We start from the raw sequence: 144179 nt of genomic DNA on the forward strand, positions 1-144179 counted from the left end.
GGATCATCGCACAGTCAGCCAGATGTTCAGACTGGATTTGGCATTTTGTCTACCTATCGAGTCCTTACCCAGGACCTGGGATAGGCAGATGTGGATGTTTGATGGTATTACAGGTATCATCGCAGGATGGAAGCAGTTCCTAGTAAGGCCGCCTTTTGCAATTGACTAATAGCGAATTTGTCAATGCCAATGGTGTTCAAGTGGTGCTCCAGTTGTTTTGGGATTGGAGCCTATTACTATTAGTACCACCCTTGCTTGCTTTTGCCACAGTCTTTCTATTTCTATTTGTAGGTCTTTGTATTTTGTTATCTTCTCCAGTTGTTTCTCATCTATTCTGCTGTCTCCAGGCACTGCCACGTCCACTATCCAGACTTTTTTGTTTTTCTTATTGACAATTGTTAAGTCTGGGGTGTTATGTTGCAGGTTCTTGTCTGTTTGAATTCTGAAGTCCCAGAGCAGTTTAATTTTATCATTTTCTATGACTTTCTTTATTTTATGGTCACCACCAGTATTTGCTTACGGGCAAATGATATTTTTTGCAGATCTTCCAATGCACCATTGTTGCTACTTTGTCATGCCACTGCTTGTAGTCAGTCTGTTAAATCTTCTTGCAACAGCTTACCAGGTGGTCCACTGTTTCTTCAACTTCTTTGCATAGGCGGCACTTACTGTCTGTTGCTGTCTTCTCAATTTTGGCTTTATATGCATTTGTCGTTAACGCTTGGTCTTGTGCAGCCAGAATTAGTCCCTCGGTCTCTTTCTTCAACTTTCCTGCTCTTAGCCATTGCCAGGTCTTGTTATTATCTGCTTTCCCAGCTATTTTTTTAATGTATTGGTCATGTAGTGCTTTGTCTTCCCATGCCTCTATTCTGTTCTTCATTTGGTCTTTGGAGAGACCAAACTATATTACTACTACTACTACTACTACTACTACTACTACTACTACTACTACTATTATTATTATTATTATTATTATTAATCATCGCACAGTCAGCCAGATGTTCAGACTGGATTTGGCATTTTTGTCTACCTATCAAGTCCTTACTAAGGACCTGGGATAGGCAGATGTGGATGTCTGATGGTATTACAGATATCGTCACAGGATGGAAGCAGTTCCTAGTAAGGCCGCCTTTTGCAATTGACTAACGGCGAATTTGTCAATGCCAATGGCATTCAAGTGGTACTCCAGTTGTTTTGGGATTGCACCCAAGGCGCCTATTACTATTGGTACTACCCTTGCTTGCTTTTGCCACAGTCTTTCTATTTCTATTTGTAGGTCTTTGTATTTTATCTAGTCCAGTTCTTTCTCATCTATTCTACTGTCTCCAGGCATTATTGTTGTTGTTGTTGTTGTTGTTATTATTATTATTATCATCATCATCAAGCTGTATTTCCAGGTAGTCTCTCTCTTTAATGAGTTTCCACCCATTACTTCTTGTCCTTCCCTTAGGTACTTTGGACAATAAATTGATCCCCTCCTCTCTGTAACTGCCACTCAAGTACAGGAAAACAGCTGTTGTGTCATCCCTAATCTTTCTTTTTGTTAGGCTACCTTGTTTTCTTAACCCTTCATTCTAGGGTCTCAGCAACTTTTTTTGCATCATAGACACCAGAACTATATTCCAGGTGTTGGTTGTTTTTGAACAGTGAAGGCACTTTGGCATATTGGAATGATTATATGCTGTAGCATTGATCAAGTAATAATATACATGTATGAAACATCCCTTCAGATAACCGATGGCCTGAAATTTAGATCAGTGGCCTTTTGTATGCAGTATTATTTCTGATGGGCAAAAGGTCCTAAAAAGCAAGTGTGGGTTGTGGCTACTGCCCTGAACAAGATGGCATGTTAATGTAAACTGCAACTTTTAGTTTTCCATGGCCCAAATAATTCTGTCAACAACATTTTCTTACTATTGAGACAGTTGGCGAACATTTTGAAGTCTCAGTCAAAACATGAAAGTTGCTGAATTCTATGAAATCTCTATAGTATGGCATTATATATTTTTGTCATCTAGTCCTATGTACATTCAACTTTTCTCCACCAATTTCAGGGAAATCTATTTCCTTACTATATATGATTTTAGAAGATCCTGTGCAGGATTCAGTCAAAACTGGCCATGTGTGACCCAGGATGGCCATTTATGAAGGGCAGTTCAGCATACCTTAAACTCTCCCATATGAAATTAAAAATACTTAACTGAACCATACCTATTATATGAAAATAATCTCTATTTTAATTAAACTCCCACATAGCTGTAATAAACACACACACACACACACACAAACACTGCCTCCTTTGCGAAGTAAACATGCTGAGATGGAGTCAGAGAATATGGAAATACAGTCTTCTTCAGCCCGACAATGGTTTTTTTTTGGGTGGAGAGGGGGTAGAAAATTTGGATGTATAATTTTTAAGTAATATATTTCACAGGATGGTATACACTAAAAGTCTGCAGTGTGAAACAATATGCAGCACACACAATGCATCCAAAGCACAAACACAGAAAGCAATACCAGGGACATTTCTCTTCACCCTCCCAAATGGAGACTTTGAGCTGCATTTATCTCTGGAGCAAATTATTTAGGATTTTCTGGCCTTTAGTCTATATTGTCAAGTGTCAGTTTTTTGTAGCCCTCCAAAAATGACATGTAGATAGGTACATTAGTTGATTCTGCATTTTGATGTATTTATCTAAAGTTACTTTGAAGCAACTGGGATGAAAAATAGTAAAGACGTAAATGCAAATTATTGCTCAATGTTCCTGCTGACCTCACCTGTCTCCAAATGTTCATATCCTTAGAGAAAAAAAATTAGTCCCTGAATTAAAGGTGTCTTTTGTTCTATTATAATGCAGGACTTCCAGATAACCCCATCACAGTACTATCTTTAGATAACTTTATCACACATTACCTTAAGATAACTTCATCCACTTGCTTCTATGAATAATTCTAAATATTTTAAACAGAGAGGAGTATTTTTTAAATGAAAACAGTCAATGGAAAAGTTGAAAAACCGCTTTAAGATTTTAAATGCAAGTTGATATTGTAAGGGTTGGTTTCAATTATTACATGTTGGTAGAGCAATCCTATCCACAGTTTATTCCTTGACGTTTTGCTAATTTTGGAAAAATATGTTTAAGTGATTTTTAGTTTTAAAATACTTATGCATGTTTCATTTAATCATCAACAAACTGATTCAGACCATCTCATCTTTGAAAATTAGAAGACATCCACATGGGAATCATAACCCATATGCAAGCAAGTCTAAAAGCAGCAGGAGGAATTATGTATAGATGATAGAATCAAAAAAAAAAAAAAAAGCCGGGTGTTGCATAATGGCACTTTAAAACAAAGGTACTATTTCCTCATGACCTGGCTATGATGGGTGGCTATACAAACATGATAAATAAATAAATAAATAAATAGTAATTAATTCCAGTTCTTCCAACTAGTAAGGCTTCTTCCATATAACCTGCTACTGCAATTGCAAATGAAGATACTAATTGTCTCAGTAAACAAATTTAGAGACATGGCTAGACACTTTCAACTTACTCCTAACCCACCGTGATGGAAGTTTAAACTAGTTTGACCTACACTAGTTTTCTATTTTCTTGTGGTACAAGCCAAGCTTCCTGGTCAGTCTAATGCACATTACAGTAAGGTACTTTTTAGCAGTGGAATCTGTGCTGTTCCTATTAGCAGTGCTTTTTTTCTAAAAATAAATAAATAAATAAATGTGCCGGAACTCACACACGTCATACAACCTGCCTTGCCTACCCTACAAGGTTCCATCCAAAAAAGGTGCCGGAACTCCGTTCTGGGCATTCTATGAGAAAAGAAGCCCTGCCTATTAATCACCCGAAGCTACTATAATAAATATGTTCCCCCTTTCTGGTCCTTGATCACTGATTTTCAGGGGCATTCATCTTTTGAAAGCAGAAGAATCCAGGTTTTCATTTGTGTCCAAAATATACCTCTCCCAATTTTTGCCGACCCCTTTGTACGAGAAATGAGACGTGAAGGAAGGCCAACATTCCTAGTCCCCCAAAGACCCACTTTCCCCATGAAGTTGTGGCTTGACAGTTGTTTCCTCAGCTACTCTTCCCAAATGCTGGTGGAAGCATCATTTCAGCTGGCATCTCGGTAGAAAGGCATTGGCAACTTTTCTATGGAAGATGCCATTGTAACTATTTGCCATGGAAAGTCAGCTGCAGAGGATGCCCACCATCTGTGTCTTAAGCACTATAGGATGAAAGCGAAGGGGGCTCATTCCAGACAATACATATCCATGTCTATTAGAAATCTTCATGTCACCTATTGAACATTCTGGATCTGTGAAGTTCAGATTTGGTATGTCTAAATATATTGAGAAAGACATTGGATTACATTGCCAGGGATGGTCCTAATAGTAGGAACGAAGAGGTAATTACCTAAAGTAGAAGATTCTTGGATATAGGAGAAGCAACAAATCAGTGGATATCATATCTTTATCTATACCAGTTGGTGTGTCCATGTTTCTCCCAACTTGCTTCTTGTCCCTAGATCCGTGGTGGCGAACCTATGGCACGTGTGCCAGAGGCGGCACTCAGAGCCCTCTCTGTGGGCACCCACGCCATCAACCCCAGTCCTAGGCCTTTAGCTGGGTTTTATAAAACCTTTTTGCTTTAGACCTCTGCCACCATATGCAAAAAAAAAAAAAAGTTAAATCAATCAATCAATTTCAACTTGCGGGAAAAAAAAGATCTTGCAAAGTTGGAATTGATTGATTGAACTTTTTAGTCCCACCCAGTCTGCCGTTCCCACCACAGCCACGCCCATCCAATGGGCCACACCCACCCAATGGACCATGCCCACCCAGCACCCAATGATACATAAGTGGGTTTTGGGTTGCAGTTTGGGCACTCGATCTCTAAGAGGTTTGCCATCACTGCCCTAGATATTGAAAAGACCACTTTTTCTTTACTAATTTGCAGTGTATGAAGTGGTGGAAAGGAAAAGAGGGTGCCATCTTGTCTGACAAACTTATATGAGCTAGGTTTTTTTTAAACAATGCATTGCAGACATGAGCACAGCACTTTTGGATAGAATCTTGAGATTATTAGGGAAATATTTATATGCATTTCAAAGAGAAAGTTTAGCAATCTTTACCACGCTAGTACTGAATTTGATATTCAACTCAGCATGTTTTTATAAAGAAAAAAAACCTACTTTACACCAAGATATAAAGAAGTTGAGGATGGGTGGAATATTATGCAAATAGTGGCTTAAAGCAATAGGAGTGTTCATTTTGACACTCATTAAACTAGGAAGGTGGTGGGTGGATGAATCAAAGAACAAAGAGCTGCTTAACCAAATAATACTGAGGAATGCAATTTCACAAACATATCCTTATAGAGAAGTAAAATGTGAGAATGGCAAAACAGGTATTCTTATTTTGCCCTAGCATGGGTGGATCTGATGAAAAGGGGCCTCAGAATTTTCCTTCCAAATCTCAGAAATGTTTGAATATTGTATTATTTCAATTCAATTTTCTCTACATGTGGCTGGTATTTTGTTGGCATTTTCTAAACAACTTTGTGTAGTCTCCAAAACCTAAATTGGGCCCGACCATGTCAATAGTTGGATGAGAGATTGCCAGGAAATCTTCTGTCTATGAGCTAGGGTAAAAAATAAATCTAGAAAAAAGTGACAGCAAACCAGTTCCTTGTTGTTTTCAAGAAAATTACAAGGATTTATTGGATTTTTATCCTGCCTTTATTACTTGTAAATATCTCAAGGTGGCAAACCTGCACAGTACTTCTTCTTCCTTGTCTCATTTTCCTCCACAACAACCCTGTGAGGTGCTTTGGGCTGAGAGAAAGTGACTGGTCCAAGGCCACCCAGCTGGCTTTCATGCCTAAGCGGAACTTGAACTCACAGCCACCTAGTTTCTAGACTAGCACCTTCACCACTACCTCAGATTGGCTCTTTCCCCTCCCCCCCATGAGTTCAAAAGGAATTAAGCTTAACTTGAGGGAGGCTTTATTTTTTATATTATACAAAGTAGACAAAAATTATTTAAAGATTGTGGCAAGATATATCATTGTAGCTCCAAATATTAAGAAATATTAATCTCTGATCAAGCTCAGCCTCATCTTTCCACTGTAGAGGTAGTCCTTGATGTATGACCACAATTACGCCCAAAATTTATGTTGCAAAGTGAGACAGTTGTTAAGTGAGTTTTGCCTCATTTTAGGACCTTTCTTGCCACATTTGTTAAACGAATCACTGCAGTTGTTAAGTTAGGAATCCATTTGTTAAGTGAATCTGCCTTCCCCATTGACTTTGCTTGTCAGAAGGTCGCAAAAGGGGATTACGGGACACTGCGACTGTCATAAATATGTGTCATGATTACGTGACCATATGGATGCTACAATGGTTGTAAGTGTGAAAAACTCATAGGTCGCTTTTTACAGTGCCGTTGTAACTCCAAACTTAATGAACTGTTGTAAGTCCAGGACTACCTCTACGTTATTTGCTTTTAGGAAAATTACTTAGGACTTGTGCCATGACCAGATTGCTAACTGCTAACCAGATTAACTCTAATCCAAGAAGCTTGTTCCCAAATAGCACCACACATTTTATAATAGTCTAAAATCTTACACAGTTGGAATTGTATGGTAGAACTAAATCAATTAACAAAGGACATCTAGTGGTATGTTGTTCCATTGCAGGAAAACTCCAGGCTGATTGCTTAAAATAATATATTAATAGGACTGAACAAAAAATAAAATAAAATAAAGATCAGTGAATGTCTCATCCTCTTGGTTGCTGCAGGTCCTAAAGAAACATCTCGCCTTCTCTCTGGCTTCATGCAAAACAAGAGATAAATTGTTACCGCTTCTCTTCATATGATAGGAAGCTATCATGCATTGCCACCATCACCACAGTGTATTTTATAAAAGCAGCTAAAGTTATTATATTGGCAGATGTGTAACTAGCATCTGGAAGTCAGGAACAATACAAATAGGCTTGAAGCATTCTGCTTTAACACATGGTTTGGATTGTCTGGATTGAGAGTTGGAAGATCCTTGCAATCCTTCCTTTGCATGCAGTATAGTCAGCCAGCCCAGGAAATGCTGAAATTGACAATAGCTCTATCTGTTCCTGCTTTCTCTCTGCAGGAGATCAGTCCCTGTGCAAAGCTCCAAAATGTTTGGGTTATGCCTAGTGACTACCTTGAAACAAAATGATTTCACTTGACTCATAATCAGATCAATCAGAAACCAGTTTTGAATTGTTATAATGTCCTTGTGCTCCATATAGTTGATCCTTTAACTACAATTGTTTTAGAAGATATATTGCATAACCTAAATCTGTAATAAAGGGATTATGAATGTAGTCTACATACAAGCGTGTAGACTCAGATTTGCAGTCTACAGCCCTATGAGTAAGAGATGGTTCTTTGTCCTGGACTAAAAGTCAGATTATGCCAAAGGCTGAATAGAGAATAATGTTTTTATCACTTACAGCAGATTCTGATTAATATTGAATGTCCAAAGTTAGAAAAGCCCAGAAAACTGAAGTAGAGGAAGTCTTCTATTTCTATACATATGTACATATTCTGTACATATATGTAGTCAGGAATTTCCATTCTCTGTAACATGCCAAGTCTCATGTTATTAATATTTCTATACATGTTATAAAATAAATATTTTTGCTAGTCAGCTAAGGTATGTAGGAAGCACATCACAATAGTAATGGGGGACTTTAATTACCCTGACATCAACTGGGAGACAAACTCTGTACCAAGTGGAAGATCAAACAGAATCCTGATAAATCTAGGAGACAACTTTGTCTGCCAAAAAGTAGAGAAGGGAACTAGGGGATCAGACATATTGGACCTAATTCTCACTAACAGAGATAAAATGATAGAAGGTGTTGAAGCCACAGGAACCTTGGGGGGGGAGTGATCATGCACTATTGGAATTCAACATTATGCAAGCATAAGCAATAGAATGCTATCAAACTAGATAGTCTTAAACTTTAAGAAAGCTAATTTCAATAAACTTAGAGAGAGCTTAGGAAGGAGTCCATGGATGAGAATCCTCAAGGGGAAAACAACTCAAAAAGCTTGGGAAATTTTGAAAAGTGAAATTATAAAAGCCCAGTCTAGCACAATACCAACGAAGAAGAAAAATAACAGCTCTCAAAAAAACCCCAGCATGGCTGCATAAAGAACTCTCTGACAAGTATAAAAAGTGGAAAGAGGGGCACATAACTAAGGCAGAATATCAGCAAATAGCCCAAATTTGAAAAGATGAAGTGAGGAAAGGTAAAGCTCAAAATGAACTAAGGCTTGCGACAAAAGTAAAAAATAAAAAAGCTTCTTTCAACATATAAAAAACAAAAAAAGTTAAGGAAATTATTGATCCATTAGTGGGAAAAAATGGCAAGAAGTTAACAAGCAACAGGGAGAAAGCAGAACTATTTAACTCGTTTTTTGCATCTGCATTTACACAAGGGGAAAAAATAGTCCAACCTATCAAAAACAATACCATGAAAAACAGATTAGAAACACAAGTTAAGATAAGCAAGAAAATAGTAAGTGAGCACCTGTCCACCCTAGACGAGTTCAAATCACCAGGACCAGATGGATTACAACCCCAGGTTCTGAAGGAACTGGCAGATGTGATCTCAGAACCACTGAACTATATCTTTCAAAGATCCTGGAGCACTGGGGAACTACCAGAGTACTGGAAAAGAGCTGATGTAGTTCCCATCTTCAAAAAAGGGGAAAAAATGGATCCAGGAAATTACAGACCTATCAGCCTGATCTCAATACCTGGGAAGATTCTGAAAAAGATAAGCAAAAATCAATGAACACCTAGAGGCAAACAAAAGCCATTACCAAAAGCCAACATGGCTTTGTCAAAAACAGATCATGCCAGACAAATCTTATTGCATTCTTTGATCAGGTGACAAAATTAGTAGACCAGAGGAATGCTGTGGATATAATTTACTTGGACTTCAGTAAGGCATTTGATAAAGTAGACTACAACTTACTACTTGATAAGATAGAAAAATAGGGCCTAGACAGCATCACCACCAGATGGATTCGTAGCTGGCTGACCAGCCATACTCAGCGTGTGGTCCTCAATGGAACTGCATCTACATGGAGGGAAATGGGGGAACTCATCAAAGTTGCAGATGACACCAAGCTGGCAGGAATAGCCAACACTCCAGAAGATAGGCTTAAGATACAGAAGGATCTTGACAGACTTGAACATTGGGCGCTACCTAAGAAAATGAAATTCAATGGTGAAAAAAGTAAGGTTCTACATTTAGGCAAGAAAAAACAAATGCACAGGTATAGTATAGATGGTACCTTGCTCAATAGTAGTAACTGTGAGAGGGATCTCGGAGTCCTAGTGTACAATCATTTAAATATGAGCCAGCAGTGTGCTACAGCTGCCAAAAAAGCCAACACAGTGCTAGGCTGCATTAACAGAGGGATAGAATCAAGATCATGTTAAGTGTTAATACCACTTTACAATGCCTTGGTAAGGCCACATTTGGAATACTGCATTCAATTTTGGTCACCATGATGTAAAAAAAATGTTGAGACTCTAGAAAGGGTACAGAGAAGAGCAACAAAGAGCATTAGGGGACTGGAGGCTAAAACATATAAGGAACGGTTGCTGGAATTGGGTATGTCTAGTTTAATGAAGAGAAGGATGAGAGGTGACATAATAGCAGTGTTTCAATATCTCAGGGGTTGCCACAAAGAGCGAATCAAGCTATTCTCCAAAGCACTTGAAGGTAGGACAAAAAGCAATGAATGGAAATTAACCAAAGAGAGAAGCAACCTAGAACCAAGGAGAAACTTCCTGACAGTTAGAACAATTAATCAGTGGAATAACCTGCCTCCAGAAGCTGTGAATGCTCCAGCACTGGAAGTTTTTAAGAAGAGACTGGACAGCCATTTGTCTGAAATGGTATAGGGTTTCCTGCCTGAGCAGGGGGTTGGACTAGATGACCTCCAAGGTCCCTTCCAACTTTATTATTTTAATTTTGGCTTTCATTCATAGCTCAGATTATGACATCTGTCTGTCCGTCCCCAAAGTGCTTTTTTTATTAGGCAACTGGACTAATTTGAAGACATTTCACTTCTCATCCAAGAAACTTCTTCAGCTCTGACTGGATGGTGGGGAGGGCAGGATTTATACTTATATTTATTTATACTTATATGATGACACAGATAAGCCTCCAGGGGCTTCAACGACTGGCTAAAAGAATGCAAAAGGCCAGCTCTCTGCAAGGAGTATAAATCTTTCCATTCCCCACCACCCAGTCAGAGCTTGAATGAGAAACAAAATGTCTTCAAAGAAAAATAAGAAAGTCCAGCTGCCTCATAAAAAAAGCAGTTTTGGGACAACCATGACCTGGATGACTGAGAACCTTCATAGACAGAAAGACAGAGAAACATTTTGGGCAGAGAACTCTTCATTTGTAGAAGACCTTCTCCACCTTCTGGTTGTTTGGAATACTGCACTTTCTTTTTAAAAAAATAATTTGTGAGCTGCTGTGTTACTACTGGTATGATATAGGCAACATAATTCTCTACTTCTACACTGAATATCTATCTATCTATCTATCTATCTATCTGTCTGTCTGTCTGTCTGTCTGTCTGTCTGTCTGTCTGTCTGTCTGTCTGTCTGTCTGTCTATACATATACTTATACATATTCAACCTTTGTATATATAAAATGCTGATTTTATATATATATATCCACTGCCAGCATCCTCAGAGTGAAGCTTAGGGGGTGGAGAGTTCTTTTTTGTAGACCTTGCTAGCCTAACTGCTTACTCATTGCTCATGTGATAGGGCCATTCTTCCTGGCTGACCGTAATTGCCTTAATTGTCCCACCTCCTCTTTTTTGCACTCCAGTTCTACACCTTCTCCTCCTCCCATTCTTGTCAATCTCTTCCTTCCTGGTGTTGTTGCCCTTGGTATACTTTCTAACCGCTCCCTCATGCTCGTTCCAGGCCGCACGTTCAGGTCCAGTGTTCCAAATGTCTTTCCATTACCACTCCCCACCTTTCTATCCTGTTTGTATGCCCATAGTTCTTGCCTTCCACTATCTATCCCTGTTAGTCTTCTTTCCTCTGGTTTTCTTCTGTGTGCGTAGTAAGGTATGCTAGCAAAAATAAAGTGATTGAGCCCAGGAAAAAGAAAATAGTAACCTCAGAAGATACCAACACAGCAAGAGACGCATGCCCTTTAAGAACAAACCAAGTAGAGAAAACAGACGGACCGATGACTAGATCGAGAAGCCGGGCGCAGAGCCATCCAGCAATACAAAAAGGACTCCCAGTAATCTTGTATTATGCTCTGATGATGTCGGCAGTGTTGGCCGACGAAAGCTTAGCTTTAGCTTTTGTATTAAACAGTTTTTGTTTTAATATTATCCTGGTGTTCGGACTATTTTATTTTATATGTGTGTGTGTGTGTCTTGAGTGTACATATACTTACTGCCAAACATCTAGAGTCATCCAACCATAACTGAGTTGATAGAACAGTAATGGATATCAAATTTCATGTTAACAGGAAATACCATAAGCCACTGTTAGGGAAATGTTTATTAATTGTAAAACTTGATAAAGAAATTTGACACATCATGATATATTGCAAAGATAATAGATACAAAAAAAATAGTGCTAAGCAACACCTTCTGCTAATCAACACTTTCTCTAACCTTTTGCACCTGGTTATGTTGGGCAATAGTTCCCATAATCACTTAACCACAAGATTGTGAGAGTTGAACTGAACATATTTGGTCTGCATCTAGTAGAGAAGGCAAGGCTACTTTGTAACCTGTTACCTAGGGAGATTCTTTTTGCATCTTGTTAGCACTTAAAATCCACTTTAGTCTTGAAACCCATTTTTTAAAATCTGCAGTATAGCACCCTCTGGATGGCAAGCATTGAACCAACAACTAATTAACTGTCTTAATTGAAGACATTTATGAATGGCACGTCTTGCTCCCATTCAGGGAAGATGTGGTGCAGTGTAGGCAGTTACTAAGAAAGAATCTGTTACTCAACTCATTAATATGAACATATCTGCACTATGTTTTCTTTGTTAATGTTTACCATTAATCTGCAACCACTAATGTGTATATTGGCTATATTTCATAATAATATGCTATGCCTAGACAGCAAAGGATTCAGTATCCACAGCAGAAGGTTGGCAATTGTTTCATGCACTTTTTCCATTTTGCAGAATCAGTCTTGTCACACAGAAGACATGGTTAACTTATGATTCCTTTTGTGGCTCTCAGATTTTCTTTGGATAATTGCCAAAAGTGACATTAAAGGTTCATGCCATTTTGAATTGAGAAATAGGTAGAAAACCTAGAATAGACAAAATCACAGCAACTCTGGTTCCTGCCCCAGTTTTAGTGCTACCACATCGGGAAAATGGTCCCAACTGTTAGCCAAAACAATCTTAGGTGGCCACAAGTCTATTTCCTGGGATAGTTTCTTTAATAGGAAAGTCCCTCTATTGAGGGTGCTTGAATGCATATAAACCAGTGGTTCTCAACCTTTTTAATGTCGTGACCCCCAACCGGTCATAAGTTGAGGACTACTCAACTGGTCGTAAGTCGAGGACTACTCAACTGGTGCAGCACCGTTTGCAGAATGGGACTTTTGGCGGGCTCAGCAGGGCAGAGACAGCCTGGACAGTTCCTATTGGCTTTTGAAAGCCAATAGAATTAGACTCTATTCAAGTAAGTCTATTCTATTGGCTTTCAAAAGCCAATAGAATAAAAGGGAATAGCACAGCTAAGGAAAGGGGGGGGAATGGCGGACTTGACGACCCCCGTGAAATGGTCATTCGACCCCAAATGGGGTCCCGACCCACAGGTTGAGAACCACTGATATAAACAGAGCCTGCCCTCTAGGAATTCTTGCAGAGCGCAATTATCTGGCTGGCCAAAAGGGGGTGCTCAGTGAGCTGGTGGCCTTTATATCTTTATATTACAAATCAGGGTAATGACCTCGGTGATGTCTATTAATGTGGAATTCCATGGAAAGGGGAAGTTTCTGACATCCTAAAGAGATTTCCTTTATTTGAGAAGGCTGATACCTTTTGCAAATTTCCGTGTGTTCAATGTGTTTTACTAATTTCAACCTTGGTGTTAAATCTATTTAAATGTTATCTCTAACCTTTTGTTTGGAATTTGGCTGAAAGGTAGGAGAAAGAGAGATGGGGGAAAGGTTGAATGGTGGAGGGTTTGTTTTCCTTCCTTCACAGGAAGAAAGCTGCAGTGCTTTTTGCTATTAGAACTCTGGTGGGGAGAAAAAAATTTACCCAAAAAGAAAAGATGAAAACTTGTCTATGCATGGTCCCAACAAAAGGAATAGTCCAAGGAGGAAGGAATTGTAAGGGCTGACCTCAAATCATTTCACCACAGCAGCAGAGGCGTCAAGGATAATCCATACCTTCAGTATCTTGTGGGTCTTCCTGTCTAAATAGAGTACCACTTTTGGTAGATCCACAGGGATTTCAGGCTAGTAGATGATTCTTAATTAGTAGCTTACTGGCTGGTGGGGACCTTTAAATATAATTCTGCAAATAAACGTTTACTCAAAAAGTATGTCAAAATTACCTAAATATGTTTACTTTGAGTTGCCAATTGCCAACTTTTTCACCTGCAGATCTCAACCTCAAGGATTTTTGGCAAAGTGAAAAAGTGGAGTTGCCGAGAGGCGAGTATCTCTCCATTCAAGAACCAATGTTAGCAGCTCAAAATTCAGGTGGCTGAGAGAGGGAGGGATTGAGATGAGATCCCTGGGAGGGTTCAGGCAGGCTGGTGTTGATAGGAAACATAACCTCCACCTATTAATGTTTACATACTTATCAAAGAAAAAGAAAAAAGGGGGAGAAAACACCAGCTCTTCACTTTCAAAGGTTGAGGACAATGTCTGGCTGATCTATGATATTTCTATAATCTACATTGAATGTTAAAGGATCCACCTTACCTGGAAATTGCCCCAAACTGAGTATACTAACATTGTATTTCTTATCTTCAGGTGCCCTCTAGTGTTTATACCAAACATTGTAGAAATAGTAGGCATTAGAAATACGGTAGCAGAAATGATTAATTTCTAAATGAAGATGTGGCTACCATTGAATAAAGAAACAACAATACCTTACAACTTAACATTTGGCTACGATGCAACAAGATGCTTCCACAAGATCGTATTAACACATTTGGACTGAAATGAATTTGGAATGATTTGAACCAATCTCTAAGGCTCTTCATAAAGATATATTAATGTGCTTCCAATTGGATATTTTTCCATTGAAATATTTTGAATTCTTCCAAGTGTCCTCATTCAGTGCTTTTTTAATAAATATCTTTGGTTTATTTCTCCATTGGCTTTGTTTCCTATCCAATATCTCAGGGGCTGCCACAAAGAAGAGGGAGTCAAGCTAATTTCCAAGGCGCCTGAAGGCAGGACAAGAAGCAATGGATGGAAACTAATCAAGGAGAGAAGCAACCTAGAACTAAGGAGAAACTTCCTGACAGTTAGAACAATTAACCAGTGGAACAACCTGCCTCCAGAAGCAGTGAATGCTCCAACACTGGAAGTTTTAAGAAGAGGACTGGGACAGCCATTTGTCTGAAATGGTATAGGGTTTCCTGCCTGAGCAGGGGGTTAGACTAGATGACCTCCAATTTATTATTATTATTATTATTATTATTATTATTATTATTATTATTATTATTTATTATTATTATGGATCATCGCACAGTCAGCCAGATGTTCAGACTGGATTTGGCATTTTGTCTACCTTCGAGTCCTTACCCAGGACCTGGGATAGGCAAATGTGGATGTTTGATGGTATTACAGATATCGTCGCAGGATGGAAGCAGTTCCTAATAAGGCCGCCTTTTGCAATTGACTAATAGCGAATTTGTCAATGCCAATGGTGTTCAAGTGGTGCTCCAGTTGTTTTGGGATTGCACCTAAGGAGCCTATTACTATTGGTACTACCCTTGCTTGCTTTTGCCACAGTCTTTCTATTTCTATTTGTAGGTCTTTGTATTTTGTTATCTTCTCCAGTTCTTTCTCTTCTATTCTGCTATCTCCAGGCACTGCCACGTCCACTATCCAGACTTTTTGTCTTTCTTATCGACAATTGTTAATTCTGGGGTGTTATGTTGCAGGTGCTTGTCTGTTTGAATTCTGAAGTCCCAGAGCAGTTTAATTTTATCATTTTCTATGACTTTCTCTATTTTATGATCCCACCAGTTTTTGCTTACAGGCAAATGATATTTTTGCAGATCTTCCAATGCACCATTGTTGCTACTTTGTCATGCCGCTGCTTGTAATCAGTCTGTGCAATCTTCTTGCAACAGCTTACCAAGTGGTCCACTGTTTCTTCAGCTTCTTTGCATAGGCGGCACTTACTGTCTGTTGCTGTCTTCTCAATTTTGACTTTGTATGCATTTGTCCTTAAGGCTTGGTCTTGTGCAGCCAGAATTAGTCCCTCGGTCTCTTTCTTCAATTTTCCTGCTCTTAGCCATTGCCAGGGTTTATTATTATCTGCTTTCCCAGCTATTTTTTTCATGTATTGGCCATGTAGTGCTTTGTCTTCCCATGCCTCTATTCTGTTCTTCATTTGGTCTTTCTTGTAGGCCAGTTTGGTCTCTCCAGTAGTCAGTAAGCCTTCCTGATATACTAATTTCAGTGCATCTTCATCACTGTTCTTCAGATATTCTTCCAAAGCCATTTTTTCTTCTTCAACCATCTGATGTACTTGTAGCATTCCACGCCCACCTATTTGCCTTGGTAGATAAAGTCTATCAATGTCACTGCGTGGATGAAGGGCATGATTCATTGTCATTATTTTTCTGGTCTGCCTATCCATTGCTTTTAGTTCTGCTTGAGTCCAGTCCACTATTATTATTATTATTATTATTATTATTATTATTATTATTATTATTATTATTATTATTATTATTATTATTATTATTATTATAGCTTGTCATCTGGGCATTCTTCTGCCTAGCTGACATTTCCATCCTCATCTGTCAGGCAACATCCCAAGATAATTAATAAAAGGAATATCTGAGATAAGGTAAGGCAGAGATTCCCTTGAATTAACTCTATTAGCATGCTACACAATTTGTGGGCAATGGGACACCTTCTTCTGTGATGGTTTTTCAACTGTTTAGTTCACCCTTAACCTCTGGGGTTCTCTGTAGTTTCCTGTACAGTATATGTTCTTGCCATAGCAATAGCACTTAGATTTATATACCTCATCATAATGCTTTACAGACCTCTCTCTAAGTGGTTTATAGAGTCAGCATATTGCCCCCAACAATCTGGATCCTCATCTTACCGACCTCAGAAGACTGAGTCAACCTTGAGCCAGTGAGACTCGAACTGCTGAAATGCTGGCAATCGGCAGTCAGCAGAAGTAGCCTGCAATATTGCATTCTAACCACTGTGCCACCACAGCTCTTACATGCTTAGTTTTTTTTCAAAATCACCCAAGAATGTGCTTGATGCCCATTCTGCTTAGTGAAGGAGTTGTATAAATGTATAACTGTTATTATATCCATGTCTATTCATAAATAAGCTTCAAATGATGTCAAAAAAACCTGTAAGGAAGAAAATGTGCCCTAAATGTCCAGAACTGGATAATTTTATGAACTAATGAGAAAGTTGGTCTTAAAAATATGCTTACTTATCATCAAAATTTATATTAAAAATGAAAAGTTACAAATCAGCTGCATATGTCTATTGTCTGATAGAAATATAACTCTCACCTCACACTTCAGCTTCCAGAGAAGTCTACTAACATGGTCAAATCCTTTTACAAATCTGAAAAATTAAGCTTGGTTAATAATATATTTGTCAGCCCTTCAATGTAGGGTAGGTCAAGGAACAGATCTGCAGAGATTCCAGAGATGTGACTTGATTGTTACAGGATTTATTAAAATAAACTTGAAAGCCTACCCAAACTTTCAAAGCCCCTCTTTTTAAGGATAACAAGTTCAGGGGGTGGGGTCTATTCAAGAATCTCTTTCCCACAGTACTTTCCCTGGACTGAACAACTGTTTTACTTCCATTTTCTTCTCAAGGCCAGAGTTAAATTTCTCTGCAACAACCCAGGCATAGACTAGAGCCAGGGGTTCTCAACCTTGGCAACTTTAAGACTTGTGGACTTCAATTTGCTGGCTGAGGAATTCTGGGAGTTGAAGTCCACAAATCTTAAAGTTGCCAAGGTTGAGAACCCCTGGACTAGACTCATATGAAACACAAGCAAATTTCTATCTATTTCAGATTCCATATAACATTAAAATATTGGTCTACAGCCTTGGCAAATCTGTGGTCATATGTGGGAATTTGAGAAGTTAGGTTACTTGTCCAAAAAGTGATATACAACTCAGAGATTAAATCTGAGCTTCAAATGTTTCAATGCAGTCATCACAAAGCAGAAATCATTACTGATTTCTAGGACAGTGTAGCAGATTTAAAGGCAAATATATGCTTCATTCTGCACCTTAAACCAAACAAAAAATTTTCCTGGGATTGTGTGGCAGTACGAATGTTATGAAGCTTAAGAAGGAAACAACAAATCTTTACCTAAACCAGCAGAGAGGAGTCACTGGTCGTTAATTATGCCAGACAAAAAAGTTTTTTTTTCTTATTACATTTTATTAGTGTGTGACACTGTTACAGTAGCCAGGAGACCACAATGCTATTGCAGAGTAGTAATTTGGCTTTCCAAAGTACCAGCCCAGTTATAGGACACACTTGTACACTTCTCAAGGTGCGCCACAGGAGGGCGAGCTGGCTTTGCACCAACGAGAAAGATGAGCAGCTCTTCCTGCAGCGTCTCCAAAGGCCCCCTCCCTTCCCAGAACTGCCTTGCAAATGGGCAGTGCAGCCAGGAAGGCTGCACTGACAGCCTGCAAAGAACACCAGCTCATCTCCCCACCAAAGTGGTACCTATCTATCTACTTGCATAGAACATGCTTCCAAACTTTTAGGAGGACAGAAGCTGAGGTGAGTAATAGGAGCTCCCCCTGCTACGCGATGCTTCGGCTTGGACCTCCGGAGCTGAGACCATCTTCAGCGTAATTAACCTACTGAGCCACTGTGCCTCTTAGATCTTTTCTGAAAAGTGTGTAAATTCTAATCACTGTTAAGAGATGCATTTTAATTAACTGAGAGTTACTTTTCAATCACTTGCAGATGAAAGGAAGAAATTAAAGCATTAATTTGGCAACCCCTAGGAACAGCAATAACCCACAAACCCACAGCAGCACTCCACCAGGAATTATCCAGAAGCAAAGACAAGATACAGGACGAAGGACGAAAGAAACAACGTAATCTATAAAATCAACTGTAACCATTGCAACCAATTCTACATGGGACAAACATTACGTCAGTTAAAAACCAGGATCCATGAACACTGGCTGGGAGTCAAACGCCACGATCCCAAATTCTTAATCTCTACCCACACTGACACCAAACAGCACCAGTTTGATTGGAGCAACACAAAAATCATTGACCACGCTACTACCTACCACGCTTGTGAGTTCATCGAAGCCTGGCACTCCACAAGCAATTCTATCAACAGACACATAAACCTACAACCAGCCTACAAACCCCTCAGAATCCAAATCAACCACACAGCCAGCGAGAGACAGCAGCGACCCTCAATTGACCCACGCAAGCCCCTCTCCTCCCCACCAGCAGTTCACCTCCCAATGACCCTGACCTGATGAAATCTCCCCATCACAAGACCCCTCACAAGCCTCTCACTGATGACTCACACCTGACCCATCACAAGACTCTCACTTGACACACTCACACCTGAAGCCCTTATAAACAGAAGAACGCTGACACTGACATCCCCTAAACTCTGCTGAAGATGTTACCTAGCCTGGTAATGGAACATTCGGAAACCAACCCAGAAGTTCAGAGAACGAACTTTCACCCTCATATGGCATTAATACCTGGCCCCCAAGACTGTACATGCAGTTCTGTGTTTTGTTAATATTCATATATCTTCTGCCCTAAATATATTTAAAGCTAAATTATTAACTTTTTGCTTTACTGCTTGGAGATTTGTATTTTTAGAAGAGATACAATTTAAGGACAATTCTTTGTCTTTCCAGTCTGTTTCCAATTACTCTTTGCCCTTGACATCTCCTTGGAGGCCTGTATGAAACTGTGTCATTGAAGATTTTGCTTAAATTGGTTTTCATTGAGGAATCTCTTCTCCTTCTGATTCTTGTAGGCAATATTTCATTGTCCTGGAATAAAGACATAGAACTGGACTTTAGATATTGCGGCTTCTTTGCTCAATTTTTGATCCTACGTGGGATTAAGAGAGTCACTTAACCACTACAGCAACATCTTCTTGATTCTGACCTCTATCAGGTTGGAGTAAAAGCCCCAATTATTATAATAGCAGTTTGCTTGAGATTTTATCCCAACCAATTACCTAACTAACATTATGTCTGTGTCATCACAAGAAGATTTTCTTCAGATAAATTAAAGGCTTTATTATGCATCATAGAGAGAGAAAAAAGATACAAACATTCAAGATCGCTTATGCCCATGTCCAGGTGGAGAAATTGAGTCAGACACACATTTTGTTATGTTGATCATTTTATCTGACTTAGCACACTGATTTAATAATGTCTTTGCTGTCTAACAAATTTGGCAGGTCAAGCAAGGAAAATATACTTTTTCGATTAGATGACTCATCCCTAAAAATCTCCAGAAAGGTGACTGACTTCTTTCTATTACTATTGCTTTCAGCCTTAAGCATAGTTTAGCATGGTACGTTTACATATACACGCAGCTTTGCTTCACAAAAAGGATGATTTAATCTGGTTGTTGGAATAGTCCTCCTATATTCACAAGTCTGCCAGTCAAAATGCCAGATGCCATATGAATTTCAATATATACAACTTATCTTCAGCATGAAGTTTTAGCATGTATGCTCAGGAATGCCTTCATTTGCTTCTCTCCTAAACAGAAAAATGTTTGTTCTTTTAAAAGAGATAGGAAGAGCTCTAGGGGAACAGAGCACGAATGTGCTGAATTTGCACTGGAAAAACAGGTAGAGCAGGGGTGTCAAACTGCTGGGCCGCGGGCCGGTTTCATCATACCGGAGCTGCGCCCACCCCATTGCCGGCAAAGGTGAAAAAGCTCCACTACATTGCGCGACGTCATGTGACATCACGACTTTGACATGTCTGAGGTAGAGTATGCCATTTTCCAGCAGCTTTGCTAAAAGGCTGGAATTAGTAGCGGGGGAAATCAATAGAAAGAAAACAAGGAGACCTGTTCAAAATGGAGGTTATCCAAGAAATAGGTAATCATTTTAACAAAATGACAGAGTTGGGAGGGACCTTGGAGGACAAATGGTTGCCCAATGTCTTCTTAAAAATCTCCAGTGTTGGAGAACCCACAACTTCTGGAGGCAGGTTGTTCCACTGATTAATTGTTCTAATTGTCAGGAAATTTCTCCTTAGATCTAGGTTACTTCTCCATCTGGTGGTGATGTTGTCTAAGTCACATTTTTCTATCTAATCAAGTAGTAGGTTGTGGCCTATTTCATCAAATGCCTTATTGAAGTCCAAATAAATTATATCCACAGCATTCTTCTGGTCTGCTAATTTTGTCACATTGTCAAAGATTTGTCTGACATGATTTGTTTTTGGCTTCTGGTTATGACTTTGTTTGCCTGTAGGTATTTGCAGATTCATTGCGTGAAGATCTTTTCCAGAATCTTCCCAGGTATTGAAGTCAGGGTGATAGGTTTGTAGTTTCCTGGATCCATTTTTCCCCCTTTTTTGAAGATGGGAACTACATCAACTCTTTTCCAGTCATCTGGTAGTTCCCTGTTGTTCAAGGATCTTTGAAAGATGTGGTTAAATGGTTCCAAGGTCACATCTGCCAGTTCCTTCAGAATCCATCCAATCCTGGTGATTTGAGCTTGTCTAGAGTGGATAGATGCTCTCTTACCAATTTCTTGCCTATTTGGACTTGTATTCCCAATCTTTTATGGTATTATTTTTGATAGATTGGACTTTTTTTTTCCTTTTGTGTAAAGACAGATGCAATAAATGAGTTAAGTAGTTCTGCTTTCTCCCTGTTGCTCTTCATCTTCTTGCCATTTTCTCCCATTAATTGACCAATCATTTCCTTGATTTTTTTCTTATTTTGTACATGCTTTTTTCTTATTTTGTAAATGCTTGACTTTTATTGCAAACTTTAGTTCATTTTGAGCCTTAGCTTTCCTGACTTCATCTTTGCAGGCCCAACTATTTGCTGATATTTTGAAGCTTCGTTATTTTATTCAGAAGCTGCATTAAGTTTCAAATGTTTTTGTCATTTAGTTAATACAAATGTAGATTAATTACCTTTTACTGGCTCTTGTTTCTATTAATCTGCAAAAGCAAGGGATCTATTGTAATTTTGAAATGCTTCATAACTATTCTCTTTTTGTGAACTTTTTGCAAGCTGAAATATAATTTGGATTCAGAGCTCCTGCCTAGCTCATTCATACAAAAATACTACATGCATTTTTGCATATCAGGTTTCATATATGCTATTTCTGAAGATTTCATTTTAAATAAAGTTTGGGTTTTTTTTATCTTTTGGAAAATTGATTTATTTCCCCCCAAAAAAGAAAGGGCTGAAATCTCCATCTCTACAATTCCAGGTTGTGGGACCAAAAGATGGCATTAAATTAATTATTTCATTTTTTTATTCTTATCTTTTTATTGCCAGTAGGTAAAACTTCATCTCTTTCATATACTGGGGTTATTGGGAGGACATTACATAAAGTGCCCCCTGAAAGAGGCAACAGCAGCAGTAAATAACTAGCAATTATACAGACCAGCAAGATCTCAGAATCTAAACTTAGAGAATGGGCTTGACCCCTTCACACTTTAGTGCATGGGCCTATCCATGCTGCTGCAGTCTTATCTTTTGTTTTTGATTGTGTATAATGTGTAACTAACAACTGATGTTTGATTGCAAATAAAGTTTACTTACTGTTAAAACAGAAACTGCGCGCTCACCCATTTTCTATTTCATCACAGTTTGAAATTATTCATTTTTATTTAGAAATTCAATGTACAATTGAACTTAGTCACAAGCACATGTGAATAGAATGGCCATCATATTACATTCATTTTATAATACAATATCAGGCAATTTTTCATCTTCCTTTGTGCTTGCCATAAAAATGTGACCTGTCACTTATCTTTGAGAAGTACTTGCTAAACCAGTAGTCACTGAAAAATATTAATAGTTAAAACATGCAACAGGCTCATAATCTCCTGACAAAGCGGAAGTATTGCTCAAAGTTTTGATCTATTAACCTTTCAAGCTCTGTCAACAAGTTCAACTTTTCATTTTCTATCAGAATGAACAAAATAATCTTTTTAAAGTTTAAAACTATTTTCCTCTTGTAGCATTGCTAAAGAAACCAGTAAAGTAATGCTTCCTTGTTTATAGGTGGCAAAGAAATATAATAACTTTAAATAACCTTGCAGAATGAAAACAATTCTGGCTCTTAAAAACTTGGTCAGCAAAGTTGTAATGCTTTGTTTTGTAATAACAACGCATTTCAAAAGGTGGAACAGCACATATTATTTTCACCTTTTGTTCTCAAGTTCATATTTTTTCCAAATAATTTGGGGATAAAAGACTTTAGAGGGAAGAAATAGAGTAGAAGGAAGTAGTACTTGATCCTTCCTTGACCAGCCAACTTTTCTCAGTACGTATAGCTTTCTGACTACAGGTAGTTCTCAAGTTACAATCATTTGTTCAACAACCATTCAAAATCATGATGTTGCCAAATGAAGTGACTTATTACCTCTATCTAAAGATACTGCTGCAGTGTCCCTGTAGTCATGTGATCACAATTCAAGGCTTGCCAATCCACCTGCCTTACAACTGACCACAAGGATGCTACACTGCTCCCACTGCAGCTACTTCCCACCTAGCTGGGTCCCCAAGGCCTTGGGCCTGCTTCCCACTCTGTAGGGCAGGGATGGGGAATGATGGCCCTTTTATGACTTGTGGACTTCAACTCCCAGAATTCCTGAGTCAGCCATGCATGGCTCAGGAATTCTGGGAGTTGAAGTTCACAACTTATAAGAGGGCCATCATTCCCCATCTTTGCCGTAGAGTCTCATATCCTTAGGCATACCCCTTGCTCTATCAAGCCTTGCTCCACCTTTGCACTCTCTCAGAAGGGTGCAGTTCTCCAAATCACACAATTTGGAAAGTCACTCCATTCTGAGAGATCTTATAAATGGTGGCCACCTCCAGAATGGTATGAGATAGCCTCTGCAGGAAGGCCTGACTTCAGTTGGGTGCTCTTTTGGAAAGGCAATCTTCAGAAGAAATAAGTGGAGCAAAGCATGACGGGGCAGGAAGAAGGCCTAGTGAAGTCACATGTGAGCTGGTGAGGTGCTGCAATGAGGGTCTGGGCCTGTACTAGGCTTCCCAGGGCCTCCCCCACTCAGGGACCCCATGCTCTGCTCAATGACCCATGCAGTTCCTAAAAACTGCAGTGGGCAAGACTAGATTGTAATTGTTAAGCAAGTTAATCACATGGGTGCTTTGACTAAGAACTGCAATAACTTATGACCATAATTCCAGGCTGAATTGTGGTTGTAAATTGAGGACTACTTGTATTCTTAATTCACTCAGATATACTTTAAAATCCATAACCATCTGGTAAGAAAGAAAGAGGAAAGAAATTGTTTTAGGATACATTTGTAGTCACTTTTTAACAATAGCAACAAGCTATTTCTGTACAATGCTAACTTATGTGCTTTTATTTATTTATATTCCTTCTTTATTATTTTTACAAATAATTCAAGGTAGCAAAACATACCTGATACACCTTCCTCCTGTTTTCCCCACAACAATAACCCTGCAAGGTGGGTTGGGCTTAGACGGAGTGACTGGCCCAAGGTCATCCAGCTGGCTTTCATGGCTAAGATGGGACTTGAGCCCACAGTCTCCTGCTTTCTAGCCGGGTGCCTTAATCACTAGTCCAAATTGGCTAACTTTACTATATAGTTTATTGGCTTTGATTGTAGATGGTTTCAGATTGCTGTTTTTATGAAAAATTATATCTATATTATCTATATTATACTATATAAATTATATCTATATCTAGAGCCGTTGAAATTGGCAGTACAGAAATTGCTATATAAACAAATGGATGTCTTTTTATTGTACGTTGGAGAATATTGTGAAGAATACTTTGACTGCAAGAACAACCGTGGTTCAATATATAATAAAGTAAAACCAGATTGCTCTCTGGAAGGACTTTCAATGAAGCTAGCTAAATATGTTGGACACAAAACAGAAATGCATGAGTGCTTGGAAAAGTAGGGCAACAGAAGATAAAAAGCTAGATAATATCACCGATGACACAAGCAAGAGTTACAAGAATTCAAAGAAGCAGGTATTGACAGAAATACTGGCAAAAAGATGTCCATCGGGTCATAAAAGGCCAGATGTGACTGATTAGCAAATAACCATAAATAAATGTATAAAAGGTGAAGAAATAGATGAGTAGTTGAGTTTGACAACTACATGGACTTCTGTACATTGAGGTTTGGGGGCATCAATACCAAAATAGTTCATGATTATTTTCTGCCAGGATGTTGGTTTTCACTTTATATTTATACCTTGCTGCAATCAGACACAGACTCTCAGCAACTCATAACAATAAACAGCAGCAATAAAATATTTAAAATAAAAATCAACAGCCCAAAATAGACTGATTTATAACCCAAAAGGCACCTAGCCCCAAACACTCTCTAGAAAAGCTCCATTTTATGAAGCTTCCAAAAGGCAACTGGAATTGGACCCAAGTGCACTTGGACTATTTCAGAGGCTATTTCAGAGGGCAAGACTGACAAAAAGAAAAAAGAAAAAGAAAAAGCAATGCCTACAGGTCCACCACCACCCCGCTCCCATCTCCCCAAAGTGGGAAACAGGCAGCTACTTCTCCCAGTATGATCGAAGTGGTCAGGCTAATTCCAATGGGGAGAGTTTGGGGTTTGTTTCACCTCTTGGAATCCCATCCACAATATGCTGGCATTGTTAGGAACTTATGCATATTCTTTTACATCATTATAAAGAGGAAGAATGATATGTGTTTGAACAGGGAACTGAGATTATAAAATGTAACGCCAGTTGGCAAAGAACACCTATTAGCTGATAGTTCTCTGGGTCCAACTTTTAGCCAGAAGGGTGAGTATTATTTTTCTTGTGGTATTCTTGGAGTTCTGTTGTTACTTAATATAACTGAAACAGACTAGATAATCTCATATATAGACTGAATTTAGAAAACCTAGGAGGTAGCTTGTCATGTGAAAATTCTGTGTGTCTTTAAAGAAACTAAAAACATTTCACCTATGGAAATAAAGGAAGCCTTTCAGTTTTCTAAAGCAAATTTATTTATTTATTTAATCAATCAATCTACAGAACTTATAGGGCCACCTATCTCATATAATGGTTCTAAGCGGCTCACAACAAGTAATAAAATCAAGCTTAAAAACAAAAGGTACAAAACAACAAAAAAGAGAGTACGAAATGAAAACAAAAATGCAGAGTAAAACTGAACACAGAGTTTAATAGCCTGAACTGATGCCTGATTTAATGTACTTGAGACATACCTTTATCCAGTGGTGGGATTCAAATATGTGAACAACTGGTTCTCTGTGTGGATGCCGCTTCTGGAAGTCCATTCTGGGCCTGGGCAACAAAAAATTAGCTACCGGTTCTGCTGAAGTGGTGCGAACTGGCTGAATCCCACCACTGCCTTTATCGGTCATTCTTATATAGTCATTAATATTATTTTTATGTGCAGCATTCATGTTCAAATTCTGCTGTTTTATGTTCATTCCCTTCTAGTTTTTTTTAAGTGTGATCTTATCTATATGGGAAGCACAAGCAATGTGCCAGTTAATAGTAGAGCTAAATCAGGAAATTCGGTGACCACTGCTCCCTTATTCATTCTCACAATCCAATTAATACAGAGTAATGCAGTCATTTCACTTTGGGATCATGACAGAGACAATAACACTCAAAGATAGTGCTAGGTGTGAGATGCTGAAACAAGTAACTCTACCAACTTGGCTGGCCTTCCCATTGTGCATCTCTCACTGGATGCTAGCTATATTCAATTCAGTACAAATTCTCTAGATCTATTTCAAGGTCCTGTCTTGAGTCCAGTGATGAAACGACCACCGTTTCTGCAGTTGATCCTCTTCTCTGATTTCCTAGTTGGGCAGATACTATGTTAAAAAAAATACAGCAAATTGGGGAGATCAACTTCAGCCCCTTCTTAAGTTTTGCATTTTGAACAATATGGTAGGTGAATTATAGATGCCATTCCTTCTTTTTCTGGGAAAAAGATGGAACAGCACATGTTGTATGGAAAATAATTATTATGAGGAAAGTGAAACACCAGACCACTTCAGGAGAGGCATTCATCAAATCCTTCCTTGTTGTACAGTTGTCCTGAAACTATGTATAGTAGGGGTGAGAGAGGCAATAAATTAAAGGATGGCATGGTTTGGTAATGGCTCATATAGTTTGTGCTGGCTTGTCTTAGTTTGTGGAGATCCATTGCAAACCTATGATTCAGGTTCTCTGTATGAAGAAACCAGGGTATGAAACACTCTTCCACCCTTCACTTCCTCAGTTGCACCTCCTCAACTCTATTGTTAAATTGCTATTTAGTGCATGTATGCACTTTCATTTGAATCCTTTGATTTATATCAGCCTAGGGGAATGCTAACATTTCAGCTCTGCTTACACTATAAATACACGTAGGAACATGCTATCAGATAGAACAATGGGAAATATGTGCTTAAAGGGTTAAAAATTACATCGTGTTATGATCACAAAGAAAAAAATTATAAAATTATGTATAATTGATATATAATGGCAGATAAGTTATCTAGAACAGGGGTCCCCAACCCCTGGTCTGTGGACCAGTACCAAGCCATGGCATGCCAGCAACTGGTCTGCACAAACAAGAAAATCCCCATCCACAGGATGCAGGCAGCACACAAAACCATGCCCCCTCCAATCCACGGAAAAACCTCTCTCCACGGAAGCGGTCCCTGGTGCCCTGGGGACCTCTGATCTAGAACAGACATGTCAAACACAAGGCCCGGGGGCCGGATGCGGCCCACGAAGTGGTTTCATGTGGCCCACGAAGCCATCCTGGAAACAGTGAGGGAACGGCCCCCGCTGCCTTGGCCCTGGCCCAGGCTGGCCGGGAGCCAATGTACAATTTTGTGGTGGCCATCTATGCTGAAATGCATTCAGGCTTAGCTCCACAAGGCCATCTAGAAACAGTGAGGAACCAGCCCCTGCCGCATCGGCCCCGCCCCCTGGGTGCATGCTGGGGAAGTGTCACCCTTTGTGAGGAATGAAGAAATGGATCCTGCCTTGGCGCTTGCCCCGGTCCCATCTCCTTCTGCCAGAGACCCTTAGATCTGTCCCACTCCTGCCCAAGGCCCCACAGGCTCCTTTCATGTGAACAATGTAGAGCTGGCCATGCCCACCCAGTAGGCCACACCCACTCCATCCACGCCCACCCAATAGGCTGCACCCACCCTGGCCACACCCACTCACCCCCTCCAAGGGCAATCACAATGCTGATGCGGCTCTCAGTGAAATTGAGTTTGACACCCCTGATCTAGAACATATAAAGGAATTTCAAATGTATGCCAGAAATGTGAACAATGTGAAAGGACATTTTATCATGCTTGATGGACATGTAAGAAAGCCTAAAAAAGGATTCAAATGTTGTACAAACTTTAATATAGAGTATTTTAAAGATCAATATTCAATAGAAGCCAGAACTTTTTCTTTTAAGATAAATGGATAAACAGTTAGAAAAAAAGACATGGAAGATTATTTCAATATATCATTACTGCAGGGAGATTATTATATGCACAAAGGAAAGATTCAATAGTATCCACCAAGGAGGAATGGAGGAATGGTTGGTAAAGTTGATAAATTTTGCTGAAATGGATGAATTGACATCTTTGATAAGAGAAAATATGTTACCTACATTTATTAGTGACTAATAGTCCTCTTATTGACTTTTTTCATAAAAATGAAAAATGAATTGTGATTTATAATTTTGATGATTAGGCAGGATAGATTATAGAAAGAAGAGTGATAAGATGCGACTTTAGAGAGAGAGTTAAAATATGTTTGTACTTATAACTGCTATGAAAAATATCAAAGCTGTTTCTTGCACTCATTGCTTTTTCTTGGCTCTCTTTTCTTCTTTTATACTAGTTTGTTACCTATTATATACAAAAAAGAACATACTATTTTTGATAACATCAATACTGCCCATTTTTCCAAATGGTAAAAAGTTAGCAATACTGGGTTTGGTTTTCTTAGGCAGCAGAGATTAGAGAACACATAGAGCAACTTAATATTAAAATTAAAATAGTGTTTCATTGAATGTTACTTGGGTTGCTAATAATAAGATTAGCAAGTTGCTTCACATATTATAATAAACTTAAATATGGCAGATATAATAATCCTCCCACTTTGTAGGGATTTGTTGTCCTTCAGAAAATGAATGCCAACACAATCAGGACCCCACTAAAGTAAGAGCAGAATTTACTAAGGTCCCAAATAATATAGTGCCTGGAGAAATTATTAACATGAAGCAGGGGGTGAGCCAGCCACAGAAGCTACAAAATGATAATTGGAATGTTAATTAGAATGGACAATGAAGATATTAAAGCTAATGCCTTTTATGATCAGTAAAGGAACAAGTCCTCAAGACATATACTGCAGAATAGCACTTGGTGCGGTAATCATAAAAAGCTTGGAAAAGATATTTAAATGCCATGACATATAATAATAATAATAAAGTTGGAAAGGACTTTGGAGGTCATCTAATCCAACCCCCTGCTCAGGCAGGAAACACTATACCATTTCGGACAAATGGCTGTCTAGTCTCTTCTTAAAAACCTCCAGTATTGGAGCATTCACCGCTTCTGGAGGCAGGTTGTTCCACTGGTTAATTGTTCTAACTGTCAGGAAATTTCTCCTTAGTTCTAGGTTGCTTCTCTACTTGATTAGTTTCCATCCGCTGCTTCTTGTCCTGCCTTCAGGCACTTTGGAAAATAGCTTGACTCCCTCTTCTTTGTGGCAGCCCCTGAGATATTGGAACACTGCTATCATGTCCCCCCTCATCCTTCTCTTTATTAAACTAGACATACACAATTCCAGCAACTGTTCCTTATATGTTTTAGCCTCTAGTCCCCTAATCATCTTTGTTGCTCTTCTCTGTACTCTTTCTAGACTCTCAACATCTTTTTTACATCATGGTGACCAAAACTGGATGCTGTATTCCAAGTGTGGCCTTACCAAGGCATTGTAAAGTGGTATTAATACTTCACGTGATCTTGATTCTATCCCTCTGTTAATGCAGCCTAGCACTGTGTTGGCTTTTTTGGCAGCTGCAGCACACTGCGGGCTCATATTTAAGTGACTGTCCACTAGGACTCCAAAATCCCTCTCACAGTTATTACTATTGAGCAAGATACCACCTATACTATAGCTATACATTTGGTTCTTCTTGCCTAAATGTAGAACCTTACTTTTTTCACCATTGATTTTCATTTTGTTAGATAGCGCCCAGTGTTCAAGTCTCTCCAGATCCTCCTGTATCTTAAGCCTATCTTCTGGAGTGTTGGCTATTCCTGCCAGCTTGCTGTCATCTGCAAATTTGATGATTTCCCCATCTATCCCCTCGTCCAAATCGTTGATGAAGCTGCTGAAAAGCACTGGGCCCAGAACAGAGCACCCCACTATACACTTCCCTCCATGAGGACCACACGCTGAGTGCGGCTGGTCAGCCAGCTACGAATCCATCTGGTGGTGATGTTATCTAACCCACATTTTTCTATCTTATCAAGTGGTAGGTTGTGATCTACTTTATCAAATGCCTTACTGAAGTCCAAGTAAATTATATCCACAGAATTCCTCTGGTCCACTAATTTTGTCACTTGGTCAAAGAATGCAATAAGATTTGTCATTAATTTTTCAGCTATAATTTTAAAATATCAGCTGTCATAGCAAGCCTAGTTAGACTTTCTGTCCATGCCATGCCACTGTGGTGAAATTGTGCTAAAGCAGGGTTAAATTCAGAAATTCTCATCTTTCTGTTTCTCTTATGTCTGCATCCTACTACCTACACAACAGAAAACATAAATCGCAGAAACAAATGTGCTCTTATGTTAACAGCTCCACTCTATGATTCAGAGGGTCCCCATTGCTGGAAGGTCCTTTTTCTTAGTGTTTAAGTTAATTTCCATAATAATGGAAACAAGGTTGGCAAAGCAAGTTAGACTGACATATATATACCTCAGGGATTGCCATGGGTAAAAAGAAATTCAAGAAAATATATATGGAATAAGCATAATTGAAATTAAAGAGATCAGAAGGAGCTGCAGAAATGCATAAGTATGAAAGTATTAATAAAGATCAATAGTATTTTGGAATGGTCTTTGAAAATGAAATCAATATTCTCTGTAATTTCTGCCTTTGCTTTTTTTGCTCTGGCTTCACTATCTGCAATCTTACTCCAAGTCATCTGATTAATATATCAAATCATCTAATAATGCTGATTGTCCCTTGTGAAGCTTTGGTCATAAGACATCTAGTAAGTGATGAAAGTGCTCTTACTTGATATTTTGTTAAATTTATGTCAGAGATGCTTTGCCTACCACTTGTCCATTTTGTTCTCAAGTCTCTGCTGGGTATAAACCATTCCATAATTATTACGAATCGCTGAGGATCCCAAACCCTCATTGGCACAATCGTCTCAGCTGGGTGTGCTACTGAGCTGAACTATAATGATCTTCATTGAAATGTAAGAATAGATTAGAATAGTTTCTACTTTGGTAGAATAGAATAGTTTATTCATTGATTAGTCTTGTTTATCAATAAAGTAAAACAATAAAAATAAAATAATAAAATAAAATAAAACACATAGTCTGGTTTCAGAATAAAATAGATGGAAGGTAAACACAGTGATAAAATACATACTGTATGTGATTATATAAGGGTGAGCAATCAAACAAGTGAATTTCCCTTGCAGGTGGCTCAATTTGTTTGATGTATCAGGTTCTTAGCTCAACTGCTTTAATTCAGAATTTGGCAGTTCTGCTTACAATGTATATATTAGAGCCCAGGAGTAAGTAAACTAATCTGTAATTCAGTTTTCCAGTCAGGATATTAAGTGTCTAAGCCTAAGGGGAACATATAGCTGACAGTCGAACAAAACACGACGCATATCTTCAATGGCTGGGGCAACTACCTATATATCCTCTCACGGCATGGCAAGTGGTGGAAGTGCCCATATTTGGCCATGGAATCCAACAATTCAAATATTGCTCTAGAATAGGCCTTTCTTGAGAATTAGGTCAGACTTGTTGATGGGAATTTTTCAAATTGGAAAATGTAAGAAAGAAATTGATCTTGGCATTAGTGCAAATGAAAAGCAAACTAAGCAATATTTTCAGGTTTATGCTTTTATGCCTTTGAATTGACTCTGAAAGTAGTAGAATTGATGGGATCAGATATATAAAAAAATGTTTACCTATTTTTGTTCTGTCTTAGAAGAAAGGAGCATTAGCGTATTAGCTATTGCACTCCTGTTGTTTAAAAAAAAAGTTCCAAAAAACACATTTCCTAAACATCTGTAGTTTGTGCTGGCTGCTTTTTTCTCCTTCTTTTTCTTCTTTTCAGTCATGTCCAATTCTAAGAGACTGTCTGGACAAGTTCTTGAGTTTTCTTGGCAAGGTTTTTCAAAAGAAGTTTGCCACTGCCTCTTTCCTAGGGCTGAGCAAGTAACTGGTACAAAGTCACCCAGCTGGCTTTGTGTCTAAGGCGGGACTAGAATTCATGATCTCCCAGTTTCTAGCATGATGTCTTAACCACGACCCCAACTGGCTTTCATTGGCTGTTTACATAAATCCAAAAAGTATTATAGCAATATATTTATCAGGTCAACATTATGTTTACAAAACCATGCAAAGGCTTTTGAATTTGCAAAAGGTCTTAATTGAGCAAAAACATGCACATAGACACATGTAATTTTTAGTGTGTTTAGTGAATTATGGTTCCTAGTAAATGTGTTTACATTTGCAACCCTAGAGAACACTCTCATCTAAATTATTGAGAAATAAATCCTGTAAAATACATAGATATTTTACAGTAATTATTAAAGGTCTGGTTCCCAAGAAGGTGAAAACAGGATTGCAGTTTTTCTTGTAACTGTCATGGAGTTCCATGGGGCTTATTTCCTATACAATGTGATGTGTTTTGTACCTGCTGTGACTCATTTCCATGCTAGTTGTCACTCTGCTAAAGAAAAATGTAGAAAAATGGGAGGTATATCGCATTCTTAAATAATAAAGCTTTAAGTTAGTGATTGTTTACTGCTAACCATCAGCCTAATTATTCAGGAGCATTCACACAAGGTATACAAAACATTTTTATGGACATCTACTGGGATGTAATGCTTATTAAATGTGTTTTTTTTTCTTTCACTCATTTATATATTGCCACTCATCACCATGTCAGTGGGGAGCACATAATAATATTTATAACTGTTGAATTAATAAAAATAAGCCTTAGCTGGACAAAAATATATAGCAGGCTAAGGCATCAGGTGTGAGAGCTTTCCTTAGACAATTTTTTTTTTAAAAAAAAGAGATTTGTTGCAGTTTAGTGCTTTGGTCAAACATAAATATTAGTTAAGGTTGTAGAAATCACCCACTAGATAAACAGTGTTGAAGAATAATATCACTAAGGCTGTATTGTATGACAGCCAGACTTACCATGGCTGCCATATTGTGAAAATTCCGTAATATGATTTTAACATTCCAAACAGTCCAAAAAGGTTGGGATTAATGTATTTCAGCTATTTATAAATCATCTGGGATTTTACAGGCCAGATATGGTAGTCCTAGTTGGGATCGTAGATTCTTTTTGTAATTTCATGAGCTCTTCCCAAGCAACTGTTGTTTCTTCACATCTTGCTAGGAAAAGATACTGTATGAATTTGATGAAAGAAAGAAAAAAGAAAGAAAAGCGAGACAGAGAGAGAGCGTGATATGAGAGATAGGTAGATGGATGGATGGATGGATGGATGGATGGATGGATGGGTGGGTGGTAGGTAAGTAGGTAGGTAGATAGGTAGATAGATAAATAAATAGATAGATAGATAGATAGATAGATAGATAGATAGATAGATAGATAGTTTCAGATGCTGGCAATAATTAATATCCACACGGGGAAACAATAGTCTGTAATGCTAAAGTAAATGCCATGCACCATACTGACACCCATGACATTAGATGTGGGGAGATAATTAGGGTGCTGCAACATCTGTTCTCCCAAGTTGGGAATCCTTATCACATAATGACCAGCTCCCTCTCTGGATTCTGCTTCTATGTGAGCTCCATAAAGTACTGGGTCATTTGAACCATTCTTTATATACAGCAGTATTTTTTTTTATTATATTGACTTACCACCAATAGTTTAACAACTTATTTGAAGATATGACAGACTTGAAAAAACCCACTTACGATCTATGGTCAAAGTTACAGCTCCCTCTCCCATGATCACGATCATATCAGGTGCTTGTCAAGAGGCTCACATGTACAACTGGTTGCAGCACACTATTTGTGACATATTACACCAGTTTCTAGCAAAAAATCAAATTTCCCTTGATCTGGCATCATATTCTTATTAATTACAGGCAGTCCTTGACTTATGACTTTTTGTTTAACAAATATTCAAAGTTACAATGGCACTAAAAAGTTATGACTGTTCTTCACACTTATGACCATCACAGTGTCCCTGTGATCACATGATCAAAATTTGGGCAATTGGCAACCAGTATATTTTTATGATAGTTGCAGCATCCTGGAATCATGTGATCACTATCTGAGACCTTCCCAGGGGGCCTTCAACAAGCAAAGTCAATGAGGGAGGGAGCCAGATTCACATACCGAGTTTGCGATTCACCTAACAAATGCAGATAATAAAACTGGGTGTGTCACACTTCATGACTGCTTCCAGTGGTGGGATTCAAATATGTGAACAACCAGTTCTCTGTGTGGATGCCGCTTCCGGAAGTCCATTCTAGGCCTGGGCAACAAAAAATTAGCTACTGGTTTTGCCGAACTGGTGTGAACTAGCTGAATCCCACCACTGCCTGCATCACTTACCAACGGAAGTGCCAGTTCCAACTGTGGTTGTGAGCTGAGGACTACCTTTATCTCCACATCCACTCTTCACAGATATCTATCAAAAGTATTTATTTCTGAATCACATTTCAGTCAGGAAATATTTGCTATTACTTTTATTTCATTAAGTCAGGATGACATCTGCCCCCATCCTCCTAATCTTCCATAAGTGCCTGAAGACCTGGCTCTACCAATTGGCCTGAGGCCCAAGTGGGGGAATGTCTGTGAGGGATGGTTGATGGACTAATAGTAGATCCCACCTTTTAATCACAATGTTGTATTCTTATTGTTGATATATATGTATGAATGCACAGTATGCTATTAACATTGTAAACTGCCCTGAGTTCCTCACAGCAAGATGGGCAGTAAATCAAATTAATAAATACATGAATGAATGAATGAATGAATGAATGAATGAATGATTTGATTGGTATATTAACCAGTCCCAAAGGCCCTGGGGATGGTCAAGAATGTCCTCAAGTAAATTGTCCCTGCAATAATAAATGCATTCAAATACAGCAACAAAATTACTGTTATGTACAAAGAGAATGTTACAAAAACATGCACCCATCAAATTCAAATCTAAAACTACAGCATGTCCTTCTCTTAAATGTGATCTCTCTGAATTGCTTTTTGGAAACCTGAAAAGAATCAGCCAACTGGAATTCCAGAATACAGGAATGGCAATTTAGAAATGGCTTCTTTCTTAGAATCTGTGAGATAACATTCTCATCTAGAAGGGATATGGAAAGTATTAACTATATTTAACCTGATCAGAAAATCAGATGAACAAGGGAGATGGAACAAAAATATTTCCTTTTTGTTGCTCAAATTATCTCTGTGTAGGCTCAAGCATGAGCTTTTACTTGAGACAGGTCTTCCTCCAGCAATGCTCTAGGCATCTCCCCTGCTGCTTCATCTTCCTGAGCTTCTCAATCAATAACGAATCTGCAAGAAGCGAGAAGCTGCTCTAGTGCAATTTAGTCAAGAGTTCTCGTTGTGGTGACTAGAACGTCAACTGAAAAGCACATCAGATCCTTGGGAAATTCCTCAAGCATCCTCTGAAAACCCATTGGATCTCTTAAGTACTTGAAGCAGGCTGATCTAATAAATCCTGACCAAATGGAAGGGAAGAGTCACACTGCAAAATCCTATAACAATCAGAGATTGATCAGTTCATGAAAAGGGTCAAATTCCTCTCACTTTCAGAGCATATAATGTTTATTATTCAGAACGATTCCACCTCCAGGATTACAGCAATGCCAACTCTGAAATTGATTAACAGATCATTAATATAGTAACTCCCTAGCCTTCCACACACTGGTTTTGATAACAGAAGTCAGGTCTGCCCTCTCCTCCACAATTATATCATGGACAAAGATGGCTGGCGAGCTTCGTATTTGATAGCAGCAGCCAAAACCTCAGGGCTCAAAGGATCTGATATAAGGGCTCCTGGGATAAAGACTGAGTTTTGGATGGGGGGAATAAGTCAAAGATACTGAACCCTCCTTCCCAAGTGCAGCCTGTACTTATTAACAATAATTTAATCCCAACTTTCCTATATAGGAGGTCAAAGCAAATTGTATAGTATCCACATAACAACCCTGAAAAGTAAAATAGCTTGAGAAACTGATACCAAATTACCAAAGATGCTTATGGTTGAATGGAGATTTCAAAATGAGTATTTCTAATTGCTCATCCGACACTCAACTACTTTACTATATAGCTTCAAGAAATCAAAAACCTAGTTTATGTGAAATTACAAGTCCCAAAAGCATCTCCACTGCTGAAGGTAACGCTGGAAAGGATGAATTTTTTTCCATAGTACAGAACAGTCCTAACTGGACTATCTCTATCCTTGTGTTAGCCTTTGAGGTAGGTAGATCCGGAACAAGAACCTACAAAGACTGTTGGAATTCTATCTTATTGTTGTAGGTTACAGCATAATCTGGAAAGCAGCACAGTTTTCTTCTCTTCTCCCTTATATCATGCAAAATCAAGGCAGACTTATTTCAACTGTCTTTTGCTTACTTATTTTTAGAGGTAAAATTTTGTTACTGTCTGTTTTATCAGTTAGTGTCTTTTATCTCTGCCTCCCTTACATTCTGTAAGTGTTTTAAACAACAGTAAAACTGTGTGAGTTTAGATCATAAATCTCTCAAGTATAGTTTGTCCCTTTGTGAGTAAATTGGCATTGATTTTTGACTTAGGGAGAGTGAGACATAAAAGAAATTAGCTCGCCCTTCTTTTCCATGAAAGAAAATACAGTCCTTAAGCCAGTCAAGCATTTGATCTCTTCTCATGAATTCTAAGAGTACAACAAAAATGGAAAACAATAAAGTGAGCAAATGTTTTAACTTTCTCAGGTTCTCTTCTTTATCACTCCCAAAATGTTGTGACTGAGCTAGTTGGATTTGATGGCAGACCTACCAAACATTGAATCTAGTATTTCCTTCCCTCCCTTCCCACCAGCAATTAATATTTTATGAGATATAAACCTTCATGGCAAATCCTTTTCCCCCCAATTATTGATTGCTGCTCTGTGCTGCCATTTTTGTCCTGGGTGTTGGGCTGATGGTCTCTTTTCCAAAGGGCCTTCCCATGTAAACCCTGACCATGCTCTGGGCAAGCAATTTGTTTGTTTATCATGTTTATTTGCTGCCCATCTCATGATCCCGGCAACTCTGAGTAGTTCAGGCAATACTAGTTCCTAACAGAGGATTGCTGAATTGCTGGACTTTTCCATATATAGACTGATGGAACCACAAAATGGTGGAATGGTTAAAAAAGAAAAAGCATTGCTCTTTCCCAAATACTCAGATAAAATTGAAAAGAATTATATCAATTTCCTTTTCTTGCCCAGATTACAGCAGGAATGCGTAAAATTGTTCATAGCTTTCTGCAAGGTTGTTAAATCTTTATTTAAAACAGGTGGGGACGTTTGGAAAACATTGTTAAATATGAAATATATGACTTCAACATGCTCCCCAGAAGGAATATAATTGCTGCTTCCTTTACTAGCAGGAATAGTAACTATTAAATAGCAGCTGTATACTATTCATGAATTGTAACTATGAAATAAATAGTAACTAGTAAACAGTAAACTATTTACTCTTCATGAATAGTAACTATGAAATAAATAGTACATAGTAACTATTTACTATTCATGCTAGTAAAGGAAGCAGCAGTTATGTCCCTTCTAGGGGCCATATTTTGAGGTCATACATTCATATTTAAAAATGTTTTCCATACATCCCCACCTATTTTAAATAGATTTATCAATCTCACAGAAAGCTATGGACAGATTTACCCAGTCCTGCTGATAAGAAGGGCAACAAGGGGAAACTGATAGAATTCTTGTCAAATGGGCTCTTGTAATACTGTCCGGACAGAATATTTCATTGGCATCATTGCCAATACTATAGAAATGATTGAATTCTAGGAAGCAATTTTTGTATTGGCTTTATTTCCTTATTGGGTTCAGTCTGAGAAACAAGATTAAGGCTGCTGAACAGATGAACTTTGCACTTACATACTTTCCCTCGCAAGCTGCAACAGCCTATTTAATATTAATGATATATTAATTGTATTTATAATTAAAATATTAATAAGAAACAAACATATGACATCTCGATTTTGACAAAGCCTGTTACTAGTTTCAATAGTCAATTAGCATAAAATATAATCAATCTTGAAAGGAAATCATGGGTTTATTTTAGAGTAAATAGGTCTAGAAAGAACTTCCTGGAACACTTATTCTCTGAATAATGGGACTGAAATATTTTATTTGATCAAAAGTCAATTTACTTTGGCTACATTGTTTTAAATGACCTATGAAATGGGATTTTCCACTGCCATTTCCCATTGTGATGCAAACCTAGTAGACTATATCAATGAGATCAGTGCCAAATCTTTATTAACGTTCCTATACAGTAGAGTTAAATGATCATTGGAGTCTTATAGACTGCTTTTGTACAACTCAATTTTAATTATACCGGCAGTGTTAGTAGTGCCAACAAAATGCATACAATGAATTCATTTTAACAAAAGCAATAATTTGAACTAGGCTTCAACTGAAAATAATTTTACATATAAGTTTTAGAAAAGAACAGACAGATCTGTACTTCAGTAAGGTATTCTTAAATCCCATTGTTAGAAATAGGAATAAAGCAATAAAGCAATGAAGACAATCTGGTACCAGAAGTAGCAAAGATTTATTGACGTATTTGCAAATATGGGTGCACCCGAGGTGGACCCAGATCAAATCATGCAACAGGTTTATATAAAGTTTCACCCGATGCTCAACACTGTCTTGGTTTCCGCATTGGCTGGGTACTAGCAAGTTCACAACCTACCTGGAATGCCTATTAACAAAAACTTCCCAACTACATGGCATGGTGTGATTATACATCACTAACTTTCCGTTGTTCTTTGCCTAAATTGGTTATATTTTGAAACGTATCAGTTAAGCTATTGCTCAGAGACACATACACCCCTTATTCTTTCTGGACCTTCCTGAACCATATTGTTAAATGTAAGAACAATACTGCTTTAACTAATTTTTCAAAAAGTCCATTAACTTTCTAGTTCTTCATTTTCTATATTTGCAAAACATTATTTAGAAGCAATGCTTCATATTTCACACCATGACTTAAAAAATCACAATCATGCTTTCTTGTAAGAAAGTTTAATGATTTTATTTATACTTTATTCTTATGAATGTATTTATTGTATCACAGAACACGTCTTTAAGAGTAAATGTTTGCTTTTCCTTGTAAACTACAGTATTGCATTCAAATACGATTACAATCCACATTACAAGCAGCTTCACAGTTCACATATTGCACAAAATGGATGGTTTGCAAATGCATGATGTCTAGTTTTACACAATGCATTGAATCACAAATAAGCAAAACATGCCGTAGCTAAGCATGCCACATGAACACAATAAGCTTTATGACTTAGTGCATAGATAGAAAACTGAGCTCTTTGTCTCTAAATCACAACTTACAGTCAGGACCTGTTTTGATCACAAGTGTTAAATGTTTCTTGAGGCAAGAACATACAAAAATTATAGGGCTTAGAAAAGATTAAGCATAATTTAATTCTCATCCACAAGTCAAACTTCACTTCCCAACGACCCAGAACCCATAAAATCCTATCTTAACTGAAGTGTGTCACAAATTATTCACTATGTGTCATCCTACATGTAGCAGTCTCCATTATTAAGTGTTAGGAGCATTCAGACTAAGAAACAATTTTACTCTTGGAAAAGCACAATGTAAGAATCCATGGATAAGAGAATTAAACATGGCATGCCATGTTCAGACCCACTCAGTAGGAGCTTCCCTGCAGAGGAAGGCTAAGACTACTTCTACTTAAATTAATTATAATAACAGAATCTTGCAAGTCTCCTCCTCTTCCCTTTTATAATCCAGTGAATTACAGAAATGTTTGCCTGATCCACTTCTATATATTATCTCACTCTTCTAGACTTAAAATATGTTGTTCTTTTGCCTAGGTAACAGTTCCTATATATTTGCATGAAGGCCATCTAGTTTACCTTGCACAACATGAATTATGAATGGTGAACCAAAGACAACCATGGTTTCCCGGCTGCCATTTCTGGATGACCTTTCCTAATTTGTTTATCTGTTAATTTTGTTAGAAAAAGAAACAACCCAACCCAATGACCCAACTTTGTATGGGAGGGACAAGACTAAACCTTTCTCATTGCTTTTGCCCGTTTTGCCAGCCACAAAAACATGGAAGTGAAAATACCGCTGGAAGCAGTCGAGATGCCGTGGCTGGAAATGATCCATTTTATCATGCTTCTGCCCCAACAACCATATCTGAAGGGTGGACTTGGAAACTGTTGTGTCCTGAGCCTGCAAAGCCAGGCTCGGGACATTGCAATGGTCCCGGGCAGTTGCAAGCTGCCCGGGACCAAACTGGCTGGCGCTGGCTTCGCGCGCCTAATTGTTGCCATTCTACCCGGAGAACGTTATTAAGGAAGCAGAGAGGCCTGCGAGCCTCAGAGCTGTAACGGAGCAGAAGAGACTTCAATAAAGACTTCCTGAAACTACGAGATGTTCTGTGCTCATTCGCCATTAAGCCGAGGACTCAACACTGGCGACGAGGATGGGATGCCTTACAATTGATTAAGAAGAATTGTAAGCTTACCCAGGAGTCCTGAGAGCAACTAGGAAGACGGTGTTAAATTCAGCACCTGCCTGCCAATACAGCGCCGTTGGAGGTAAGCTGGCTGATAGATCCCTTCCTTACAAAGGAGAAAATGGCGAAGATAAGGAGACTGTCTGAATTTGATGTCACGCACCCAGAAAGATGGGAGTCTTATGTGGCCAGAGTAGAAAACTATTTTAGAGTAAACCAAGTAAGAGAAGATGGCTTAAAGGCCGCTACTTTGCTGTGTGTATGTGGTCAAGATGCATTTGCTGAAAATTTAGCAGCCTCTGCGCCTCTTGAATCTGTCACCTACACAGATTTTAAAAAATTACTAAAAGAACATTTTCAGCCCAAGTTGTCTGTTATTGCATGGAGACATACTTTTGAACAAAGGGATCAACGAGCTGGTGAATCAGCTAAAGAATACATTGCAGCTTTGAGAAGAGCAGCTAAGCCTTGTGAGTTTAAAGACTTAGAAGAAAGTTTGAGAGACAGATTTGTATGTGGGCTTAGGAACAGAGACTTGCAGCAGAGACTTTTTGCAAAGGAAGACATATCGTTCCAAGATGCCTTGAGAGAGGTTACTGCAGAAGAGGCAGCAGGTGGGGCAATCAAGAACATGAGGCCTATCAGGAGCACTCCAGAAGCTGTTTCCATGCACCATGAGGGAGTCCAGGAGCGCTCAGAAGAGGATCCTGAAGACGAGGTGGATCATCTCTACCCAGCCAAAGAAAGGAAGCAGAAGGAAGGCAAAAAAAGTCTTCAGCTGTACCCAAGTGCTTCGGGTGTGGAGGTCGCCACAAGAGGACCGACTACAGGTTTCGTTCTGCAATCTGTAGAGCATGTGGAAAGCAAGGCCACATAGCAGCTGTGTGTCTGGGCCATCAGAAGGTACAACCCCGAGAAGAATTGCGCCTGAAAGGTACTAGGGTCCCCAGCCAAAACAGGGTGGGTTTCTGTGCATCACGAAGAAGCATTTATAGGACAGGCACACACAAGCCACTTAAAAAGAAACTGTCACTTAAGGTGAGGTTGCAAGGAGTTCCATTGGTTATGGAACTAGACACTGGTCTGCACTTTCAATTATTTCCATTCACACATTCAGAAAGATTTGCTCTAGCAGTGGGTTCCAGGCCAAGCTTAGGCTATCCAATATAGTTCTAATAGACTTTCAAAACTCCAAGGTGTGTGTTAAGGGGGAGGCCACCCTTAATGTACAATACAAGGATTTTGAAGGTCCATTAGATGTATTGGTAGTTGGGGGTGAGCGCACGAGTCTCATAGGACTCGACTGGTTTGAGGCCTTGGGAATACAAGTTACAGGGCTTAACAGTTTGCAAACATTAGGTCTACAAGAAGTCTGCAAAGAATTTGCAGATGTCTTCAGCCCCCAGCTGGGTACATACAAAGGGCCCCCAGTTTCCTTAAAGCTGGACCCCACTGTCACTCCTATCAGAGTAAAAGCAAGGAGAGTACCTTTTGCTTTAAAAGGAAAAATTGATGCTGAATTGGACAAATTGATTCAGCAAGGTGTCTTAGAACCTGTGGACTCAAGTCCTTGGGAAACTCCCATAGTCAAGCCTCTTAAGACTAATGGAGACATTCGCACCTGTGCAGATTACAAATGCACTCTAAACAAGGCATTGCAACAGCATGCATATCCTGTACCTGTAGTCAGTCATATTCTGGTCTCCCTCAAGGGGGGGGCGTGTTTTTGCAAAGCTAGATTTAGCACAGACTTATCAACAGTTACCTGTTGATGAAGCTGCTGCTGTAGCACAAACCATTGTAACACACAGGGGGGCATTCAAAGTCAAAAGACTACAATTTGGAGTAAATGTGGCTCCTGGAATCTTCCAAAGCGTAATGGAAAATACTTTGAGGGGTATACCAGGGGTTTGCCCCTATTTTGATGATGTCTTAATAGCTGGAGACTCCACTCAAAATTTAGCTGAGAGATTGAGGGCTGTCCTGTTGCGGTTCCGGAAAACAGGCCTCAAGCTTAAAAAAGACAAATGTAAAATTGGGGTGCCTTCTACAGATTTCCTGGGATTCAAAATAGATGCCAATGGCATTCATCCTGCTGAGTCCAAATTAAAGGTTATTATGCAAGCTCCTAGGCCTAGATCCAAAGCTGAACTACAAGTTTTTCTGGGCCTCTTGAACTTCTATAATGCATTCGTTCCTAACAAAGCTAATGTAGCTGAACCACTTCATAGGCTTTTGGACAAACAGGCAGTGTGGCAGTGGTCACAAGCACATGAAGCAAGCTTCAATGAGGTTAAGGCCTTACTTACATCCAAGCTTCAATGAGGTTAAGGCCTTACTTACATCCAATAAAATGTGCAATCCATTGTACATTTTAATGAAACTCTTCCTGTGTGCATCGTTTGTGATACTTCCCCTTATGGGGTGGGAGCAGTACTTAGCCATCTAAGACCTGATGGAACTCAGGTTTCTGTTGCATATTACTCCAGAACCTTGTCTTCTGCTGAGCGAAACTACACCCAGATAGACAGGGAAGCCTTGGCTGTTGTTGCTGGGATTAAAAAATTCCATGATTTTTTATATGGCAGACATTTCAAGGTCTTCACTCACCATAAGCCTTTATTGGGGTTGTTTACTACAAACAAACAAACCCCCCATATCATCTCCCCCAGAATGCTGAGATGGTCCATCTTTCTGTCAGCCTATGATTTTTCTTTAGTTCACAAACCTGGCAAAGAAATGGGCCATGCTGATAGCCTCAGTAGATTACCCTTACAAGTGGTAGAGGCTGACCCTACCCCTGCCATCAACATCCTTTCTATTCAGGCACTGCCTGAGTCACCTTTAAATGCCAGGGATGTGGCTGCTGAATCAGCCACAGATCTCACACTCACTCGTGTATTATCCTGGGTTTTGTCTGGATGGCCAGAGAGTTGTCCAGGTACTGAGTTTCAGAGTTTCTGGCTTAAGAAACATGAGTTATCCACTTTTCAGGGTTGTCTGCTGTGGGGCAGCAGAGTTGTTATTCCTACCTCAATGAGGTCTAGGGTCTTGGCTTCCCTTCATGAGGGCCATCCTGGCATTGTAAGAATGAAGGCGTTTGCGCGCAGCCATTTGTGGTGGCCTGGGTTAGACAAAGAAATAGAGGCTAAGGTGCACGCATGCCACCTGTGTCGGCGCTCACGCCCAGAAATGCCCCAGGCTCCTGTACATAGGTGGGAGGAAACACAGTCACCTTGGTCTAGGGTGCACATTGATTATGCTGGGCCCTTTCAGGGTCAATTCTTCTTGGTCCTTGTTGGTAGCTATTCAAAGTGGCTTGAGGTTGTACCTGTCTCTTCATCCACTGCTGCCAAGACCATTCAAGTACTGAGGGGGATTTTGCTGCACATGGGCTTCTGGATGTTTTGGTGTCTGACAATGGCCCTCAATTCACTTCTTCCGAATTTCAAGCTTTCTTACAGGCCAACATGGTTCGTCATGCCACCTCTGCACCATTCCACCCTTCCACCAACGGTATGGCTGAACGGATGGTCCACATCACCAAGGATGCTTTAAAGAAACTGACCTATGGGGACTGGCACCACAGGTTGGCAGACTTTCTTCTTGCATACCGCACCACACCTTCAACTTCTACTGGGAAAAGCCCAGCTGAACTTCGCTGGGGGCGCAAACTGATTACCAAACTTGATAGGTTGCACCCGGACAGACTGCCTCCTAAGGCTACACAACCCAGGGCACCGAGGTATCTGCAAGTGGGTGCCCCGGTATGGACCCGTAACTACGGGCCTGGTCACTTGTGGGTTCCTGCTGTAGTATGCAAGGTTACTGGCCCTGTGTCATACGAGGTCTCGTTGGATGATGGTCGTGTCCTTCGGCGGCATATCGACCAGCTGCGTACAAGACTGGACTTACCCTCGGAAACTCCTGGGCCTTTTCTAGGGGGGGAGGGGGACCAATATGGGCAAAGGGATGGGTGTTGGTAGCAGCCGGGGCCCAACAGAGAGGGCACAGACGGCCTATTCCAAGGTTCCGCAAGTGTTCCAAACAGGAATCCATGGGAACAAGAAAGCACACAGGCCCAGTGCCTACTCCAGCCAGGGAGTCACCCAGGGGGCATACTCATCATTCACCAATACCATTCAGCACTCCAGTCAGGGAGAATAACCGGGAGCATCCTAATAACACAAACATTGCAAGAGAGCTGGCACACAAACAGTCTAGTTGGCCCAGTACTGCTACTGTTTCCAGAAGGAGGCATTCACACAGGGAGGTGGTCGGAGAGGCAAATCCCAATTCTGGCACCTCCGGCACAGATGGGGGGGGGCAACTGAGTTTTGGGGAAATAATGGAACCCCAGACAGTCCCGTTATGGGGCTGGGGAGTGAAGTCCCTTGATAGGTCCAATGTGGGCCTGGAAGGCTCTACAGAGTTGCCTAACAGTGGCAGTCTTATAGAGGGGTCAGAGAGCCTGCGACTAGGCAGGTCAACCAGGTTATTGGGAGAACAAAGTCCTGGTCTGACGAGCCCGGTGGGCAAGCAAACAGACCAGGCAATGGGGCACGGTCCACGGGGACCACCAGGGTCTGAAAGAGAGGACAACTTCATGTCATCCTCTGTGCAAAAAGAAATTGGGAATTCTCAGATTCTAAGGAGGTCACAGAGAGTAAAGAGAACTCCTAAATATCTTGAGGACTTTGTAACTCTGCTGGCAAAGCAGAAACAGTGAGAGGGTGCCTACTGTTGGGAAAATTGGAAATACGGGCATTGGGTATTAATCCCAGAACAATAGCCTGGAACCATTTGGAGCATGGGTTGGCACACCACGCTCGTGTTGAGGTCACGTGTAACTATCAATATAAGTTTAGTAGTCTTAGCCGGGGGGGGAGGGGTGTTGTGTCCCGAGCCTGCAAACGCAGGCTCGGGACGTTGCAATGGTCCCGGGCAGTTGCAAGCTGCCCGGGACCAAACTGGCTGGCCCCGGCTTCGCGTGCATGCGCGAGGCGCGGAGCGCGCCTAATTGTTGCCATTCTGCCCGGGAAACGTTATTAAGGGAAGCAGAGAGGCCTGCGAGCCTCAGAGCTGTAACGGAGCAGAAGAGACTTCAATAAAGACTTCCTGAAACTACGAGATGTTCTGTGCTCATTCACCATTAAGCCAAGGACTCAACAGAAACCACACAGCCTGTTCCCAGGTCTGGAAGATGCATAGTGCCTTAATTAAGTTAAGTCTTAGGTTGAGTTCATAGCTACACTGTTCTACCTTAAACAGAATTTAATCTATAGCTATATGAACCAGGTCAGGAAATTATTTATATTTGTAGCTATAATTCTAGAGCAATAGTTTGTAAATAAAAATGCTTTACAATGAGGAAAAGTGGCATATAAATACTATTCATAAATAAAATTTACATCTATGAATGTAATATATCTGTGTCATTATATTTTCATTGTCTTAATACTTGAATAAATATTTTGGGCAAGTCCAAACAGAGAGAGCATGTGTCCTTAAAGATATGGAAAAAAAATAACCAGAGGGAGAGATTAGTCATGCATTATATATATATTAGCATATCTAATTACTCTCCTCTAGGATTATTGCAATATCTTTTAAACATCCTATATATATGAATAAACAAGAAAACAAAGATCTCTACCTTTTTGAATAAAAAATTTAATTCTGCAATCCTGAATAGGTAGCACATTTCCTGAATTTAGAATCTAATCGTATATAGTAGGTTACACTAATGTGGATGTTTGTTTTGCCTTAATTTAAAATGAAAACAGGTTAATATGGCTTGCTTGGTAAACTATAGTTTGAAAAGCAAGGGTTAATTACAGTTTACATGTTCACTGGAATGCAATTTTTAAGAAGAATAATTAGAACGTTATTATTGTCTTGTAATTTGACCAAGGAATTACTCATTTTATGGGTCCTCCCCTTTTACTCTACTTTCTTTAATAAGCTATAATACCAGAATTTGGAGTTATTCAATATAACTGATTGATAAGAGTTTGGGGACAGATAACATTCATTATACAAAACATGATGTAGGAAATCTGCAACTAAACCCAGGAAATATAACAAAATATAATCAATATAATCAAACACAATGATATAAAATAAACACAGCAATAATAAAATGAAAACTCATGAATTAAACCCCAGTGTTTATGTAAGTATACAAAGGCACATTTTGATATAGTGGTTAAAGCACTAAGCTAGAAACTGGGAGACCATGACATCTACTCTCACCTTTGGCACAAAGCCAGATGTTGACCTTGGGTTAGTCACTTTCTCTCAGCCCAAGGAAGGAGACAATTCTGAAATCTTGCAAAGAAAACTTCAGGTATTGTCCACACAGTTACCAAGAATCAACAATGAGTCAAATGCACAAAACAAAAAAAAACCACCCAGAGCCTTCAAAGACCTATGCAAGAGTTTTAATCACCTTTCAGAATGAATTCAGGGTAAATGCCACACAAATCTCTGAAAAGTGGAAGGCCTCCATGGAAAAATAGCCATCTGCCTGAGGCATTTTAAGCATATAGTTTGGGGAATGAATATAAATGTCAGTATGAAGGGCCAGAATAAATCATTCTGGGGCATTCTGGGGCAGGAATGAAATAATTCTGTAACTGATCATGTTGGGATCACATCAAATGACCAGCCAGAAGAGTGAACTATTTTTGGTTTAATATCCCTTCTCCATAAAGGAAATTAAGATTCACCCTGGAAGCACCCAGGAGTGCTCTTGTCTATGGGAATTTTTGAAGAATGTGGAAATCATTATAAAAGGAAAGAATGATGGTTTGGCAGGATATAGAACCTAGTTTTCTTTTGTGACACCAAGATTCTGTTCCTTATTTCAAAACTGCAAAGCTGATAGCAGAATGATTAAATTGATGTTGCTGGAAAAAAAATCTAGAAGACCAGCTTTATTACTTATTGCAACATTCAAGAGAGTTGTGTGATATTTTAAACTTTAACATATATGATATCAACTTTCATTGTTCTTTCATGACACTGAACTTATCACATCACTCTATGTGCCTGGGGGGAAAACTTTACCTGCTAGATTTCTTCAAGAAATTACAGAACATTTTTTTTTCATTTAATTTCAAAGAGAATAAAGGCTGTAGTCTTATGCTTTAATGATCAAAATGAGTTTAACACATGAAGCAGAAAATCTCTCTGGCAGCAAAAATAGAGCACCACCAAATTAAGTAACTAGTAGTCAGCTGTCCATCAGTACATTCATTTCAGGTCCTGGAAGATGGTGCAGTCTATTTAATAATATAATTGCCCATTTCTGAATTAAGAGATATACAGGATTAGGTGGAAGTTGTATTATGATACAATTACATTACTTCTTGTTTTGCAGATTTCGTTGCCTGTGATTCTTTCAACTGACAATGAGGTTTTCTTTATCCCATTTCAATCTGGCAGTCTAGGGCTCTAGGCCATTTGACTCAAACATATTCAAATTTCTTATAGAAAGATATGAAGAGTTAGCTAAGTGTTTATTATTTTGAAGTTACAATGTCATGAGAGTATTCTGAATGACACCAATGTATGTCTCCTCTCTGACATTTTTGCTTGAATATTTTTAAGGTGACCTCATCACTTCATCTAGTTCCTGTTTAGAAACAAGAGTCTGAAGCCATTCACATCATCTTCCACTCCCAGACACGTGAGGACATTAGTATATGTTCTAGTTTGGGTAGTTTAAACAATGTCACTTTAAAATACTTAAAGTGAATCATATTTTATCAATTCTGTTCAAGTTTTAATTGCTGAACAAGGTGAACAAAAAAGTCCTGAGTAACATCAAAAAGGATTTAGGGTTGCTGGAGATTTTAAATGTTTAATTAAATATCAATAATCCTTTTTACCAATTATGCCTGTTATTTTATTGTACAGCCCAAACCCTATTACAGGTAGTCCTCGAGTTACAACAGTTCATTTAGTGACCATTCAAAGTTACAACAGCACTGAAAAAAGTGACTTATGACCATTTTTCACATTTACGACCTTTATACCATCTCCATGATCATGTAATCAAAATTCAGATGCTTGGCAACCAGTTCATACTTATGACCATTGCTGTGTCCCAAGGTCATGTGATCCCCTTTTGCGACCTTTTCAATGGGGAAGCCTGATTCAATTAAAAACTGGGTTACTAATTTATCAACTGCAGTGATACACTCAACAACTGTGGCAAGAAAGGTCGTAAAATGGGGCAAAACTCACGTAACAATTATCTCAAGTAACAACAGAAATTTTGGGGTCGATTGTGGTCATAAGTTGAGGACAACCTGTACGTGGTTATTTAGAATTAAATTCCAGATATTTGCTAAGTGTGCATAGGATTCATGGTTTCCTCTGAGGTTCCCCAGATCTGCAGAACACATCACACTACTTGGAGGTAGCCAATATCTCACCTATTATGTTGCTAAAGTATAATTCTCAGCTTCCCCATCATGGCTTAAGTGAGCTGAGTTTACTCCTAACTATGGCTCAACAATATCTGAAAGTTCACACATTTACTAGTTCTGACGTAACTAAATATGCATACAAGGATAAAATGTGTGACAAGTACAATCTCCATATGTTTTTTTGAATTCAACTGATTACCATTTAAAAACATTTATTTATTTGAATGTTTTACACAAAATGATACGCATTATCTGGGGCATCAAAATGTAACATTTAGGGATTACTGTATAACTAGCATATACAATCGTAATGTATATTTGTGTGGGATCTCCTAAAGTACTTCCAATGTCATATAAACTTTTTCAAAACATCTGGGCTAGATTGAGCCGGGGGTCATTATAAAACAAAGGGGAAAATAATTTTTGGTATCATATAGAAATAATTGCTGATCATACACTTAATGGTAACATAGAATTTTTGGCTAAGTACCTTTCCTAGATACAAATAAGGTACTCATACATATATTGTAATTCTTTTTCCTAACATAAATAGGTAACCAAATTAGGTATTGTTAGCTGCATGTTACATCCAAACTCAGAATTTTAATTTGTTATGCCTAGTAAGCCCAGATGTCAAGCCAAGTACCAAGTCATTTGTTGCTTTGTGAATATTAATTTATTTGGGAGCAATGAACCATGTTTCTAGTTCTGAACATAACATGCAGTTATAATTTCCTACTTCATTAACCTAGTCATGAAAGAGCAGGAATAAATGGGCTTCATGAATAAAAAAGCAGCTTATTTACATTAAGTCAGGATGAGGAAAGTATACTTGCTTAAAAAAAACATGTGACTATGAATATTGCTTGCTTATTCAAAGATACTTCCTCAAAATTATTCTTCTCATATTTCATTACACTCAAAGTGCTCTTTGACCTGAGCTAAGGTCCTGGTGATTATATGAACACATTTAAATTGTTTGTTTTTCTATCTTCAGCTTTCTACTTCAGGGATTTCCTAGTAGATTGTCATCCAAATATTAAGCAGATCTAACTTTTCTTAGCTTTTCAAGCTAATTAAGGGTTGGATAGATGTTGCCCTCTACTATTGCTATCTTTAAGAAAGAACTGAAAGTGCTTTAAAAACCTTTATGTCCCTCCAGGTTATTCAACAATCTTCAGAAATGCTTTTCATTCATTCTTTATCTTCTGTCTTTCATCCAAGAGCTAAAGAGGTCCATTCTGTCCTCCAGTTCCCCTCTCTGCGGAACAGCAACCTGTTTTTCAGTTGACAGATAGTGACTCACTCAAAGTCACCAAGTGAGATTACATGGCTGATTTTGATTTCCCATCTCCCAGTTCCAGTCCAACATCTTGCCTCCTTGCGTCCTTGGCTATACCTATAACTGTATTCTGCTTTGCAGAAACTGCATCAAGCAGGGAATCGATGATCTTGAAACATCAGAATGTTTACAAATTAATATACTCTAGCATTGATTGGAATTAATACCACTTTACAATGCCTCGGTAAGGCCACACTTGGAATACTGCATCCAGTTTTGGTCACCACGATGTAAAAAAGATGTTGAGACTCTAGAAACAGTACAGAGAAGAGCAACAAAGATGATCAGGGGACTGGAGGCTAAAATATATAAGGAATGGTTGCTGAAATTGGGAATGTCTAGTCCAATGAAGAGAAGGACGAGGGGGGACATGATAGCAGTGTTCCAATATCTCAGGGGCTGCCACAAAGAAGAGGGAGTCAAGCTATTTTCCAAAGCACCTGAAGGCAGGACAAGAAGCAACGGGTGGAAACTAAGCAAGGAGAGAAGCAACTTAGAACTAAGGAGAAACTTCCTGACAGAACAATTAACCAGTGGAACAACCTGCCTCCAGAAGCGGTGAATGCTCCAACACTGGAAGTTTTTAAGAAGAGAGTGGACAGCCATTTGTCCGAAATGGTATAGGGTTTCCTGCCTGAGCAGGAGGTTGGACTAAATGACCTCCAATGTGTCCTTTCCAACTTTACTATTATTATTATTATTATGGATCATCGCATAGTCAGCCAGATGTTCAGACTGGATTTGGCATTTTGTCTACCTATCGAGTCCTTACCCAGGACCTGGGATAGGCAGATGTGGATGTTTGATGGTATTACAGATATCGTCGCAGGATGGAAGCAGTTCCTAATAAGGCCGCCTTTTGCAATTGACTAATAGCGAATTTGTCAATGCCAATGGTGTTCAAGTGGTGCTCCAGTTGTTTTGGGATTGCACCCAAGGAGCCTATTACTATTGGTACTACCCTTGCTTGCTTTTGCCACAGTCTTTCTATTTCTATTTGTAGGTCTTTGTATTTTGTTATCTTCTCCAGTTCTTTCTCTTCTATTCTGCTGTCTCCAGGCACTGCCACGTCCACTATCCAGACTTTTTTGTCTTTCTTATCGACAATTGTTAAGTCTGGGGTGTTATGTTGCAGGTGCTTGTCTGTTTGAATTCTGAAGTCCCAGAGCAGTTTAATTTTATCATTTTCTATGACTTTCTCTATTTTATGATCCATTATTATTATTATTATTATTATTATTATTATTATTATTATTATTATTACTTTTAGAGAGCAATAATGTCTCAGAGATTGAACTTGCCTAGAAATCAAAATCATATCCTTCAAACTCAAAGACTTGGTTGCAGGATATAAGAACCTCGTTGCCTGAAGGAAAATGTCTATTTCTGACATGCACCTTTTTTCATGCATACTACACACAACATACTAACTTTGATTAATGAAACCATACATCCGTTTTTTCAATTTCCTGGGTTTGCATGGACTATAAAACAATAATGGGGCTGAGTTCATGCACCATGTTAAATTAGTACACAATCAGTTTTGAATTTAAGGCAGAGGTCTCCAACCTTTTGGGCACCAGGGACCGGTTCCCTGGAGAGAGGTTTTTCCACGGACCGGAGGGTGCGTGGTTTTGTGTGCTGCCTGCATCCCGCAGATGGGGCTTTGCTTGTTTATGTGGACCAGTTGCTGGCATGCCCCGGCCCAGTTCTGGTCCATGGAGTGGGGGTTGGGGACCCCTGATTTAGGGTATTGTGGGGAAAACAGCTTGTTTACAAAGAAAGATCCCATGTATGTGTTGGACCTTACTGTTTGGCAAACACAAGTAGGATAACTCACAAAGCTAGAAAATCTCAATGTCAATTAGAGCTTGTGGACTCCCACAAAACACCTTAAACATTAGCTTTGTGATTTATTGGTTCTTTTGATCAGGTGCCTCATGAAAGCTGTATTCCCAGGACATGCAGAGCACTGATTAGCCTAACATGATGTACAAACACAGCCCCTCCCCTGCTGATGTTTAGCTAAGTGTAAATTTGGGCAGATAACTACATTTAGTTTCCCAAGAATTATAAATTGGGGAGGGCTCAGAGAGAAACAAAGTATGAAGATATTGTGACAATATCTACTTTATTAAGGGTGACCGTTCCCAGAATTTGCTGAGATAGCCAACTACAGGTCATCCTCAAGTTATGACCACAATTGAGCCCAAAATGTATGTTGCTAAGTGAAACATTTGTTAAGTGAGTTTGCCCGATTTTACAACTTTTCTTGCCACCGTTGTTAAGAGAACGATTGCTTTTGTTAAGTTAGGAACATGGTTGTTAAGTGAATCTGGATTTCCCCATTGACACTGCTTGTCAGAAGGTTGCAAAAGTTGATCACATGACCCCAGGACACTGCAACCATCATAAATACGAACCACTTGCCAAGCATCTGAATTTTGATCATGTGACCATGGGGATGCTGCATCTGTGAAAAGTGTGAAAAAGTCATAAGTCACTTTTGACATAAGTCAAAGTTACAAAATGCCATTGTAACTTTGAACGTCACTAAATGAACTGTGGTAAGTCGAAGACTACCTGTATTCTTGCATTAGTCAGCTGAGTAACAAAGGCAATATAATAATTCAAAAATCTGTTCCTGCTTAGCTTCCCCATCCTTGAAACTATGCAGAAACTACACTTACTGGAAAGCAAGTAGCAGGATAGCTGGTTCCAGCACATTGTTTGTGGTATGTTTGCTCAGAAGTAAGCCCTCCCTGCCTGCCTTTAACGGAGTTTACTTCCAGGTAAGGCGTGCGGTGGATTGCAGTTTTAAGCTCCGCCCACGAATCCTCTGAACCTGCCCAGCGGGCGCTGCGTTCCGGGCACTTCTCTCCTTTTCTGCAGGTGAATAATAGCAGGTTGGGCCCGCCTGGCAGTATTAAGCGTTAAAGGGGAGGGCCTTTGGCACAGCCGTAACACAAGCGCACCCGAAGCCCTAGCGGAGCAACCTGGCGCTGTCTGGTTCCACTCGGTAGCGACTTGCGCGGCGTTTCCTCGCACCTCCGGAAAGGGCGCTGCTAGGTGCGAGCGGCTCCCGGGTAGCGCCTTCGCTTCCCCTGGAAGGACGGCGTGCGCATCTGCCGGCGCCCGGCTGAAAGAAGTGAGCGGCAGGGAGGTTGGGACGCGCAGCGAAAGCTCCTGAAGACCCCCCCCCCCGGTCGCGTGTCCTTTGCTCTTAGGTAAGCCCTGGGCTGGGTTTGGGAAAGAGGGCCTCGGCTTGGATCGAGGAGCTGGGGAGAGGCGACGGCATGCTGGGTGCTGGCGCGCTTTGCTCTTCCTCCCCCCCCCCCCGTGGTTGTCATCCCCTTTCCAGCCTTTCTTTTTCTGCCGGAAAGCCGGGAATGCCAAGGAGTGCAGTGGTTGGACTCGCTTTTTGTCGTCTTGGGGGCACGCACATTGTCAGCCGGCAATCTACTCGTTTATAAAGGAAATTGACGGTTTTGTCCAGCCATTCGCTTCTATCCAAAACTGCAGTTGCCTTACTGAGAGAAATGAGGTGGATCGTTTCCTGATGTACTTCATCCAAGGAGGACACCGCGTGTCGTTTTTTTAAAAACTTGTAATTTAAACTATCCTCACCCCTCCCTCCCTCTGTTCGTGGTGAAGCATTCAAAGACTATAGCCTGAGCACCTGTTGTTTTTCTTTGAATTATTTGGAGCCAGCCTTGTATATAATACACAATACGTGTTTGGCAAGAGCTGCAAGTGTGCTGTGGGTGTTCCTTAGTCTAGGATGGGCAGAGAGGGAACTCTACTAATCTGCTCAGATGTGAATTTCCTAAACAGTTTCCATTATTCAATGTCTTCATCTGAAGGGCTGATGATCTCTGTCTTCTTTGGGCCATTTAGAGCAGCATACTGGTGACCCCTTAACCAGTACACTTAACCACAGAGATTTACTTTCCACAACATACCAGGTTAAAAATGTGCTTAAATCATTTCTGGCTGTGAATATTTCATGCAAACCTAGCTAGTGACTGGTTAAAGACGAATCAGTGTTCTTTGGGAGCATAGAGCCTCGGTTGTCCTTAATCCTAGTCAGTGAACTGGACTCTGCTGGCAATAGCACATTTGCTTTCTAACCATAATTTTATGCTTCTTCGACAAGTTGTGTAAGTTTCATTCTACTATTTGTATTTAAATCGATATTTATGTCCCAGCCAATAGTGGGATGCGGATTGAAGCTACTGATTTTAAACAATGATCTTTGAGCCACAAAGGAGGATAGGTTTTCAATACAAATATTGATTGAATTTATATGCATATTATGATTTTCATAAAATCATAATATACATTATTTTTGTAATTTATGTTTATTTATATTTTTTATTTTTAGAATTCCATGCAAGTAAAATAATATAAACAGAGTTTGAAGATGGGACTATTTCTAATTGTAATTTTCCATTCTTATATGTGAAATCTTACCTAATTTTAAAATTATCTAAAGTATCTGAAACATGGATCTGGTTGGAAAAAAAACCCCTCTCCCTGATTTGTGGAAATGGGAAATATTCTCAGGGCTGAACTGTATGTTGAAACCAAGTCTTGGAGGTTTTTCAGGCTGTATTTTAGTGTTCAGTCCAAGTTCATCAATCAGCTTCCTCAAAAGAGTGTTGAAGGAGATCTTTATTCTGGTCAATAGAAAAATAAATCAACAGGCAAGTCTCTGTTAAGATCGTCTACCTTCCTCTTACTAGTGCTTCTCTAAAATACTTGGACATTAGAGCCAAGCAAGTTTGTGAGAATTTACAGTTTTGTATAGACCTATATAATGTTGAAGAATATACCATTGCTTATTGATATGTGCTTGAAATCCCCACCCCCTAATGTGGACAATTGCCTCTCAGTTACTAGAACTGAAGAGTGATATAAAATACCTTACTGGTTCTCTTTCTGCTTTATTGTTCTTTTGTTGTGAATATGGCACTTCTTTAGCAATATTATAATTGAGAAGCCACATTTGATAAAGAGAAGACCTGCCATTTAAGCTTGCCTGGGTGAAAAAGTTAGGGAATCTTCATTAATTTTAGAAAGTAAAAAGCTGAACTTGTCATTTCTAATCAAGTTGGGATTTCCATCTGTTTCATAAATTACTGTTGTAAAGGTAGAAAATAATTACATTTCTATGCTAATTCCAGAATCTTCTAAATATACTGCTGAACAACAGCCTGTGACTGCAGTATTGTGTCCATACAGCACTTATCAAATATACTAAGTAGTGTTAGCGAAACTATGTACAGTATTTTCCCCACTTCCTACCATCCCCACAAGAGTCATGTATTTTACTTGGTGTAGTGTAAAGTGACATTGTATGTGAAGTCCAACACCTTGTATGTAAATGCTAGTTTAAGAGGAAGAACCATCAACTGTATGCTAGTTGAAGGATCTTTTATCTGACAGTGTCAACCACTTTTATCTTATCTCCCTTTGGAGATAATTGTTAACACTGAACTGGCTTCAGGCATTTTCTGCTGTGAAAAAGAATTCTAACCTAGTGGAGTTAATCTATAGATAAATGAGGGAAAGAAGCTATTTTCCAATTCCTATCTTGTCCCCAATTTACTGTCCTTAAAACTGGTTCTGAAAGATCAAAAATCAGAAGGAGCCTGACAGTATGGTTGCCAATAAAATTTTTTTTATTGAAAGGTCTAAACTTCAACAGCTGTAGTTGTGAGCACTTGTTTACAGAAGCTGGGGGCTTTTAAAAATGTGTTGGTCAGAAAATGGGCTACCAGACTATTTTTGACTATGGCAAAGTGGCTCTTTTCTTACCATTTCTTAAAGATCAGGTGATCTTTCAGAAAAATATGGGTGAGTTTTTCAAGAAAAGAGGGAAAGGGAATACGAGCGCAGACCATTGTGAAGGCAGTTGAAATACAAGGAGGAAGAAGTCCCATATAAATTTGCCATGTAATCTGGGTGTGCAGTTCAGAAGGAAGCACAGAGTACAAAAATCACTGTGTGTAGTAGTTCAAGGAGAACTGTGATATTTTACATTACTTTTTAAAGGCTGAAAAATGTGAAAGCAAAACCAAAAACAATGTCCTGTAAAATATATATCTGCAATAAATATGTCTCCCAATGTTATTGATACAGAAAAATTGAAAATCAAATTTCAGTGTGGACATGTTTCAGTGTAAGTATACATAAAATTAAGTTTCAAGTGTCAGTCTGAACTTTGACACCTGAGACTTGGTTTTTTGTGCACTTTACGTGGGAGTAGCTTATTGCTAAGTAAACGTAGTTAAATTATATAGTATATACTCATTAGGAATGTGCAAGAGGGTAGAAGAGGCTAATCCATGTGCTCCAAGAATGGTAGTTTGTGTTTCCAGAAGAATATCTTGTCCTGAAAATGTTCAGATGCTACCCACTGCTCTTGCCTCCCACATTGGAACATGAAAGCACCTTGTTTCCTTATCCCTAGTACCTATTTGGTATTAAGGGGAAAAACTATAAGAAAAAGCTGTAAAACCAGGAATATGTTGGGTTCTGAGTGAGATGAGTGTCTTAAGCAGCAATTACTGGGGAGCAACACCAGAGCTTTGCAAATGTAATGTATCCTGTTCATGCAGTTAAAACTACTGCTATCAGCTATAGCAGGACATACAAGTCCACTGCCAGCGCTGAAGCCAGATTTAGCTGCTTGTCCAGTTGACTAACACATTCGTTGCTTAGGCGGGAAAATGTATTGTGTTTGGCCCGGTTCTGAAATATACCTAGTCAGAAGTTACTAACTGCCAGGAAAGGGAAGAAAAGCGAACTATACCTTGCATAGTATTGTATTGTTTTCCTCAATCCAAATGTCTGAGTAAAATAAAAGGGGCCATATTCACAAACTGTATGTGCAGGCTGGCAGGTGAACAACTCAAATGAAAATGCAATTTACTGCCTTTTTTTAAAGAAAGTAACTCATCCCTGTTGTTTAGGATATTTCCATGTTTATGATCTTCTTTGGAAATTCCTTTGTTAGAAATACATCTACTGATTTTTTTACCCCCCCAGTGATGGCCAACGGTCTGATTATAAATTGCATATATCTAATATCTCATAGTACTTCCTCCAAATGTACAACTTTTCTGTTTGACTAGGCTAGTGTTCAAAAGTATGCTCTAATGCAGGGGTGTCAAACTGCCACCCGTAGGCTGGACGCATCACAATGAAATCACGCCCACTCCATTGCCGGCAATGGGGAAAAAGCTCTGATACGTCGTGCGATGTCACGTGATGTCGTGAGTTTGACATGTCTGCTCTAATGTAATACCAAAGTAGGCAGCTTTTCTTCCTAACTTTGCAACTAGAATTACAGTTTAAAAATAAATAAATAATAGTTTAAAAACTATTTTGAACCAGGAGGCCTCAAGTGATATGTTACCTGAGAAGCAGGGTTGGAATTTTGGACTTAATAGAGTTTCATAGGTAATTTAATTATGTTGTGTAAACCTAACGTAAAATACATGAAATATCTAATTAAGTGGATGTATTAGGAAACTAAGGCTCTTGATTTCCTGTATTTCTAGACTTGGGCATGTGGAAAGGGGGGTGGGGGTGGGGGATGCTTTTCCAAGTGAATAGCCTTTACGGTATGCATAGAGCAAATGCATTTTTAATGATAGTGACAGTGTGCTACAAAACAGCTTGACATAAGGGAAGTTCTGACAAAGAACAGTGCCCAAAGCATCTGAAACTATGTATTTACATTTTCTCAACTGATCTTCATGAGAAGGTTCACAGTTCTCCCTCAGTATTACGAAGCTGACTGTATATGACATCCCAGATTATTGGCTCAGGAGAACTAACAAATTGCTTAAGACAGGACTGACTTAAGCAAACATGTCTCCTAAATCCAAAACAGGAGTTCCATCTCTGGAAACAAAGTGAAATGCAATGAAAGGTGTTCTGAGCTAGTTAAATATTGCTTTACCCTTTTCATTTACCCTGAGTCTTTTCCTATCTGCAGGTATTTGGGTTTGAGCCTAAGTTTTGAAGAGGCCTCATACCTCTTGGTGCAAATCATACATTTGGATACTGAACTATGGAGAGCTATTTTAAAATGTGAAAATGGTTTCTCTCTCTATATATATTGAGCAGGAATGTATGCTTTCCATTACACTACAAGAGCTGTGTGGTCCAATCTAAATTGTTCCCCATGCCCAAAATAAAATCTGTGGCTAATATTAAAGAAATTTAGAGATAACTTTGGATAGGTGAACCATCGAGAAAAGAAAAAAAAGAACAATTCAGTTAGGAGCAAATGAGTGACTTTTCAAGATACTGTTATTGCACCCTACAACAATAGATGAGGATTCCGGTATTTACTTCTTATCTTGATCTACTGGAAGCACTGAAAACAATTTGACTCATTTGAAGAATTTATGATATAACACTATCTCAGATAAGTAAAAGGTAATGTTGATATATCAGAAATTCTTCAAAGATAGCTTTGAGTGCTGTACTCTTAAGACTTTAGGCATAGCATTACTGTAATTGGTGTTATAAAAGGAATTTCTCTTAACGTGTTATGGCATCCTCTGCCCAATCCATTACAGCACGAGTAGTCAGGTAACATGGCATCTGCTTTGTTAGCATTTGACTCAATATACTTATTTGCTCATAATCTGCATTTAATCAAATATAAGAAAAATAGCAGAGTGACTTTTCTCTGTAGGAGACCACTATGTTTTTTGTGTATCAAAATAATACACAAAAGCTCTGTGTGCTGTCTTGTGCATGTGAAAAAGTAAGTATACCCTCTTTGAGTTCTATGGTTTTACGAATCAGAACCTAATAAAAATCATCTGCTCTTTAGCAGTTCTTAAAAGTAGGTAAATACAACTTCACATGAGCAACAGCACATGACACATTAAACCGTGTCATCATTTATTTTACAAAAAGGAAACCAAAATGGAGAAGCTATGTGTAAAAAAGTAAGTACTCCCTTACTGTTTCCATATGTATGAAGAAGCTAAGTGGCAATCAGGTGTTTCTAATTAAGTGCCCTTGATTAAATTGATCATCAGCAAGTGTCACTATCTCTAGGAGGTAATTAAAGTATTAGGACAGGGGTGTCAAACTGCTGGCCCGCGAGCCGGTTGCATCATACAGATGTCACGCCCACCCCAGCTCTGGCAATGTAAAAAAAATTGTGATATGTCGCAACACGTTACATGAGTTTGACACCCGTGTATTAGGAGTTTGTTGTCTCCAGCACTGAGGTGTGTGTTAACACAACGCCAAAAAGTAAATACATCAGCAATGATCTTAGAAAAGCAATTGTCACTGCCCTTCAATCTGGGAAAAGTTATTAACAGGGGTTCCTAATCCCGGGGCTGGGGTCCATTTGGAACCAGGTCATTCAGAATGTGTGCCTGCCACTTGTGCAAATGGAGTTGTGCAAACGTGCTCACTTGCTGCTTGCACAGAACCATCCCCTCTCCCCTCTCCCATCACCATCACTGGTCTACAAAGCCAGAAAGACTGGAAACCACTGGATTATATAGCCATTTCCAAACAATTAAAAACCCTTCATTCTACAGTGAGGAAGATTACTCACAAGTGGAAAACAGTTGCCAATCTTCCCAAGAGTGCAAGTCCCAGAAAATTCACCCCAAGGTCAGACTACGCAATGCTCAGAAAAATTGTAAAAAAACCAAGAGTTACATCTTAGACTCTTTAGGTCTCAGTTAGCATGTTAAATGTTAAAGTTGATGACAGCACAACTGGAAAAAGACTGAACAAGTATGGTTTGTTTGGAAGGCTTGCCATGAGAAAGACTCTTCTCTCCAAAAAGAAATGGCAGCATGGCTTAGGTTTGCAAAGTTGTATCTGAACAAATCACAAGACTTTTGGAACACTGTCCTTTGGACAGATGAGATCAAAGTGGAGATGTTTGGCCATAATTTACAGTGCCACATTGGCAAAAATGAAACACAGAGTATCAGCACAAACACCTCATGCCAACTGTCAAGCACAGTGGTGGAGGGGTGATAATTTGTGCTTGTTTTGCAACCACAAGATCCAGGCACCTTGCAAATCATTAAATTGACCATGAATTCCTCTGTATATCAAAGCATTCTAGAATCAAATATGAGGCCATCTTTCCACATATAGCTTGGTCAACACTGGGTCATGAAACAGGACAATGATCCCAAGCACACCAGCAAATCTACAACAAAATCACTAAAAAAGAAAAGAATCAAGGTGTTACAATGGCTTAGTCGAAGTCCAGACCTCAATCCAATTGAAATGCTATGGCAGGACCTCAAAAGAGAGCTGTGCAGAAACAGATGCTCACAAACTTCAACGAAGTAAAGCAATGTTGTAAAGAAGAGGGGACCAAAATTCCTCCACAATGATGTGAGAGACTGATAAAGTTAGACAGAAAACAATTACTTCAAGTTATTGCTGCTAAAGGTGGTTCTGTACTTACTTTTTTAACATGGCTTTTCCATTTTGGCTTTTTTTTTGTAAAATAAATGATGACATGGTATAATATGTCATGTGTTGTTGCTCATCTGAGATTGTATTTATCTACTTTTAAGAACTGCTAAGGACCAGGTGATTTTTTTTTACTATGTCCTAATATGTAAAACCATGGAACTCAAAGAGAGCGTACTTACTTTTTCACAAGACTGTATTTGTACTGGGAAGTACAGGGTGGATTACATACTGTCAGCTCTAAGTCATGTGATTGATAGCATTCCAAGTCATTGCCCACCTGTTTTCCCATAGAGATGGGTGAAGGAGATTTGGAAGGACCTTTTTTCCTCCACAGCTTTTGACAAGATATAGCCCCTTTTCAGACTTGATCTTTGCTTGCTTCTTGTACAATGTCAAATTTGGCTCTGTTCTATTGAATATTTGGAGAATTATCATGCTGGTAAATGGCAGAGTCCATTTCCATTATTTCTTTCCAATGTTCCTTTGAATCAGAAATAATTTTTGAAAAGGTAGGGGGAGAAGTGCCTAAGGACAAAAAATATGCTGAAGAATGTTCACTAGAAGGAAGCAGTGTGTTATGTATTGAAATTACAGACCAGATCAATAAATCTCTATCTGGAATTACCCTAGTTACAACATTATCCCTTGGAAACTGTATGGTCAGTGAATTTCATCACATGACTCTAAAATAATTACCTGAGTAACACTACAGCAGTATTAGTATGTTATTTTGATTTTCTTTCAGACGTGTGCTGCTTGTGTCAATCATTTCACTGGGTTGGTTTTGATTTCTACTTCCTTGTATGTTCTTAACATTCCAGTTATATAATTAAAGTTGTAAATTACTGACATGAATACATGTTCCTGACTCAAAAGAAAAGAATCTAAAAAGATCTGGTTTTCAGCATGCAAATTATTTGTGAATTAGCAGGTCATGGTCTATAGAGATATGACAAAGACTCTTGGAAACTCCTATTACACTACTTGGAAGTCTGATTCAGAAAAATTTGAGAGAAATGTATACAATACTATGTAGAAAATGCATTTATAAGAAAGGAAGAACTGTTAGACCTACAACACACATTGCTTATTCTCTGTTTACTTTCAAGAAATGGTAATACAATATATATCTATAATCCATCAATGAAGGAACTATTATTGAGTTCAGTGAGAAGTCTTGAGTAAATGGAGCACAAGCTTGTCAGGCCAATTTTAATTTCAGTAGGATCAATGGAACAAGCCAGGTATCGTATTACAGTCCTCCTCTTGGATCTATTTGAAATTAATCTTATGCACACTTATCTTGAATAATTTCCACTGGACACTCCTGAATATTCACTCCTGAATAAACACATTTAATATGTTTGTATTTATCTGAATCAAACTTATGCATTATTAGATGTGCTATGAAGAGGTAGAGTACCATAGAAAGGATTGAGTTGCTCTGTAGTTTTTCTTTAATTTTCAAAATATTGTAGCAAGCAAAACTGAATTATATATTTCTTAGAAATCATACATTCTGCCTAGGAGTGTAGAAATAAATAAGCCACATTTCCCTGAATACTAATTGTTTTCAGTGCTGCACTAGCTCAGCATAAGACCATAAGGAGTGTCCTGCTGGATCAGATCTCTGTCCCATCTTATCCACAACCTGTTTTACTTGGCCAACAAACTACATAAAGAAGTCCACTAATCTCCCAGAAGATGGCCATCGGAGGCAATCAAACTGACATTGTTCCCCTTGACTTCCATGAATTGATCCAAACAATTATTTAAGCCAGACATCCTGATTCACCTTGTAGTAAATTCCAAGGTTGAATTATGTGCTATTGAGCAGTTTACCATTAGTCCAAGTTATCTTTGTTCATCAGTTATTGTTACGTTAGATTCCATTAGTTTGTATGAGTAATTGGGATTTTTGGCATCAAGTGCATCACTACAACTTGCTCACATTGAATGGCATTTTCTATTTCGATATTCACTCTCCAAATGTGCAAATATCTCCTTTGGAACTCTTCAGAATCCCTTGCTGTTTTTACCACACTGACTAATTTAGTGTCATCAGTACTGGCTATTCTACTTGTCAAACACAATTCCAGATCATTCATAAATAGGTTAAAAAGCACTGGAATTGGGAATGATCCCAGGGGAAGGGACTAGTTACATCCCACCATTATGTCTATGGAGATTCTCAGTTATCATTGAGAAAACAAGAAAGTCCAGTTGTCTCCTGAAAAAGCACCTTTAGGACAACCATGACCTGAATGACTGAGAATCTCCATAGACGTTTAACTATGCACTTTGGGATGAACAGATTTCCAGGAAACATTGCAGACTACAGGAACCATTTGTGCTTCAGTTTGAGATGCAGTCAACACAGACTTATCCCAAACAGCCTGTGCCTGTCTTCAACAGTGAAGGGACCCAGGGCAGAAAACATCCTGCAGCCAAGAAAGCGCCACACATATTTGCACCTACACAGGTGACTCTGAAGACACAGATAGACCTCCAAATGGCCTCAACCACTCTCTAGTCTAAAAGAATGTAAAGGACCAGCTGTCTGCAAGGAATATAAATCCTTCCATTCCCCACCATCCAGTCAGAGCTGAAGAAGCTTCTTAGATGAGAAGCAAAACGTATTCAAAGAAAAAACAAAGTCCAGTTGGCTCCTGAAAAAGCACCTTTGGGATCCCACCATTATGAGAAATGTTCATTCACTTCTGCTCCTTCTTTCCTATTCCTTAGCTAGGTATTTATCTGCATGAGAATCCTCCCTTTTATTTCAAGGCCCTTAAGTTTATTGCCTTTCTTTGGTGATGGACTTTATCAAGGGTTTTTTTTTTCTTTTCAGAAACCAAGTAGGTAATGTCTGTTAGCTTGCCTTTATCTACATATTTAATTAACACTTTTAAAAAACTACAGAATCTTCCCTTAGTTAAGCCAAGTTGGGGAAGCTTGAACAAGGCCTGCATCTCTAAATGTTTAGTAATTTTATCTTTAACAGCAGTTTCCACTATCTTCCCCAGAACAGATATTAAGCTGACTGGTTTCCCCATGATTTTTTTAAAAATATAGTTACGTTGGCCACCTTCCAGTTCTCAGGTATAGAAGCAGAGTGTAGAGAAGTGAAGCAGTTTGAAGATCCACAACCTTAACTCTAAGCTCCTTAATAACACTTGTGGGATGCTATAGAGCCTGAAGATTTATGTTCCATTTTTCAATAAGGCCTAGTATTTTTTCTGTATGTCATCACCTGGTAACTTGATTCACTGGTCTCTTTTACCTAGAAGACAAGATCTCCCACTACATCCTTCTCTGTCTTTCCTGTAAGGTTTGCAACCAGAAAAGAACCAGGCCCACTGATATTCCCTAATCCACCAGGTTTGTGTTACACCTACTACATTGATACTATCTTCTAAGAACAGGCATTCCAGTTTTCTCATTTTGGCCCACAGGTTCCTAGCATTCAATACTACCTGTAGTACGCAGCATCTGCTCTTGTTTCTCTGGGTTTCTGCCATATTTGCTTGTTTTATTTGACTTTGTGGAATAATCATTACAACTGATTATATTATCCTGTCCTGTTTCCAATTATTGTTGTTATTTCCAAATATTGTGGTTTCCAATTATTGTTTCCAAACCTGATGCTCCTCAGAGCCCCTACCTTACCTTGAGCTTTGTCTGGAAAGAAAAATGGACTCCAAATATCCAAGATTTGAACTTCAAACTTACTCATTTCAGGATGGAGCAGCGGGTGGTATGTCTAATTTCAAAAGATTTGGTGCTTGAAGAAGGGGTATATAGCTGGCAATCATATAAAGCAGCAACTGAGATTTGGAATAGTTTTGGGCTGCTGCTATTTGAACATTGAATATTATGTCCCTTTATCTGCTTTGAGGAGATTGCTGGTCTTGGGGAATTTGGTGACAGACATAACTAATAAAAATAATTTGGAAGCACAAGAAAATATACTCAGATTTCATTAATTGCTAATAGGATTTTGGCATTTTGAAATTTTAGTTGAAGCAACTAAATGAAGCAACATCAAGTTACATTTAACTATTGTAGATGAAATGTTTAGAAGTTTCAGCATACAAACACACACACACATTAAGGAGAACTCTCAGGTCAGTAAGGAACACTCATGCAGAAACCTCTATGGTTGAATTTTGGGCTCACGATGTTGCTATTATTATCAGCTGTTTCTGCTTATGTTGCTACATTTTTATTTTTATGGTGTCTTGTTAATATGCAAGTGGTTGGTTTATTTTTTTTTAGACTTTATGTAATAAACAAAAAAAGGAAAGCACAAAACAAAAGTACAAAAAAATATACAACAATCAGCAATGGATAACGTTTACATTTTATCACCAGATTTTATAACTTTTGCCAAATGTTGCTTAGATAAGGTACTGGTGCTTCAGCTCCTTAATGAAGTTGTAGAACTACAGCTGTGAGTAAAAGCTGATGGGGCAGAAAAGGGGGCCTCCTTCAATTTTAGTGCTTATCCCACAAAATAAAAAAAAGACTGTTTATTGCCATCACTGATCATTCCAATTATTCCCAATTTAAAATAGTCATTTCTATGTTTAGATTAAACACAAATGCTAATAACAAAATATGTATCTTGTGTCTGCTTTTCTGACCAATTTTGCCACTGCCTAATTCTTTAGAATTAATTACATGGTTGCAAAGTGTGCAGTATTTAATTACATAGTTGTTCTCTGGCAATTCTCAGAACTCTTTTCCCATCGGGATCTTCTCCAGGGATGCTCACTTGTGTTCTTCTTCCTTAACGCTGGTTAATATTTTCCTCTCTCCATTTGTAAAGCTGCTCTTTGCTTTAAACTATTTTTATGTAACTGCTGCATTGCTACTTTATTGCAATTCAAATTTTTAACTTCTATTAGGAGGCAACCCAAAAGCTTTGTTACTGGGTGGTGTGCATATACTATCGGTAAAATAGTAAATATTCCATTTTTTTTGTTTGTTTGTTAAGACTAGAGACACATCTTTGCTATGGGAATGAAATCTAATCCAGAGTTTGTGGCAGGCACTTGAGCTTTTATAGAAATAGTATTTTTCCAATGGCCACTTATTTATTTATTTTTGTATGTGTGCTAGAATCTGATGAATAGTCTCACTAAAATAAGGACTCAGTAATTTGAAATTTCATTTTGAAATAAAAACAAAAATAGAAAACCTTTTTCTGTTTTCATAGGTTTATAACAAACTTGCCATAATTCAGCTGCCCAGAATCAAGATGGCATCTAACTTGGTAAGTGAGCAATCTCAAAAGTACGCTACTGCGGTCCAGTATATGGTGGTTGGTAAAAGTGTTCCTGTTTATGGGAAAAAGTTTCTCAATTACTAGTTAGTTAACATAGAAGGAATACTGTGTTAATCTGTAGTAGCCAAAAATCAGAAGGAATGTGACCTTTTCAGGTCAACACTTTTTATTAAAAGGTATAAACTTTTGCAAGCTATGGTTTGTGGATTTCTGTTTTTTAGTTTAGAGCAGGTGTCCCCAACCCCCAGTCCATGGACCAATATCGGGCTGCGGCATGCTGGTTCGCACAAATAAGCAAAGCCCCATCTGCAGGATGCAGGCAGCACACAATAAGAGGGAGGAAGAGGGAAGTGAGAGAAGAGGGCAGAGGGTGGATGCGGTTTGGGGGGAGATGGGTGAGCAATTCCGAAAGTTGTGTGTATAAATTTATTTTATGCTTTATCTGAAGTATTTTTATGATGTAATGGGAAATTGAAAATAAAAAAAAATTTGCAATTAAAAAAAAAAACATGCACCCTCCGGTCCGTGGAAAAACCTCTCTCCGTGGAAGGTTTGGGGCTTATGGTTTAGAGGTTTTATTTCACTGTAGTACTGCTGAGTTATAGAAGCTTATAACTGCTTATTTTTTGTTTGTGTTTCTGTTGTGATTATTTAGAGGCCAGCTCCATATTATGAAAATTATGCATACCAGGCAGAAAGTGTTCCTCCAAGATTTACTAAAGATTATAATATGTATCCACATTACACACCTACATATTATCCTTCATCAGTGCCTCATTATGTTCCAAGAGTTTCTACTCAACAATCAAACCCATTGCCAATTTTACAGATAAAATCTTCAAAATGTACACCAAGTAAGCTTTGCTTCCCATTTATTTTTTTAAAAAAAAGTTTTGATGCAAATTAGGCCTGTTTGGGTATGTTTTAAGAATACTTTGGTTGATTTGTATGTTTCAGACATATTTTATATGATTAGGATCCTATTGTTGCAACAATACAAAGTAAGCAAGTTTGCAGACCCTGATCTTCAAATTGTCCTGGTTAATAAGATTGTTTTTCTTAAAAACATTTCATAAATAGTAAACAAATAAATAAAAAATACATACATACATATATACACACACATACCACACACATACACGCACAATTAATTTTATTATTACTGCTAATAAGGAAAAGAAATACTTATGGGGTAGATTTTCCACTTCAGCTTCCAAAAAAGATCTTGGGTGTGAGTTCTACAGAGCTTGACTATAGAGAATTTGTTTGCAATTGTGTCACGGCATGTAGTAAAGTAATCCAAGCAAAGAAAGATTAGCATGTATGCATCATGTTATAGTTTATTTTTCCAGCGTAGCCAGGAGAACAGTCATTTCTTAAGAGCAGTGTTTCCCAAACTTGACAATTTTAAGGCATGTGGACTTCAACTCCCAGAATTCCACAGCCAGCGTTGCTGTGGAATTCTGGGAGTTGAAGTCTTCATGCCTTAAAATTGTCAAGTTTGGGAAACACTGCTTAAGAGGAATATTTTACACAGAGGTTCAATGAGAGCTGACCAAAGACAAAACAAACTATCTGTTAACAGTATTTTAATCTGCTCTTCATATTTATTAATTTAATTTAATTTAATTTAATTTATATGCCCCTCTTCCCACTATCCAAAGTGACGCTGGATGGCTTACGAAGTCTCCCAGGGTGGTTCACAGAAAGATTGGAAAAGGCTGAGGTTCAACAGAGATCAGCTAAAAGAGTGTTGTGGTTAATGTAACAAGTAGCAATGTGGAGGCACAACTAGCTTAGGGAATCATTTAGAAGCTAGATCAAAACATGTTCATATTCAGTTAATAATGGAAATTTAGGCCCTTATTAGTGAAAGACATTTAGTAAACTAGTGGCATCTTTTGAAACAAACTTCCTTTAAAATTACATGGGCACACTTTTTTTTCCCCCTCTTTAACTGCAGAAACCAAAAAGGCATTATATTTCCTATCAATTATTGTACTAATAATAGGAGCTGGAATTTCTGCTTTCCTCATCTGGTATTTTGGTAAGAATGCATTGATTATACAACATTTTGATATGGCTGTTCCTACCACTAAGTGTTTCCTTTTAAAATTATGATCTGCTTAAATTGCGGTGAGTGTTTTATGCCATTACACTATACTTTCTTACTTTTTAGATTTTGAAGTTAGAAACAGTTTAATTCTAATGGCACTATAATAACATTTTGGTGAAATTATTTAACATAAATGTAAATTAATCCATTTCCATTTCTGATAATAATGTGTGACTTACAACCATCAAATTTTTCAAAAAATTTTCATAACCTTTTTTTACTGTATTAAGATCTCATCCAACATCCAATGGAACTGATAATATTAGAATGTGCTCAAGGTACTTTTTGTATGATAGTCCTTGAAACAGAACACACATTGCTGATTTATTTTTCTGATCTCGTTATATTCCTACGTTTCTTCATAGTGACAGATAGTTGTTTTGGCTCCACGATACAATGTGGTTCACTAGGAGTGTGTGTATTACCATCTCAATGGTGTGATGGAAAAAAAGATTGCCCTAATGGTGAAGATGAAAACCGTTGTGGTAAGAATGAATAACAACATTTTCTGACTTTGAAAATTTGCCTATAAATCTGCCCCCCCTTAAACTCTCCCATATTTTAATTAGCCTAATTATATCTAGCAAGTTAATGCTGCAATGAACCTAATCTCCCGGATAGCAGCTACTGAGTCTTTCAGGAAACTTTGCAATAGTACCACTTATCTCAACCTGATTTCTCACTCTATTCAGAATCTGCAGGATTAGCTGTGGAAAGCTTACAAATATAAGAAAAAATTGTCTGACCATATTTTCAGCCAGTAACAATGTTGATTCTAGCTTCCAGCTTTAGCACCTTTGCATAGTAATTGTATGAATATGTTAGAGGCTATAAAGATTACAGGTAGTCCTCAAACTACAACAGTTCAAAGTTACGACACTAAAAAAGTGACACAACCATTTTTCACACTTATGGCCTTTGTAGCATCCCCATGATCCACATTTACGACCTTTGTAGCATCCCCATATTACTAAATCAAAATTCAGAGGCTTGGCAACTGATTCATGCTTATGACTGTTGCTGTGTCCCAAGGTCACGTGATCACCTTTTGCGACCTTCTGACAAGCAAAGTCAGTGGGGAAGCCAGATTCAGATTTTTATGTTTAATTAAATATTCATGAACCTCAACATCTACAACAGGGGTGTCAAACTCGCAATGTCACGTGATGTGTCATGACATATCATGACTTTTTTTCCATTGCCGGCAGTGGGATGGGGGCGTTTTTGCTATGATGCATCCGGCCTGTGGGCCGGCAGTTTGACGCCCCTGATCTACAACATCAGGGCCCAAACATATCTAGGGAAAGTCCTTTTACTACATATTGACCTATCTCAGTGATGGTGAACCTTTTAGAAACCAAGTGCCCAAAAACTGGCCCCGCCCCTGCTCTGCCCCCCATTCCCTGCCCTGCCTGCCCACAGGACCACATTAACTCCTCCAGGGCCCGCTGCAGATCACCCAGCAGTGCTTTGGCGGCCACACCCTCTGCCCGTGCCCTGCAGCATCAACTGCATGATGGGGTGTGAGGGCAGAGTCTTGTCTACACTGCCTGGCTGCCATGTCCTTGGCTGCACTGCTCCATGTGGACCACGCTTGAGGGCAACTCTCCTTCAGGGGGGCTGCTGGAGAGGAGGGGGTCACGGGGGGAGGCAAGGCTGGGGCAAGGGCACGTGCCCACAAAGAGGGCTCCGAATGCCACCTCTGGCACCTGTGCCATAGGTTCACCACCACTGACCTATCTTATTGCCAAGGATTCCAGCCATAAACCATAAAAAACTGAAATGTTACAAAAAGTAGCACTAAGGAAGAAGCAAGCAAGCAAATCTGAAAATTAAACTGAATTCTCCAGCTATAATATTTCTAATTCAGAATGGAGATAGTAGTTCACATTAGTGGTATAAGAATTTGATCATTAGACAAAGGATGGATGGATGGCAGGAAGCTAACGGCTTTTACATTTTTAGGAGTCGGTGCAGTCACATAATCTGTGTTCTAAAACAGCGGTCCCCAACCTTTCTGGCTTTACCGACTGCTGAGGGGGAGAGGGGATGGTCCTGTGTGAGTGGTGGGCACATGCACAGCTCCATTTGCGCAAGCGTTGGGCATGTGCACCCTCCGCTTGCACAGATGGAGCTTCATGTGTTTGCGCTGCTCTGCTGCGCACACAAGTTGAGCTGCGTGTGCGCCATTTCTGTGATCTGGTTTCAAACAGGCTGTGGCCCGATACTGGGCTGCAGTTTGGGGGGTTGGAGACCCCTATTCTAGAATGCTAGCTTTTTTTTTTTATTAAAAGTTTTATAAGTTTTACAAAAAAAGAAAAAAAAATAAAACAATACAAAGACAAAAAACATATACAAAGAAAAAACTAAACATTACACAACAAACCCTCCCTTCCCCAACCTCCCCCAAGCACCCCCCCTTCTCCCCCCCCGAGCTTCCCAGAGCAGAATATAGGCTTAATTAAAAAACAATTAGAAAAATTATGTTTTAAAATATATATGTATATATATAAAAATAAAAATTAAGAAAAAGCTATATAATATTTTTAATATCCATTTTAAACTGTATAAATTTTATCCATTTATCCCAAACAGCAAGAAATTTCTCTTGCGTTTGTTGCTTTAAGAAAGCCGAAATCTTTGCCATTTCCGCCAAATAGGACACTTTAAGAAACCATTCCTGCAGTGTAGGCAAAGATTCCTTCTTCCAATATTGTCCAACTAACAGCCTCGCGGCTGTAATCAAATTTAACATCAATATAACCTCCTTTGTATCACAATCAATAACTATACCCAACAAAAATAATTGCAGAGTAAATTTTACCCTCCTTTTAAAAATTCTCTGGATATTCCACCATATCTTAATCCAAAATGCTTTTATCTCTCTACACGACCACCAAATATGATAATAAGTAGCATCCGTACACCCACATCTCCAACATTTGGGTTGTAGGTCAGGGTACATAAAAGACATTTTTTGTGGATCAAGATGCCATCTATAAAACATTTTATAGAAATTCTCCCTTAAATTCTGTGCTTGTGTAAATTTGACATTTCTCACCCAAATAGTTTCCCAGGTGTCCAATGGAACTGGCTCACCAAAATTCTGCGCCCATCTAATCATACAATCTTTAATTAGTTCCGTTTCTGAGTCCAATTCAACTAGAACCCCGTAAATTCTCTTAATGTGGGCTTGTCTTTGATCCTTCACTTGCTTAATAAAATTTTCATCTTCTCTAAGAAGGCCCACCTTGCAATCCACCTTCCATCTATCTGCTAATTGCCTATATTGGAACCAAGAGTAAATAATATTTTCTTGTGCTAACTCTTCACGTGATTTTAACTGCCAGTTTTGTCCATCCCACCTAAGTAAATGTCTATAAGACACCATGTCCATTTTAGCACCTCTTTTTATTCCTTCTATCGCATGCCAAGGTATAGCCCATAATGGTACTTTAAAATCAGTCTTATAATATTTTCTCCAAGTCCTAAGTAAAGAAATTCTTAAAATATGAGATTTAAAAACCCAATCCATCTTTTTGTTAAATATTAAATAGGCATGCCACCCAAAAAGTAAATCCCATCCCTCGAGATAAAGTATCTCAGGATTTGTCAAATTTACCCAATCACTAATTAGTGTTAAAACCACCGCATCATAATATAGTTTCAAATTCGGTACCTTGAGCCCACCCCTCTCGCGGAAGTCTTGCATAATTTTAAACTTAACCCTTGGCTTTTTCCCTGCCCAAATAAATTTATTAAGGCCTTTCTGCCACTCACTTAGATTAATCTCATTCTTCAAAATCGGTAACATTTGAAACAAAAAGAGAAACTTGGGTAGAATATTCATTTTTATCACTGCAATTCTTCCCATGAGGGATAATTGCAACTTCTCCCAATTCTTCAAGTCATTCTGTACCCTAGCCCACAACCTTTCATAGTTATTTTTAAATAGTTTTGCATTAGAAACAGATAACATCACCCCCAAATATTTTACCTTATTAACAATTTCAAAACCCGTCGAGTTAGCCAAAATCTGCTTCTCCTGACTAGTCATATTGGATGTTGTAGAAGGCGGCTGTCTCTTTGAAGCCATTTTAGATAACCCAGTTCTCACTTCCCTTTCCCCCAAGAAAAAAGAAAGGAGGGGGAGAGAGAAAAAAAGTTTTTTTCTTCTTTTAAAAGAGACAGCAAAAACTATAATCCTTAGAAATCCAGAGAGAAGAAACCAAAAAAAAAAAAATCAAGAAAAGGAATTTAATACCAAAGGCAAAAGCAAAATCCAGTCCTTAAAGAAAAAAAAGTGAGACAAAAGGCAAGGAAAAAAAAACTCCGACACTTTCAAAGCGCCATCTTAATTCCTTTGTCCAAACTAATAAAAAGAACAAAGGAGAAATAATCAAAGCTAAATAAAAAGAAATTAAAAGCCTAAACTATATAAAAAAAATCCTTTAAACCACTCTGTCCGTTATAAAAACTACTCACCAATACGCTATAGGCACGGAGATAGAAGCGGCGGTTTCTTTTGCTTCCTAGGAAGCAAAAACAGCTGGGAGGCGGAGATCAGCAGGAGCTCCGAGGGAACACTCCATTCACCCCCTCTAGGAAAAAATCCAGAGGGAGTACAGGGGTTCTACCTCTACTCCTGCGTTCTCTGTCCCTTCCCTTTGCCCGCTGCGCTCCGCGGTTCTGACACCTTCCCAGCTGGACGGCTACAAAGCAGCCGCCATCGCCGTCGCCTCGTACCGGAAGCTCATGCTAGCTTTAATATCTAGCATTAAGAAATAGATTTATCTTATTTTCCATTTTGAGACAATAGGAACATACTGTATGTGGCTGCAAAGATGATTCAAGAGAAATGGAATAATACTTAAACATTATTAAACATTGATGTAATCTGCTAGTATTTTTAAAATGGTAAATATAAGCACCTGACCAACTATTTATATCTTATGTTTAAATGAGAACTATATGTATGTTTATAAAACTGTAATTCATTATTATTAGGTGCCCATAACTACTGTCAGCCATAAGCAATCACCTCCTTCTGCATCCTCAAATGACAAGAGATGCCCTGCCCTGAGATTTGCCAAATTAGCCTCTGGTAGCGTTTTTCTCTATTTTTTATGGAGCAACAAAGGTGTTTCAGCAATTTCCTTGTTCCTCTTTCATTAATAAGCTTAGTATGATTGGCAGTGGCAGTGATGCTAAAAAGACAAGTCTGTGTTCATCAGAACATAATTATAGCTGCATATAACTCTTTGGATATGTAGAAACTGTAAATTATTTTGTACCAAAGGTGCTTTTTCCAAAAGGCCACTGGACTTTCTTGGTTTTTTTCTTTGAAAACGTTTCGCTTCTCATCCAAGAAGCTTCTTCAGTTCTTCTTGGATAAGAAGCAAAACATTTTCAAAGGAAAAACCAAGAAAGTCCAGTGGCCTTTTGGAAAAAGCACCTTTGGGACAGCCATGACTGGATGTTTGACAATCTCCATAGACATGTGAATTATTTGCATATCAGCATTCTATGTTCTAAAGTTTTCAAAATCACATCGTGATTATTTGTTGTCAACATCATTAATTCATTTTTATTATTGTAGTTAGACTTTATGGACCAGAATTTCTCTTCGAAGTCTATTCATTTGAAAACAAAGATTGGTACCCTATATGCTATGATGATTGGAATGATAAATATGGAGAAACTGCATGTGAAGACTTGGGGTATAACTCGTAAGTAACATACTGAATTTTATTTACTCTTTTGCAGTAATATTACAGGGAATAAATTACTATTGAGAAATATATTGAGAAAATATTTAAATTCCTTAGCTGAGTACCATTAAATGATTAGCTGATGCATCTGTTCCCTGTCCCCAGTTTAAATTATTGTGTTGGTTTAGACTTTTGTTTATTGCCTTATTACTTTAACCTCAAAGAATCAGGATCCTATTAGCTTCATTCTATCCTTTAAGCCAGTGATGGCGAACCTTTTAGAGACCGAGTGTCCAAAACCCGCCCTACCCCTGCTCCACCCCCACCCTGCTCCCCCACAGGGCCACTCACTGCCTCCATGGCCTGCCGCAGCAGATCGCCCAGGTGGCCAGCAGCGCCATGGCAGCCAGGCCCTCCGCCCGTGCCCCACAGCATCATCTGCGTGCAACAGGGTGCAAGGGCAGAGTCTTGTCTCCACTGCCTGGCTGCCATGTCCTTGGCTGCGCTGCTCCGCGTGGGCCGTGCCTGGGGCAACTCTCCTCTGGGGGGGGCTACTGGTGAGTAGGGAGCCATTGGGGGAGGCAGGGCTGGGATGACGGCATGCGTGCCCACAGAGTGGGCTCTGAGTGCCGCCTCTGGGTTCACCACCATTGCTTTAAGCCATGAAAAGTGGTATACATTCAAGAAGAATCTGGAATAAGAGTTGTACCATTTGCCTCTATATTTCATATTGCTAAGGATCAGAGAAAAAGCTGTATCATGGCAGGGCAATGATCTCTGTCATTAGTAAATGCTGGCTGACTATTTTTAACACAGATTATTTTGGGGAAGGACTTCCTTACCATATTTATTAATGTAAGCGAATAGAGCTTACATAATTTATTTCCAGATATTGCAGAGGAAAAAGTAGTTTTGTTTAGCCACCAAACAAAAAATTGATAGTGCTGGCTAAAAGAATCAATGTTTAGTTATACTCAAAATACATAAAATCTTTAAAGGAAATTTATAGTTAGGAACATACTGTATGTGGCTGCAAAGATGATTAAATACTGCAAATATATATTTATGTCACTTTTGTATGTATTGAAGAAGTGTGATTCCAGAAACATAAGGCACAATTATCCCAAACACAGTGCAAACTGTTCTGTAATAGTTAAATATTGGGGAAAATGAAGTATTAGAAGTGACTTGTAAATTGAATACCTTTTTGTTGAAATAGACATTCATCGGGATTTGACATATTTAATTGATTGTTATATTTTTGGCAGGAAAACCTATTTCACCAGCAGCGCAATCTCAGCTACCACTCATTCTGCAAACATTTTGAGAGTCAATACTAGTGCTGGAGACATAGACCTATATAAGAAATTGTACAACAGGTGTGCATGTTTATAGTTTTTATACATATAAGTACATATATATATATATATATATATATATATATATATATATATATATATATATATATATATATATAAATGTTCTCTCTGTATGTTTATGGTGCAATCTGCTCCATAAAGCGCTACACCTTGCAGGATTGTAGTGTTCCTCCTTGACAAGGAATTGGGTATAGCTCATTTGGCCATTTACTAGGCATGCACAAAAGTCAGTATGGCCAAATGAAGTGGTGAACATGCTCTACTTGCTGATTAAAAGCAGGGACTGCTTTGCAGAGGAATTTCAGAAAAGGGCTTTGCTTACATTTGTCTATATGAAGTGCCCTTTGCAGATTTAAGTTTGTGCAAGTGGGGCTGTGCGCACGTGTGCACACGCGCACACACACACAGGTCAGCCACTCATACTGCCCGGTGGCCAATAGGCCATGGCCCGATAGTGAGCTGCAGCCCACAAGTTGAGGACCCTTGTGTTATTGTACATTAATATTGCTAGAGCCTAAATAAAGCTGCTACTATGTGGAGACAGTTTTAAAATGCACTTGCAGTGAAAAACTCTTTTTTTAGTATACAAAGATTCAGTAAATTAATTTGGAGGATTTTTAAGACCATTTGAAGATTAATTATTTACCCACTAGTTTAGCAATAATTGTGTGCTTAAAAGTCTACCATTAAAGATATATTGAATATGATGGGGTAGCAAAAACTGATTTGTAAGAAAGCAAGCTCTCCAGAATTCCAAAATGGGGGAGGAGCTAAACACCTATGAATGAAATCAATCCTGATATTCCCCTTTATGTTTACACCTGTGGTATTGGAATCCACATATATATTTGAATTCATGGAATAGGACTTGAGTGAGTGCAAATCCATAGGTGGGCTGATTAGGTGTATTTCCATATAAATGGCACCCTGCCAGGAAAGAATCTTCCGATTAGTTAGGAAAAATCTATACATTTATCTACTCTCACTTTTATTAACTGCATTTATATACTATTTGACATTGTTGACATTATTACTGTATGTATTAGTGTAGATTACAAGACATAGTTCCCATCCACTGAGGACAAATATAAAAATCCTACATGAATGTTCAGTATGTTCATATATTCAAATTTCATTTGGTTTCTTTGTGTTATAGCCAGTTGTGTCCCTCAAAGCAAGTGGTATCCTTGCGATGCATAAGTAAGTACTATAATTGTACTTAAATATTTAAATTATTTGTGTTTTTACTTGGATATATGTTGTTTTTGTTGTGATTAACTTCAAAAAAATGTAGTTGTAAATTATACACATTTAGGTTGAAGTTTAGGCAAAATGTACTCAAACTAATTCAGTGGGCGATTCTGAGACTTCATTTTTATAGCAGCCATATGAAGCCATAGTTCCCTTGAATAAAAAAAAAAAACTACTGTTTGTTCTTCCAGCCACTTCTGAAATGAAAATACCTGCCTTTATAATGAACTGAAATAGAAGGCAGCCATCTGTAATCTAACCAAAGGTTCTGTAACTGTATTTTTAAAATGTTACAATCAATATCCCCTGTATTCTTCCACCGAAAGATAGAATGTGAATATTGACATTTTTGTTGATAGAAAATAAGACATAGAGAAATCAGGAATTAGTATCTGGAAGAAGTCTTGAAGATCATTTCTTTCTTAATTATGTTTTACAAGACTGTGGCACATCAAATAAACGTATGACTCCCAGAAACAGAATTGTGGGTGGAAATGCTGCATTACCTGGAGAATGGCCGTGGCAAGTCAGCCTTCATATGCAGAAGACTCATCTCTGTGGAGGATCTATTGTCACCCCTGAATGGATAGTAACAGCAGCTCATTGTGTGGAAAGGTAAGTTCCAAACATTTTTTAAAAATTATTTCAACACTATTCTGCAAAAAGAGAGTATAATTTGTGATTTTACACTTTAGTTGCAACTTAAGCTATAGATAGTCCTCATCTTATGATTTGTCTTTTAACAAACAATAAAGGAGATTACAGGTAATCCGCCAGGTACGAATGTTCATTTAGTGAGTTTTCACAAAAATGAATTTATTCAGAAAGGGTACTTACATTAGAAATTCAAAATTGCGACCAAAAAGAGACCTCTGTAGCCATGTGACTTGGATTCAGTCACTGCTGCAGCAGCTGCCATTTTTAACTCTGTGACTTGCCTGGGCCGTTCGAGTTATGAATCCAACCTGAACTTTAATTTTCTAGAATTCTGAAAGACTATGCCCAAATATTTAAAACACTTAACTTCCTTTAGTTCAGAGTCAATTATTCGCTTGTGCTTTTATCTTTTATTAGAGAAAATTAAAAGTTTGGATTTATTATAATTAAAGACTAATTATTGCTGTATACAGTAAGATGCCAGGGTTCTTACAGCCCACCTTATATCTACATAGGACAGGGAGAGAAGTACTACATCATGATATACTTTTGAATTAGGAAGTGGCTGTCATTTAGGTTGGATGCATGGTGTTGACTCTTAGAAATTTTTAATCAGAGTATATATTAGCAGTGGGGCTAAAATATATTCTTGTTTCATATCCTTTAATGTCTGGATGAAATTATTTTTTCAGTTTTGAATGAAAGACATGTACCTGAGTTGCCTTATTGGGGAGATGAGTAGCATATAAATTTAATAAAAACATTACTTGCTCAAATTTAATGAAATAGAATTTGTAATGCTTCTTAGAAAATGTCCATAAAATCATATCCCCTTTTGTTTAAATATTGCCTCTTGTTATATGCTACTGTTTCCTTTCTTCTCTTCATGGTTATCCATATTCTCCAAAGGCTTTAATTTATTAGGAAGTTCAGTATGACTACCTATATTTCAAATTCTAACCTGGATATATTAGGTTGTTAATAGCTTGACATTTGTTACTGATAGGGCAGTAATATGTTGTGTTTAGGACATAACTCCTGACCTGCATTCTGTTTTTAGGGCACATTCTGATCCATCATACTGGAAGGTTTATGCTGGGATTCTGAAACAGCCAGAAATGGTTCCTTCAAAGGGATTTAGAGTAGCCAAAATAATATCTCATCCCAACTATGATTCAACTTCCAAAAATTATGATGTTGCTCTTATGAAGCTACAGTCTCCTCTAAGTTTTAATGGTATGTAGCTATTTTCTCTATCAAAAATTATAAACCTCACTATTAGAGGGTCAATTATGCTATGGAAATCAACATAGCATAAACCTCCATTACATTAAATCAATATTATTTTTAAAGTAAAATGTGATCTACTTTTTTGTTGTCCATAGTTAATGTTCATACTAGCTAATTTATTTTAGGCTGGATTAGCTAGACTAGTCTAATGGGCATGGCATGTTATCATGTCACATAATAATTCAATTTGCATCTGCTAGAAAATTATTAAAATTCTATATATAGTCTTTATGTCATGGCAAGAATTAACATTTTTGTTCCCATCTTTTATCAGAAATATATAAACATTAGATGTTATTTGTTATACTTTCCTTAGTGTTCTTATGAAATTAATATAATGCTTTATTTGGGCTTTAAAAACATTCAGTATAAAATCTTGACAAATCTCAGATGCACATTGATTTCAAATTACTTTCTGTAATAGTTGGTAATACTGAGAGTGCAACCTAATTATTTTTATAATAAGTAGGTTTATGAGTATGTTTTGAGTATGTTATTGTGCAACTGTTGTACAGACACAGATAATCTATGATGGAGGGGACAGACAGATTTATTCCATATTAATTTTAATTGTATGTATAGATACGTGAGCAGACATGTATTGGTCTTTGTAGAACATTAAGTTTGATTTTCTGGTTCCCAACAACGAAGTCACAAAGTGACCAGGAAGCTTGTAGACTTGGCATTCAGTAATTTTAACCATCAAATCCCTCCGTTGGTCACTTGCTCCGTGCAAGAATCTCAGTTAAACCACTCCAACAAATAGCTCTTTAGCTTCTGCTTGAGATCTTAGATTTTTAAGTATTGAAAATTTTGCAAACTGAATATGTAAGAATGCATTCTAGGAGGTTATGATATGGAGGATCTTTATGCAATGAAATGTGAAAGTTATTAAGATTATAATAGTGTTAAACTAATTCAGGAGTCACCAATAAAATATTACTGCTGAGAGCTTGATCCTTTGAAGAAAAGGAGAGCAAATTCCTTATCTAGCTACTTTCCTTTCAGATTATTGTCTAACCAAAATAAATAAATAAATAAAGATACTAGTAAATGAGGGCTCCCAAATTTAAAGCTTTTGATTTTTAAAACCAGCTTAATTGCTAGTTAAACATTTGTTGCCTAGGATTTAATTCTCAATAAAAATGGTGGTCTGACTTTTATTATGAAGATCTGTCAAAGAGAAGAGGAGGAGACTGACCTTTCCCAGTTCTGTCCACCAAACAACTCTGTCAGTTGGAGGATGGAGATAACAGCAGTGTATAGGCATTCATCTTACTGACCAGCAGCTTTGTCCAACAGTCTGCAAATTTTAGAATTTGTTGTTGTTTTGGGATGGCTGCTTTTGGAATTCCATTAGTATACTGTCCACATCTATGCACAGCTGTCTGTGCCTGAACCAGCCAGAATAATTTCTGATATGGCATTAGATGACCCTAAATTCCTTTTTCTGTGGGAGCTTTAGTGTATCTGAAAGGCTTGAGTCTGTCATTGACAATCTTCAGGTTTAGAATTCTAAAAGTTTCCTATCAGGTTTTTTTTTCCCCGTCATAGTTACTGATTAACAACATGTCCTTGCTTCAAAGATTTTATAGGACCTGTTTGTTTGCCCAATGTTGGAATGATGTTTGAGACTGACCAACAGTGTTGGATATCTGGATGGGGAGCCAAATACCAAGGAGGTAAAATGAGTTGCTATTAACTTAAACTTCATTGTTAATTATTACCATTTCTTTGGTATTATAGAACTGACGTTTTATTTCCATTAAAAAGATTATTGCACCACCATGTTCTTGATTTTTTTGAAATAGTTTAAGGCAGAGAGTTAGCTGAAGGCTCTAAGCGTCATAAAATAGTGAGGAATCCATGCTGAGATATGGTATGGGGAAATGAATTGGCTGCCTTTACAAGATCTTAAGCCCCTTAATGACAGATTTCATGCTTAGTTCAAATAAGCAGATGTGTGATATGTATTAAAAAGTAAATAACAATGTCTCTGAGGAATTTGTAATCATTTTCAAAGCCACGCTCATGAAACTTTTCATACAATCCAATCTCAAGTACTTATGTTTTTCAAAACATGGGGTGGGATGGGGGAGAAGGGGGAAGAAAAATTTAGTTCTTAATGTGGAAAGAGCGGGAATTGTTGATCCAATGTGAATCACATTGAAATCTATTAAAAGATCTATAACAGGGGTCTTCAAACTTGGTCCTTTTGTGACATATGGACTTCAACTCCCAAAATTCCTCAGCCAGGCACACTGGCTGAGGAATTCTGGGAATTGAAGTCCACAAGTCATAAAAGAACCAAGTTTGAAGACCCCTGATCTACAACCACTGGCAACCAACTTACATTTTCCACATATATTTTTGTGAATTAACCACATACGTTAAACAACTATGCAGTTGTTGTTTTTCTTAAAAAATGAGTGGGCTAAAAAAGACAACAATAAAATATATAAAATATTGTGAATAGTTTTATGAGAAAATTTAGTATTTTCCTTTTCATGTGTAATTCTTGGATCTTTTTCCAACTATAGGTAACTCTTCAAAGGAACTGAATGCAGCAGCTGTACCTCTGATAGACTCATCTATATGTAATGGAAGATATAGCTATAATGGAAATATTTTGCCTACTATGATATGTGCTGGCTACTTAAAAGGAAAGGTGGATTCTTGTCAGGTAAGTTATGAAATGTGAAGCACTTTAATATTAGTTTGCAAGGGCTTGTAGTGGGATGCAAGATAAGACAGTTCAAAATAGGGAGTCAGTGATAAAAATGGGGAAGCTACAATTCTTAGTCAGAACATTAGGGAAACTTGAAAAAACAATCCATGTAATAATTCTCTTATTATTATTCTCTGTTATCTCTGGGTATCTTATAATTCCTGCTCCAGACTCACAAACAGTGATCATACTGATCTGAGGAATTAAGGATGCCTTAAGAGTTACAGCTTAATACAATTAAGAGCATGCTTACTTCAAAAATAATGAATAATTATATAATGGATGTTAGCTTCCTGTCTATATCTTGCTTTTTTATTCTAAGTTATTTGGAGGCAAGACCTCTTGCAACATGCCATTCAACAAAAGTCTTTCAGCAATTTACAGTAGAAATGTTTATTTGAAAGAGGCTGCAGGCTCAGCAACTCAGATTAGAAATTTCTACCTGATACTCAGTTCTCCCTAACTTATGTAGATTAATTTCATCACTCATTTATTTTGCATTCCGTGAAATCTTTGTTCTAAGCACAGGAGATTGTATTTCATTATACATACCCATTCTCCTTTGAGAGATGCTTTGCATTGGTTAATGTGTAACATTTTAGTTGGAAATAGCTTTCAGATTCTTGTATATCTCCTCAGATAGGATATGTATTCAATTCATTGAAGCAGAAATGCTACAATAGGTTTATGCCTTGTGTTTTGTTTTAGGGTGACAGCGGTGGTCCATTGGTAACCAAGACAAATTTTTTGTGGTGGCTAGTTGGTGACACAAGTTGGGGAACAGGCTGTGCTACTCAATATAAACCTGGAGTTTATGGTAACATTACTATGTTCACAGAATGGATTTACCGAAACATGCAGGTAACTTTCTAATATGTGGTAGAACATATAACATGCTTTTCATGGTTCATTAAGTATGACATAATAACTGGAAGAGCTGCATCCACATATCTTAAATTTGGTGGTGGTACAAAACACTGGTCTATAGGAAGAGATTTTTAATTCCATGCAACATGTACAACTGTTTGCCTTGTCCTATTAGCTCTCACTCCCAGTTTTCTTTTTCCTTGCTTTACTGGTCTCTCTCGTTAGGGAAAGAGATCAAGAGAATTATCTGCCAACTTTCCCTAACCAAAAATTAGAACTTGCTTCGGGTACTTAGGTCTGGCTGCTCTTTCCCAGGCTTTATATCTTCCCATTCTGTTCTTGCATAACAACATGTCTCATGCTACACCTGTATCTGTAACTTATTTTTTAATTTATTGTGGGAAACATAGTAAGTGCTTGCACACTAAACCCATCAAAAATGTTGGAATTTTCCTTCCACTCTAGAATTAAATTTGTCCACTTCTGTGACATGTGGCTTTCCTGGCATGTGATTCTTTGGCATAATTTATCAAATAAAATTTGCAATGGAAATTTATATGATCATAAGGTAGACACAATTCCTATGGAGCATATTCCTTGCTAGGTGGAGAAGGAATTCCCCAATGCATGCTCTCATACAGAGCCAGTTGGTGTAGTGGTTAAGGCTACAGACTGGAAACTGGGAGGTTTTGAGTTCTAATCCTATCTTAGGCGCAAAGCCTAATAAGTGACTTTGGGCTAGTCACTTCTCCCAGCCCTAGGAAGGAAGCAGTGGCAAACTACTTCTGAAACCTGTGCCAAGAAAACTGCAAGGACAAGTCCAGGCAGTTGCCAGAAGTCAACATTGACTTGAGGGTGCAAGGTTGCATGCACATAGATACAAATATACTCTTTTTCTATTGCCTATAGTGATTTATGATTTTCAAGTACTAGGAGTTTAAAATTCCACGTTGCAGAAATGATGGCTCTGTGTTCATATATACATGGCTGAAATATGTTCATGAATCTGGACATAAAAGACCATTTTGCTGGATGCTCACTGACTTTATTATAATTCCGACTGTCTCCTTGAATATGTCACCAATCCTGAAACTGACTATTTTTGGAAAGGAATCTCTTAAATATGCTTGTTTATTTGTTTTTCCTAATAGGCAAACAGATGACATTGCTTCCTTTGACTCACTTTTAGTCAAGAGTGGAACAAATCTTTTTGTTCCTTGTAAATCCTTGGTTATGCTTCCAAAAATGACTTCTGAGCCCTCAGCACTTCATATGCAAACTGTAATGGGAATGTTTGCAATGTAATGGTTCCATTTGCACCGCCCAGCTTCATATCAGACAGTTGAAGAACCTGATTTCTTGAATCTGGTGTTAACCATCAAAGGTGAAAGAACACATTTTTCTTTACCAACTACTGGTTGGTTTCCTTTATCTCTGAAGATTTCCTACCAGTTGGCTTTCATTTTAAAGTTAAAAATAATGTTTGTAAATTATCAATTCTGTTTTTGCTTTTGAAATCAAATGCAGCATCTCAATATTTTATAAATGATATTTAATATTTAGGATATTAATGTTGAGTATATCTGGGCTGCTGGTCAGCCCAATTTTTTAAAGCGAGAAAGAACCACATGAATATTTTGATGTAAGATGTGAAAGATTTTTTTCTTATGAATATTACTATGCATCTTTTGTATTCAGGTATTCATTATTTTTATTCGCCCATAGGTGTTAATGATTCTGAAACTATATAATTTGAATATATGTCTCTTTCAAAATGTGTGGATAGATTCAAGATCAGTTTAGTCTAGAAAACAGAAATACTAATTTCTAGGCACATATCTTTGATGCAGAATGAACAAAATAAGTATTCTAAAAGGTCAATAATTCTGCTTCTGCTGTGGTAGCTGGATATGTGCTAGATGGATCCTCAGCTGCTAAACCTGAAGTCAATAGCAGGGAATAGAGAGTTATTTTGTGAAGGTGCATTACATACTGATTGAATCTGTCAGTTCTACCTCATTTTGTAAAACAGTGACAAAATTGGGATGGGTCAGGGAAAAGTCTTGGTCTGGGTTTTTTTCTTTAAAAATCCTGTTTATCATTTTGATAATGAAAGCAGAAGCAAAGTTTTTAAATTTAAAAAATTGATTAATATAACCATCAATCATTGACATGTTAGGAGTGTGTCAAATTAAAAAAGACTGCTATTGCAGCAGTAAAATTTTATTTGGATGTAATGAATTATGCTGCTATTGAAATGCACTTTTTAAAATATATCTGTTGGTGGGAAAATTCACTTCAGGTTTTGGAAGTGCAATACTTTTGTAAGTAAAGTGAAGTGCCATTGAAATGGTTTTGAAAACATTAAATGTATTGCAATATATGAAATCAACATAAATTATGCATAATTATTATTGATCACAATTTCAGTTAATAAATATTTGGATTTTTTACGTTTCAAGAATGAAACACACCATTCTTTGTCTCATCTGCAAAGAACTTGAAAAATAAATGTTTTATACAATATTGATTTTGTAGTTTCCTTCATTCTTGCTTGCTTGCCTCTTTCTTCTTCCTTCCTTCCTTCCTTCCTTCCTTCCTTCCTTCCTTCCTTCCTTCCTTCCTTCCTTCCTTCCTTCCTTCCTTCCTTCCTTCCTTCTTGGTTTTCATCAAATGTAGTGCAGATACTCCCTGAAATGACTGAGAACTGGGGCAGGGAGTGTGAATAAAGATGAATAAAGAAAATACAATATATGCATAAAGATTTCAGCAGATTGTGCATTTTAAATGGTGTTAACAGAAGAGGGGCAAAAATATGCTTCATCCCAGAAGATTTGTCAGTTCTGTTCTGACATCAGTGATGACTTGCTAACAAGTGATGACTATACGTGAAGTATACGTGAAGTATTAATACCACTTTACAATGCCTTGGTAAGGCCACGCTTGGAATACTGCATCCAGTTTTGGTCACCACGATGTAAAAAAGATGCTGAGACTCTAGAAAGAGTAACAGAGAAGAGCAACAAAGATGATTAGGGGACTGGAGGCTAAAATATATCAGGAACAATTGCTGGAATTGGGTATGTCTAGTTTAACGAAGAGAAGGACAAGGGGGGACATGATAGCAGTGTTCCAATATCTCAGGGGCTGCCACAAAAAAGAGGGAGTCAAGCTATTTTCCAAAGCGCCTGAAGGCAGGACAAGAAGCAACGGGTGGAAACTGATCAAGGAGAGAAGCAACCTAGAACTAAGGAGAAACTTCCTGACAGTTAGAACAATTAACCAATGGAACAACCTGCCTCCAGAAGTGGTGAATGCTCCAACACTGGAAGTTTTTAAGAAGAAACTGGACAGCCATTTGTCCGAAATGGTGTAGGGTTTCATTCCTGAGCAGGGGGTTGGACTCAATGACCTCCAAGGTCCCTTCCAACTTTTATTATTACTACTATATTATTATTAGTATTATTATTATTATTATTATTATTATTATTATTATTATTATTATTATTCTGTCTCCAGTATAAAGATCCAAGGATAGGGTGGTCTTGCCTCCCATATTTCCATTGGCAAGTTATGCTTGCCCAGACTCCAGACAAGGTTTATAGAATTGAGCTTTTTCTGATCTTCAATGACAGCAATTGCTGTCAGTGCCAAATTCTTCTCCATTCCAAGTGAATTAGTGAGCTGGATCTTTTCTTCCTACAGGTCGTATAAAGTTTTCTGCTTTTTTTCTGGACAAAAGCGATGCTCTCTCTTCGGTTCAAGTAACATGTTTCAGCATAGTGGTTAAAAATGTTTTTAAACCAAAAACAAAGCCTAGATTAACATTACTGAAAATTTGATATGCATGATACACATACACATGCAAATGCAAATACAATATATCAATAGGCTTTTGTGGGTGGGAGGCACTTTGGATTTCAACTCTTGTGAAACTCTTCCCAATCAGTAAGGCTACTAGTGATGCTACCTGAGGTGTCATGGGAGGTTGATCTTTAACATATATGAAGGGAACCTGGGTAAGAAAACTTCTAGAGGGTTCAAAGCCCTTCACAAACTATTATTTCTAGCTATTCTTATATATTCTTATACTGGAGGGATTACTTTTTTCCAAGAGTCTCTTACCTGTTCAACCAGAGTGGGCATGTTGCAGATCCCATCAGCCAAAGAGTATCAGCTGGCAGGGACCAGACAACAAGCTTTTTCATCAGTGGCCCCTGCTCTATGGAATATCCTCCCATGGGAAATTAGAATGGCCCAATCTTTTTAGCTTTTCATAAGGTCTTAAAAACCTGGCTATGTTCCCAGGCTTGAAGTGCTGAATGTAAAAGCTCCTGTTTTCTGGCCATATTGCTAACTGGCCAATAATACCTTGCTCCTGTATACTGTATATTTAATCTGAATGTTTTTATTGTTTTGTTTTTGTTTTAAAATGTTTTAGCAATTTTAATCTCTCTTATCTATCTAATCATCTATCTTGATTATAATTACAATTAAAATAATTGTAAGCCATCCAGAGTTATTGACTGAAAAGGGAGACTATACAAAATGAATGAGTAGAATGAATGAAAATTTGAAACTTCTTGCTATTCTCGTTTAAAAAAACCTCCAAGTACGATTTATACTTGATGCTCACATAAACAAGTTTTAAAAATAGATATGGTAGTAGTAAAGTAGGGTAAAAATTATATCAAACCAGAAAGCACAATAAAGACAGGGTGTCCTTTATTTTTTCACTAAATGCTCTTTGACCTTCTGCCTTAAAGATAAAAAACATCTTAATTACCTAGGGAGGATGTTCTGTGACTCTAGAGCTTCATTAAAGAACCGTCCTCTCCCTGGTTGTCACTTAAAATTCCCTTGGTGCCATTTGCTCAGTCAGTGTTGTTATTCTCAGGCTGCAGATTTGGACAGGGTGGGATGGTTGAGAGGAAGTGGCTTATTTAAGGCTAATTACAATGCAGCTGCACTGCTTCTAGCCACGGTGCAGCTCCAATTTACACCACAAGCCGTGTCAAGTCCACCAACTCATACTGGCCACAAAATTTGCAATTCCTGTATCTGTTTTGATTACATTCCTCTTTTGCTTGAACACATGTTGGGTTGAAAGTAAGGTATGCATTTCCTACTCTCCGACTTCCCCATATTCAGCTGGGAGATCTGAAGGACAGGTGTGCATATTCCCATTCAAGCAAGCAGTGTTGGTCAGAAGGCTGGCTAGGTAGGGGAACTCAGTGTGAAGAAGCCAATGTCCGCACAGGATTGAGGAAAGACAAAGCTTTATTTCTCTACCGAAGCAGAAGGGGGGGGGGATGCCTGTGGGTTTCACACCCTGGGAACATGCCAGAAATCAGGCACAGCTATTTTTATACAATTTACTACAGGAAACAAAGAATTGCTGACTGGTTACAAAGTTACATGACAGTTACACATGCATATAAACCATCTCATTATACTATTAATTCTACTTTATTGTCATATAGATTGACTATCTCTGGCTGTGTTTTTACTATGCTAATGATAAACTATATTCACCAGTGGTTCTCAACCCTTTCTTCACCACAAGCCCCCTTTTGTGGCCATGGACCTCCAAGACTTAAGATTTAAATCATAATATTTTTCAAGACTCCTCAGACACCTACCCCCCCCCCCGAGGATCCGTGGACCACAGGTTGAGAACCACTGATACACAGTACACTCTAACTAGCAGACTGTTTGGGATTGCAAAGCATATTACAAATTCTCCTCTTTTTCAACATACTGTATTTTATTTTTGCACTCCAAAATGTAACCTTAAATGAGATGTACAGGTTTTATTTTTCACTGGAATAAACACATTTTCATGTGAGAAATTGTTAATTTCAGGTAATATCTTTGGTGGAAGTAAGTTGCAGATCTTACTCGGATGTTCATTAGAATAATTGAATTCAAATCACAAAGAAGATTGATCTGGAATGTTCATATTATGTTTCTAAGAACATCTCTCACATGTAATGTCAAGCTATGACTTTGTCATTGAATTCTGTTTAATGTTTTGTCTTGTGTGGATTTTCATTACCAATCTGAAGACAGTAATAAAGTTTAAATTTTGTTACATAGAATAAGTTGTTGCAATAATGAGATATCAGAAGTACAAAGCAGTACTAGAGCTAGGACACAGGTTGGCAACCTGCGGCTCCAGAGCCGCATGCGGCTCTTTGAGCCTTCCCCTGTGGCTCCCAGCCTCCTCTGCCTTTGCAGAGAGAGACAGAGACAGAGAGAGGCAATTGCACTTCCCTGCCCCCCCCCTCTCTCTGTGTGTGTGTGTTTGTGTGTGCGTGTTTGTGTGTGTGTGTGTGTAAAAGAGAGTGCAGTTAGCATTTGACTCAATAGTAGGAAAAGGTCCACAGTAACAGTGATTTATACTGTGCATGTAAAGTAGCAAATACAAATTCTAATTCTCTTCACTTTTCTTTGCCAATTGTGGTTCTAAATGCACTATTTAAGTTGGGCAACATCACTGAATAATTTTACAAATGTTTAAGCATAAGTTACAAATACCCTTAATATACTAATCTAACAGAAGCAGAGCTGCTACCTGAAGTTTTTTTACAGAAATATTAGCCGTTCTATTTAAATAAAGAATTGTTTCAAAAGTCGTCGAGCTTTATGAAGTCGCCCGATCCTTTCGTTTAAAGAATTCCTTATGTTGACCACATCCCTTCCCTCACGAAAGAGAATTTCCAGCTGATCTCCGCTTTGCAAAACCTGCATCATTGCATTCTGTAACCTCTCAGCAAAATCCCTGAACACGTATAACTGTATGATCATAGGAATCTGAGTACCAAGCCGGACTTTTACACTCTGAAAGCAAAGTTAAGGGAAAAGAAAATTATACCAGGATAATATAAATGGTTGGAGACATAATCTCTCTCCACTGTGTTAAGGTTTGTACTAAAGCCTTGTCCCCTGTGAATTTGTACCCCATCACGAAATGAAAATCAAGCTGTTTCTGTTGAGAGATGCCTACCACCTACCATCACCACCACCACCACCCTGGCAGAAGATATACATAGTCCTCAATTTACAACCATTCATTTAATGACCATTCAAAGTTACAACGGCACTGAAAAAATCCTCACACAACCAACCCAGCATCCCCCCAGTCACATGATCAAAATGTAGGTGCTTGGCAATTGGCATGTATTTACAACAATTGTAATGTCCTGCGGTCATGTAATCACCATTTGTGACGTTCCCAGCTAGCTTTTGGCAAGCAAAGTCTATAGGGGAAACCAAATTCGCTTACTGACTGCATGATTCACTTAACAACTAAAGTGGTCGCTTAACAATCATGGCAAAAAGATCCTAAAACTGAGTGAGTCACTTAACAACTGCCTCACTTAACAAAAATTGTGGTCACAGTTGTGGTCATAAGTCAAGGACTATCTGTACTGTCCCATATTCAACTCCTTAATAGAGAACAGGAAGTTAGACTCGTCTCTTGCAGATGCTCACTAAAATGTCCTATCTTGCAGCTTCAACATTGCAAGAATGGAATATATTTAACAATGTTTCTGTACTGAGGAGCAGAGAAAAGAAAGTGAAAGGGGCCCCACAAAACATTTATAAATCCTATAAATACCACTCTTACAGAAGCTGCAATTCTGTTTACATGGACTTTCATGAAATGGATGGAGCACAGCAAGCTGGTGCCAGCAAGTTCACATGAATTGTTCTCACAATATCATAGATGTAAAGACTGCAGATAGAGCTCCTTTCGTCTTCAAATGAACTCTTTAGACACTTAAAAGGTTATTACGTTTTTTTCAATTTTTTTTCTTTTGGGTAAACATGCCCAAATATCATTTGATGTTCCTCGTATAGCTCCGTTTTCAGACACCTCACTGTATCGGTAGCCCCCTCTGACCTTATTCTAATTCAGCGGTTCTTAACCTTTGTGTGACGGCGACCCCGTCACACAAAGGTTATGCGCATGCGCGGCGGTGGTGCGCATGGGGGCGGGGCCCCGCGTGCGGCGCGCATGCGCGGCGGCGCCCCCCGTGCGCGGCACGCATGGGGGCGGGGCCCCTGCGTGCGGCACGCATGTGCGGCAGCGCCCCCGGAGGCGCGCCGCCACCCCCATGCACGGCGCGCATGCACGGCGGCGCCCCCCGGAGGCGCGCCGCCGCCCCCACATGCGGTGCGCGTGCGCGGCACCGCCCCCCCGGAGGCACAGCGTGCCCCCGGAGGGGACAAAATGGCGGATCGCCACCTTTGGCGACCCCCAAAAAGAGGTCGATCGACCCCAAATGGGGTCGCGACCCATAGGTTGAGAACCGCTGTTCTAATTTATCATGGTCTTTTTTGAACTCTGGTACCCAGCACTGACATAGCATTTCAAGTGCAGTCTCAACAGCGTAGAGGGGAAGAATTATTTCCCACGGTTCAAATAATTCTACTCTTCACATATACACTCTTTTAGTGTTTGGAAAAACTGTGGCTTAAAAATTTAATTTAACCTGAAGAAAACCTCAAAGCTGAAATCCGGTGTCTTTGCTGCATTCCACCCATCTCAGAAGGCCCCAAGCAAAGCAGTTCTTGTCAATATGTATGTGTGTGCATGTGGTAAATATATACATGTGTTTTGAACATATGTCAAGATATTTCTGTCCACAGGCTGTCATATGATTCATATGGACCTGTTAAGCTGATATTTACTAGCCCTACATAACCTGTGCTAATTATTTGATGATGCAAATACTGCACCCTAACTACTTGTATGAAACCTTTTCATTTTTGCTCACTTAAAACTTGTAAAAGAAGGGTATCTTAATAAAAGTAAAAAGATACTTTTTACTTCAGTGAAATATTTAATAATAAGTATTGAATGTTTGAGACCCATAGATATACCTCAGGGAAGGATATGTTTTAAAAACTGCTAAATTATGCCTATTAATGGTTAAATAAATGAAATACACAAAAGGGGATTTAAAAATAGAGAAAAATCACTCACAAACTATTGAACTTACTTTATAGTAGGCAGTCATGTGGTAAAGCAATTCCTCCACTGAGCATTTTTCTTTAAAACCAGCTATATCAGGAACCGAAGAGATTTTTGTCGCTCTTACAGTTCTAAAATCTTCACTATAAATAGTATCCTGGCAGTATACCACATTTTCCAGTTTAAACTGAGTGGCTATCATATTTTTTGCTTTCTCTTCTTGTGTGAGCTTTAAATCTTCAATATTGCGCTGCAGAACAAAAAACAGTTTGGCATATTTGTGGGATTGAGACAATTATATGGTTTCTTGAGTATTATTTTATGGATTTTCTTCTTTTTGCTTGATTTACAGAGATTTTATTATAAGTTTTGTGGATCACTGTTAGTCATCCAGAATTTATATGCATTTCCCAATCCCCAACTTTTATTTAAATGTGTTAAAATTCCCCAGCACAATGATTTTCAGGAGGTTTGAGAATTATAAGAATATCAATCCTATCCCTGATGGCTCATTTAAAGTGTACAGAGTTAGAGCACAATTTGAGTTTAGTAAAATTACAGTTTGGGGGGTTTCCCCACAGATCACAGCACAATTTAGACTGTAGTTCTACTCTACCCTGAAAAAAGAAAATAAGTCTAATTGGAGAGCAGATAACTCAAGATGGTGAACCAAATTACAATCTATAGTCAATTCACACCATCCATCATGCCATCAATGCAAATTAACTGTGCTAGGATATAAACATAAGTTTTATTTTCCTTAGTCAGACATGCACGTACGCAACTTCATCTGAAGTGGACAGTTATCCAGGAAATCTTCCAAAATAATGAATTTATTGCAGTGCTTTATTGTTTTCACTTTAAACTATATGGCTACACTTTTGGAAATTCATTGCAGGTACAGCTAATAATTACCCGAGCAACATTGCAGAGAGCATAGTAACTACTAAAGTGTTGGACAGCAAGTTGAAGAAAAGTGTTCTGCACAAGTTCTAGGAAAAAAGAGAGAGCAATTTAATAACAGGAGCAACTAAAAATATGGGCAGATCCCAATCACACAACATATAATAACTGAACATTCAGCACTTGGATATTGGGATTAAAGCCCTTACACCTCCTTTGAACTATGTAAATATGTATGTTAAAATCAGGAGGAGTGTGTGACATTAGGCATAAAACAAAGTTTCTTCTACAGATCTCTGTTTAAGTCCAATATAATATGTCAAGCATGTGTGTGTTTCAGAGAGGGACCCTGGAAAAATCTGAACAATTTTGTACAACATAGTTTTAATATAATATTGATATATTAACTATGTATCTTACATTTTAAATTAAAAATAGAGTTGTGTCAGTGTTCCAGTATCATAACCAAGAACTGTCCACATTAAGCTATTGAGAGACCGTATCTGATACAAAATCTTGCAGCATGCTTAAAAACTAAATGAGGTTTTGAGCCTGTGTCTTCCCAATCCTAGGTCCAATCATAACTAAAAGCAGCTCCATAATGGCCTGACAAGCCTGTTTCAATCTTCCTGACTGGTCACCTGACATTGGCTTAATCAAATTCCCAACTCAATTTCAAGGCAAGCAAAATCAGTAATATTTTGCTACCAGCTATTTTGGAACAGAAGTCATATGGCTTGTTGTATAATCAGAGATGCATTTTGGCATACTAGCAGGTGCAGGAACAGCAGCCTTGCTTCTGGTCACTTGCTATCTTTCACCACAGCTTTTTCTTTTTCAATATTTGCCCTCTGTGCTTGATATTGTCAGCAACATATTGTCTGGATTTCAATATATACATATTAATATAATACACATTACATATTAAGTTCCTTTCTCTCTACCTCATTTTTCTAGCCAATGCTAAAAGGTATCCCATGTTCTAAAATAAACTGAGTCTTCTTTCTCTTTCATTTTCAATGTCAATCTATCCATTTCTGCACACTCTTTAAGATTTTTTTAATTAACACTTCCTCCGTTGGTAGATCTTCATTTTTCCAATATTGAGCGAATACAATTCTTGCTGCAGTTAATATATGTTACCGTTTCTTCCTCTTTGTTTCTCTCTCTGGACGGGGTTCCGAACTTTTCCCTTCCATAAAAGTTGCCATTGCCTTATGTGGCATATTCAATTTGTATCTTTTCCCATCCCAATTAATTAGGATCCCTTCTGAAATCAGCCATCTAAAATTCACTCGTTTTTCACTTAATTTTCTAGTCAAGAGTTGATATTCTCTTCATACATCTCTTATTCTCCTTGGAATCTGTTTCAGGAATATGATCTCTTTCTTTGTATTGCAAAGGATCATCTCTCACTCTTCTCAAAATCTCATCTCCCTAGAGAGGTACATGTTAGATTTGTCAAAAGATCTATATCTTTTGACAAATCTAACATGTACCTCTCTAGGGACTTTATTTCTTCTCGCATAGCTTAAATTGACTCGAAATATTTGATCTAACTCTCCTCCCATTTCTTGTTTTCCAATTTCCAGTGCTTCAGCCTATAGCTCCATTATCAGATCCGCGAGATCCTCTTCTTTATCCTCTATTATGTTTTGAAATCTTAGGAAATAAGATGCCCTTTCCATTTCCATAACTGTGATCGAGTCTTCCAATTCTCTATTAATCTGCATCAGCTTTTGGTTCTCATCTTTCAGTTCTTCCGACTGTTGGTCGGTCTCTAGTACCTTATCTTCTACTTTTTGAATTCTTTTCTTGTGACCATCTGTTTAAAGTTTTCTAGTTGAGAATCTATGTTGTTAATTTTTGGGTTCATTTTATCAAGATTGTCTTTTGTCTCTTCATGGTTTTTCCTTGTATCTTCCTTGTAAGAGGAGGTTGCTTCTTGAATCGCTTATAATATTGCTTGCATCTCCTTCTGGAAATTGCTAGCTTTTTCTTGTTGCGAGCATTGTTTCAACTGATCTCTGGTACACTTAAATTACTTAAATTCGGAACACACATTTTATTTCTGCAATCTCTTGTTTTATATACAGCAACACTGTTTTTCCTCATTGCACTGTGCAAAAATAATAAATAATAATAAACTAGGCTTTATTGATTATTTGCCAGTTTCCCCATAGTTGACAATTTTAATTATTGTCCATCCCATCTCAAGCCCAGTGCCCAGGACTTGATCATCTTCTCTATGTATATATCACAGAACAGAATTAAACACACTATTGTAGGATTGGTATAGCTGTAAACTATGCTAAATAAAGAGTTATGCTTTTGTACAAAATCATAAAATACAGTATTCAAAAATGTTTTAACACATATCCAATTTAACACTGGCTCTAAATCGTAGAGACTCAGTAACCCCTAATTCTTTATGGAATTTTCATCTGTTTTTCCTTTCCTTTTCAGGTACAGTTATAACTCAGGTTACGGTTATGGCTTTCTGCCTGACTGAGAGAGTTTTTGGAAAGGGAGCATTTCTGAGGAATCACCTGTTCACTTCGGATGACTGTTTTTAACTACAGGTAATCCTAGAGTTATGACCTAATGGAGCCTTCTCATTACAGTAAGACGTCAAGATGGCTTTAAGTAAACCTTACTTAACTGGTCCCCATTCCTGCTCTCCCCAATGCATTTGTTAAGTGGAATCTGGGGTGCCTGAGGGGAGGCCCTAGTACAGCACAAGCACACCTGTTTCTGGCCTCCCAAGGCTTCCCCCCATTCACTGAGATACCTAAAGGTGAATAACCACACAGGCGCTGCAACAGACGTAATTCAGAATTGGATTGTAAGTACCCTTTGGGGTTTTGTTGTAACTTTGAATTATCGCTAAATGATCTGTCGTAACTCAAGGATTACCTGTAGACGCTCCAGACATGGTTGGTGTTCATTCTTAAAGACTCCAGTGCTCCTTTTACTGAAAGCTTGAGATGAGCTATTCCTCCATTAGAACAAAGACATAATAAAAGGGGGAGTTTGTGGGGCATTGCATCTTTCAGTGGAAACTTTCAGCATTCTTGGAACAGCCTTTCCATCAGTGCAACAGGAAGACCTTACGTAGCAGACATAGCCCATACACTGCCAACCCAAGAAGCACAAAAGCCCTTCATAAAATTATACATTTTTCTAGGACTTTGCATCATCATATTCAATAGGGCTTATTTAAATCCTACATTTTTGTATTAAACAATGCACACCAAAAACTGCAACTACTGGGCAAAATATTCTTAGTCATTCACAAAAGTATCTCATGCAAATGAGAACATGAAAATTAGAACTTACCTGCAACTTCTTTCAACACTGCAATTGCTGGATACTCTAGTTTTTCAATTTGCCATTTTATGGCGTCCTCAAAGACTTTGAAATTGACAAACCCTGGAAGTTCTCTGCCACGGGATATATGTTCAAAATTCCTAGTTCCTCTATATGTAAAATTATTTACTGCAAAATAGTTTTTTTTACTTTATTTTACAAACACCTGTATCACTCACACGAACAATTCTAAAATCTAAAGTATCAGTGTAAAATATCATGTCTAAATAATACTAAACATCCCACAGATTCAACCCAAACAATCCAATGTATAAAAAGCAAAGCATATCCCACAGCGACTTCCCCATCTCTGAATATCAAATACCAATGAAAAAGAAGCCTCTCTGTTGGTTTATGGAACTCCAGCACCAAAGGAATTAGGCAAGTCTCTGGATCAACACCTTCCACAATTTTTAGACAGCCCCAGGAAAGACTGTATCTTAGTCCATGTCCTTTCTTACAGTTTATCTCCCAGAACAAACACAGTAATTCTAAAGGCTCTAATTTAACACAGCTACATCATTCAGGCTTTATAAGTGACTTGTACTTTCAATTGGGCTTAGAAGCTACTGGCAACAATATCGGACATTGTAAAAATTGGTGTTATAATACAATAGCTAGATTCATGTGCCAGTAGTCTGGCCACAGTATTCTGTACCACAGCAATTTTTGGCAATTGTCTTGGAGAAGATTCTGGATATTAATGTTCAAAAAGTATTTGGACAGTTAATAAAGCTCTGGCCATAATATGCACAGGATTTTAAAATTGCCTTCTTGTTTCTCTTATCGGCCATACTTCATCTATGGCTAGAAAGGGAATGACCCTTTCTGCTTTTATTTATTGCTTTGTTTATATATGTCGTACGGTATAATAGAATACATCATTAATGCATAAAATTCAAAAAACAGGGTATAAAATGTTTATCAAAATATAAAACACCACAACAGTGAATTACAGTGGTCTTGTGGAAAAATAAAGCCTTAAAAAAATAAAGGGCTTTTATGAAATTCCGAAGGTGAAAGAGAGATTTTTATTTTTGCGCAAAAAGGTTCAGAAGTGACTTAACAATCAGCAAATTTCTGAACAAGGGGGAGGGTCTAAACTAAAGCTTTATAGGTTTCTTTTTCTCAGGAACAAAGGAAGCATAGATGGAATCTTACATTGTATATGGAATCTACTTTGTGTAACATTCAGATAGTTTCTCACACCTTAGGTCCATTTCTCATGGAATACAATGAAGGCAGTTTTTACTTTTATACAATGTTTCTAAATATGCATTAGGTCATTCACGTACTGTTAATACAGCTTTTGGCTAACACAGCTTTCTTTCAGAGATTATGCAGACACATGATTTTTGCTTTTAGTGATTTTTCATTATTATTATTATTATTTTACTTTATTCTTCTTTATCCTATGTTATTCTATTTCTTTCCCACATTAATGGTATCTTGGTACCTGTTGGTAATTCATTCTGGAAGATGTGACAAATACTAAAGCCAATGGGTGCCAAGAAAACCATGTGACCCACTATTTTTGCTGGAAGAAATAGTGAGTCACGGGGAAGCTGACGTCAGCAAGTTCTTCCTCGCATGTCAATTACTGGGAGGAAGACAACTACTGGGACAAGATTTCTGCTTCAAAACACATCGAATACTGAATTTGATGAGTTCTAAAGCAGTTGAGTGCTGAGGTATGGCTGTATTTTAAAAATGTACAATACAAACAATGAATAAAATTAAATTATGTATGAGCAATTACTAGAGTGGCTAAGCCCATGGCTGGATAACTAAATCGTTTAGCTCAAGGGTCTTCAAACTTGGTCCTTTTATGACTTGTGGACTTCAACTCCCAGAATTCCTCAGCCAGTGTGTACTGGCTGAGGAATTCTGGCAGTTGAAGTCCACAAGCCATAAAAGGGCCAAGTTTAAAGACCCCTGGTTTAGCTATTGTACAGCAGTATCCTCAAGATGTAGTTCTTGCAGGAATATAGGGAACCTTCTGAAGGGGCAAAATACATTGCAATATGATATAAAGTTTGTGGGGCATTCCCACAGTCAGTTAGGATTATCAACCAACCCCCACATTTGTAGTTCCAATATTGGTACCTTTTATTTTGTTTCCAGGTGAGAACAGTCCAGTTGTTTCTTCTGATTGAGATATTTCTACAAGTAAAAAAACAAAAAGGTAGTGACTTACTTGACCCATGCTCATTTCCTAATTAGCACATGAATACTTCCATATAGTTTTCTTGGCAACTGCATGGAAATGTTTCTGATTTCCTTTTCTAGTATGTATCCTGGAGTCTCCCATTCAAAAACAAACTAATCTGTTAGCTCCAAAGCTGAGTTAAAATTGGCTAGATACCATTATTTTTTTGAGATATACAGTAGCTATAAAATGAGTCTCTTTTTCGTGCCTTTCCCACTTATGCGTTTAACAGTTCTTTACACTCAAAACTGTGTATTCTTTTATGTAATTTTGGTTGCTCCCAGTAAAGGTTTGAGGTGTGATTTTTTTCCCATGGATCAACACAGATGTAATTTCTTTATGTTTTTATCTCTATAGACAAAAACATCAGAGTGGATTTTGTGAAAAAAAATATATTATCCAAAGCTGTGTTCTATTTTCAGTAGCTATTGGATTTATATTAATTATGACCACTTGTGAAAAACAAACACAATGGATTCAAACTTCTTGTCTGTGTATCCTGATCTTCAAGAAATGATGCACCAAATCTACCACCCAGCATTTTTTAAGCAGCCACAATTCCAATTTTCTTACTTGAAATCTTGTTAGATTTTGGGATACAGCATTCTTTTTCAAAATCTCAAGAACTTTACAAAATCATGTGAGATTGGTAGTCTGAAAAATTTGAAAATTTAAATTTTAAATATTTTTTAAAAATATTTAACTCGGGATCTCTTGATGCCACCTATACAATTATATGTGCCATGAAGCCCTTAATTATGTTTTGAGTGACACTATAGTGGCACTTATAAGAAAAATATTTGGGAATCACTGCTTTAGAAAGTCTGTAAAATAAAGAATAACTTTGTAATCTTTCCAGTTCATATCTATCAAGAACTGGGTCCAGGCAAAAGGTCTATGATCCAAGATTGCTCTAAGTGAAAGGGATTTATGTTCCATGGAAAATGGCTATAGGCTGCAGATCCTCTATTCAGAACCTCTCATACTCATTGTGGGAGTAAGAATTAGAAACTTATAAGTTAAGGGCTTTTGCAAATGACTTGTGCTGGTTTTGGAAGATCCTTTAGAGGGTATTGAAATAGGAATGGGCAAATTAAAAAAATTTGGTGTTTTAGCAGGGTTCAAGATTAATAAATAGATCTTAATAAAAATAGAAATAGAGAAGATCAAACAGAATAAAAAGGGTTTTAAGCTTGAGTAGTAGATAAACATATGGGTATCATTATGGATAATAAGAACTCTTTGTTATTTCAAAATAATTAAAACATGGAATGAAGTTAAGAAAGACATGGTTAAGGGGGGACAAACCTATAATAAAAATCAATGGCTTGCCTAAAATGGTTTTGTTGTTTCTGACAATATCTGTTTTGATTACTGAGGGACAGTTTAAGCCAGTGATGGCGAACCTTTTACAAACCAAGTGCCCAAACTGAAACCCAAAATCCACTTATGTATCATCGGGTGCCAGGTGGGCGTGGCCCATTAGGTGGGTGTGGCTGTGGTGGTAATGGCAGACTGGGCGGCACTAAAAAGTTTAATCAATCAATTCCAACTTTGCAAGATCTTTTTTTTCCACGAGAAGCTAAAATTGATTGACTGATTGAACCTTTTTTTTCCACACAGCAGCGGACTAAATCGAAAAGGTTTTATAAAACCCAGCTAAAGGCCTAGGACTGGGGTGATGATGCGTGTGCCCACATAGAGGGCTCTGCATACCACCTGTGGCACCCGTGCCATAGGTTCGCCACCATGGGTTTAAGAAATAGCAGAAGGACATGTCTAAATTTGTGTGGCGGGAAAAACACATAAAATATAAGGTGTTAAAAGCTGCAAAGTAAAGAGGACTGGGTTTTTAATCTTCCTTCTTACAGATTTTCAGTAACACCTATACAAAGTTATATAGAGAATCTCTCATATTAACAAACCTACCTGAATATGTAACAATAAAGCATATCCAGAACTGAAGCTTCTTGTGCTGAAACTAAGCATCCACTAACAGAAAAACACATAATTGAATTGAGTTTACCTATAATGTTATCATTAATTGTATCTTGCCATTGATTAAATGCCTGTCGAATATCTGTAATTGTTCTTTTGCTCTTTGAGTATTTTATATCCTCTTCTCCATTTACAATGTTTAAGAGGTCCTTATTAAAAGCATTGATTTTCTGGGGAAAAAAATGCAAAATAATATAATTTTTAAAATAAGATTATCAGTTAAAATGATAATACAAACTACATGTTCCAGAAGGATAGTTACTCTCCATGTAATTTCCAGGAACCTCTAAATATAAAAACATGGGTATAACATTCTGAAAGATCAGTCCTGAAGGAATTAGAATAGCTGGAGAAGTCCCAGATGTTTTGTTTTAAGGCTGGCAAGCAGATAAGTGGTGATTGGAGGTAAGTTGGGGGTTTGTGAGCACTGCTGAGGGTAGAGGATTGTGGGGTTTTTTTTGCATTTTTAGCACTAACTTTTGTATTTATGATTTTATTATGTTTCAAAAACATCAATAAAAGGAAACAAGCAAGAAAAAAGAAAGTAGAAAAAAGAATCAGGGAGCAAGCAAAATAAAACTGAAAAAAAAAAAAGAAAAAATGGCTTTGAATCTTTTTTCGTCCAAATATACAGTAGATAAAAAACAGGCCCAACTTATATCCCTAAAACTAAGAATGTCTACCTTACTTTTATAATTCCATATAATTCTAATTATCAAATCCCAAAAACAAAATTGCATTTGATTTTCTTGCAAAAAAGTCAAAGTGGCTTCATTAACAATTCATCACTGTCTCTTACAGCACAACCAGATATGTCTTCATTTCACTTTATACCACATTTTCTATCATCTCTAAATCCCCAGCTCTCTTTATTAATCATCAAAGAGGAATAAGAAGTCACCTCCCTGTCATTCAACTCATCAGCTGATTGGGGAAACCTCCATTTCCATAATATGTTCATGAATGACAGTCCGGAGGGCAGGATTGATTCCATGTTTCCTCCTTAAATCTGGAAGAAGAAAAAGCCACCCGACCCCGCCAGTTTATTGCTTCTGGCGAGAAAAATTGTGATTTAGCCATCACCAAAGAAAAGCAGTATCCAACATTTTTAGCTTATCCTTTAATCCAGCGGTTCTCAACCTATGGGTCGCCGCCGCGCATGAGCATAACCTTTGTGTGACGGGGTCGCCGTCACACAAAGGTTAAGAACCGCTGCTTTAATCTCTTTTTTCCCCTTCCTTCCTCTATATTAGTATTAGTTTTTAAAATCTTTTCCCCATATTTGGGCAGACAGGTGCATAAAAAACAAAACAAAAAAACCCACTCAAGACGTATCTCCTCCCCTGTCTCTTCCCTCCCTTCCTGATACAGCTGACAAAGTGAGAAAGAGCCTGTGGCCTAGGGATCAACACAGCTGCCTAACATGCAAGCAGCCCAGGTTTGAATCTCAGAAGGGTATGGCTGGCCGATGAGAGCTAATTAGCTCGAAATAGCCATACCAGTCTCCCTTTAATTCTTTGTTAGAATCCAAAAAATTAGCATATATGTATATGTATATATGTATATGTATGTATGTGTGTGTGTGTGTGTATGTATGTGTATATGTGTATATATATATATATATATATATATATATTATATATATATGTAATGTGTGTGTGTATTATATATATATATAATATATATATATATATATATATATATATATATTATATATATGGCAAAGAATAAAATGACCACCAGGGTAAAGGTAAAACTATAAAAGTTTATTTAAAAAGCGCCAAGCTTTCGCCGTCACCTGCCGGCATCCTCAGGGCTAATGTGTCAGGAAGTGTGAGAGTCTTTTATAGGTGTATCAAAGCCTGCGCACGGCTCTTCGACCTCGTTACCGGGCCGGCTTGATTCAATTGCATAGGATTGGTTGGTTCTTTCCTGTTCCTTTCAGTTACGTGTCTCTCTTCATCCGTCCTACCTTCCTTTGGGGTGGATGGATAAAGGTCTCTATTGTTTCGGTAGTCTCTATGCTTCAATTCCTTCCCCCCCGGGTTCGGGTAGCAGTATGCATTTCATATTCCTTTCACAATCATCGTTTACTTGATTGCTCCTTTTACGATGGCTTTCTCTGCTTTCACTTTCTACACAACTCTCATCCGGATAATCTTGTAAGTTGTTGCGAATTGGTTGTAATCTAATGCTGGTCTGGGGTTGGGAAGTAAGTTGTTTAGTTATGGGGGGGGTTGTCTAGCTGTCGTTGTGCTTAATTGTTTTGCGTAAGTCATACTGCGGGTAATTGATCTGGAGGGGGGGGGGTGGTGGCAAGATCACATTCCCCTTGATTGCTCCAGTGTTTTTCTCCTGTTTTCTTTCTCTCTCCTACGTTGCTGGTGTCTATGCATGTCTCACAGGGATCCTCAGGATTTACATCGTGAACCTCCCCCCTCCGTCTTCCCCTTCGTTCCAGTCTATTCTTTTCTTTCTCCCCAAAGACATTCACGGGTCCATCGTTAGTTGCACTTTGTAGTTCACACTGTTTTATGCACGTCATGCTATGGGTAACTAGTCCGGGGGGGGCAGCAATAGTGAGACTACATTCCCCTTGGTTATTATAGCACTTTTCTCCCATTTTCATTTTCTTTCTTGCGTTGCTGGTGTCTGCGCGAGTCTCACGGAGGTCTTCGGAGTTCGTAGGTGGGGGGGTGTGATGGTCCGGTCTTTTGCGCTCCGTCGTCCTCGCAAGTCTCCCCCCTCCGTCTTCCCCTCCATTCCAATCTATTCTTTTCTTTCTCCCTAGTGGCATTCCTGGGTCTATCGTTAGTTACGCCTTGCAGCTCCCACTCCCCCCCCCAGTATGGTCATCTCGGCCGGGCGAGGGGATCTTTCCTCTCTTTCCGAATCGGCTAGTGCGTTCCTTTCTGTATGCGGATAGATCATCGTATTCAGGAATTCCTCTCCCCTTTCACTAGCTGTATCTTCCTTTACATTAGTCACAGTGCCTCGGCTGTTCGTAGTATCGGGGTTCCGGATCTTAATTTTCACCATTTCTTTGGTTCTTTGGGGCTGCGGTAACCTTGCTGGTGTCACTGGGATATTCCACGATTGGCTTTCCTCCTTTGGATTGATCTGGATCAATTGGGGGATCTGCTCTTTCTCTTGGATGTTGTTAAGGTTGTTACTGGGTCGTCGGGGGTATTGCCGTTGGTTGCTTGCACTCCATGATCTTAAGGCTACATATGCTGGGCACAGGTCAACATGTCGGTTGATGGAATTACTATCTGAAAGCCATGCCTCCTTAAGTAGGCGGCCTCCCTTGGTATTGTCACTCGCTAATACGCTAATCTCATTAAAGTTGAATCTATGGTCCCATTCAGCCATGTGTGCCCATATCTGGGAGTACTGATCTCCCCTTCTCACTGCTAGCTTATGTTCATGGACCCTGGTCTTAATTCGTTTAGCTGTCTCCCCAACATAATTGCACTGGCAGTCCATACAGTCGATCTTATAGACAGCTGCCGATCTTTCAATGTTGGGGAGCGGGTCCTTAGGGCGCATTATAGCTGCCCGCAGTGTTTGATTTGGTCTATGGGCCACTTGGATTTGATATGGTGCCAAGATCCTTGCTGTGGCTTCTGAGACATTATGGATATAGGGGAGGGTAATCCGTGTGGTTGTCTGAGGTGTAGATTCCTGGGGTGTGGGGTTACTCCGGGTTCCAAATGGCTTGCCAACTCGATTAACAAACTTGGCCGGGTACCCATTACGTTTACACACCTGGAAGAGATGATTTCTCTCTTTCCTCTTAGCTTTGGCGGTGCTGCAGTGTGACTCCACATGTTTAAACAGGGTCCTGACACAGCTGACTTTATGGGCCATCGGATGGTTACTCTCGAAATGCAGGATCCTATCCGTGTATGTTGGTTTCCGGTATACCTTAGTGGTCAGACATCCGTCCAATTGGCGCTTTACCAATACATCCAGAAACGCTAGACTGCCCTGATTTTCCTCTTCCATAGTGAACTGGATGTCTGGGTATACCGAATTCAAGATGCCCATAAAGTCAGACTTGTGTCGCCTCTTGATGACAACAAACGTGTCGTCCACATAGCGGGCCCAAAACTTTGGCTGGTATTGGGCCATCGCTATGTGTTCCAGTTGTTGGAGCACCACTTCTGCAATCACACTGGAGATCGGCGACCCCATCGGTGTTCCCTTAATCTGTTCATATATGGTACCCTGAAAGGTGAAATAGGTATTGAGACAGACTCCCATCAATTTTATGAGATCTTCCGTCCGGAGGGAGTCTTGCTGTTGTCTCTGGTCTCCCTGATTTAACCGGTCTCTTAAGATCGTAACCGCAAGTTCTTGCGGGATGGAAGTGAATAAGGAGACTACGGAGCTCAAAAGACCGGACCATCACACCCCCCCACCTACGAACTCCGAAGACCTCCGTGAGACTCGCGCAGACACCAGCAACGCAAGAAAGAAAATGAAAATGGGAGAAAAGTGCTATAATAACCAAGGGGAATGTAGTCTCACTATTGCTGCCCCCCACCGGACTAGTTACCCGTAGCATGACGTGCATAAAACAGTGTGAACTACAAAGTGCAACCAACGATGGACCCGTGAATGTCTTTGGGGAGAAAGAAAAGAATAGACTGGAATGAAGGGGAAGACGGAGGGGGGAGGTTCACGATGTAAATCCTGAGGATCCCTGTGAGACATGCATAGACACCAGCAACGTAGGAGAGAGAAAGAAAACAGGAGAAAAACACTGGAGCAATCAAGGGGAATGTGATCTTGCCACCACCCCCCCTCCAGATCAATTACCCGCAGTATGACTTACGCAAAACAATTAAGCACAACGACAGCTAGACAACCCCCCCCCGTAACTAAACAACTTACTTCCCAACCCCAGACCAGCATTAGATTACAACCAATTCGCAACAACTTACAAGATTATCCGGATGAGAGTTGTGTAGAAAGTGAAAGCAGAGAAAGCCATCGTAAAAGGAGCAATCAAGTAAACGATGATTGTGAAAGGAATATGAAATGCATACTTCTACCCGAACCCGGGGGGAAGGAATTGAAGCATAGAGACTACCGAAACAATAGAGACCTTTATCCATCCACCCCAAAGGAAGGTAGGACGGATGAAGAGAGACACGTAACTGAAAGGAACAGGAAAGAACCAACCAATCCTATGCAATTGAATCAAGCCGGCCCGGTAACGAGGTCGAAGAGCCGTGCGCAGGCTTTGATACACCTATAAAAGACTCTCACACTTCCTGACACATTAGCCCTGAGGATGCCGGCAGGTGACGGCGAAAGCTTGGCGCTTTTTAAATAAACTTTTATAGTTTTACCTTTACCCTGGTGGTCATTTTATTCTTTGCCATGAATATTCCCAGGGTTCATGTTTTTAATTTTCTTAATCATATATATATATATATATATATATATCTTTTTTATGGACAATTATTGTCAAAGTTTATGAAATCTTTCAGAAAAGAGTAAAGTGCAGAATAAAGAGTAAATGCAGATGGACAAGAATAAGCAGCCACTTTGCAGTTTTTTAATTGTGGTTTGGTCTTGTTTCCCTGTACTCAGCTGTTACTAACTCCTAGGTTCCATTATCCAATTGACCCCCCCCCCCAAAATCCTATCACCCTTCAAAGCCAAGGGCAAACCAATGACAGAAAATAAATATGCAAGTGTTGTGAGTCCTCACCTGCCAGCCAATCCAGCAGCAGAGTCAGATGAATCTGCTGGGTTCATGTGGGAGTCTGTGGAAGGCTCTGAGGAGCAAGAAGACACAGAGCTACAGTAGATGTGACCCTGGGCTCATCTACTCACGCTCAGGCAGAGAGACAGCTGGGTTTGGGGACTGAACGGAGTGAAGAGGAGGAACAGTTGGGGCCTGTTCCAGATGTGCGGATGCGCAGAAAGGAAAGGCATGCAGGAAAACGGAGGGCCACGAGACGGCTCTCCAGGAAAAGTAAAAGACTCTATGAAGCCATGCCCTGGCAGAACAATAAAGAGGAGAGGTGTGGGAGGGTCTTGTTGTTGAAGGCAACCATTCATGCTACAGCTTCATGCTTCTATTGTTGGATTTCTTGCCTCAGGACTCTTGGATATTTAATCAGATTTATCAGATTTCTGTATGTTTGAGTGACTTGAACCTTGAACTTCCCTGCTGAGAACTGAGAGACTGATCTTGTTTATTTCTACAGCTAAAGGACTGGTTGAAGTTTGTTCCATAAAAGCTGTGTCAAAATAAAAGGGGGTTATTTTCTTACAAAGTCCTACCTTGGGGTTTTCCTCACAAGTAAGCAGTTGAGCAGTACTCACGTAGGCTAGGAGAGAACAGCAAGTATTTCAGTCTGCCCAATATAGCGACAAGCTCCTGATGATATAGTTGTGTATTTTGGCCATTTTATACACATAATACAACAGTAAGCACCTAGCAACAATACTGATTAACAAGGGTACAATTTGTTTCATGACTGGGTTAGGTACAAACTCACATCTGCCTTTATTTTTTAATATATAATTAATCTTACTTGCACAAAAAAATATTTCTTGTCCTCTAAGGATTCAGGAACACCTTCACCATACTTCTGAAGTTTTTGACGAATTACCTCAAGGCTGATTTCTATTTGCTTTTCTAAAGCTGGCAGTGATTTCTGCAACAAAAACAAAATTAACTAAAGGAAAGGTGTAAAACTGTAATCCTATGCAAGTTCAAAAATTTTAAATATTGTAGATTGACAGAAACATTTATCTGACATTTTGAAGTAGAAAGCTACCAATTTTAGCAGCTGCCAAGCGATATAACAATATTCACACACACATACAGACACAAAGCCTGGTCCCAGGAATCTTTCTTACAGTATGAATTAGATGCCTAAGGATAGAAATATGCATGCGTATATAGCCATAATGTATTATCCTAGGAGTGCAGCTTGAGTAGGATGCAAATTTGCCCACCAAATGCTTCATCCTTTCTACAGAGAGCTAATTGGGATTCTGATACATGCATCTCAGTGCAGCACAATCAGAATCATGGTGTGAAATTGCACATGTAACACAATATCTTTCCTCTTCAACCTTGAATGAATTGAGAGTTCCTTACCTGAATGTGTTCAGTGAGCTCTTGTGTAAGATTTTCTGCCAGAAGTGGGATGGTAGCTCTGCCTTCTTCCAAAAGAACACTGGGGGAGATCAGAGTGAGTAAAATTCAAGAGTTACTCAATAATATTGAAGTTATCATTTGTATCATCTCAGCATTCCTCAATATCTTTCAGATGGACTGGGATTATATGCTCTATAGGTTAAGCCATGAGCTCAAACAATTTGGTGGTAATTTGAAACGAAGTGGGGAATGAGCATCATCACTAACTAGAAGTGCTAAGCGCATGAGAGAAAAATATCTTTGCCCAGTTCACAGATGAAACTTCATCGGTATTTAGTTTATATGCAGGCATATTCATAGAGACACTCACAAACTATGATGTATAAAGGAACACATTTTGCAAAACAATGTTCAGGAATTATTTCTACATACTACCTGAAAAACTTGTGCTCTTCAAAAAATTCTCTCTCTTTCTTGATTGCATCCTCCAAGCTCAGTTTATTAATGAGGTCACTTTGCCCACGACATTTAACAATCATGTATCCTTTTTTCAGAGGCACTCTTTGATTCCGGACAATATCAATGGTCTCATCCTCAGTTCCTTCGTCAATCAAATCAGGCTTGGTTAGAATACCTATGAAATAATTGACAGAAAAGAAAGACATGCTCATTTACTTGAGAAAGGCTGGAACTTAATCCAATGAAGGCCACTTCATTCCTGAATCACATTCAGTCTGGAAAAATGAGTCTCCCTAAACATGCGCACCACCAAGTAGCTATTTATCTCTCCTCAATGCTGGGTTGGAGAAATGGGCTTTCAAGTAGCTTTAAGCTTTACGGGCTGTAAAGCACCATTTCTGAGGCCATTATGACTTTGAACGATCATTAAATGACCAGCTGTAAGTCAAGGACTTCCTGTATGCAGAGATGTTGAAAATTAACAAGGGATTCACAAACTTTTAAGCACCACAGTAGTTTTGCCCTCTGGAAATACCTGCTGTCCTTTCACAACTCAAAAGTAAATGGTTGTTAAGTGAATGTGGTTTTCCCCATTGACTTTGCATGTTGGAAGCTGGCTGGGATGGTTGCAAATACCAATCATATGATCCCAAGACAACTGTTGTAAATAGATGCCAGTTGACAAGTGTCTGAATTTTGATCACATGATTGCATGGACACTGAAATAGTCATAAATGTGAGAACTGGTCATAAGCCATCCTTTTTCAATGCTGTCAGAAAATAGCTACCCATGTAGCAGCACAAAGTAAGGGGGAGGCAGGTTTGCTCATATAACATCTTTGTTCTGTTGGCTGCACTGACCTCTATTTTCTTTCCAGATGAAATTCAAGATGTTGGTCATTACCTTTAGCACCCTATATTGCACAGGGCCAGGTTATCTGCAAGGCCACCTTTCCCTAATGATATCTACCTGTTCTACCAGTTCAAATAGGATAGGGATGCTCCTAATCACTTCCCATAAATATTGCCATCTTGTGGGAGCTTGGAAGTGTACCTTTTTCATGGCAGTGCTGGGATAAGAGGAGGTGACTGCATATCAGAGATATATATGACTGAGCGCCAGTTTTTTTTTGTTTTTAATGTGTTTAGTTTTTATAATTTTAATATGCTTTTGTGCTGTTTTAATCTTTAATTGGGAGGCACCCAGAACTGGTTATAAGGAGGCAGCTATATAAATGTTTTAAACAGATAAATAAAAAATGAACTTCAAACATTCACTAAACAAATGAATGCAACTTCAGAATAATCTATGTGAGAATATTTGAAATATATAACTGCATTAATAACCAGAAATTTAATAAAATCAAGCTTCCGACAACTTTTTTTTTTTAAAAAAAAAGCTTTACATTTTTAATAAAAAATCATTTACAATAGTATCCTATTCTGTGAGCAGAAAAAAATCTTTTAACGATCTCATTAACTTACCAAGCGTTCTCTCTCCTTCGGGATCTACTGTTTGAGCCATTTTCAATGCCTCTGTAGTAGCAATATCAACATTACTTGGAACCACAACCAAATTTATGGTTTCTTGTTTGGTAATATAACTTTGAATTAATTTCATGATCTGTAATTAAATTGTATTTTATGTCAGGCATGGGTAGAGGATAAAATTATTTTCAAAGAAGCTGGAAAGAACAAATAATTTATTCTATCAAGGCTACCATAACTATACATAAAATTTCAGTACTGTAATCTATAGTACATAGTCTGCAACTTACTTTAACCCCTACCTCACCCCCAAATTGTTTCACAGATGCTGCTTCTATGTGCAGCATTCAAAATCTATGAAGGAGCAACAATGTGCCTGTCCATTTTATCCAGATATCGAGTATCCTCTGCCCAGAGCCTTATATATCAAGAGCAGGAAGCCTAAGCAGAGGGATACTGTAGGGCTCCATACATCTGGATATCATGATTACTAGGTTGGAGATATTATTCAGTTCCACTGGCATTCCAAGATGCATTAAATAGACAGCATGAACTCCACAGAATTTCTGGAATCCATTTATTGAATAAAGATCAACTAAAGGAAAGATACATTCTATAGATATAGTAGTCCTTGCTTAGCGACCACAATTGGGACAGGCAACTCGGTCATTAAGTGCCACCATCACTAAGCAGAAACCCATGTGATTACAATCACCTTAAAACCTTAATCCTGACCTGGTCATTAAGTGAAGTGCCACAGTCACCAAATGAAACATCTCATGAACACAATTATTTTACTTCTGCATCTCTATTAACTCTACTTGTCATAAGCCAGTTGCAAAGCACACAAATGGTGATCACGCAGGATGCTGCAATAAATGTATCTGTAGCAAAGCTATGTTTTACACCATTGTAACTTCAAATGGTCACTAAATGAGGCAGTCATTAATGGAGGACCAACTGCACATCTCCCTCCTGAAATGTGTAAAGATCTTTCCTAGCAAAAAGGAGCAGTAAACAGTTGACAATTATTCAGTTGACAATCAGATACCTATCACTCTACAAAATCTTTTTTGTTTTACCTGATGGCCAATGTCTTGTGGTTGATTACCCACTGCCACTCTTGTAATTCCTGGAAGATCAATTAAGGTGAGATCTGGAACATCTGGAGAACTAATTTCCAGGGTAATTAATTTGTTACTAATACTCAGTCCTTCGCCAGCTATTGCATTCTGAGCTATATTGTGTGAGGTAAAACAAAAACAGCAGACTCGGTTATAGGAAACTCCTTATGCAGAGCAGTTTTATCAAACCATTTGTTTTAAAAGACCTCTGAAGAAAACAGACAAGCATATATTTTTAAACAGGCTTGTTTCCTACAATAGGAATACAATTTGAAATGTCTAACAGCAGCAAACATGACTGAATATTTAGATTAAAAATCAAGGGAATAAAAAATCAAATATCAAATACATGTTTTGAAGCGAAACTACTAGTGTAGACCTTCATTTTACTTCTATCCTTCGCTACAATTACAGAAATATTGTGAGCTAGAATTCTGCCTATACTGATCATTTTAAGAAAAACAAAACCCCTTATTATTGTCACTGAATGTTACCTCTCCTAACTGCAACTTCCACCTCTGATGGATCTTTCAGTTCCACCTCTGTTTCCAGATACACCATTTTCCCCTTCCATTCCTTTATATTATTATTTTTTTTCATCTTGAGCTCCAAGGGGCATCTGGTAACAATCCCTGCAATGTTAAAACATTTTTCTTAATTTTATAGATATCTATTTTATTAGATATTTAACAACATAATCAAGAAGAGAAGCAGAAAGAAAAATAAGAAGTAAATACCATACTGTCTATTTCTTGGTTTCTGGTTTGTTTGTTTTTTTGCATAGTTTAAAAAAATTTTTTTGCAAAGTTTTAAAATTTTAAGCCTACTTTAATTTTTTAAATTTAAATCTATTCTGAATGCCACTCAATTATGTGCTAGGTAGTAACTGTCTTTGGATATGATTACAGGATTGTTGTTTTTATACACACAGAAGCCATCCAGTTTGGAAAATTAGCATATACTGATTGGATTCAGTTGAAGCCAATCTGAATATAAGAAGGAAAATAAGTAGAGAATGGCCTGATTTACATGTTTTGATTAGAAAAAATATGGAAGTTCACATTTGTTCTAGGCTCCTGAAATTCAGAAAGCTAACTGAGCATCTCTCAAAAGCTTCATCCCAATTGAAAACCTATCTATGACAGGTGGTTCTCAAGATGAAATATAAACCCCATTCCCCCTGGTACAGCAATAAGACTTGTAGGCCGACATATCTGAATTGTACCGGTTGGGGAAATCTGTTTGATATTCAAAGAAGAAAAGCTTTGGGAAAATTCTCACCACTGCCTCTAGGAAGGGCAACTCCAGACAAGGCCTCTAGAACTGAACTTTTTCCAGAGCTCTGATCTCCAATCACAGCAATTGCTGGCAACGCCAAGTCCTTTTCCACTCCAAGGGCCCTCAGTGAATCAATGAGGTCAATACAGGGACGGACCTTCTCTTCATAGTGGCTGCACAAATGATTTTCTGCGTTCTAAGGAAACAAAACAAAATACCAAGTTGCCTCCTCTACTGATCTTGGAATTAACTCTTCCTTAATTTGGAAATCTCATCCCAAATGAGCTGGAATTGTACTTCCCATGAAAAAAGAACATAGGTACAGACAGTCCTCGCATTCTGACTGCCTTGGGCAACAACTCTTCAAAGTTACGGCAGTGGAAAAAAGAACACAATTTTCGGGCCGATCTTTGCATTTACCATCGTTGCAGCATCCCATGGTGATGTGATTGCCATCACTGGCTTATGACAAGCAGAGTTAATAGAGAAGGTATAAATAAAAGCATGTCATGATCATGTGATTTTTCTCTTAGCAACCACAGTCCTTCACTTAATCACCCAAGGGGAAATAGGTCTATCATGGTCATGTGATTTTCCACTTAGTGCCAAGTTTTCAGCCCCAATTGTGGTTGCTAAACATTGGCTACTTGTATAGCTTTGCTGTTTTTAGTGTTTTAGGGGTATTATCCAAAATACGATTTTATACATAGGTAAATACATATATATTAAAGTAGCATGTAGACCTACAGTGAGGGAAAAAAAAGTATTTGATCCCCTGTTGATTTTGTACGTTTGCCCACTGACAAAGAAACTATCAGTCTATAATTTTAATGGTAGGTTCATTTTAACAGTGAAAGACAGAATTAAGAACAAAAAAAATCAGAAAAATGCATTTCAAAGAAGTTATAAATTGATTTGCATTTTAATGAGTAAAATAAGTATTTGATCCCGTATCAATCAGCAAGATTTCTGGCTCTCAGGTGTCTTTTATACAGGTAACGAGTGGATATTAGGAGCACTCTCTTAAAGGGAGAACTCCTAATCTCAGCTTATTACCTGTATAAAAGACACCGATCCACAGAAGTGTAGCAGAGTTGGGGTGAGAATGGGGCCAGCTGAGAGGCTTTGCAGGTGCCCTGCCGATTAGGCAAGAAGATGAGGAGCTCTGGCAGCTGCCATGGATCTGGCGGCGGGGTGTGGTTCAGAGGAGGGAAGAAAAAAGAGAAGGAAGCAAATAGAAGGGAGGAAGAGAGAAGGCTTGGGGAGAAAGAGAGAAGGCTTGGTGGAGCTTGCCGTTCTGAGCCAGCTGATCGAAGAGAGAGTAAGAAGCTGGGGTTTTCACGTTTGCTTTTTTTGCTTCATTACAGGCAAACTGGACGAAAGGGGGAGGGATAGAGAGAGTGAGAGTAGTTGCTGGAGCTGTTTGCTTGAAGCAGGCCAGGCAGAGAGAGAGAGAGAGAGAGAGGGTGAGAGTGGCTGGTTGGAGCTCTTTGCTTGAAGCAGGCGGCGGGGGGGGGGGAGGTGAAGTGTTATTGTTTCTTTCTCTTTCATTGTGGGCAGGCCAGACAAAGAGAGGGAAAGAAGGTAGTTTGGGGAATTTTAATTCCTTTCCCTCATTGGAGTAAGTTAGGCAGAGGGAGAGTTAGGAAAGAGTTTGACATATGTCTTTTAGTGGGAAGTAAAGGTTTTTTTCTTTATAGGATCAGCTGCGGGAGATAAAAAGGAATTACATGGAGTGTGAGGTCAGAGAGGGGCGAGGAGGGCGGACAAGGGAGGCCTCTGCCAGCGCCAAAGTTTGATTGCCATTGTTCTAGGAAGTTGTTGTCATCAAAGATGGATTAACATCGTCCTGGGCAAGTTGTTGTCACCACAGACTGGCTACCATTGTTTTAGGCAAGTTGCTGTCACCAGAGACTGACTGTCATGTTCTAGGCAAGTTGCCATCACCAGAGACTGACTGCCATGTTCTAGGCAAGTTGCCATCACCAGAGGCTGATTAACATCATTCTGGGCAAGTTGTCATTAGAGATTGACTACCATCTTCCCTGTAAGTTCTTACTGCCTGAGATCAACCACTATCATCCCACGTGAATCACCGTCGAGAGCGACCATCACTGCCCCATGTGAGTGGCTGCCGATCGTGACTGAGTACCACCATGTTACGTGCCCTGTTAGGCAGAGTACCAATGTAGGAGACCTCCTTGGGCTGGTGGCCACTTGGAGGGGAGGTCGGGAAGGCCCGGACTTAAGCAGTCCCTATGGGGGTGGCGCTACAGAAGCAATCAATCAATCAATCAATCATTCAGATTCCAAACTCTCCACCATGGCCAAAACCAAAGACCTGTCCAAGGCTATCAGGGACAAAATTGTAGACCTACAAAAGGCTGGAATGGGCTACAAGACTATTGCCAAGCAGCTTGGTGATAAGTGACAACAGTTGTTCGCAAATGGAAGAAACAGAAAATAACTGTCAATCTCCCTCGATCTGGGGCTCCATGCAAGATCTCACCTCATGGAGTTTCAACGATCATGAAAATGGTGAGGAATCAGCCCAGAACAACCTGGGAGGATCTTTTCAATGATCTCAAGGCAGCTGGAACCATAGTCAAGAAAACAATTGGTAACACACTACGCAGTGAAGGACTGAAATCCTGCAGCACCTGCAAGGTCCCCCTGCTCAAGAAAGTCTATGTACAGGCTGTCTGACGTTTGCCAATGAACATCTGAATGATTCAGAGGAGAACTGGGTGAAAGTGTTGTGGTCAGATGAGACCAAAATCGAGCTCTTTGGCATCAACTCAACTTGCTGTGTTTGGAGGAGGAATGCTGCCTATGACCCCAAGAACCCCATCCCCACCGTCAAACATGGAGGTGGAAACATTATGCTTTGGGGGTGTTTTTCTGCTAGGGGGACAGGGCAACTTCACCACATCAAAGGGACGATGGACGGGGCCTTGTACCATCAAATCTTGGGTGAGAACCTCCTTCCCTCAGCCAGGGCATTGAAAATAGGTTGTGGATGGCAATGACCCAAAACACATGGCCAAGGCAACAAAGGAGTGGCTCAAAAAGAAGCGCATTAAGCACATTAAGGTCCTGGAGTGGCCTAGCCATTCTCCAGACTTTAACCCCATAGAAAACCTGTGGAGGGAGCTGAAGGTTCGAGCTGCCAAACCTCAGCCTTGAAACCTTAATGACTTGGAGAGGATCTGCAAAGAAGAGTGGGACAAAATCCCTCCTGAGATGTGTGCAAACCTGGTGGTCAACTACAAGAAACGTCTGACCTCTGTGATTGCCAACAGGGGTTTTGCCACCAAGTACTGAGTCACGTTTTGCAAAGGGGTCAAATACTTATTTCACTCATTAAAATACAAATCAGTTTATAACTTTTTTGAAATGCGTTTTTCTGGATTTTTTTGTTGTTATTCTGTCTCTCACTGTTAAAACAAACCTACCATTAAAATTATAGACTGATCATTTCTTTGTCAGTGGGCAAACGTACAAAAATCAGCAGAGGGTCAAATAATTTTTTCCCTCACTGTAATGCTCTCATTTTCCCCATGACAACTGTCATCAGGTGAAGTGGGTTGGGCTGAGTGAGAAAGACTGCCCCAAAATCACTCAGCCAGTTTTCATGCCTAATTGACAATGTAAAACATAATCTGGAGATATGGCATAGCATACCTTTTTCATCCTTTTACGTGGATAATTCTTAGTTTTGTTGGATGTCTGGATGGCAGACTTCATAGTGTCCTTGCAGCAAAATATGTTCTGGAATAAAAACATTGTTAGCTCATAAAGATGTTGCCATGTTTGTCAATAACAACAGTGACATTCTCGCCTGATCCTTAGGATTCTGTGGTTTTGATGTCCAGTTTTAACCGCTTTTATCACCAGGTAATGATAATTTAGAAAGTATGCTAGCAGAGTAAATGCATAATCAAAGCATTAAAAAAACACCTGTCAATAATTGTGGCATAAATTTTCCATTGCCTCAAACTACAAAAAAATAAAAGGTCTGGTGCTAACCTGCTGTCTGGATAGCTTTAAAAACTCTCTTCAGTAAAAACATCTTTGTTGAAATAAGCAGCTACAAGCGAGCAACACAAGTTCTCAAGAAGCCCCTAAAGACTGTCTTTAAAAATGCTGAAAGGCACCTCCAAAACCATTGGTCCTACTGACAGCCTCCCCTTCTTACATTCAATTAAATATCATTTAATGGCGGACAAGCAACCTCAGACATGCAATTTATATGAGATTATATAACTTATTTCAAAGGGCTTGAATCCCTGCCTTCCCGCTAAATTAATTTTATTTGCTCCAACTTCCCTCCACTCCAAACGTTCATTTGCTGCTTTCAAGCTCAAGCAGAAATTCTTGGACGCTTACAAGAAGGTTCACACGTTTAACTAAGCTATGTCCCTGTGACTTTTGATCCACGGTTCTACCTTAGCTTGTTCAATGAGATCAAGTATTCTGGGTTATTAAGCAAACCGTGGTTTTACAAGACACGTGGCTTGCACAGGCGTCCTTTCTTCAATCTGCGAAGTGGTCGTTGGGATTTCAGTCTTGTTCCGGATGCTCAAAGGATCTCCGCGCTCATCAGTGGAGGAAACCCCGCAACTTCGGGACTCTCCTTTCCTTGCCCACAAATTACTTAGATAATCAGGGGTCCTCCGGCAGTTCTATTTAATTCCATTCGCTGAAACGAAGTAGTTTCCGCCCGGAACGAGGAGGATCTCAACAAGGTCCTGCGGTTTGAAATCCCTTCCATGCTGGGCGCTCTTACCTTTCAAGCTCGGAGCTGGGAGCGTCGGAGAAAACAATGCTTTCTCACCGCAGGTCCGGCAAAGACTGCGGTATCCGCAGCACAGCGTTGACTTCATTCCGTTCAGTTTCTTGGCGAAGAGAAATCGAAACTTACTCCGGAAACGAAAGTAATCGACAATACCGAGAGCTTTCCGTTTCCCGAAAAGCAGCGCGCTCGCTCCCTTCGAGAGCGAGTTTCGTTTCCGACAGCTGAGTTGAATCATTTTCTGAGAACTTGCGAGGAAGGGAGAAAAAAAAAACGAAACCGAAAAACCACTTTTTTTTCTTTTTCGAGACCTCAGCTCCAATAATATTCCTTTCTCTCAAAAGGATTAGCAATAAATAACTTCATTCTTTGCTTTGCGCGTGTTTAGTATTTTTTAAAGTATTTTAAAAACTGCTAAAGGTAAATAAACCAAATGATTAAATATTAAGAAATGTGAAAATAATAAAGTAGCAATTTGCTTAGTCCACTATGAATTCTTAAAGAGGCATAATTCGTATTTTAGTTACGGTATTGCATCGGCTCTCCGACTTTTCAAGAACGACCCTGTAAATTTAGCGGTTCTTTACTCAGAGCAAAGCTGGCTTTTCAAGAGCTGCGATCAGAATAGGAGAATAACAGTTGGAAGGGATCTTGGAGGTCATCTAGTCCAACCCCCTGCTCAGGCAGGAAACCCTATGCCTTTTCAGACAAATGGCTGTCCAATCTCTTAAAAACCTTCAGTGTTGGAGCAACCACAACTTATGAAGGTAAGCTGTTCCACTGAACGGTCCAGATTGCCCATCCATAGCAAAGCTTTGTACTTATCTTCTTCCCATGTGGTCCTGCTCCAAAACATTCGTCTTTTTAGCATCAGATTTGAAACAAATCCACAAAACTTTTGGAGGAACTTCTGCTCCACCTCCTGCTCTATGAATTCATATTGCTTTACCTTCTATTGGAAAAAGATTTCCTTTGCTGAGAGAGCTTTTCTTATTCTAGACACATCCCAAACATCACCCTGAGGGATTAGGTGGGGGCCACACACATAATGAAATGTGTCAACATATGCTGAACATTTTACCTCAGAGGTACTTTCACACAACGTTACAATGAAAATTCAGAAAGATGCAACTTTTGTTGTGGCATCACAATGCACTTTTACTATAATCATTTTGGCATTATTGTGCGTAGGAGCAGATCTCTATCCAGCATAATTTGCAAATGCACAGTCATTACAGGTTCCTTGATTTCCAACTGCTCATCCAAAGACCCAAAGTTAAGATGGAAATGAAAAAGTAGGTTTAAAACTGGTCTTCATCGCATCCATCGCAGTATCCCTGTGGTTATGTGTGATCACCATCTGAGCACTTTGCAACTAGTATGAATTTATGATGGCTGCTGTGTCCCGCAGTCACATGATCCCAAGACTTGTAAGCTTCACTGATAGCTACTCCAGTTTATCACTCCTTAAATTTTAGCTAAGATTATTAAGATTAAATGTCATTAAGCAATTTCTAATATATATATTTTACCTCTTACAATCCACCATTTCTCTTTTGATCCTTTTAGAAATTGTTACAATTCAGACAATCGCAACAAACTTACTTCTTCTTCAGCATTCTTTTGTTTACCTCTTACTCTCATCATTAGCAATTTTTCTCCATTTTGCATGTATTTCTGTACCAAAATCACTTGCATACATTCAATTGAATATTGAATAATTTTTACTAGAACTGGTATGAAGCCACCCACTACCATAAACAAAATGAGGCCCCATTTCTTCCATCCTTCCCCCAAATATCTGACCTACCCAAGAGATGTCTGAGATACCTGTCCATTTTTGTATAGGTACATGAGCTAGTTTCCTCATTTTAGCAGTGATTTCCTCTATTACTTTACCTTGGTCATCTATTTGGAGGCAGCAATTTGTAAGATTAAATTTTCCACACAAACCTCCTTCTTTAGCTAGCAAGTAATCTAAAGCCAAGTGATTCTGATATACTGCTGTACATAGTTGGGTACTAGTCTTAGCAAGCATATCTAAAGCTGATTAGTAATAACCTCCAATACAGCTTGCAATCTTATTATCCTATTAAGTATATATATTGGGGTTCAATAACCATACATTCCATCCTCTGCCTAGGTGGCTGGTCCATATACTTGTATAATTCTTTCTGGAGGCTATTCTTCTTCACCCCATTTCTTTTGACTTGATATTTATATACTTTGTTTTTCTCTATGACCTACCTCATCATACATTGGGATTCCTAGTTTTTCCCCTTGTATTGGGAGAAGGAAAAAACTAGGTTTAATTGCACCCAAGACACAGGCTCCATTCCATCCTTTGGGGAATATTGCATAAGCATATCTACCAAAAATCCAATACATCCCATCAGGTGCTTTCCATCTTAGGGAAACATTTCCTGGGCTATCCCATAGTTCCTTCAATTGAGTAATATTTTCAAAAGGGTTGGAGGGCTCAGTTCTATTTTCACCACTCCATCAACTACTAATAGGGTTACCTCGTACTGTTCCATTTGTCTGTATTCCATTTTCATAAACCAACTGTCCTACTGGTGTGTGGAAGTCTGCAGAGGCTTCCCTTATAAAACATACTTCACCTATTATAGAAGTTTGGGTAGTCCACCAAGAAGGTCTATCTTGTGATGTCCAGGTGAGGTTCATCTTGGCTATACCAGAGAGGTCTATCTCTCTTGTCTCCCAGGGCCATTGTTCTCCCATATTAGTGTCACCACACACATAACAATTAGTGACATTTAGGGAGTCTGCTAGCCTTTCAGCCAAATCAATAAATAGATTCATAGTTATGGTTGGGATCTCAATTTTTGTTATCATTTCTTCACAGAAAGAATGAAAAAGCCTATGTTGTGTGGGAGTTAAGTTTTCTTGAATTATATATATCACAACACAATCACAACAATGGGTACAACAACAGTTACACCAACACCTGCAATCACAGAACCAGCACATCAGGTAGTTGTTCAGTATTCTGGATGCAGTCTTCCTTGCAAAAGAAGAACAGAACCACCAACCATACAATGACCAATGCCCCAATGAGCACAAATTCCCCTATTTCAACCACGTTGAGAGCACTGGGGAATTTTGAATTTCAGAGGATTCTCACTGGGTTCTATGGTCCAAACTGGTTCAGTGCTGGCTTTCACTCTGGTATGGTGAGTCCACCCCTTCTCTTTTGTGAGGACTGCTGTCTCAGTGGTTAAGAGTACTTGGAATAGTCCTTCCCACTTGGGTTGGAGTTTTTCCTCTTTCCAGGTTTTGATTAACACCCACTGTCCTGGTTGGAAATGATGTACCACAAAGTCAGGTGGGGGTGTCTGTGCCAGCCGTCCTTTGTTCCTAAGAACAGATAAAGCAAAAGACAGCCCCAGTATCTAATTCTTTATAAACATGTCATTAGTTTCATATTGTGGAATTTCCCCCATTTGAGGTAATTTAAAATCAATTTGAAAGCATTGAAATGGCCTCACCACTAGATGTCATAGAGCTTTTTATTTACTTGTTTACATATATATTTATCACAGATTTGTTTAACTAAAGTATAAATACAGCCATCCTGTTTTCCCCCTCAAAAAAGTATCAACCATCCCTTGCAACACCCCCTTCAGTGGCTGCTTCTGTGTCCTAGCTATTACAACATCTGTCTTCCATCTGGCAACATCCACCTCCCACTTTCTTACTTTTCATTTTTCTATACATTTGAGCTGACCACGTTAATGGCAGTCTCCCTGCTCCCAACAATTTTAATGCATGCAATTCACATGTCTGTGCGAACTAACTTAAAAGCAACTTTCCTGTTTTTTCTTTCTATTATCCATTCCTTTACTTCCCTTCTGCCACTCTGGCCTATCTTTTCTTTTTCCACAAGTACATCTTCTGTGCTTCCTCCAGAAGCTCATTCATAGACTTCTTAGACCACCCATCAATCTTTTGCAGCTTTCTGCTTATAACTGGTCAACTGTTGGCAACATAATTAAGTTTTAAAAGGACTTGGGTGGTTTCTTCATCAGGATCCAGTCCTGAGTACTTCCTTATAAAATCTTTTAGTCTTTCCAGAAACTCTGTAGGAGTTTCATTCTTCTTCTGTCTAGCCTCTGACACTTTGGAAACATTTTGGGATTTTGGTACTGTTTTTCTAATTCCCTTTATGATCATGTTTCTAAGGTTTTCCATATTTTATCTATCTGCTAGTACATTGTTTATTCCAATTTGGCCTAGCAATTGGGTATTTTCTTTCTCCATCAGCATTATTTCCATTCTCCCTGTTATATACTCTTATGGCAGCTTTCCTAATTAGGTCTCTTTCCTTTGGGTTGAATAAATTTTCATAATGGAAGTAAGTTCATCCCATGTGGGTTCTAGTAACTGGTCAAGTTGTTCTGCTACACCTGTTGGATCCTCTATTAATTTCTTTAATTCTTTTTTAAGCATCTTGACTTCACTACTTCTTAAAAGGTCTTGGACATAACCCACCAGAGAAAGTTTCCGTGCACACCACTTGCCACTTCCCTTAAGGGGCATAGTTTATTTTCTTCTAGTTCATTACAATCTCTTGGTCTTTCCCTTCTCTGATGTTGGTGACTATTGTCTGTTTCCATTTCACAGTTTGCAAAAGGCAAATTGTCTAAGTCCCTTTCATATTAGTCTCTCTCTCTCTCAATGGAAACAATTCTACCTCAATATCTTCTAACTGCTTCAATTTGATTCTTCTTTGCTGTCTCAAATCACGCTCAGTTTCAGTTGTACCACTTGCAAGAGGGAAATTGTCCAAATCTCTCCTACACCTCTCTCTCTTCTTAATTGTTCAGGTTGTTCCAGGGGCCGAACTTGAGGCACAATCTGAGTCAAAGCCTGGGGCAAGACTTGGGGTAAAGCCTGAGGTAAAACCTGAGGCAATTGTTGGGGGTTATAGGGAGGAGGCAAGTAATATTAAAGTCTTCTCTCTCCCTTCTGTCTCTTTCTTCTGTTATTAGTTCCGGTTCCTTTAATTGTTCTTTTTCTTTGTCAGATTTATTCTCCACCTGTTCAGGTTGCTTACTTAGGAACAGATAGTCTGTCTCTGGAGGCCATTTATCTGGTGTCCAAATGAGGGCACAATTAAGCTCCTCAGGGGTCTTATCTTTCTTATTCAATACATAACCATACAAAGACTGACACAGAAAGAAATTAAAACTACCTAATCTTAGCCATTGTGTTCCCTCGTCTATTTGTTTTTGTCCCCAAATAAAATAACAATATTGTATCATCAAGTCTTTATCTAAATTTTTCTCCATTCTATGATATGGAGGATATTTCCATTTAGCCAGGATCTTACCAAGGTGACTGTTAGGGGGTATGGAAACTTTATCTATCGCCCTCTTCACCTCCTCTCAATCCTTTTTGGAAAGTCTATTACCCATGGATGGTTACCGTTCATCCCTCAGGTCCTGACCGATCTAATGAGACCACCTTTCACTTCACCAAGTCACTTTCTCCGTTTCTGGCCAATTTCCTCACGGAAGTATGATAATGCGTACTCAGGAGTCCATTCTCATTTCACCTTGCCATCCCTAATGGCCCACGGGGCATCTCATTCACATTCTCACAGATCTCAGACTCAGACTGACCTACCCACCCAGCCACCCAGGTAAATGTGAAAACTCCCTTATTTTCTTACCTGGGTCTGTGCACAGAGTTTCCTGGTGTTGGATATATGACTCACCTCCATATCAATTTCTAGAATGACCTGACCAACTTTGGTCCAGGAATCCACTATTTGACATCTGGGTTCTCACGGGTGCCAAACCGGTTGTCATTGCCCTCTGGAAACCATCAAAATCGATGTGGTGCCTGTTTCCTGTGGGGGCGGTGACCTCTGGGGTCTGGGGACCGTTTGGATATGCCAGATGAGCCCTCAAGTCGTTTGGAACGTGGCTCAGGTTTTCAAAGACAAACTCATTTGGGATTCCAGGAACAAAGTTTATTGAAATAAAGCTTTTGCAAAAGCTGGTGGACTTAATTCATGAAGGAGAAAAAGCCACACTCATAAATTTTAAAAGCTTATATTTATATCCTCACATGAAGCTGGTTCCTCCCCCACCCCTATCGCATTCAACAGCTCACCTGCTCATCTCGATCACCTAATCCGAAGCACCTAAACAGAATAAATTTTATTTGTACCCTCCCAGAAAAAAGCCCTTTACACCTGTTGTACCTGTACCGTTTAACCATAACCTTTTGCTGGCATAAGCTCTTATCTTTATTTTTGTGTTTCCTCTGCTTGCGGTTATGTCTAACTTCTGTTGACCTACTTATAGGTACCACAACAACTATCTTGCATATGCCAAAGCTCCTACTGTTAAAAGTTCAACTTACTCCAGTTTATAATTGTTAAACTCACTCCTTAAATTTTAGCTAAGATTATTAAGACTAAATGTTATTAAGCAATATATATATATATATATATATATATATATATATATACATACATACATACATACATACATACATACATACATACATATATATATATATATATATTACCTCTTACACTACCATTAGGAAATCCACCAATAATCTTTCTTTGTGCCAAGGAAAGTTGTCAAGAAAGCACCATCCCCTCATCTTGTTTCATGGTAAAGTAAAAATCTGGTATTTGGGACAAGGCAAATTACATGGGCATACTTTTATGTCCCCCTTTATGGATTACTGCCTTGTCGTGGCGAAGGGGCTTGTGTAACTCAATGAAGCTATAAGCTATGCCGTGAAGGCCCCCCAAGATGGACAGGTCATAGCAGAGAGTTCTGACAAAATGTGATCCACTGGAGAAGGAAATGGCAAACCACTCCAGTATCTTTGCCATGAAAACCCCATGGACATAGCATACTAAAAAGCAGAGACATCACCCTGCCAACAAAAGTGCGTATAGTCCAGGCCATGGTTTTCCCAGTTGCAATGTATGGCTGTGAAAGTTGGACCATAAGAAATGCTGAGCGCCAAAGAATTGAGGCCTTTGAACTATGGTGCTGGAGAAGACTCCTGCGAGTCCCTTGGACTGCAAGGCGTTCAAACCGGTCAGTCCTAGAAGAGATCAACCCCGACTGCTCTTTAGAAGGCCAGATCCTGAAGTTGAAACTCAAATACTTTGGTCACCTAATGAGAAGGAAGGACTCATTGGAGAAGGGCCTAATGCTGGGAAAGATTGAGGGCAATAGAAGAAAGGGACGACAGAGAATGAGATGGCTGGATGGAGTCACTGTAGCAGTAGGTGTGAACTTAAATGGACTCCAGAAGATGGTACAGGACAGGAAGACCTGGAGGAACGTTGTCCATGGGGTCGCGATGGATCGGACATGACTTCGCAATTAACAACAACAACAACAACTTTTATGTCATCCCACAAACCAGAGGCACTTAAACTGGGTGTATGGAGGCTCTCCTTTTAGCTCTAGTGAGCATTTTGGCATGTATACACCACAGAGAGCAACTTTACAAATGCATATTTGTAGGACACTTCTTTGTTTCCAATACATGATTCTTTTCTAAGAGACAGCATAAAACATCAACAGGAAAATACTTTTCTTTTTCACCTTTCTAAGCCTGATGTGTGTCAAATGACCTAAGATCATAATTTCCAAAAATCCAGCTTTATTTGGTTTTGTGATGGCTGGAAATGATAGGTGTTGCAGCCCAATATCCTGAAAGGAAAAGATGGAGCAGGTGTAGGGGGAGAGGAACATGTCTCCAATTATTCAGTATTCATGGTAAAAACCAATTCTGCAGTTGAATCTAGTGTTTCAAATTGATTTTATCTAGAATATTTTTTTTGTCCACAGCTTTAGACAGCCAACTTTGGGGCAGATAATTCCATATAAGTAAATATGCAGTATGCCATTTTGTCACTATTAGAATTTAGCTGGTTAGGTTTCTTGGAATGCAGCCTTCAATCTGGATTTCAGCTGGCCATCCACTGTATCGATTCTTACTATTGTCAGAATGAATTATCTGTTTTAAAAGATACATACAAATTGTAATTCAATGTTATGGCTTCATAATACATTATAAAAGGAATTTTTTCTGTTATTTGATAAACAAAGGATGTGGAATGGGATTAAAACACACCACAAAATGTATCTTTTTGACAAATATATTAAATCAAATTCCCATATTAAGTGTATTTGGAGAGACAGAATCCCAGCACAAGACAGGTTTTTGAACACAGATTTTTCAATTACTGATTTGTTCAAATATTAACACAAAACAAAATAAGAACCCAATTCTGCTCTTCTAAGGAATATCATCGTTAATCCCAGCCACAAAGGAAAAAAAAGAACACTTGTAAGCAGGGCCTCAGCATTAGATGAGATAATCCAGCCCTCTGAGTTGCTGTCAGTTTATCATTCTGTTTTATAGCCTGAGTTAAGTAGAACTCAATGGCTGTTAAGCAAATAGATACAGATTAATTAAAAATTTTTAATTTAATTTTAACATCATTGGCTCATCTATCATATGCAAAAATCATAGGATTGTACTCTTATTTGGGAAATTAAATTATTCATTTAAATAATTCTTACCTTTTCCTTTTGTATATTTTCTGGTAGTTTAAAACCTTTTGCAGCTAAAAAGACCCAGCCTGACCTAAATTTCAAATTCCGTATTTCCTTACTTCCCAATTCTGCTATTGCTTTTTTACCATCCTCTTTTAATCTGCAAGAAGTAAGAGAAAAACTTGATTCAAAAGGAAAATCAGCAGCTATTATGACCTATTCCTGTTAATATACAATGGCAGAGCCACTTTCTGATTATCTAGGGCCAGAAAGAAGTTGTAGGATAGCTTTCCCAAAACTGGCTCCCTCTGGTGCTTGTTATAGTTGAGAGTGTCATAGTAGCAACATGTATGGAGGAAACTAACTGTAGCTTGGAAACCCTGCTCAAATACTAGAATCTATAATCCATGATCAGATCTCCAGGAGACCTTAAGATTCAAGAAACATTAAGTCATTTATTTATTTATTTATTTATTTATTTGATTTATATGCCGCCCAATCCCAAAGGACTCAGGGCGGCGTACAAAATTAAAACAATCATCGAGAATAAAACAATAAAATAATTCAATCATACCGCAAGTCCGATCATGTCCCGCCCCCCACCCCCGGGGACATCAGCCCCAGGCCTGCCGGAACAGGAGAGTTTTAACGGCTTTCTTAAAGGCCGGCAGGGTGGGAGTTGTTCGAACCTCGGGGGGAAGTTGATTCCACCAGGTCGGAGCCACCACAGAAAAGGCCCTTCCCCAAGGGCCCGCCAGCCGACATTGTCTGGCCGACGGGACCTGAAGGAGGCCCAATCTATGGGACCTCACCGGTCTCTGGGAACTGTGTGGCAGTATGCGGTCCTGTAAGTAACTTGGCCCTATGCCATGAAGGGCTTTAAAGGTGATAACCAACACCTTGAATTGCGTCCGGAGACCCACAGGAAGCCAGTGCAGCTCGCGGAGGATAGGTGACACGTGGGCGTACCTTGGCGCGCCCACAATCGCTCTCGCGGCTGCGTTCTGAACCAACTGCAGCCTCCGAATGCTCTTCAAGGGTAGCCCCATGTAGAGCTCATTACAGTAATCCAGTTTTGAGGTGACGAGGGCATGAGTGACTGTGAGTAAAGCCTCTCGGTCCAGATAAGGCCGCAACTGGTGCACCAGGCGAACCTGGGCAGAGGTCCCCCCTGGCCACAGTCATGAAGCTCAAGTTCTTCATTCTTTTAACTCCTTCCTTCAAACTTGTGCAAATGAGCAAAATTATAAAGGATATAACAAAAATATACAAGAAATAATTTGGAGTATTAACACTTTTTACATAATGAAATAACATTATTAATAACATTGTCCAATTAAACTACTGCAGTTGGTAGCCTTGTAGCAAACGTAGTATATGTATTAGTAAATATCTCTATGGAATTTACCATGTAATATCAAAAATGGGAAGTCTTAGATATCCATTTGAAGCAATGGCTTTGGAGTAAAAGGCAGTGTTTAAAAGATTACCTAATTGTGTCATAGAAACAAGCTTCTAATTATGACAGAAAATCCATAGCAATGTGTATTTGGCAAAACTGAAGAGTAGAACTGATCATAAATTGATAATTGTTGTGTATTTGTAGGTTTGTAAAACTGAATAGAAGTCTAAATCTGCTTACTTACTTTGTACTTCCATCATCGTGGGTCACGATAAAGATTAGAGATTTCTGTGGAGCTTTGTTAATAAAATCAATCATCGGTTTAGAGAATTCTGTTGGTGGGGGGAAAAAATCCCTTAGAGAAATATGTTACAAGTGAAACATTTTCCTATCAAAGCCTCAATTGTATTTTATCCTGAGAAGTGAGATCCAAGCTACCACATCTTAGTTTCCACAGATGGGAGGGCAATCTCCCCTTTCCAGTCCTGCTCCAGATAATTTGGAGACTCTCTAAATCAGGGATGGGTGAGAGGCCTTGTTTTCATATATTTTCAGTACAAATAACAATAACAAAAAAGACAAAAGATGCATGATTATGGCTTAATATAGCCCCAAGCCTTTTCTATTTACATCCCAACGCTGGATCTAATTCCATGACTCACAAGTCTGTGATCACAATCCATGTTTTCTCATTGCTCCTCCCTTTCCTCCCCAAAAATGCTTACACTAATTTATTATTTATTTATAAATCATATTTATATGGTTACCCATCTCAGAGAATGTGATTCTGGGAAGCATACAAAAAACAATAGAGTAACAATATTAAAATGTAATACCATTAAGAATATTGATATTATTTTAAAAGGCTAGGCAAGAACATTGGTTAGGACAGTGGTTCTCAACCTGTGGGTCGGGACCCCATTTGGGGTCGAATGACCATTTCACAGGGGTTGCCAAACAACGCAGTCCACCCTTTTCCTTAGCTGTGCTACTCCTTTTTATTCTATTGGCTTTTGAAAGCCAATAGAATAGACTTTTTTGAATAGAGTCTAATTCTATTGGCTTTCAAAAGCCAATAGGAATTGTCCAGGCTGTCTCTGCCCTGCTGAGCCTGCCAAAAGTCCCATTCTGCAAACGGTGCTGCACCAATTGAGTAGTCCTCGACTTATGACCGGTTGAGTAGTCCTCGACTTACGACTGGTTGGGGGTCGTGGCATTAAAAAGGTTGAGAACCACTGGTTTAGGAGCTACCTCAGCCAAATCACTCTTCCCTTGAGAACCCTCTATTGTGAGCTGACAAATACATGAACTTTGTACTGTAGTATAAGCCATAAAAATAGGCAGGTTACAGTTTTAAAACCCACATAAACCCAATGTTATTCAGACCCTTAGCCATGTCCATATGTGTCATACTACTCCACCTCACTTTGAAATATTCAGTTAACCCAAAATGATAAATGTGGCCTTTATCCACATGGGTGTCTCCAGGGAAACAAAATTCATGATGATGGGCAAAATTAGATCCTTGCTTTTTAAAATCATGTTTACATACATAACTGTTAATGAGGGCAGAGGTTTTGATCATGGTGTCATACCCCTTGACATGTTTTACCTTCCCCACCACCCCTGGCCACCCCTGGCTACCAAAATGTTCCCTATCCTGTTGTAAACAATGTGGGTAATTTAAAATAACAACAACAATAACATTTGGTAGAGAGATTCCATTCCATGAAAAAATAGGAACATTTCATCCAATTCTTTTCCACTGAAGGCAAAGGAGCAACAGAGGAAACACTTTCTAAAATAGAATTTTAGTTAACCATCCAAACAACTACCAGGTAAATTTAGAATAGTTTAAACAGTCTGCTCAAAATCATAGCAATATTCTGCCCTTCCTGTTCCTCACTTCTCTCTCTTCCAACATTTTGAGACTGATATTTACCTGGTAGAAAATGATGTTTTTGTATATTAAAAATGCCCATAATATTTTTAATGGCTAGTTGTGCTATATTATCATAAAATAATCTCATGTCTTTTTCACAAATAGACAGCCCAACCACACAGAGCATGTGGGCAATGGCTAGCATATTTACTATCAACATGTTTACAAACTGGGTTGTGAAATTAATTTATTTCCACTTAGAATACTTGAACTCTTGCCAGTTTTACATCTGTATTATTGGAACCTATCGTACCTGATTGCTAATCGTACCTGATCTACTAATCTCTTTCCTATATAGAAAAAATAGTTTACAAGTAAATGATGATGATGTCATTTGGTTCCTCTGAGAAGTCCCGTAAATGAAGCAGGTTATAGTTATATGGTCAGGAAACACTCCAAATCAAATATCCACGATCATAACCAAAAGTGCATGGTTGCAGATGTAATGCATGTTACATATATCGTTCAGATTTACTTGATCACAGAGATACTGAACTCATAAGCTGATACTAAACAAAAGCTAAGCTTCTTACCTCCTTCCCACATGTCAAAATAATTTGCAGCAGCAACTTTTCCAGTGTTATCTAAAAGAAACAATACGTACATGTATTGAAAACTGGTGAGAAATACATAGAATAGAAAACTATTTTAGTGTTACATTCAAAAAGCTGCAAACCAAATATTTGGTTTCTTTATATGGGCTGGTAGGGAGCCTTAATAAGATGTTGTTCAATTCCTGTGTTTGCAAAATATTGATTTTGCTCATCTTCCACTTGGCTCTAACAGTGAAAAAAATCCACAGATTTATACAGTCTAACTAGAATGCACATGGCACTGTTATTATTTATAAAATATAAGTCCTGTTTTGATGAACAAACTTTTAAGGACAGCTGACGATAAGTACTACAATCATCAGAAAAAGAGATATAAATTTTTATATGTCCAAAATCCATGCAACATAAATAAAACAATTTATAATAACATTTTAAGAATGAGGCAATCTTCTCAGACGTCATCCCAATATACAACACATACATAATCACAGAGGAGACAAGCACGTAAAATGACAAAATGTGTCTCATGCTGTTACAATGACCTACTCATCTTTTTGCACTTATGTCATGATGTCACAGCTAAGTATATAAGGGGTAGCATTTGCACTATGATATATGTTTTGTCACATGTTCCCTGTCCCTTATTCTTATATGGATCCCTGTATTATATAGTATATTTTAGAAAGCTGAATAAATCCCTATAAAGCCAAATGGACACTTAATTACAGAAGCAAGTTTTCTGACTGGGACATCTTGCACTTCTATTATATTTAAATCTAGCCCTCAGTTAACTACAGTAATTAGAATTGGGATTTCCATCCATAAGTGATGTACTTGTAAAGCAAGATGTCACATAACAGAATCACTTAATTACGGTAATCCCAGCATACTCGTTGTCACTGAGTGAAGATTACCGGTCATTAAAATTATGAGTTCCTCACAACTTCCTACTAGCTTCCAACACCAAAGTAAATGAAGAAGCCAGCTTGAGGCTGCAAGTCCCAGGCAGCTCACAAGCAGACTAGTGGGCAGGTAAGTGACTGGGTGAAGGAAATTGTGCGGATGGCTAGGATAATGCGAACACTGTGGTGGTGACTGCTATTGGGTGGGGAAGGGTATGTATGGGTGCACTGGTGGTTAGTATGGCACAAGCACATCAAGATTGGAAGTGGCTACTACCAGATAAGAGATGATGTATGAGAGTGTGTGGGTGGCCAGAGCAGCATAGCATGGCACAAACATGGCTGGAGGTGGATGCTGCCAAGTGAGGAAGCTCATGCAAGGCGCATTTGTGGCTGCCAAGGTGCCATGAATGCATGGCAAAACTGGCTGCTACCAGGTGGGTGAGGGTGCACAAGGGTGCACCGGTTGCCAGTGAGAAGCAAGGGTGATGGGGCTGGGGTAGCTGCCACTGGGTGAAGGAAAATTACCAGAGCAATTTACAACTTTTTCTACCAGTTTCCCCATTGGTTTTGCTTGTGGGAAGCCAGCAGAGAAGATTGCAAATGGCAATAATGTGACCACAGGATGCTACAACCACCACAAGTATGATTTGCTTACCAAGTACCAGATCACAATCATGTGACCTTAGGGGTGTTGGAACATATCCATCTTGTGTTTTTTTAAAGAAATGTTTTATTGTTTTTTTACAATAAGAATCCTTAGTACCTAGTGTACAGCGTATTATCTTGGTTCATATATTTTGAAAAAAACCCAATCAATAGTAATTAACAGTCAATAATAATTAATTTTTGTAATTCCATAATTTAGTATATTAATTAATAGTATATTTCTTTGATCTTCCCTTCTCCCAATAGTATTCTCCTTCTTCAACCTTAAACAAATATCATTCTTAATATTTTCAATGCATAAATGGTTAAATATAAACATTTTTTCATGTTTGTACAAATAATAATAACATCCATGTATGACTTTTTCTTATCAACTTGTATTATTTTTCTAAAAATCATCTTATTAGTTCACCATATATCCTATTCTCATAGTTCTTATTTAAGCTTAATTTCCCCTTAATATTCAAACAATTCTTATCAGTCATAATTTGCTCAATATTAATCATCTAAATACCCAGATTTTCCATTTGATACACTATCTCAATGTTTTCATATTTCATGCATTATAAAAATACTATACTGCTTATCTATCTTACGACATCTACCTATAACATCTTCTCTGATCAGTTTATATTTCACTTACATTTGTAAAAGTTAATTTGTTAAATCACTATATATCTTATTTTTAAGGTATTTATCTACGCTTAATTTCCCTTCAGTATTTCAGTCATTCCTTAGTCCTAATTCTCTTCAGTCTAATTTACCTTTAAATTTCAAACTTTTCATTCACATATATCATCTCAATATTTTTACATTTTATATATTATGAAGAATAATATATTACTTATATCTCTTATCCTTCTTATTGTAGTGCCCCTTTATATCCAAAGTTATCTGTTTTTTTAACTGTATTTAAACAAGTGTTTGCTTGTGTAATACTCCATTTGATAGAGTGAGTCAAATCTCTTGAATCTGTTTCTGGCCTTTTTCTTTTGCCAAGTAGCTTTCCAGGTTGATATATTCTGCTTGCCAGGAAGTTCTTGTATTTTTGTAAGTATTGTTGGGAGTAGAGAAGACAGAGTGTGTAGAATATATGCTTTTTGTCTCCCAAACGCTAATGGTTCTCCTGGCAGTTCTATGATCCATTTTGTTAAATCTTCTTTCTTATCCTCAGGTTTATTTTGATGTTCTGAGGAATAAAGTATCTTTTCCATTTTTATTGTTATGTCAAAGTTTTGTAGTTTTTTCCTATCTGTGTTAAATTATAATTCTCTTCATTTGTAACATTGCTGATTAAGTCATTTTCTTCTAGTTTATGTTCTGTTATCTGATTTGCTTGTTCATTCTTTACCATCATTTTCTGAGTGTTTTTTTACTGTGGGTTTAGATTAGAGATGTGCTCGTTTATGTTGTCAAAGTTATTTTTGATCTACTCATTGTTTGAAGCTATTGTCATTTGTATCTGTCATAGCATTACATACATTTCCACCTGGAAAGTATTTGTCTTGTCTTGAAATGTTGCTTCTGGAGGTCTTTGCTATTGCAGTCTAGGTCCTTCAGGAGTAAGTATTAAATGTGGTTTTCTGTCATTTTTTGATAAGTATGCAATATCCATGTTGTCTCCCCCTTTTGAATAGTCCTTCATCAGTGCCATAGTTTCTATAATTAGCCTTATAAAACCAGCCAAACTCAGAATAGTTCTTATCTTTATATATAGTTTTATAATCCACTGTATTTCCAATTGTCAAGGCATCAGTAAAATCAGCATTTTATAACAGTTCTTTTATTCAGGGGTCAGTTATCAACCAGTCAAAATTGCAGTTCAGTTTATTTAGCCACCTTGAGTCATTCCTGTAGATTCTCCCCGAAAATATTAGCCAGAGTCAAAGTTTTTCTTTTTCTGTAAGCAATTCTTAAGTTTAGACAACAGTCAAAGTATTTCTTTTCCTTCAGACACTTTTTAAACTTATGGCTGGCCCAGTATTCTTTTTTTGTTCCCACCAGTTGTCTTCTGAGGATTATTAAAGTTCAAGGGAACAGATTATTCTTTGTTTCTGGGTGTCTTGCCAATTTCTGAGTCAGTGTTATTAACGTTCTATGTTCTAGTTCTCCACTAGGTGTCAGTAGTTATTTGTTTTCTAGCTTTTTCAGACAAAAAATTATTATTATTTATTATTATTTTTATAGTTTCATCAAAACCCTTTAAAGTATAATCTTAGCAGTTTTTTTATTTCTAGGTTTATCCAGACTGTAGTATTTTAACTTTGATTTAAATATATTTCTTTCCCCCTTAAAGGTTAATTTGCCACTTCCATCTATGGGGGAATGGGGGTGTAGTCCCCTCCCTTCACTTTTGGAGGTTTTCTTACTTTGGGGATCTTTCCCAAGTTACAGAGTAGAGGAGAAAAGATCGATACTGTCACCAGTTCTAAGCACGCTGTTCAGTGTTGTTTTGGTTCGTGCTCTTGGACTTCTGCTGCAGTAGGTGTGCTGCCAGCCTTTCTCCTGTCAGATTAGAGGGCTTCCCCCAGATCGAACAGAATGACCGCTGTCATTCCATGATCATCGGAGCACCTCTCTTTCTTTGTTGCAACTTCAGACCCATTTAGGGTCCCCTAGCAGGATGAAATCAACTGTGGGAAGTGGAAATCTGCATGGCTGTGGAATATGACACAAAAACTGGAAGTCCTGATCCATCTTGTTTTAGGTCTCTTTCATGGATGCTTTTTATCAAGTGAGATCCATTCTATGACTGCCTTGGTCCACCTGCCATCAGTTCTTCTTGCTATGTGACCAGCCCATTTCCATTTCTTTTACTCGCTTGATGATATCATATACTTTCATTTATTCTCTAATCCACGTGCAGGTCTTTCTATCTTGTCTTGTAATGCCAAGCGTGTATCTTTCCATGGCTCTTTGCACCATTCGTAGCTTTTGTATCGATTATATCCATGATTCACTAGCGTATGTCAGAGCAAGTAGCACACACTGATCAAAAACTTTTCAGACATGAGGTTGTTCTTGATTTTGATTGTAATTGTAAAATACAAACCAAACTTAAAATAAGTAGAGACAAGCAGTAAAAAGTGAAAGGAAAAGAATATAAAAAGAGAAAAGAATATAACAAAGAGAAAATAAATACATAAACAAATAATTTCTAACCTTCATCTCAAGTATAAACAAATATAACTCTTCCATTGCTGTAAAGTTACAAACATTTATCTCTTTATCCCATATCCCATCTCTTGTAACAAATCCATAAAACATTATCTTTTCAGGCCTGCTAATAGCAGAAAGCTCAAAAAGGGTAGCTAGAAGTAACAACATATCTGTCAGCCCCCAATAACCAAGAAAGACATGTAGAATTACTTCTGAACAGTTTCCTTTATTGTTCCTCACCACTAGGCAGAAATTATGTCAAATTCAAACAACTATTTGCACCACTATAGGTACAGTATATTCAGAGAATCAATGGGGGGAGCCTTCTTAACTCTCTTTCTCCTGACCAAACTATGTATATTTTACTGTCTCTTTGCCTTCTGGAAGGCAAAGTTTGTTCATTCTGATATTGTCATAGGATTTGGTTTCTCCTTCATTTCTTCTTTGTCTATTGCAAAACGTTCTTCCAAGCTTTAAAAAGCCTTTTTGTAAATCCAGTAGAAAAAAATTACCCAGGTCATTTTGTGTATGTGTGTCATTTGTATTTTCTTTTTAAATTTTAAACCTCAGCCAGTATTTTTATAGATCTAATGAACTATCCTTGCCTTGGCCTGTCAGTTGTGAATCCCCTTTTGATACATTCTCTATCTTATCAGAAAAAGATTGTTCTACAACTGACATTTCTTCAATAACATTTTTTGAACAAAGTCTATCCATAGAAGCTGACATCATTACTGGCGTTGATATTGTGGCTACTATTTTCTCATTCCATTCTTCAAAAGTCTGCACTGGTTTCTTGATTTTTGCTATAGTACTTGGCTCTGCTTTTGAAGAGCCATCATCAAGTCACTTTACCTCCCCTAGAAGCCCTAGCATTTTTTTTTCAAAAACGAAAAAGGAACATATAGATATTTATTTAATGGTATCTGTCAATGAAAGATATTTCTCTTCTTTCTGAAATTCCTCTGCATGTCTTACATCTCCTTTACAAAGTTGGGAGCTTGGGAAGTGAAGAAAACATGTGCTAGTGACAGCTTGCATAAAATTGGTTAGTTCCTAAGTTAGAGGTTTTTACTTACAATCTACAATGGCAATATTTATTCCTCTTCCAGCATTTCCTTCTTGTTTACTTAAGAGTCTGAAATTGAAATAAATATAAGGTATCACTATAGGACAGGCCTTTTCCTATATTATCAATTATAGGAAGTTAATTGTTGTGTGACTTTGTATTTTATAATTATTTTAATAGAGTGATGGAAGCTTCAGAGTCACATGAATTTAAAGAAAGGCTTTGCCCTGAAAGATGAAATTCTCATATTTTTTAAGCTATGGTTTAATAATGATTGGTGATTTATAGGAATCATATAGCTTTACCTCTGATCTCCTCCTTTCTGGAGAGCTGGGCTCTTATCTTCCAGAATTTATAGTGAGAATAGCTACTGAGTGTCAAAGTATTTCGGTTATTTGGAATGTCAACATGGCCTTAAATACTTACAGTTTATCTTCAAAACAGATTTGGGGAAATCTCTCCTTCCCACCTCCACTGACTATGCGATAAGCATAATTCCCAGGCAAACATGGAGACCAGTGGTGACATTTCTGTCTTTTGGGGGCTGGCACTATAATAAAGAACAGAGGAGTAACCTTTGAGTCCATACATTCACAACTGAATCTTAATAGGAAATTAATTTGTTTAAGTAATATCTGTTCATTTTATTTTCATTATTGTAGATCTTTTCTGAAAAGCCTCATTGGTCAAGATCTTGACACTATAATTATGATTAAATTTTTATTGGTACACTATAACAACTCTAACTTAATATGCCAGTGACTTAACGGTAAAAAAATCACATAGATTCTAAACATAAAGAATAAATGGACATTTTTAAAATTAAAAACGTAAATAAAGTAGAGATATCATATATCAGGGAACTTCTAGTAACAGAAGATGAAATTGGATCATTTCTCCAGACATTGTTGGAAGACTGTAGGAAATGATGGAAATATATCTACAGAAATATCGCAAGCAGCAGAATAAAGGTCAGTAAAGGTTTAAACCCAACTGTGCTAGAAAATGTGGAACACAACACAATTTCCAATAGGATGGAAATTCATATCCAATTCATAATGTATCATATTTTTGATACATTATATGAAGGACTACCACAATAAGTCTGTGATGTGAGGAAAAGTTGGGAAAAATCAAAGTGAGTGGGCTTGATTATAGTGGTGATTGATACACTGTTAAAACACCTGAAGAGCTAAGTTGGGAACAGATTGTGTAGGAGAAAGTCTAGTTTAGTAATCTCTAAGAGCTGATACAAATATCATGGCACATAATCTCTCAAAAGGAAGGAGATCTTTGCTTAAAAGAGATTCTATTTCAGTATCTTACTTAACCAAGAGTCTTAATTCATGTTTGTGTTTAATGGAAAGTCTCATGGTCTTATTTATTGGTACAAGCTAGGGAACTTTTATTCCTGTTTCAGACTGTGTTCTGGAGAATATTTTCTCTGTGAAATTGTCTTGTTATTCAAAGTATTACTTTTGAATACCTAACATTGCTTTTATTTTATTTTAGTTTAGTTTTTTCTTGAACATTTTCAGCTGATCAACTTTTTCAACAATGAATGTTTATATTTGTCTATTGGCATTTTTAAAAATAATTTTTCAATTTACAGTTATATTTATTTCATTAATTTATCTTTTGATCAGCCCAATAAAACAATGTATTCCTCCCAACCATTATCTACTCTTCTTTTCCTAAATATTTATGCTGTATCTCAACTGCAAAAATCCAGAGGGCTACAGTACAAAATTTGAGCTTTAATTGCACTGTTTCAGCTGTTTTGATTCTTCACTCTTTAGATTTAGGTCAATAGTTACATCGCAAGCTGGGTTTACTAAGAAGTATAAGTTTCCCTTTAATAAAACAAAGCACTACTGACAAATCAAAAACGAGTAAGAATATAAATTATATTGGGTTCACTAAGATTTATAAGTTTCCCTTTAACAAAATAAAGCACTACCTGCTAAATCAAAAACTAGCAAGATTATAAATTATATAGTGTTGTCAAACTGCAACATCTGTAAATATGTACATCCTGCCTTCATCTTCCATTTCCTGCTGTATGTTGTCCTTGAGAAGATGCAGCCAATGAAGTGTAATGAAGGTGGGCAAGGCTATGTCAATACATCTACTTGCTTTAACTAAACATGAATTGCGTATATGAGCAGACTATGCTCAAAGATTTCAGAAACCAAAGGAGACAACGTACCTACATTAATCCATAGTTCAGCCATCCAAAGCTGGGGTAGCATCTAAGAACACAGACATTCTTTGGCAGATACAGAATGAAAACTCAGTGCATTTTAAACTTATATGTTGGAAATGTGATTACTTACTGTAATTTTTTGGCTTTTCTGGAAGTAACTGGTCAAATGTTGATGCTAATGGATCTTGAGGTATAAGATATGCCAATAATGTCCCCAAATACCAAGCACAGACAGATGCAAAGATAAAACCTCCAAATTTCATAAAATCTGGAAAAATAGAACAAAACAGGTAAAAAAAAAACAAATAAGGCAAGAAGAAAAAAATCACAATGAATTGATGCATGAATATATTGAATGATATGTAACTTAGTAGATTATTATTGGTATGCTAATTCATAAGCAGATAATGCATAAAATAGCTTAAATTAAAATATATTATTTAACTGACGCAGCTTAATTTAACATAGCTGTATGCAGGTTCTGAGTAACCCAATTAGATATGTATTCATTTTATTAACTTTTTCTTCAGTGAATATGTGGATCTAGGCTAAGTCCCAAAAATACAGAAAAATACTTTTGTGAATAGAGTTGCACTCTTGTTCTTAAATAAAATACTTAGAATGTTAGTTTTAGTTAATAAAAAGAGAAAATGCCCATTGTTAATAAGGCCTTTTAAGACCAACATTTCCAAGCAGCTGAAATATAAAGTCTTGGAATTGAGCAAATGGAGCTGGTATCCTCTCCTTTCAATTAAAGCAGACTTAACATCAAACAGGGCTGTGATAGTAATAAAAATGGTCAGTTAGGTGTAAAGCAATAAATTATTCATCTCTTTGGAACAGATCATAACTAGGAATAAAGTATGGGAACAACAAAGCTTATACTATAATATGTGAATCATCAAGGTCTTTATTGTTTTTTATTGTTCTGAAAAATCAGAAAACCATGTGATGCCACCAAAATCAACACCTGAAAAATCAACACACATACATAAAGCTGTTAAAGAGCAAGCTGTTGTCAAACCCAGTCCAAGATTGACATAAAACAATCCAGACAAAGTTCAGTTCTTTATTTGTTCACACCATATAGACAAAATCTTGCCAGAATAAACCTATACTATTCTAAGCCTGGATGTTTGTAGGGAATAGTTATCCTAAATCTGTTTTTTGGATCCAGCTCTAGGTTGTGTTGCCTCTTGTCTCAATGTCCTTCTTGGCATGTGATCCCTCCTTCCTGGGAAACTGCTACTTCATCCTGGTCTATTACACCACCTCCTTCTTCAATCCACCACAAGTACATTTTTGATTTTGATTATTTGCTTTGAGCCATAGTAAATGTGATGTCAACTGAAATCCATATGCAGTCTATCTGTCAATCAAGAAATTGTTTTACACATGAAATGAAATGAAATAATATAATATAATACAATAATTTAAAAAGCCAAACAAACAATTTTCAATAAATATACAAGCATACAGAGGAATTACCAACTTGGATCTTTGATTTTATTTTGCATTAATCAAGCCTGGTGCTCATTGTAAGGTTTCTTTGCTTCCAAGAATTTGAGATTTAACAGCATAACAGATCTGTACACAATGCTTTATTGTGGCACACACCTTTCCCATCAACAGGCTACTCTGGTCTTAATTCCATCCTCCATACAACTTCTACCTTTCTCTAAAAGTTCTTGTGCTGGCTGGGATGAAATGTTGCCTCAGTGTGGTTGCTCCCTTTTTGGTTGCTTCCAAGCTCCACTCTTAAGGAGTGTTGCTTCTGAGCACTCTAAAAGCTTGTGGTCCTGGCAGTTATCTGAGAGTCATGTTGTCTGCCTGCTTTCAGTCTTAAGAAATTGCTTCCATCTGGTTGCCATTTTCTTATTGCCTTTTCCTCTATAAACCCATTCATCATCTTAGCTTTTCCTTTTGTAAACTGAGGACTGGGTGGGGTGAGGCTGCCTCTTGACATCAGCACATTCCTGAAAATGCCAGGATGCAGTTCAATTAACCAGGCAGCTAGAATGCCAGTATGACTGCTTACTTGTAATTGTGACTGAATGGATGGATGGATGAATGAATGAATCCATTTCTGAAGTTACTGGGTCTTTTGGTAAAAAGCATGAGCTATGCTGATCCTTGGGAGAATAGAATGGGAAGACTTTCTGGCTGCAGCTGGTTTTCCCAAGCATAGAAGCTACCCCACCTTCCTTCCTTTATACCTATGGATGTAGAAATAAAGGCACCAAGTTTGGGTAGGTCATATATTGGGTGCATGTACATCTCAGCTTCTTTCTCTTAGATGAATATACTTCAACCCTATTAAGAGTGTCTGTGGAAAAATCTGAAGGGGATACTACACAACAGCTTGAGACTTCAGAGCCATTTTCTCCTGTGTTTCTGGCTTTCTACCTCATATTCCTCTCAATGGGCAAACATTATTCTCCGCACATCTCCCACAACTATCCCTTGAAGATAATTAGTAACCATTCTTTAAATATAGTGTTGTGTCAATAGTATTTGCTTCATCCCTAGCAGGCAGTTCATACAACATTTGCCTAATGTTAAAATGGTATTCTCCATCATCTCCTGACAGTTTTGTTTTATGCCCGATTTCTGATGCTTCAATAACTATGATATAGTTAGGAATTGAGTTCTTTCTATTTTCTGTTGGCTATCTTTGGCAGCTACAAGCATCTAGTCCCTTCCCCCTGCCATCCTTACTTCCTGGCAATTTTGGGGGGCTTGGTCACCAAGCACATGAGATATCTGGCTGCCTTTAATGCCAGACTGGCAATCTGCAAAGCACCAAAACAGAGTTACTGCAGGATCCCTATCCAAATGAAACTAGTAATCTCATGTGGCAGAATGATGCTGGCTGAAATGAAAGGGCAGGGAATCCACCAGAGCCTGTTAACAGCCATCAGTTGTTGGGAAATCACAAGGGAGACTGTGTAAGAGAAAACAAGAAAAGAAGAAAAGAAAAGCAAGGGATAAGTTGACGAAGAGAGATGATAATGAAAAAGTAACAGAAAGATAAGTCATTGAGAAAGACGAGTGAGCAAGGAAGAGACAAGTGTGAATATTAGAAACAAACCAGCAAGACTGAATAATACCAAAATGATCACATTACTATCCTTAAAAGCCACAGCTTCGCCAGCAAAAGGCCATCTTTTTCAGCCTCACCCTTCTGGTGAAGTTGAACTTTCAACCTATAGGAAGTTGCCAAACCCTGCTATAAGTCTGCAGCAGAAATCAAAATCAACAATTAAACATTTATTCTGAAGACTAATCAGACATTTCTCATCTATTGATTCATAACAAATTTTCTACATTGGCATGTAAAGTATGTTGTCCTACAAAATAGCCATTTTGGCTGCATAATCTCTTATTAATATCTTAAAGTACAATAAGAATCTAGATCTTGACCTCTACGTGGAACTTAAAACAACAGCCTTGGAAAGTTATATTGCAGAACATTATAATATTGCATTTTACATAACAGACTTTGGACAAACTATACAGTATTACAAGTCCTACTCTTCCTTTCTGGCTGATTCGCTGTTCTTTTAATCTCTCTTGTTAAAACACATCCTATTAATCCTATCATCATTAATTTAGCATTCAACGTTTTACAACAGCTTTCATGCTATAACTCTCTCCTTGAACTACACAGCCTATCATTCACAGTTAACATGCTCAAACCACAGAGCATATATATACTCAGCATCCTCAAATGTGATTTTATATTACACCCATCTCTACAGAAGGACTGCATTTATTTGCAGTTTATTCTGCCCTGTACTATTACTCATCCAAGACCCAAGATTGGGTTCATTGGCTTAAAATATTTTGTTCTGCTATGGAAGAATAGTAGAACTTGACAACATGAGTTATTAAGCAACCAGATATCTGAACAAATTCTGGAATGTAAAATAAGCCACTGGTATGTTCTTCTCTGGATTATGTTCAATGTTATTAACCAAGCTTATGAAGTAAAGGTACTATATTTTGTTAGACATACTAGATTCAGTGAGTGGGAAGTGATTTCTATAGTACTGAAAAATACTATTTTGAGATGGGAAACAACAAGCCCTTCTCTTTCTTACAAAATTTGCAATGATAAAAATCAGGGAATCTGTTTGAAGGGAGAATGTTGTATAAGTATAAACAAAATAAATTACAGAATATATCAGAACTGTTTCTCGGTCATGCAGATAACAATACATTCAGAGACAGGGTATTCTTTCTGAATCTGAGAAATGATCAGACTGCCTCTAAGTTCCTGGCTGAGCTGCAGCTACTATGAACTGAGAAACAAAGGTTTGGTGCCTGCTCTGGCACATGCGCACCATTTCACTTTATATTTATTTAATATATTTGATATATCAGTAAACATGGAAGGAAAGGCCCACTGAAGCTCTGTTATAAAAAATCCAAAACAAAACATCAAACCAAGTCAGCTCTTTTAGGAATGCTGCTTGGAATAACAAGAAAAAGAGAAAAAGACAAGTTTGGATATAGGGCAAAAGGGATGTAAAGAATACTCACGCCTGCAGTTGGTCCGCATCAGCATCGTTTTTTGTAAATTTGTTGGACTCTCCAAAACTGCCTTCAGCCAGCTGCAAATCTTGAGAGCAGTTTCAGCCTGCTGCACAATATTAGTTTTTTTTCTCTTATCTGGAGGGAAAAAGCTGAGAGCATATTACTGCTGCACCTGGGCGGCTGCAGTCACACCCTAAGTTACAACTGAAGGTGAGCAAAAGGAGGGCAGTCCTACGAAGTGGTGAAGAAGGAAGCTTGATTGATGAAAAAGAAACTTCCTGAATATTGCGTAATCAGCTAGCTGGAGAGTTTTTAAACCTTTCCGACTAACCAAGCTGCAGAGCAAGTTCTAAAGTAAACTTAGCAAATAAAGGAAAATTGTTGCCCTTTAACCATTTGGAAAGAAGGGCCAGCTGACATGACAGGGCTTTTGGTCTTCAGATTACAATACAAGCATACTATAGATGCTGGCTTGTGGCTTGCTTCTTGGTTAGAAGCTTTTTCGTCATTCTGTTAACAAAAAAACTTGCTATGTATAAACTCATACAAAGTTAGGTGATGATTTCTCTGGCTTCTATACTATTGCATATTTTCTTTAAAGATATTGGAGCATAGCATAAATATAAGGCAGGATTGTTAATGGTTTTGTAAAACTCATCTAATTTATTATATCCTTTATAATGCATTGATGCTATTTGTATCTTATTTTGAGACTAAATCCATTTTTAGAAGTTATGCCTGACATTTCTATTTTAAAAGTGGCTGAATTAGCAAAGATGACCAAATTAACTGCTCTGATTAAAGACAATGGATTAGACAATTTTATAAGAGACTGGAAACCATTTGTGGATTTTCTACATATTAAATAAAATGAAAGATGACTAACAGAAGGATTTGAAGATTAGTTTTAACTCTGGGGTGACCTGTTGATTGTTTACACCAGGCATGTCAAACTGCCGGCCTGTAGGCCGGATGTGTCATGCCAAAACCATGCCCACCCCATTGCAGACAATGGGGAAAAAGTTGCGAGTTTGACATACCTGGTTTACACACACACACACACACACACACACACACTTAATTTCCGCATCAGGAAAATTTTTTATACAATATAGCATTTTTGTTAAATACAGATAGACAAGTTTATAACTATTTATAGACCATTATGTAAGAGAAGGGGAATATATTAGACTTTTTTTTAAAGTATCTTTCAGCATTCAGCCAAGGGTGGATTTTTTTATGTTTAATATTAAATGTATTTGGTATCTGGGTTTTTTTCTTTTTTTGTACACATGTTTTTTCTTTCTTTGTTGTTGTTAGTGTTGGACATTTGTTAGTGTTCTTTTTCTTTTTTTGTTTTGGTTTTTTTTTTGGCGATAAAAGAATAAACATGTTTGAAAAAAGAAATTAAGTCTGCCATTTCTATAAAGAAAAAGGCAGGAAAGTAGCCATTAAATTAAATAAATATAAATGGTTAAATAATATCCAACAGCCTTTTTAATATGATACTTCTTGGACTGAATTCTCTATTTTGGCTTCTGAGAGTATCCTAGAACTGTTTCCTTCGCCTTGGCAATAATATTACAACAACAAAATAAGTTCCTTAACTACATTCACTGGTGGGATTCAAATATGTGAACAACTGGTTCTCTGTGCGGATGCCACTTCCTGAAGTCCATTCTGGGCCTGGGCATCAAAAAAATAGCTACTGGTTCTGCCGAAGTGGTGTGAACTGGCTGAATCCCACCATTGGCTACATTGATATGACACCTCAGTTACGCCATTACCAGTATCCTATCTTATGGTTGGGCTAACCCCATTATTGGTGTACGTGTGTGTGGGCTGATTCCTTGTTTTCCCCAACTCTTGTTATCCTATCTTGACTAAAGACCTTCCTGTTTCTAAATTACTCTGTTCATTCAGATTTGCAGTCCTTTATTGATGGAACTATTTATTAAAAATATAACCTCAGACACTTCCCTGCCCTGTTTTTTTAAAAATATTTCCTATAATAAAAAGCATACAATAAGAACCTGACATGTTGCAAATTGAAGCCCCAGTCTCTAACAAGTTTATCTGGAGTATAACATTTGGGTTCCACAGAAATGACACTGAAGATTCTCATTTTCATCAAAATGTGAAAAGCAGCAGTGCCATTATATGATAAGTTCCTCCCTTTTTATACATGTGCATGACATCATGTATATTTTGTACATTATGTATGTACAAAAGGGGCATTGTCTATTATGGATGCTGCTGCTACTGCTAGACTGATTCCTATTTTAACAATGACTGTTTTGTGACTAGCCTTAACCACTTTAAGCAGCCATTATGTAAACAGAAAATTTGTCATGGTAGTTATATTCTGTATCCATCGTATGTACATTCCGAATGTGCTCCTAGTCCCCAAAGTTACCTACCTCTGCATGTAATATTGCCCTTTAAACCAAAAGGGCTATTTTCCTCTGATGTAAAAGTTTCCTATTCCAGATGTGCTTATGTGCCATCAAATCATTTTCACCCCCCTAGTGACCAGATAGTTTTTCTCCATGACAATCGACCCCTAATCTTGTCTTTCAGGTCTTCTAACAATGTTCTCATTGCCATTGTAAGTGAATCCATCCACTTTGCCCTTAGTTGTCCATTTCAGATATACCGGCCAGATTTTCTATTTGTTTTCCCCCAAACTCCTTTTGTAATAACCATACACAACTTCAAATGATTACTGGAGGGCAGAAAAGAGCTTTGATTTCAGTGTAGCCCAAATCTCTGTAGTAGCAATCAGGCTCAACAGAAATATAAAAGTACACATGTTGTTTGCTCGCATTTTGCCTTTAAATTCCTCATCATTTTCAAAGGTAAGTTTGGAGGAGTAAGGACCTTCACATGTAACATAGTGCCATATCCCGTTAAGTATCAGATATATGGCATTATAAGGATTGAGCACAAATGCATACATTGAAAATCTAAATCCATAAACCAGTTTAGAGAAAAATGCTATAGAACAGTGTTTCTCAACCTTGACAATTTTAAGGCATGTGGACTTCAATTCCTAGAATTCCACAGCCAGCAAAGCTGGCTGTGGAATTCTGGGAGTTGAAGTCCACATGCCTTAAAATTGTCAAGGTTGAGAAACACTGCTGTAGAATATTGTGTATATCTGAAAACAGAATATCCCAGAAAAGTTTTTAACGAAACACCAACAGTTCAAAAACCTAATCACTGACGTGTATTCTCACAATTTATTTTATAATGGTGGCTTGTACTTTTGACAAGTTTTATGGTTTTATTTATCAGTTATAGTGCATCTACATTATTCTTACTGTTATACAAAGAT

General features: G+C 38.3%; 3 protein-coding genes across 5 annotated transcripts; 1 reads left to right on the plus strand and 2 right to left on the minus strand.

Annotated features, from left to right (window-relative positions):
* Window positions 1–53198: 53198 nt before the first annotated feature.
* TMPRSS2 (transmembrane serine protease 2) lies at window positions 53199–84627 on the plus strand. 2 transcript variants are annotated; one of them, XM_039369221.1, is made up of 14 exons: window positions 53199–53216; window positions 66034–66090; window positions 66758–66956; window positions 68066–68149; window positions 68584–68703; window positions 73818–73947; window positions 75198–75308; window positions 76465–76508; window positions 77000–77174; window positions 78277–78452; window positions 80093–80188; window positions 81047–81189; window positions 81943–82095; window positions 83253–84627. In XM_039369221.1, exons 2-14 carry the CDS (start codon window positions 66076–66078, stop codon window positions 83262–83264), a joined length of 1458 nt encoding a protein of 485 aa, XP_039225155.1. In that variant the 5' UTR covers window positions 53199–53216; window positions 66034–66075; the 3' UTR covers window positions 83265–84627. The 2 variants fall into 2 exon arrangements, with proteins under 2 accessions (XP_039225155.1, XP_039225146.1); XM_039369212.1 differs by lacking the exon at window positions 53199–53216 and adding an exon at window positions 53223–53551.
* Window positions 84628–87363: 2736 nt separating this feature from the next.
* Window positions 87364–116023, minus strand: LOC120319896 (interferon-induced GTP-binding protein Mx-like). Of its 2 annotated transcripts, none has more exons than XM_039369236.1 (15): window positions 115831–116008; window positions 114726–114812; window positions 111045–111237; window positions 110258–110395; window positions 109722–109876; window positions 108637–108775; window positions 107128–107326; window positions 106693–106771; window positions 106121–106243; window positions 99592–99733; window positions 97463–97519; window positions 95327–95485; window positions 92000–92076; window positions 91113–91334; window positions 87364–88944 (listed from the first exon to the last, which is right to left on the minus strand). In XM_039369236.1, the coding sequence occupies exons 2-15, from the start codon at window positions 114786–114788 to the stop codon at window positions 88714–88716; spliced, it is 1977 nt and encodes a 658-aa protein (XP_039225170.1). In that variant the 5' UTR covers window positions 114789–114812; window positions 115831–116008; the 3' UTR covers window positions 87364–88713. The 2 variants fall into 2 exon arrangements, with proteins under 2 accessions (XP_039225170.1, XP_039225181.1); XM_039369247.1 differs by lacking the exon at window positions 87364–88944 and adding an exon at window positions 94904–94985 and having other exon boundaries at window positions 91194–91334; window positions 115831–116023.
* A 7458-nt stretch (window positions 116024–123481) lies between these two features.
* On the minus strand, window positions 123482–141084 carry FAM3B (FAM3 metabolism regulating signaling molecule B). The gene is made up of 8 exons (XM_039369258.1): window positions 140849–141084; window positions 136434–136571; window positions 134524–134647; window positions 134108–134166; window positions 128278–128328; window positions 126047–126134; window positions 124428–124560; window positions 123482–123858 (listed from the first exon to the last, which is right to left on the minus strand). The coding sequence occupies exons 1-8, from the start codon at window positions 140871–140873 to the stop codon at window positions 123766–123768; spliced, it is 711 nt and encodes a 236-aa protein (XP_039225192.1). The 5' UTR covers window positions 140874–141084; the 3' UTR covers window positions 123482–123765.
* Window positions 141085–144179: the final 3095 nt, after the last annotated feature.

The sequence above is a fragment of the Crotalus tigris genome, unplaced genomic scaffold (assembly GCF_016545835.1).
Source record: "Crotalus tigris isolate CLP2741 ecotype Arizona unplaced genomic scaffold, ASM1654583v1 scf7180000017601.7605149639:7615979, whole genome shotgun sequence".
Classification (NCBI taxonomy): Eukaryota; Metazoa; Chordata; class Lepidosauria; order Squamata; family Viperidae; genus Crotalus; species Crotalus tigris.

Bases quoted from the DNA above. Each gene is read 5' to 3' on its own strand.
- TMPRSS2 (XM_039369221.1), top strand. The intron at 66,957-68,065 runs GTAAGCTTTGCT...CTTTAACTGCAG, and splicing joins ATCTTCAAAATGTACACCAA to AAACCAAAAAGGCATTATAT. The intron at 73,948-75,197 runs GTAAGTAACATA...TATTTTTGGCAG, and splicing joins GAAGACTTGGGGTATAACTC to GAAAACCTATTTCACCAGCA.
- LOC120319896 (XM_039369236.1), bottom strand. From the start codon at position 114,788: ATGAAGTCTGCCATCCAGACATCCAACAAAACTAAGAATTATCCACGT. The intron at 97,520-99,591 runs GTAAACTCAATT...TTTTACTTGTAG, and splicing joins AATTAATGATAACATTATAG to AAATATCTCAATCAGAAGAA. The intron at 88,945-91,112 runs GTAAGTTCAATA...CTTTGCTTTCAG, and splicing joins ACATGACTGCCTACTATAAA to AGTGTAAAAGTCCGGCTTGG.
- FAM3B (XM_039369258.1), bottom strand. From the start codon at position 140,873: ATGCTGATGCGGACCAACTGCAGGC. The intron at 126,135-128,277 runs GTAAGAAGCTTA...CCCCACCAACAG, and splicing joins TTTTGACATGTGGGAAGGAG to AATTCTCTAAACCGATGATT. The intron at 124,561-126,046 runs GTAAGTAAGCAG...TACTTCTTGCAG, and splicing joins CACGATGATGGAAGTACAAA to ATTAAAAGAGGATGGTAAAA.